The sequence below is a fragment of the Coffea eugenioides genome, chromosome 4 (genome assembly GCF_003713205.1).
Source record: "Coffea eugenioides isolate CCC68of chromosome 4, Ceug_1.0, whole genome shotgun sequence".
In the NCBI taxonomy this organism is placed as follows: Eukaryota; Viridiplantae; Streptophyta; class Magnoliopsida; order Gentianales; family Rubiaceae; genus Coffea; species Coffea eugenioides.
This window is the reverse complement of record NC_040038.1, coordinates 10,810,612-10,954,790: the sequence shown is the minus strand read 5'-3', so window position 1 is coordinate 10,954,790 and position 144,179 is coordinate 10,810,612. Positions and strand designations below refer to the sequence as shown.

Genomic DNA, 144,179 nt, shown 5'->3' with positions numbered 1-144,179 from the left:
TATACAAAATTGGGCTGGGCATTTTATATTTCCATCGCGCGAAGCGCGTCTATGCCTCCTAGTACCATGAAAGAATTTTGCCAGGGTCAAACCATGAATTCTTGAATGAAGGAAGCAGTAAACAATAAGTTGTGGGAACCTTCTTGTTAACAGTTGTATTCATGTTTCAACGAATCACAAAGTAAGTATGTTTACAACATGTTATTATGTAAAGGATTAGCAACTGTAGTATTTGCTAATTATAAAATCCCCTGACAGTGCATCCTTTGAGCTTAGTCGAATTCAATGAAAAAAGCAAGCCATGATAGTAGGATGTGATGTAGAAAAGACAACGGAATCCATTGACAGATTAAGAAGGATTAGAGACGAAATGACTCCAGCAACTAATTCTTCAAGTTCTCATTTCTTTACCATTCCCTCCGTCTCATTGAAAGTGTCATTTTTTTATTTTAGAGTGTCGCAAAATATTTGTTCTATTAAGAAAGTCAAAATACCCTTTAGTCTCTCTTTCTAATATAACTTCTGTCTCTGATCATATAAATGTTACCATTCAAATTCAAATTTTAAATTTGTGGGGATAAAATTGAAAAGACAAGTACAAAAATCATAATCAAATCACTATTCTTAAAAGGTTGCATTCTTGAATTAGGATCAAATAATTGGAACGTAGCAAGTACTTTTTGCCAAAATTCATCATAAAACCAGAAGAAAATGTAGAGTGATGCTGTTCACAAATGGAGTTGAGGAACAACCTGTGATCCTACAAAAAGCCTAGTCGGGTTCATAACCAGATAAAATAATAGGCAATGGGGAATTCAGTAAACCATGCATGACGGTTTAATAATGATTTCAACGAAAGGCCGATATGAAATTTGAGCCGGTAATGACGAAAAAACAATACATAGAGATGGGCAAAGAGACGTCTTTGTGAGCCACTACGGGCAATACGCAGAAGACTCCGAATTTGATTAACAATAAAGTATTATAAGTAAGAAGTGTTTTATAATTTACATTACAGTGGAAACAATCATATCCAATTTTAGGTTATTAGAAACAATAGTATCAAGTTACTCCTGAAAAATGAAAAGGAAATGCTACTGTCAGTTTATATTATTTTATTGTTAATCAAATTCGGAGTCTTATTTTTATTGCCTTGGTTTTTTTATTTTCTTCCTCCGATTTAGCTTTCTGTGGTGGAATTTTAGATGTGAATGAGGAAATGGATAATCAAGAGCCATTAAAGAGCAGAAAGAATTACAACAAGGAATGATTTCAAAAATCACCCTCAAGATTTTTGATAATTCGACCTAGGTCCCCTCTACCTTGAACTATTACACTTATCTCGGCTTAAGACTCAAAAAGAATGGTACTCATCCTTTGGAAATACTGGGCACAATTATTTGGAAAAGTCAAATGCCTATCCGAACTTAAGATCTAAGGCCTTATGACTGTCTGCCAATCACCACGTAACCCTATCAGCTAGGGATGTAATCGAGTCCAATTGAGTTCGAGTATCACCATACTCGAATTCAACTCGACATGCAAGAAGGGTGCTTGAGCTTGAATGAATAGTATTATTGGAGCTCGAACCCAAGCTCAATGCTTGCTCATAGAACTTGAGCTCGGCTCGCATGGGCTTGAGTCAATGCGAGCCTTATCGAGTTCGAGTTAGAAAATTTCATTTTCTTGACAATTTTTTAGCGAAAAAACATTAGTCTTTTAAAAAATTTTATACGACCTGAAACATTTCGTAAATTTAACAACTCTTTTAGGTAAAAGAGTAATTCTATAATAATAATATATTAAAGAATTAAAATTAAAAAACTCGATAAGGCTCGACGAGCTTTTGAGCATTGCTTTTGGATACTCGAACTCGACTAGCTCACTTTATTGAGGCACTCGAACTCGACTCAAACTCGGTCAACCCAAATTCGAATCAAGCTCGCGAGCAGCTCAGTTCGATTACAACCCTACTATCACCCTCATTTCGATTTCTTTCCTACAGCTTCAATCCAATCTTTTTGCCTATCCAAGTTTTCTTATCCTTTCTATAATCCCAATTTCTATGTCTCACAAATTCCAGTTTTGATCGTGCTTTTATATCGACCCATCTTTCATTCTTTCATTTCTTTTCTATTTTTTTCAATAAGGGAGGAGTGGGATTTAAGAATCCAAGAGAAGAAAATGAAATTTGAATTCAAAACATCTAAATCCTAAAGGAAATTTAAATTCGAAACATCTATATCCTAAGGTCATTCTTCCCACTTAGTCTCTCTTTTTTCTCCCTCAAACTTTAATAAACAATTACAACCACAAATATACAATTGTAAACTGGACCAAAGGAATATGGAGAACGCGATTGGCTTTAAGCAAGGCTATTGAAAATGGGAGCAAAAACTATATATTCATTGAATAATTTGATTTAAAATATAATAAATCCTTATGGGCCATTTGAAATATTAATATTGGTTTTTCTTCCTTACTTTAGTCAAATAAAACCCAAAACCACTATTCAAGGGAGGTACGTAAAATTTTTTAAATGTGAAGAGAGCTAAAGGTTATTATCGTAAAAGGTATGTGAAATTATCCCTTCCAACCCTATTTGGCACTCGAGTTTTTTGTTATGTTTTTAATAGATAATTTTGTTTCACAACTTTTGTCTATAGTAACCATATAAAAACATTCTAAAGTTATTAACATACACATTGATAAGTGACTAATTTACGTAATATTTAAATGATATTTTATATTATTTTTAGTTACTTTGGTTATATTATTGGAAGAAAATGAATCATTTTGGCTATAATTGGTGAAAAATGCTTTTAAGTAATTAAATGACGTTTTTATTACTTTTTACTTGGATTTTGTGCATTTTGACAGTTTTGACACATTTTCGTATTTTGGCTATAACTTGAGTCACAATGATTGGATTGAGATAATTCTTAAATCAATTTGAAGATAAGAGATTGATCTACAACTTTGGTGAAAACATTTAAATCCAGTTTGAAGGTTTTCCAGGTCAAAAAGCCGAATTACAGTAGCTAATTTCTATTGGTCGAAAGCTGAAACAGGGCAGTGAGCAGTCAAGGGTAATTCGATCATTTCTCAGTCTACACAGATCCAAATGAGGTGATTCTTGATGCATTGGAAATCTAACTCAAAGGGCTACAAGTTTTATGTTTTGGTCAAGAGCTAAATCAGCTTTTATCATCAAGAAAAGTTCAGTTGAAATTGACGCAAAATCGGAGCAGAAATAAAAATTGAACAAATGTGCACCAAAATGTTACTGTAGCAATCCGGCCGGAACTTGGCCGGATTTCTGGCTGGATTTATGGCCGGATTGTGGTCAGAGAAGTCTGCTCTTTACGCGGAAAACTCAATTTCACCTCTACTAAGTCACATGTGATGCTAGACATGTGAGAAACATTCCCAGCTGTAAAAGGGAGGTGTAAACCTCACTTCTTGACCAACTTTCACCTTTATATAGCCAAAGCTTGTAAGATTGAAAAAAGGAGAATAGAGAGACATACGGGAGAAATTTGGAGTGCAAAGATGTAGCTCTTGCACTTTCTGAGTAGTAGGATAGTTTAGTTTAGAATAGTGTAGCTCTTCCATTCTTGTATATTAGCTAAATTAGGATGAAAATGGAGATGAAGAAGGAGGAGTTGAAGCTCATGTGACAAGGGTTATCTCTTTTCCAACTCTTTATCTTTTGTATTGGATTCTAAGTTTAGTTGATATGCAAGTTCTGGATTTTGTGTTCAATATGTGTCTCTAAAGTTTATGCTTTGGGTTTGGTAGAACTTTCTATAATTGTTAGTGTTTATTATTTGGTTATTTGATTGCTATGATTTGAGCAAGTTATTTAGCACTTTGGCTCTTTAAATCATGATTAATCTGATATCATTGATTGTGATTATCTAAGGTGTTGTTTCTGCAATGAAAATTGAGATTTAACACTAGTTCAAGAAGTGCTAAATATAAGGAGTACATTCACGAAAGTAGAGGTGCACCTATGTGATTTTTAGTGATTCATTTCATGTAATTTCACTGAAGAAATGAACTTGTAACTAATTTCATAACCATGAGAATAGGTATGGATTAGTTATAAGTATAACTGATTCACTACGAAAGTAGGATTCAAATGTATAAGGAAATTACACCATAACTAGCCTAGATGTAATACTCAATGATCCAAATATAGTACTTGCATGAGTAGTTAGAGATACCACAACCTAAAGAGCTTTTATTTGTTATTTTGTATAATTTCAGTAGGTTAAATTTGTTATAATTCATTGATAGTCTAAATAATAGAGAAACTTTAGTAATACCGGTAATTGTTCACTCTTTCCTGTGGGATCGACCCGATATATACCCTAAACTACTAGTTGACCTGTATACTTGTAGTGAACGGGTGTAATTCGATTTTTTTTAACTTGTACGTATATTAAAATTCCGTCAAGTTTTTGGCGCCGTTGCCGAGGAAGATTTGATAATATTGGTGTGAAGAACAACTTTATTAGTTTAGACATTTTATTAGTTATAGTGTGAATGTTATTTTCTATAATTTTAGTGTTTTATGTATGTATGTGTTTCATCACCTATTTTTCTTACTAATTTTGCTCTTAAGTTGTTTAAAAACAATTTTATGTAATGAGGAGGGTAGGTCAATTTAGAGGACAATGTTTGAGAAATGAAAGATTGGCAATGGATGGTTACCAAGTGCAAAGCTCCTTCAACAGAGGTAACAAGAAATTACTGAATGTATGTCTTTTGAAGATGGTTTAAGGTGCTTAAAGGCTAAATTTGATGTTATGATGCTACAAATTCAAATGGACACAATTATGCATGAAATTGAGCAAGGGAGGAATGTTAATGCTTTTAATTCTTATCATGTGATTTGTGACTTGTGTGGAGGTTATCATGCTACTAATACATGTATGCAAGCACAAAATATGAATTATTATGATGAATCAGAGCATTACAATCCTTGTTTTGATCAATACAGTGCTAATTGGAAAAATTCTTCTACGTATGGTTGGGATAATCAATGTACTTATAGTGATTATCCATATTTTTATGATTGCCAATCTGAAAGTGTCCAATATGAATCAAAACCATCTTGAGAGTTGGCAATAGAGAAGTTAGCTAATGCACCTCTGCCTTGGGATTTAGAAAGTGAACTATTAACTAATGTTTCTAATGCATCTTGGGAGCTAGTTGTAGAAAATTTTTCTAATCAATTTAATTCAGCAATAGAAAAGCTAGCAAATGCAACTTCCGACCGTTTTGATAGGATTGAGGAAAGAATAGATGAATTAGCTTCTCACTTTAGTAGAATACATGAGCAATTGAATGCATTGTGTGAAGTTATTTCCTCTAATAATTTACAAAAAGATCCTAACATGAATGGTGGGAATGCTGTATGTGAAAATGGGTTGCATTTTGATCAAAATGATGATTCTAACTTGTGTTTCAATGAGAAAATGTCCATTTCACATAATAATATCTTTGGAGCTAACTTTGAATCTCAAGAGGTGAGCTTTAATGACTCATTTTTCACCTCTCTTGAGGAGTGTATAAAAAGTACAGGTTTTAAAGGTATTCCTACCCAAGATACTCTCATGACATTTTCCTTTGGTGAATTCGCAAATGGTGCATATTCAAGGTACTATCTATGAAACATTTGGGATAGGTAAGTCACTTCCATTTCTCACATCATTAGAACATGTGACTTTTGCTATAAAGTCACCTTTTAATGATCCACCACGACCTAGAATGGTGGATTATTCTTTAACTAAGCCTCCTTGAAAAAGGAAGTGATATAGTCAAGCTAATGACTATAAAGAAGCGCTAGTTGGGAGGCAACCCAACGATTTCTTATTTTTAGTAAGTTTAAATTATTTAATTAGTGTTTTTGTGTGTTTTATAGGTGGCAATGGCAATGATTTATGCAAATTGTTTCAAATGCAAAAGAGCTTATAAGGAAGCAAAAATGGAGTTTTCTTGTTCATTTGATCCAATGCATGCATTTAAAGTGATTTATACTAAGGTTATATTAATGTATGGTTTCATGTTTCGAAAGGCAATTGGTTGAAAAAGAGCATGTTTCACCTTTAAAGCGTAAGTTTTCTTGAAGAAAATGAAACAAGTGGAAAATAGGGTGAGTTAAAAACTTGGTTGAATGGAAAACGGAAGGAAAAACTGCAGAAATAAAAAATTTCTGCAACAAATTCGGCCTCAAATCCGGCCATAAACTGGCTGGATACTTGGCCGGATTAACAAGGGAAGGAAATGAAAATTTTCGGAGCTACTACCTTGAATCCGGCCGGAAATCCGGCCAGATTTTGGGCGGATATGCAGAAATGCAAAAAAATAATAATAATAATAATAATCCAGCCAGAAATCCGGCCGAGATCCAGCCGGATTCTGGGCCAGATTGATCTGCGAATTTGAAAAAAAAATTTGGGTTCACTGGCTAGAATCCGGCCGGATATCCGGCTAGTTTTGCGTAACAAAGGGGAATCCGCGCACAGATTCCCCAATTTCCTCCTTCCTTTCTTCTTCAATTCACACATACTCTCACACCTTAAACACACATTATTCCTAAAATTCATCTTTTCACCATCCAATCTCCAAACTAAATACACCAAAACACTCCCCTCTCCCTTGTGAGTTGATTTTATAGTTTAAAATCTTTCAAAAACAAGTTTTAATTCGGATTTGAGCTTGAGAAGAACAATGCTTTCAAATTTTTGAACTCTTTATTTAGGGCCAAATTGGAGTGAAATTTTGGGGGTTTCTTCACCATTTGCATCCATAATCATCAACAAACAAGTTTGAGGTAACAAATCTTCACCAAATGTTGTCATTAGAATTTTGCCAATTTTCACTTTTTTTTTTATTTTTGGGCAATTTTGAATTTTTTTTCATTTTGTGAAGTTTGATACTTTTTATTATGCTTATTGATGATTATTGGTGATGTTTAACTCATGGGTTTGTGATTATTTGATGAATTTAGAAATTTTTAACTAATTTTGAGGATTAATTTGACTTGATGATTATTAGCTAAATTTTTGGGTTAATTGGATTGAAGAAAATTGTTTGAGATTAATGGATTGTTCTAAGATATTTATATGCTAAATTTAAGCTTAATTGGCTTATCCTTTCAATTTTGGCATGTTTATTCTAGAAATTTTGGTAAAAAGGAGAATTAATAACCTTTTTCAGTTTAAAATTCATGGTTAAGGTGTTATTAACACTTAATTAGGTCATTTGGGAGTAAGTTGTGCATGTGTTTAATTGCTTCCTCTAATGGGCTTTATATGCTTAAATGTTTCAATTAGGAAAAAAATAAAAGGAGCATTTGTGGTTGATATTCAATTGTAATTCTTACATATGGTGTTAATTGTTAATTATTATATAAGTAAGTTGATAAGATTGTCGAATTAAAGATAAAGGGGTAAAAGTGAATGAGTTTTCCTTATCTTTACTTAGCAATGTACCTATTAAATGAAGTTAATGTTTAATTATTGAATTTAGATACAATGGCTCGCACTAAGAAAGTCGGGGTGAAATCTCCTCCTCCTAATAGGAGAGGAGAAACTTCGACGTCTAGACTCCTGCGCATGAAAAGAAAAGCAAATAGATGTCTAGTGCATGAGGACGAGCCGTCATCCGGAGAGGAGACTCAACAACAAGAGGAACAAGAGACACAAGGGGAATAAGAGGAGGAAGTCCCTTATGATAAGTCGCGCTTTACCTTCGCCGAAAATGAAGCTTGGTACAATGCTAGGAGGGGAGCTAAGGTATTGGTGGAGAAATATGTCACTTCAGATGTTGAGGAGGTCTACCATTTCAAGGCATCATTTGCCAAATTGAGATGGGAAAACTTCTTTAACATCTCAAACTTCTATTATGAGGAGCTTGTCCGAGAATTTTATGCAAATGTGGAGGACAAGAAGGTTTTTCACTACGACACGGAAGTGATTACCAGTACAGTGCGAGGGAGAAAAGTTCAAATCCATAGAGCTGATTTGGAGCGCTATCTTCATGTTTCGGATGTGGGGTATAATGTAGATTTGAAGAAAGCTTTCATACCCAACAATTTGGACTCTTGAAACATTCTAGAGGCACTTGTACGCTTGGGGGTTGAGTACAAGGCTACTCGGAAGACTGGCGATATTCGGTATTGACTTCATCATTTCCGGAGTCGCAACGTCTTCTAATTTGCTTGTTCGCCTCCAACATAATTTCGAGGGCAAGTGGAACCAATGAGGCGCGCACAAGTGACATCTATTTCTTGGATAAAATGGAGCATAGTCTAGGCAACATCCAAGGCATTCCATTGGGAAGTATTATCACCAACCACATGTGGACAGTGGTTCGCAGTAACGACATTAAACATGTTTTCCCGTATCCTCATTTCTTGACCTTGGAGTTTCAAAGGGCTGGAGTGGATTTTTCTAACGCTATCCCTACAGGTTTTAAGAAGAAGGATGTCTTTACATTGGATTTTTGTAGATTTATTTTGAAGAGTAAAAACGTAGGTGGTCCTTCGACTCAAGGAGGTGCTCAGGGAGACATTAGGCACGAGGAGGAAGTTGAAATTGATCGAATTGAAGAAGCTCAAGGGGTTGAGACAACCACCCCACCGGTCTCAACTAAGCCGTCTTTCTCACGTCGTCCATCCTCACCTCAAGACACTCGGTCGTTCTGAAGAAGATAATGGATAAGTTGCTTTGCGTCGAGGCTGAGGTGAAAAAAAGTCGACAAGAAAACAAAATAAACTCCGAGCGTCTTCGTCGCATCGAAGCCAAGTTGGGTATTGAATATCCTCTGACTCCACCCTCTTCACCTGACCAAGCGACTACTTGAGGGAGTGCTTGTTACAACTTGACATTGCCGCTAGTTTTTCTTTTATTTTCCATAGTGTTTGTGCTGTTTAATTTTTAGTGATTTACCTTATTTCTTTTGTGTGAACTAATTCAAGTGATCTTCATCTCTGTTGTGGTGTTAGTGATTGGGACTACTTAAGGTTGAAAATTCATCACTTGGACATGGATTTGGATTGCGCAAGTTCAGTTGAGCAATATTTTCTTTTACTTTTTTTTTATTTTTCTTTTCTCACATTGAGGATAATGTGAAGTTTAAGTGTGGAGGGGGGGGAGGAATATTGGACTTGCATTTACTTGCCATGTGATGATATTTTGTGGATATAAATGCTTAGAAATGTTGGAATTATGTGTGAATTATTTGCCATGTGGATAATTTGCTTGAAATTGGATTTGTTAGTAGGGAGTTTTCATCCATTTATAAGGAGAAACTCTGTAAAAATTTTTCTAAAATCTTTTCCAATATTTCACTATGGCCCAAAAGTTCTTCAAATTTTTGCATTTTCATTCAAAAAGGGCTAATATGTTCCAACTTTAAATGTTTAAATTCTTCCAATTGTTGAAACTTTATGTGTATTTTGGAAGGTTTAGTCCTCATTTAACCTGGAAATCATTATTATGCAATTAGAATTTTTTTGCATTTTAGAAAGTATATTTGGTAAAGTGAAAAAAATTATGCTTATAATTTTACATGTTTAATGAGATTTCTTCTCTTTACTTAATTTTACAAGTAAGTGATTGATATAGTCAATAAAAACTATACTCCTCCTTTGATTTAATTTTCTATGAGGAAAAATCTATTTATTTTTTGATAAAAAATAGAGAAATAAAAAGAAAAAAGAAAAAAAAAAGAAGAAAAGAAGAAAAGAAAGTAAATAAAAATTGTTCTACTCCAATGATTCTCGTACCAAGTAACCGGAGGTTGACATCTACAAATGTCGACATTCGCGTAAAAAGGTATTTGAATTAAGAGTATGCATAGCAACTTGAATAAGTGAAATGTTGAGTAACCGGAGATCTTCACCTAAAAGTGTCGATTTTCGCGTAAAAAGACACTTTCACTATTTAAGTAAAAAAATCAAGTGTAAATAAATCCTTCTTAGTAAAAAATTTTGAGAAAAAGATGATTATAGGAGGAGGAAGGCTATAATTTGACTATGTGATTTGCATATTTGTGAAATTAGGTTAGGGTGAGAAATTAAGTTTAACTTGTTAAATTAGGGTATAATTATCTTTCCTTTACTTGATATTATGAGTATTTAGTGTAATTTGAACAATTGTATAATGATTATTTTTCAAGTCTTGAGGAATTAAATTTGACAAAAGTGCATATATTGTTTCATCTCTTGAATCATTGTAGTTGATTATGTATGGATTGCTTGAGGACAGGCAATGATTTAAGTGTGGGGGAGTTTGATAAGTGACTAATTTACGTAATAATTGAATGATATTTTATGTTATTTTTAGTCACTCTGGTTATATTATTGGAAGAAAATGAATCTTTTTGGCTATAATTGGTGAAAAATGCTTTTAAGTAATTAAATGACGTTTTTATCACTTTTTACTTGGATTTTGTGCATTTTGACAGTTTTGACACATTTTCGTATTTTGGCTATAACTTGAGTTACAATGATCGGATTAAGATGATTCTTAAACCAATTTGAAAATAAGAGATAGATCTACAACTTTGGTGAAGACATTTAAATCCAGTTTGAAGGTTTTCCTGGTCAAAAAGCCGAATTACAGTAGCTAATTTCTATTGGTCGAAAGCTGAAACAGGGCAGTGAGCAGTAAAGGGTAATTTGGTCATTTCTCAGTCTACACAGATCCAAATGAGGTGATTCTTGATGCATTGGAAATCTAACTCAAAGGGCTACAAGTTTTATGTTTTGGTCAAGAGCTAAATCAGCTTTTATCATCAAGAAAAATTCAGTTGAAATTGACGCAAAATCAGAGCAGAAATAAAAATTGAACGAATGTGCACCAAAATGTTATTGTAGCAATCTGGCCGGAACTTGGCCGGATTTCTGGGTGGATTTATGGCCGGATTGTGGTCAGAGAAGTCTGTTCTTTACGCGAAAAACTCAATTTCACCTCCACTAAGTTACATGTGATGCTAGACATGTGAGAAACATTCCCAACTGTAAAAGGGAGGTGTAAACCTCACTTCTTGACCAACTTTCACCTTTATATAGCCAAAGGTTGCAAGATTGAAGAAAGGAGAATAGAGAGACATACGGGAGAAACTTGGAGTGCAGAGATGTAGCTCTTGCACTTTCTGAGTAGTAGGATAGTTTAGTTTAGAATAGTGTAGCTCTTCCATTCTTGTATATTAGCTAGATTATGATGAAAATGGAGATGAAGAAGGAGGAGTTGAAACTCATGTGACAATTGTTATCTCTTTTTCAACTCTTTATCTTTTGTATTGGATTCTAAGTTTAGTTAATATGCAAGTTCTGGATTTTGTGTTCAATATGTGTCTCTAAAGTTTATGCCTTGGATTTGATAGAACTTTCTATAATTGTTAGTGTTTATTATTTGGTTATTTGATTGCTATGATTTGAGCAAGTTATTTAGCACTTTGGCTCTTTAAATCAAGATTAATCTGGTACCATTGATTGTGATTATCTAAGGTGTTGTTTATGTAATGAAAATTGAGATTTAACACTAGTTCAAGAAGTGCTAAACATAGGGAGTAAACTCACGAAAGTAGAGGTGCACCTATGTGGTTTTTAGTGATTTATTTCATGTAATTTCATTGAAGAAATGAACTTGTAGCTAATTTCATAACCATAAGAATAGGTATGGATTAGTTATAAGTATAATTGATTCACTACGAAAGTAGGATTCAAATGCATAAGAAAATTACACCATAACTAGTCTAGATGTAATACTCAATGATCCAAATATAGCACTTGCATGAGTAGTTAGGAATATCACAACCTAAGGAGTTTTTATTTGTTATTTTGTATAATTTCAGTAGGTTAAATTTGTTATAATTCATTGATAGTCTAAATAATATAGAAACTTTAGTAATACCGGTAATTGTTCACTCTTCCTTGTGGGATCGACCCGATATATACCCTAAACTACTAGTTGACCAGTATACTTGCAGTGAACGGGTGTAATTCGATTTTTTTTAATTTGTACATATATTAAAATCCCATCACACATCCTAAAATATCCAAAGACAAACAAAAATTTTCTCTTTCTTTCCCTTATTTTCTTCCTCCACCCCAACCTTTTCCTACTAAGCGCCATCGTCTCCCTTTTTTGCCCCTCTTTCTCCTTTCCTTCTACTCCTCTCCCTCGTTCTCCGGTTCTCGCTTCAACTTCATTCCATCTTCTCTCTCGCCTCTTCCTCTCTCTCCCCTACGAGAGGAAAAGGGGGTGGGAGGAAGCAAGAGGAGGAGAAGGGTGGAGAAATGAAAGAGAATCAGAAGGGAGAAAAAGAGAGAGAGAAAAAAAAATAGAAGAGTGATGTGATAGCCGACTGACGGGTATTTTACATACGTGCAAGCTAAAAAATACCGAATTACACCCGTTCACTGCAAGTATACAGATCAACTAGTAGTTTAGGGTATATATCGGGTCGATCCCACAGGGAAGAGTGAACAATTACCGGTATTACTAAAGCTTCTCTATTATTTAGACTATCAATGAATTATAACAAATTTAACCTACTGAAATTATACAAAATAACAAATAAAAGCTCCTTGGGTTGTGGTATTCCTAACTACTCATGCAAGTGCTATATTTGGATCATTGAGTACTACATCTAGGCTAGTTATGGTGTAATTTCCTTATGCATTTGAATCCTACTTTCGTAGTGAATCAATTATACTTATAACTAATCCATACCTATTCTCATGGTTATGAAATTAGCTACAAGTTCATTTCTGCAATGAAATTACATGAAATGAATCACTAAAAACCACATAGGTGCACCTCTACTTTCGTGAGTGTACTCCCTATGTTTAGCACTTCTTGAACTAGTGTTAAATCTCAATTTTCATTGCAGAAACAACACCTTAGATAATCACAATCAATGGTACCAAATTAATCATGATTTAAAGAGCCAAAGTGCTAAATAATTTGCTCAAATCGTAGCAATCAAATAACCAAACAATTAACACTAACAATCATAGAAAGTTCAACCAAACCCAAGGTATAAACTTTAGAAACACATAATGAACACAAAATCCAGAACTTGTATATTAACTAAACTTGGAATCAAATACAAAAGATAAAGAGTTTGAAAGGAATACAACCCTTGTCACATGAGCTTTCTTCCTTGCCTTCTTCATCCTCCATCTTCATCCTAATGTAGATAATAAACAAGAATGGAAAAGCTACACTACTCTATACTAAGCTAAACTAACACTAGGGAGATGAAAGAGCTACATTTCTGCAGCTTCAAGCTTTCTCCCGTAGCTCACTCTCTATTTTTCTGCTATGAACTTCAATCTCTCTTCTTTTTGCAATGAATTTGGCTATTTAATGATGAAAGGTGGTCAAGAAATGAGGATTACATCTCCCTTTTACAGCTGGAAATGTTTCTCACATGTCTAGCATCGCATGTGAGTTGGTGGGAGTGAAATTGAGTTTTACGCGTACAGAGCAGCCTTTTCTGACCGCAATCCGGCCATAAATCCGGCTCTAAATCCGGCCAAGTTCCGGTCGGATTGCTACAGTAAATCTGGGCTGCTACAGTGATCCGAGCTACTACAGTACCTCGGCTCCATACGGATCCGAGCTCGGTTCCACTTACCCAGAAACAACCGAGGGTTCGGATAAATAGTGGATCCGAGTGTGGATCACTTGCTCTATTTTTTTGCCCAATTTCAACCGATCTTTTCTTGATGTTAGAGGCTGAACCATCTCATGTCTAAAACACAAAAGTTGTAGCCTTTTGAGTTATCTTTCTAATGCATCAAGAATCACCTCATTTGGATCTGTGTAGGCTGAGATATGACTGAAATACCCTTGCCTGCTCCATGCCTTGTTCCAGTTTTGACCAATAGCAATTGACTCTGTACTTCGGCCTTTTGACCTGGAAAACCTTCAAACTGGATTCAGATGTCTTCACTAAAGTTGTAGATCTATCTCTTATCTTCAAATGGGTTCAAGAATCATCCCAATCCGATCATTGTAGCTCAAGTTATAGCCGAAATACGAAAATGTGTCAAAACTGTCAAAATACACAAAATCCAAGTAAAAAGTGATAAAAACCTCATTTAATCACTTAAAAACATTTATTCACCAATTATAGCCAAAATGATTCATTTTCTTCCAATAATATAACTAAAGTGACTAAAAATAATATAAAATATCATACAATTATTACGTAAATTAGTCACTTATCACCGACTACTGGAAAGAGGAATGAGGAAGAACGGGAAGGGACAAAGAAGGAGAGAGAGGAAAAAAAACAAAAGAAAGGAAAAAAAAAAGAAAGACAAAGAAAAGGAAACAAGAAGAAGAAGAAAAGAATATTTTTCTCTAAACCTTACATGAAAGTTTTTCTATAATTTTTATAGTAAGTTATAATAAAATTTTATATAAATACCTAAAAAATTCACCATGTAAACATGGATAATGAAAAGATTCATTTATGTGTGGTCTTCCAGTTTTTAAAATGGGAGCTTACGTGGCATAAAAAAAGTTAAAAGGTGATAATTGATGAAAGTGCATCACAACGGAAATATTTTTTGTAAAAAAATGTTACTTTGGAAATAAACTCCATCAGGATGAGCAGTAAAGTTTTAATCTTTACTGATCCAAATATTGGCCTTTTTGCAACCAAAAAAAAATACTGGCCTTTTGCACGGCAGCGAATGGGATCATGCCATTTCAAGACTTTGAGAGGGAATTATCCATCGCTCAACTCTTTTAGAAGTCTATGGCTTCTAATTTTTCCGAACCTTTTCCTCTTTTTTTTTAATATTTTTTAATTGTTGATGCTAACCCTCTATACATCGAGAATGGGGGAAAAAAAGAAGTAAAAGAAAATCGAGAATAAATTATTCCGTAAACGGTAAACCATATCCTTTGGATAGCACGAAAAATTGCTATACTTCAAATTGCTCATGGCTAATTTGGATTTAACTCTAAAATGATAACCTTACAATTGATATGACTACTTCTTCCGTATTCAATCGTGGTAGATTATGTCAAGATTGCATTGTATTGTGTGCATTTTCTTACTTTTCATATATTATGAAACAATCAACTAAAATTAGTTGATACTTAATGGGTCCTCGGGTGACTTATGCACACTTGTTAAAATATATTTCAGGTGTCATATTTTTTGAAAATGTAAGATTAATTAGAAAAAATTAATAAATACAATAGAGAGTAGAAAAGATTAAATAAGGAAAGTATATAAATGCAAGGAAGAATAATAATTGTTAGTATATATATATATGGTATGTTAAATAAATGTTATGTGTATTAACGGGTGCCCTTAAGAAAAATCCATACTTCATCAAACATGTATTTAGTTTGATAAATAAATGAAACATCACAAAAATCTTCACCAAACTTTTCTTAAAACTGTTCTCAAAACACCCCACTTTTTTATCACAAGCATTTACTAAGTAAATGATGCGATGAGCTACCCTCGACTTCTGATGACTCAACTCTAGCTCCTTTTCCCTCCACAGCCCATCAAAGCACAAAAGCCCCTTGGCAATTTTTCGAGTGTGGTTTTATGACTTTCATACACAGAGTTTCATTCCTCGTGAACTTTCTTGCTTATAAATTAGGAACAATAAAATGTGCTTCTTTTGTAACAGCCACAGTATGCACAAATTTGGTCCCACTATCAAATTCTGAACATTGTTTTGTGAAAGTAAAAATAATATAACCACATGAGAAAAGGACTTAAATCACTATAATTTTGTTTTTATCGTTTTTCAAGTGCATGGAATTCGTAGGACTAAACTAAATTTGAAAACTATCTATCTTGATATACGTTGGTGTCCTAAGCCAACTACAAATGAATTAAGACAATGAGTAACAAAATAACAACCAAATGAAGTTAGTAACACTTGACAAAATATGGCGAGTTGAAGGCTTAAGCTGCCTTTAGCCAATAGGAAATAATAGCACCAAAATGAGTGAAAATGCATTTTTAATCTCGACCAAGAAGATAAAAAATCTGCCAACTTAAAACTTTTTATCGACTCTTATGAAGTGTACAAGCTCATTTGCGAGTCAATTTCGGTTTCTGCTTAAAGAGTTAGGCCATGCAAAATAGCTGTCATTCACTTTATCAAACACTTTCTGATCTCTTCTTGAGCTCGACTAACTCCTTACGTAGGAGTACAAAAGCAACCTGTTTTAGGAAAGCCACCTAATGGGATTTAAAATCTTTTTTTGGGCTACAGGTCAGGGGTAGTTTTAAAAATTCAAAGAGTATGCCAAAACATTCCTTTGATCTAGATGGACCTCTCTTCTTTCTAATACCGTATACAACTTGTTGGGTTCCCCCTCCCTCATAGAGCAAGATAGTATCAGTGTTGTCTCCTTCTTCTCTATAAAGTAGGATAGTATAAATATTGTCAACTTAGAAAAAAATAGATGTACAACTTTAGAAAATTTGACCTGTTGTACAGAAGAAATAGTTATTTCAGAAAGACCAATAGATAAGAGACAATATTTAAATACAATAGAAAGAATAACATTTCAAAAATGGTATGCCTTAGTCACAATAACAGTAGAAGATTTCAAAGAAACTTATGTAGTTTTATTTGATAGTGGGGCAGATTCAAGTTGTATTAAAGAAGGAATTATTCCTATTAAGTATTGCGAAAAAACAAATGAAACTTTAATGGCAGCAAATGGAGAAAATTTAGATGTAAAATATAAATTTACAAAAGGCTCAATATGTAATAATAACTATTGTATTAGACATAATTTTATAATTGTAAAAAATATAAGTAATGATATAATCTTAGGAACACCTTTTTTAATTCAAATATATCCATTCTCAGTAGGACATGAAGGAATTTCTACTAATATCATGGAAAAAACTATTACTTTTAAATTTTTGACTCCAATAAAACAAAGAGAATTACAAATGTTACAATCATCCTCTATATATAAAATAATAAATTCAATTACTAAGGTAAAACAACATATAAATTATATAAAGGAAGAAAAATCTTATTTAAAAATTGAAGAAGAATTAAAAGAAATAAAAATGCAAAAAAGAATTTTAGAATTAGAAAAGTTAATTAAAAAGGAAGTTTGTGCAGACATTCCGAATGCCTTTTGGGATAGAAAACAACATATGATAAAATTACCATATGAAAAAGAATTTAATGAGAAAAATATTCCAACTAAAGCAAGACCTATACAAATGAATAGCGAATTATTAGAATTTTGTAAAAAAGAAATACAAGCATTAATGGATAAAGGATTAATAACACCCTCAAAATCATCTTGGAGTTGTGCAGCTTTCTATGTAATGAATCAAGCTGAAAAAGAAAGAGGAGTTCCAAGATTAGTTATTAATTATAAACCATTAAATAAAGTATTACAATGGATAAGATATCCAATTCCAAATAAAAAAGATTTATTAAATAGATTATATAAGACAAAGATATTTTCAAAATTCGATTTAAAATCAGGATATTGGCAGATAATAATATCACCTGAAGATAAATATAAGACAGCATTTACAACCCTTCGGTCATTATGAATGGAAGGTAATGTCATTTAGATTAAAAAATGCGCCTTCAGAATTTCAAAATATAATGAATGATATATTTAATCATTATAGTTCATTCAGTATAGTCTATATTGATGATGTATTAATATTTTCAGAATCATTAGAACAACATTTTAGACATTTAAATATATTCTTAAAAATAGTTAAGAAAAATGGATTAGTTGTTTCAGCATCCAAAATGAAACTATTTCAAACTAAAATAAGATTTTTAGGACATAATATAGATAAAGGAACAATAAAACCAATAAATAGAGCTTTAGAATTTGCATTTCCAGATGAAATAAAAGAGAAAAATCAGTTACAAAGATTTTTAGGATGTTTAAATTATATTGCGGATTTCTTTCCTAAATTAAGACAAGAATGTTCTATACTGTTTGATAGATTAAAAAAGAATCCTAAACCATGGACAGAAGAACATACTCAAAAGATTAGATATCTGAAAGAAAAAATTGACTCACTGCCATGTTTATGTTTACCTCATCCTAAAGCCTTCATGATAGTAGAAACAGATGCATCAGAATTAGGATATGGAGGAATATTAAAACAAATGATAGATGATTCAAAAGAAGAATTAGTTAGATTTCATTCAGGAACATGGTCAGGACCACAAAAGAATTATTCAACTATTAAAAATGAAATTTTATCTATAGTATTATGTATATCAAAATTTCAAGATGATTTATACAATAAAAATTTTTTACTTAGAATAGATTGTAAATCAGCAAAAGAAGCTTTACAAAAAGATGTTCAAAATATAGTTTCAAAACAAATATTTGCTAGATGGCAAGCAATTTTATCGGTATTTGATTTTGAAATAGAGTTTATTAAAGGAGAAAATAATTCTCTTCCTGACTTCTTGACAAGAGAGTTTTTACAGGAAAATGGAGCGTGAAACCCACAAAGAATACATTCGAAGATTACGAGCTGAAAGAGACAATCCTTTCCTTCAAAGAAAAGATTCAGATATTTCCCATAGACATTTCACTTATTATATTAAACATTCTAAAAAAGAAATTCAACCTATTCCCTATCATCAAATTCAAAACCATGATATAGTACATATTAGACATAGCTATTGGTCTGCTATTACTCCAAAAGAACAGGCTTTCCTTCTCAAAAGACAAATCAATTCTTATATCATTTTCAAAGAAGTCCTCAAAAAGGCCGGTCACCCTCAAGAGGAGATTCAATATTATAACAACCAAATTCAATAGCTTCGGGAGAAAATCAATAAAATTATTTGTTAATTTTGCAGGATCATGGATTCAAAAGCAGAAAGCTCTAGACCAAAGACTCCTCAAGATTATGAGATAAGTCTTACTCCTGTAACTCAAAATAGATTCCAATTATTGCAAGATTTTCCAGCATTGACTTATAGTCAAGCTGCTCGTACTCCAACTTCTTCTTAAATAAGACCCCTTCAACAAATTCCAAAAAACCTCAGAAAAATCCAGTGAAAATTCTTATTTCACAAAGCCATCTACTCAACATATCACTCTAACCAGATTTCAAGAAGTGCCTCTTTACAATACACTTAATTCCTTTACCCAAAGACTTTTTCCTCAAAAATATTTTTGGCAACCAGATGATCCATCAAAAAATTTGGATTATTATGAATTGATTCTTACAGATACTCAATCTGTTGAGATTTTCCCTATTCCAGATAAAAAGAATCCAGAAATAGTTAGCCATTCAAAATGCATTATAAAGAAAATTTGTTCTCCTAATGAATGGACTTCTCTTTATTCAAAGAAATCTTTCTCGGTCAGATTCATTCCAGATGGATTTACTTATCAAGATTACAAAATGGCATGGTATCGTGCTTTTTTGTATAGACCATTCAATCATTCCTGGTTCTTCACATTCAAAGAAAGTTGCAGCATAGAATTTCCAATTTGGTTCAACCATTGGTGGAAATGGTTTGGTCCTCAAAAAGAAATTTTACCTCCAAATGTCCTCATGGGATATCAACCTTATCTCAAAAAAGTAGGGGGGGAAGAATATACAAGACCAATACTATTCCATATGGAATTCAAAGTACCATGAATTTTTTGCTGAAGTTTCAAAGTTCACCAAGAATTGGAAAAATCACTTCCAATGTCACTAGTTCGAGAATTCAAAATCAAATGGTGGACATGATTCAATCAAGAATTTTATGATCAAAAGAATGTATTAAGATTCCTAGAGACGGGAGAAAAACTCAAATGGACAAATCCAAATCAGCAATCTGCCAAAGGAGTTAATTTCCCAACTACTCCACAGAAGAAAGAAAAGGAGAAACGTTGCTCAACATCAGAAACAACGGCAAATGATTTCTTAATGAAAAAGATGATGCAAAATCCAGAAATGCTTAAAGAGTACCTAAATTATTTGCAAAGTGAAGACAAAAAAGATGAGTCAGCTGGATCGTCATCAGAATCAACTTTTGATCCATTTGGTGGTCCCTGTGCTCAAGACCCGACGGACTTTTAATAAAGTTGTCGGCCAATTTCAAAGATGCCAATTTCAAGATAAGATAAGAATCTCAAAAGGACCAATCGGCAAGAGATAAGGTGTCGGTAACAAAAGAAAATGAAATTCAAATGAAAGTGTCGGCATGAAAATGCAAATGAAATTCAAAGATAGAAGTCTCTATAAATAGAATTCAAGATCAAAGGGAAGGGCATTGAGTTTTTAGCTATCATAAAATTCTCTCTCTGTAAACCTTTCTCAGTTTTCAAATTTCTTTGTGTATCATTTTCATCGAAGAAGTTCAATAAAGATTCAAAGTCTGATTTGGTTTCAAGGAGCTTCCGTATTAATTTTCACTCTGATTTCCTGTAAGTTTTATATGCTTTATTCAATTTTATGCCTGGGTTGGTTCTGGTATCAGAGCCATACCGAAGTTATTGATTGTTTTGAAAAATATTCTGTCTTAAATTTCTAATGTATACATTCATGTTAAGTATCTCATTTATGAATTTATCTTAGCATTGGTAAGACTTAGAAGCTTTGTAAGTCGGTTGGTAAGTCCAGGATAGGATGTTCCACGCTTAGGTTCGGTTGTTCCTGATAAGATAAAAATTTAAATAAGATATTAAACATGGTCGTATTCCTTAGACAATTCAAGATAGGATCTAGTTCAAAACAACCAAGTATATTTCAAAGTCATGAATATCATATGCCTGTAAATAATTCAGATTGGACTATTCCTGAAGAAAAAATAGAACATATTTACAGAATAGAACCCTTAGATTTTAAAACAGCTCTATCAGTTAAAACACATGAAGAAATAATTTCTATTGAAGAGGAATATCAATCCATTCCATTGTTGAATCATAATACAATTCAAAAGTATCTTAGTAAAGGATATAGATATATTCATATAGGTTTAATTCAAGTTGCGGTAAAGCCCTTATTCCATTTAGGAGTAGATGCACCTATATATCCAGTTCTAAGAGACACTAGACTCAAAAGATATAAAACATCACTTTTGTCTATGATTCAAACAAATGTATGCAATGGACCCATTTATTTTAATTGTGCTCCAAATTTTTCAGTAGATTTAACAGATCCACATGTTTTGAATTCTGTCATATTAGATATTCATTTACAAGGAGATGAATTTGAAAAACATACAAAGAATTTTGTTGTAATTTATAGAATGTATTATAGACCATTATCCTCACAATTAAATCCTAAATTCATTATGACTCCAACTTTAAAAGAAGAAACAACACTATTACAAGTTGATGTAGACAGACCTACTACCTATACTCCAAAAAGATTAAAATGGAATGAAATTACTATACCTAGTGAATTTATAATTCAAAATCCACAAGCACCAAGAAGTATAGAACAAACAAATCCGGAAGATATTATAGAAGAACCTGATGGAAAAGTTTTACTAAGATTTTCTTCATTTAGAGAAAGACATTCCACTTCAAGCCATTCTTGGATACCAGCTAGAAGATCTAGTTATGAATCAATTGATACAAATTTTCCTGTAGAAAGTACTTCAACATTCAAATTTAAAACTCCTGTTCCAGAGGTAATTAATCAAAATCAATCAAATTATTCTCCAACACACACCTAGATGAAAGGAGAAATAAATGTAATAATTAAGGAATATAAAATAAATCATAAATATTTACAAGAAGACTTTGATGATAAAGAAAATACAGAAAAAAGAATTTGGTTTTCTCAATTATCGTCTAAATGTAAAGAAAAATTAATATTAGAATGAAAAAATGAATTAGAAATTAGAAAGTTTGATTTTCCTTTCTTTACTTGTTTATCATTCTATATTTCAAAAATAGGAATAAATGATGTATATAATACTCCACAAATAAATGTTCAAACTAATTTATATAAAAAATGGAAATTAAAAGACGATCAAGTAATAACGTCAATTCATCCTCCATTACAAGAAGTTAAAATTAATATAGGACAAGGAGAAATAATTGCATCCCCTTTCAAAAAAGGTAGAGAAGCAGAATCAAGCACTAATAGTACTATAAATTTAGATGATATTAAGAAATTATATCAACAAAATAATTATACGAATCAAATTCTTCATACTATATCACAACATATGGAAGTAATAAGTACAAAGATAGATAGTATTCAGAAACCAGTAACAAAATTTCCTAATGATATTTCAGCACCTCATTTTCAACCTAGAAGTTTAACTAGAGAAAGAGAACAAGAATTAATTCAAAGTGTCAATATTCAAAGAATAAATAATACCGATAATATATTAAATAGAATATCTCAAACATGAATGTTGGGTGTATTAACGGGTGCCCTTAAGAAAAATCCATACTTCATCAAACATGTATTTAGTTTGATAAATAAATGAAACATCACAAAAATCTTCACCAAACTTTTCTTAAAACTGTTCTCAAAACACCCCACTTTTTTATCGCAAGCATTTACTAAGTAAATGATGCGATGAGCTACCCTCGACTTCTGATGACTCAACTCTAGCTCCTTTTCCCTCCACAGCCCATCAAAGCACAAAAGCCCCTTGGCAATTTTTTGAGTGTGGTTTTATGACTTTCATACACAGAGTTTCATTCCTCGTGAACTTTCTTGCTTATAAATTAGGAACAATAAAATGTGCTTCTTTTGTAACAGCCACAGTATGCACAAATTTGGTCCCACTATCAAATTCTGAACATTGTTTTGTGAAAGTAAAAATAATATAACCACATGAGAAAAGGACTTAAATCACTATAATTTTGTTTTTATCGTTTTTCAAGTGCATGGAATTCGTAGGACTAAACTAAATTTGAAAACTATCTATCTTGATATACGTTGGTGTCCTAAGCCAACTACAAATGAATTAAGACAATGAGTAACAAAATAACAACCAAATGAAGTTAGTAACACTTGACAAAATATGACGAGTTGAAGGCTTAAGCTGCCTTTAGCCAATAGGAAATAATAGCACCAAAATGAGTGAAAATGCATTTTCAATCTCGACCAAGAAGATAAAAAATCTGCCAACTTAAAACTTTTTATCGACTCTTATGAAGTGTACAAGCTCATTTGCGAGTCAATTTCGGTTTCTGCTTAAAGAGTTAGGCCATGCAAAATAGCTGTCATTCACTTTATCAAACACTTTCTGATCTCTTCTTGAGCTCGACTAACTCCTTACGTAGGAGTACAAAAGCAACCTGTTTTAGGAAAGCCACCTAATGGGATTTAAAATCTTTTTTTGGGCTACAGGTCAGGGGTAGTTTTAAAAATTCAAAGAGTATGCCAAAACATTGCTTTGATCTAGATGGACCTCTCTTCTTTCTAATACCGTATACAACTTGTTGGGTTCCCCCTCCCTCATAGAGCAAGATAGTATCAGTGTAGTCTCCTTCTTCTCTATAAAGTAGGATAGTATAAATATTGTCAACTTAGAAAAAAATAGATGTACAACTTTAGAAAATTTGACCTGTTGTATTGGACATTTGAAATACGCGTTTTTAACAAAGTGCTAGGTCCACATATCTTTGACTCTTGTTCGCGCAAGAGGTATACTTTTAATCAAGTCTACTTTATACTAATTTTGAACTCATGGTTAAGGAAATTGTTCAGGTACTTTCCATTGAGGATTGTGAATTGTTGGCAACTCTTTGCTATGGAATCTGGAGCAATAGGAATGGCGCAATTTTCAATGGCAAACAACAAGATCCTCTATCTATATTCAGCTATGCATTCATCATCTTGCAGATTTTCGTACAGCAAATGCATGGAATTGCCTTTCAGTATGCGCCAAGGCTCCATGGAATTTCCTTTCATGCACTGCCCCGTCTTCACCTCATTTCAAGATCAATTTCGATGCTTTTGTTTCCACAGGCTGAAAGGTTTTTGGTCTTGGGGTTGTCATTCGTAACCACGAAGGTGTGTTCATTGTTGGTCTATCAAAATGTCAAGAAGGTTCTGCGAATGCTGAACTTGCTCAGACCTTTGCTGCTAGAGAAGCGGTTTTTCTTGCCAAGACACAAAAAATTCCAAGTTTTATTCTGGAGGGCGACGCGTCTTCAATTATAAAGCTCATCAATGATAAGGAGGACCTTCCATCCAGTTTAGACCCTATAATTGAGGATATTCAATTGGCTTTATTAGATTACCGTGTTCTCAATGTATGTTAGGTTCCAAGAAAGTATAACAAGGTTGCGCATTATTTAACTCATCCTGCAAAAACTGCCAACTTTTCAAAAATTTTGTGGAATTTCTGTCTAAGTTTTATCAAGTAAATCGTGTTGTACGATATCCAGCAATCTCATTAATGAAGTTTTTGGTTTTATCACAAAAAAAAATCCAAGAAAATAAGGTACAAAAAGAAGTCTAAAATGGAAAGGAAAAACAGCCACAGGCTACATATTAGAAACACATAATTGTCTTTCGACATCCTTTGTGCATGCAATCAAATCAATGTAGATGTCTATAGGAACCTATGGTATTGCACATTATTTGTTCCATCAATAATAATTTGATGTTTCATCGCAATGGATTGCCTGTCAAGTTATCAAGGGAACATATTTTTGTAGCGACATTCCCGTCATCCAAACAACAACACAATATATATACCCAACCAATTTTCTATACACGCCAAGAAGGGAGGCGTTTTCAAAGTGGGTCATCGCAGCAGAGACGAGGAAAGAGCAAGCATATGGACAACAAACACATCGGAAGGTTGGAGAAGAAGACCCAAAGGTTGACCTGAAGTTCTGACAAAAGCTACCAGCGTGAAAAGACCCTACAGGCGATGTTTGTTAAGCAGATGTCAATTTATAGCTAATATAAATCAAGAAAGCTACCCTTGAATGATGTTTGGTGAAGAAGACCCAAAGGTTGATTTATAGTTCTTAACTTCTTATAGAAGCTAACAGGCTGAAAAGGACCACGATAAATGACACACACCGTATAGGCGATGTATGTTTTTGAATGATGTCTAACTTTACAGCTAGTATAATTCAAGAAAGCTACTCTTAATGTCATAGTTTTATTTCATTTTATGTTAAATGTCGAAATCACCTTTTCTCCATAATGGTTATACACACACACATATACTATATCAAAAGCACCAATATGATTGGGTGATTTAGTGATTTATTTTTCGCTTTTCAATAATACCCTTGCATAAGGTTAATTGTAGCTATTCTATGATTGCAAATTATAATTTTACTATAATTTTATTGAGGGTATTTGTTTACTTTAGAGTAAGGCCCCGTTTGACAGATGAGTTTTTTGGATGTTTGTCTAAAACTTTACTATAATTTACTGTAGAAGTTTTTTAAAAAATTTTTGAAGTGTGTTTTTTTTTTTTGAATATTTTGAAATGTATAGTTTAAAAACTTTGAAAAGTTTTTTGAGGTTATTGTAGCAAAAAATTTTAAAAAACTTATGGCAGACAAACTTGGCAAAAAACTCAAATGCCAAACAGGGACTAAATTTGAAATTATAGTTAGATTCGAAAAGAAATTGCCCTTATGTCAATTTGTTAAGAAAAGGAGATTACTTTGGAAATAGTACTAGATTTGGAATTGTAATCAAAAGTTAGGCCAGTGTTACTTGGAATTGAAATGTTATTCAGATTGAGATTAATTGGATATTGGTTTTAATAGGTTAATTATGTCTTGCACCAAAACGCCACTTTTAAACCTCAATGTTATACTTATACCACAAACCCTAGCCAAGTGGACATTGTCCCCATTCCATATTTCTATTTTTTTCTTTTTCTCCCAAAGAAATTTGGAAAGCTTGCGGTTTGCTTCTTGCAAATGTTAGAAAGATTCCCTATAGTTAAGGTCTATTAGGATGATCCATTGTGATGTTTCCAAAAATTGTTACACTTCAAGCAAGCAGTAAATGCGGTACCTTAAAGAAAAAGTAAATGTGATTTTTTATGTGATATTGATGACAAGAACAAAAAATTCCTAATTTCTTGTTTAGTGTTATAAAACTAATAAAATAAGGTACTATAATATCAAGTGAAATATTGGAGAAAGAAGTAGAGAAAGAAGTGGAGCAATGGAGAGTGATATTCTTATTATTCCAACTAATACAAAAGTTCATTCCAAAGGGTGTCAATGTACCTCTATATATAGGTACTACAAGATTAAAGGAACATCAATCCTATTAAACACCCACTATTACAAGAATATGAAGAAACCTATGAAACGGTTCTTCCACTACATGAATAGATTTATGGATTGTAACTTCTATACATAATGTATCCATAAATCAAGAATTAATCCTCTTGAGAATACAAAGGGACATCCATACTTTTAATTGTTTCATAACACTCCCCCTTGGATGTCCATTACACAAAGAATATGCCTCGTTAAAACCTTACTAGGGAAAAACCCATCGGGACAAAAATCCTAGTGAAGGAAAAAGAGTACACTATTCTTGTGCATTAATTTCTCCCCCTGATGCAAACATCATTTGAGATCTTTTAATCGTCGCATTCCAATATTCTTCAATTACACTGAGATATGGTACTTCAGGACCAAGTGTCTTTTCATCTTCCTCTCGTGATCTAAAAGGATCTTTATTAGGATCTAATGATCTGACGATCATTGGAGTACTTAATATATGTGCCTTATCCATATAAAACCGCTTTAATACCTTCCGGGTATATGCAGTTTGGTGGACAAAAATTTCACTTTTTAAATGCTCAATTTGTAAATCAAGGTAGAAATTTGTTTTTCCAAAATTCTTGATCTCAAAATCTTTCTTCAAATATTCAATATTATTTTGAATCTCTTCAGGAGTTCCAATCAAATTTAGATCATCAATATATATAACAATGATCACAAAATTTGATCTATTTTTCTTGGTAAAAACATATGGACATATTGGATCATTGGTATAACCTTCTTTAGTTAGACATTCATTGAGGGGGTTATACCACATACGTCCAGATTGTTTTAGGTCATACAAAGACCTTTGTAATTTAATAGAAAAATATCTTTAAAAGTTGATTTGCATGCTTCAGGCATGTTGAATCCTTCGGGGATTCTCATATAAATATTATTTTCAAGATTTTCATATAAATATGCAGTAACAACGTCCATTAGACGCATATCTAATTTTTCATGTACTGCAAAACTCACAAGATATCTAAATGTGATAGCATCCACTATAGGTGAATATATTTCATCATAATCAAATCCAAGCCTTTGTGAAAATCCTTGGACTACAAGTCTTGCTTTATACCTCACAATTTCCTTTTTCTCATTTCTCTTTATCACAAATACCCATTTATATCCTACTGACTTTACACCTTCAGGTGTTTAGACTACAAGTCCAAAAACTTTTCTTTTAGCCAATGAGTCCAATTCAGATTGAATCGCATCTTTCCATTTTACCCAATCATTTCTATACCGACATTCATCAACCGATCTAAATTCATGATTCTCATCAACTTCTATAATATCAAGTGCTACATTTCATTAGGCTCCAATTAAATTTTTTTTTTATGATTTCATTCTCTTCAGGAGTTGGCTCTTCAGGAGCAACCTCTTCAAGAGGTTGAATTTTGTCATGACATTTAATCTCCAGAGATATTTCAAATTAATTTATACTTTGTTTAGGTAGGCCGGCCTTAAATTTATTTGTAGCACTCGTGCATGTCCTTCAGGGACATCAATTTTAGCTAGAGTATTTCCTACAGGAATAGTTGATTTAATGACTCTTCTGGAGTCGATAAATATAACTTTCTACAAATGAAGAATTTCTTGAACTTTTAGTTCACATTATTTTGTATGAGGATCGAGGAAATTCAATTTTTTTTAAATGATTTCCTTTCGGTTGATCTTTTCCTCCCCCTATTGTCGGGAATCGTAACTCATCAGAATAAATAAATCATTTAATAGATCACCCATCAAATATTTTACGATATTTAATCGTAAAAAGTGATTCATTTTTAATCGTAAAAAGTGATTCATACCCGACATAAATTCTAAATTTCTTTTTGGAACCATATATAATATAAAGGAGATACGTATAAATATTTGTCGGCTCTCAAATATTTTCACTTTCGTCAAATCATGTATTCATTGGGATCAGTAAATTTCTTATTTACTGCAGGTGATGATTATAAATCAAATGAGAATGAAGACAACTATATCGATAACCATTTCTCTCTCGAATGGTTATTATGATATAATTAACCTTTATCTCATTTGATTTCTAAACATGATCTCTATTATTGTCTCATTTAGTGTCTCAATTTGATATCCATTTCAACGGATATTCAAATTCAATAAATTTTTCGAGACATCGTAAAAAGTAGTGCTTTATTTATAATAAACTTTTCTCCTACAGGGAGAAATATAGTAGTGGCTCTTTCAGAGTTTTCAATCACTTAAGCACTACCACTAATTGTGTTTGTCTCTTTTGTTGGAAAATAGTGTATATAGTAGCACTTATTAATGAGACACATATCATTATCACCATAATTCTTATGGGACAAATATCATGACCATAATCCTTTGATTCCAAATGTTTAACATCCATTTTTTCTTCAGGAAGAAAAGTTAATTAAATCAATCATTATACACCTTCAGGGTGTTTAAAGAAATTGGGCATGTGAAGATGATATTATAATTTTGATTCGTCAAATGTACTTCGGGACATTTATCTTTAGGACCTTTATTTTCTTGTCCTTATCATTATTATCCCACTTCAAGTGGTAACTTTTTCTCTTGTCATGGTAAAATATATATTTACCAAAATCATAGTCATGGCAACGACCATAACTAATAAATTGAAATTTAGTCGGATTCACTTCTGGGAATGGACTAGAATTAGCATGCAATAAGTACAAAATACTTCTCAAAATTTATCTCAATATTACTACTAAGATACAAAAGTTCATTCCAAAGGGTGTCAATGTACCTCTATATATAGGTACTACAAGATTAAAGGAACAGCAATCCTATTAAACACCCACTATTACAAGAATATGAAGAAACCTATGAAACGGTTCTTCCACTACATGAATAGATTTATGGATTGTAACTTCTATACATAATGTATCCATAAATCAAGAATTAATCCTCTTGAAAATACAAAGGGACATCCATACTTTTAATTGTTTCATAACATTTAGGAATAAGATCATGAGTACTTGGCAGGAAATAGTTTGGGAATCGGAAAAGTTGAAAGAGTCTCTTTAGTTTAAGATCCATTAGACCCCAACTGATGTTTTATAGTGATCTTTCTTGCAATTATTTCACTTCAAGCAAATAGTAAATACGGTTTACAGGTACTGCATTATACTGACATAAAATTTTTCAGAACAAATTTGGCTAATTTTTTGAGGAATAAAATTTTGAATCGGAAGAAAATTGTTTTATATGTGCGTGGAGATTGGACATTGTCTCGTGATTGCCTAAAAAGTTAAAAAGATATTAACAGAATAATTATAATAGGGAGACTTTCTATCTTGAACTAACTTAGACTTTCAAAGATAATTATTATTTTTGTTGACTTCCTGATCCAAGGACATATTAGGATTGGAGTTTTCTAAACAAAAATTTTTTTTAGTTCTCGATTTTTTATTATTTACACTCCCATCATTTGTTTTTATCACATACTCTAACAAATGAACTATATGATTAAAATAGTAGTGAAAGTGTAATTAACAAAAATGAGAGTACAAATAACATTTGTTTATTTATTTTACGTGACTTTTAATGACTAATTCTTTTTTAGTAGTGTTCGTTTGTAAGGAAAAATGTAGGAAAGTGAAGGAAACATAATTATTTATTCCTTTTGGTTAACAGGAAAGTTGAAAAGTTTTCTTTTAAACAAGAAGATTGCTATCAAACAATAATCTTTTAAACAATTAAATTGTCTTCCAATTACTCTCAAGAGGAACAATTATTTGAACAAGTATCATGAATTATAAACGCTTGTAGAGAGTGTCACATTTAATTTACTATATGTAAATTGTTTTCTAGTAGCCACATTATTATTACTACACGTATACAGGGAGCTATATACTTCTGTTTATCTGTACATAAGACTGCTAAAAGACACAAAAGTGGCCCTGTTGTGTTTGCAGCGAAGGAGGTAGCCAATATTCCAGCCGACACAAAAAAAAAAAAGACAAGGATAAGTTTTCTTTTACAGTAGGAAAACGAAGCAATCCTCGAGTGTGTTATGCTTGGAAACCCCCCCTCCCCCCCCACCAACCCAAAACAACAATGTACGATCTAATTGTACATGTTGTACTGTACGTACAGGCGGCTAACGCGTGTACCAACCGTGTTAATAAGTTCCTATATAAGCAAGAAATTACAGCAAAAGTTTATAGCAATTTTGGGTTCTACTATACAATCTGTTAGTGTTCTCAAATTTTGAAAAGAAAGCTTGAAAATTGCGAATTGGCGATACTCAGCCCAGTGGCCAGATTTGTAGTGATTCAGAAAGAAGAGAAAATGGAGAGTGAAGGAAGCTCAGATGTCTATGACCCGGCTACTCTAGACACGGAAGAAGGGTTTGATTCTGTAGAGACTAGAGAAGAAAATGACGCACGGCCAGGTTCCTTCCGCATCGCTATGGAGCTATCTCATAACATCCATGGTAATCGCAGCTCTCATGATGTTCGTATAGATCTGGAGGCCGGTGGTGAACCTGTAAATCCAGATCAAGCTCCAAATGATGAAATTTCGGATGAAGTTCCAGCTGATGGAGCTCTAGATGACGAAAGTTCAGAAGAAATTCCAGATGGTGAAGCTCAAGATGATATGGCTCCTGATGAACAAATCCAGCAGCATGTTCCCTTCTCGGTAACAATCACCGTCGACGTCCCACAAGATGGTCAAATGCCGGTGGTGCCACCACATGTTCGTAAAGTAGATCTAATGTCCTATACCCCCAAATTGGTCTCCATTGGCCCTATTCATCATAATAGGAAGAGTTTGCGGCTGACGAAAGCAGAGAAAATGCGGTTTCTTGGGCCTTTTTTGGATGACAGGAACAAAGAATCCTTACGAAGTGTAATGGAAAACTGGGAGGCGAGAGTTAGAAGATGCTATTCAATGACTTTCCAAGGGATAAGCAGCGTTGATTTTGTGGACATGCTGCTGACTGATGGTTGCTTCATTGTAGCACTATTTCGCCGCAATTACAAATGGAGCAAGGTAACCTTAATTATCATCAACTAGTAGTCATTCATTTGTTTGGTTTGGATAAATTATTATAAATTTCTGCCATCCTTGCCCACTCATTAGTTAACATAAGAAACATAAGAAAAGAAAGCTTGCTATTCTGGGGTGGATTTTAGTAACAGTGTACTATTAATTTTATGCAGGAGGGAGTTGATGCTACTGACAACCCTATATTTTCAACAAGATGGATGCTGCCAGAAATTGGTCGTGACTTGTTGATGATTGAAAATCAGCTTCCTTTGTTCGTGCTTAAGGAGATATTTAATGTAACAAAGCTAATGCCTAATGAAACTTCTTTTGAACAAGTTGCTCTCGAATTTTTCAAGTCCTTTCACATTGGAAAGGAAGCTATGGTCATCAAGAAACACCATACAGAAGGCCACCATGAACATTTACTTGATTTGTTTCATTCCTTGTATTTACCACCCAAATCTTCTGATTCAGGTGCAGCTCAAGAAAGACGGGAAAACAAGGAACCACTCATGTACCGCCCAAGTGTGCAAGGTAAAAACTGGGTACCGAGTGCCACAGTATTAAAATCCTCTGGTGTTAGATTCTATGCAATGGAAAGTAACTCCCTTGAAATCCAGTTCAGAGTCGGAACATTGGGCGGAAGATTGAGTATTCCCAGCATTTCCATTGATGAGAGCTCCATTATCATCCTTAAAAACTTGTTGGCATATGAGCAAAGCTCTAGAGGTATAGAACCATTATTTACCTCTCTAGTGTTGTTCTTTTCCAGCATGGCATCTGTGCCTGATGACATCAAACTTCTAAGAGAGGCATCCATCATTCGCCACCAGCCTGGTGATGATCAAATGCTCATTGAAGTCCTGAAACTTCTCAGCAAGCAGCTAGAGTGCGACGTGAGAGATTGCTCCATGAAACAGCAGGTGGAAGATATCATAGCATTTTGTGGTTGCAACATAGACAATTTTTGGTACGCCGGAGGACGCATTCTTGCAAAAAATGCTGTCCGTTTCATTTTGTTGTGCTTGTCTTTAGTTTTAGCTTTTACAGTGGGCCGCTATCATCATAGATAATGACCATGGGCTTGATTGAATGGTCGAGACAAATTGTGTCTGTCTTCTTCTTCTTCTTCTTCTTCTTTTTTTAAGTGCTGACTTTGGTGAAGGATGGAGGACATTATAAGTTATGACAAAATATTAGTGTCGGCAAATTATAAATTTTTTTGTTTGGATGGATGTGCTATTTGATGATCAAGTTGTTATTATTAATCAAGCTTGACTTTAATTATACTCCAAAGCAAATGGTATCAAAATTGGAATATCTACTTTTCTTACAAAATTGGAATATCTACTTTTCTTACATATTCATATGTAATTTTTTGATGTAACATCTTGCAGTGTTTTGTTATGTATATTATATAAGAGGTAGCCTGTCTTTCCTATATGTATATTATATAAGAGGTAGCCTGTCTTTCCTCTATATATATACACGTATATATATACATCTACTTTTCTTACACATTCATGTGTAATTTTGATGTAACATCTTGCAATGTTTTGTTATATATATTATATAAGAGGTAGCCTGCCTTTCCCATATATATATATAAGTTGATTGGTATATTGTCTTTAGCTTTGCAGATAGAAAAAAGATGTTGTAGTTGCAGGAAATACATACGTATACACACATATATATAGTTAGCAAGCAGAAAAGTAAAGGATTACCCTTTCCTTTAATTGTTTTTTCCCTAAAGGGAAACCCAACTTTGGAGGTTGTCAAAAATCCCTACCATATTTACTTAATTATTGGCGACATAGTTATTATACCCGATTCGGCCCGGCGGTTCAACAGGTTAACTCAGTGAACCGACAATTAAGCCAAACCGGCTTGTCAATTAGATCGTTTATGTATTGAAATCATTGACTTTTCAACGGATCGACGGTTCAATCGATCAACCCAGTGAACTGGCCGATTTTATGAGGAACCGGTCTATATGTTGTCAAGGAAAAATTTTGTGAAAATGCTAGAATAGAATTTCAAACAGAGGACCCCATGCACAAAAGTAGAATACAATCACCGCTGGACCAACCACCCACTTGTTGGTTATTTTGTCATTCTTATATTATATATTATACTTTAATTCTTATTTTATTTCTCCAAAACAAAATTTATTTGGAATCTTTTAATAACATTTTATTATTCCCCAAACTCTATAAATTATGAAATTGACTTAAAAAAATAACATATTACACAATTTATTTTAAAGGCAAATATCATTTTTAATAAACTTTTGCACTTAAAATTCATAAATAAACTAGATAATTGCACTTAAATAAAATTTATACTTGAAATTTGGTAAATTACTAATTAAATTTAGGTTGTTAATTCTTATAAGAATTAATGATTCTATAATAAATTAGACTAACCGAATATTTATTATGGCATAAAAAATTATGAGACATAATATTTAAATATATTTAGTGATCCACCGATTAGACCACTCATCCACTAGTTGAACCAGTAATCTGTTGACCTAACTCTTTCACCGAGTTCCTCCTGAATCGGGTTTAATAACTATGATTATCGAGAATGAACACACCCCACTTTTTTATCACAAGCATTTACTAAATAAATGATGCGATGAGCTACCCTCGACTTCTGATGACTCAACTCTAGCTCATTTTCCCTCCACAGCCCATCAAAGCACATAAGCCCCTTGGCAATTTTTCGAGTGTTGTTTTATGACTTTCATACACAGACTTTCATTGCTCGTGAACTTTCTTGCTTATAAATTAGGAACAATAAAATGTGCTTCTTTTGTAACAGCCACAGTATGCACAAATTTGGTCCCACTATCAAATTCTGAACATTGTTTCGTGAAAGTAAAAATAATATAACCACATGAGAAAAGGACTTAAATCACTATAATTTTGTTTTTATCATTTTTCAAGTGCATGGAATTCGTAGGACTAAACTAAATTTGAAAACTATCTATCTTGATATACGTTGGTGTCCTAAGCCAACTACAAATGAATTAAGACAGTGAGTAACAAAATAACAACCAAATGAAGTTAGTAACACTTGACAAAATATGGCGAGTTGAAGGCTTAAGCTGCCTTTAGCCAATAGGAAATAATAGCACCAAAATGAGTGAAAATGCATTTTCAATCTCGACCAAGAAGATAAAAAATCTGCCAACTTAAAACTTTTTATCGACTCTTATGAAGTGTACAAGCTCATTTGCGAGTCAATTTCGGTTTCTGCTTAAAGAGTTAGGCCATGCAAAATAGCTGTCATTCACTTTATCAAACACTTTCTGATCTCTTCTTGAGCTCGACTAACTCCTTACGTAGGAGTACAAAAGCAACCTGTTTTAGGAAAGCCACCTAATGGGATTTAAAATCTTTTTTTGGGCTACAGGTCAGGGGTAGTTTTAAAAATTCAAAGAGTATGCCAAAACATTGCTTTGATCTAGATGGACCTCTCTTCTTTCTAATACCGTATACAACTTGTTGGGTTCCCCCTCCCTCATAGAGCAAGATAGTATCAGTGTAGTCTCCTTCTTCTCTATAAAGTAGGATAGTATAAATATTGTCAACTTAGAAAAAAATAGATGTACAACTTTAGAAAATTTGACCTGTTGTATTGGACAACTGAAAATCTATTTGGATCATTCCGTTAGGCCTATAAGATGGCTCGGAAATCAGTTCCAGAAAAATAAATTATAGGGTATAAAATGTAGTGCCTTTATATGCATAAGTTGCTAATTAACTATGATGCTGTACATTGGAAAAGAAGAGGATATAGGTCTCCACCAGCCAGTTACATATGGGGCAGAAGGTATCCACATAAATACCTCGCTTTTGAAGATTATCATAGGAAAGGTAATCGATTATGGATGATTCTCCATAAAAGGTGCTTCGTTTTGCTTGGAATATTAAGGCCCCAAAGCCTTTTCCAAATCTTGTCGATACCTAAGCTGTCACTTTGTTTCTCCTGCTGCCCTACCAGTATGATATTTGAATACATTATCACATGATACGCGTTTTTAACAAAGTGCTAGGTCCACATGTCTTTGACTCTTGTTCGCGCAAGAGGTATACTTTTAATCAAGTCTACTTTATACTAATTTTGAACTCATGGTTAAGGAAATTGTTCAGGTACTTTCCACTGAGGATTGTGAATTGTTGGCAACTCTTTGCTATGGAATCTGGAGCAATAGGAATGGCGCAATTTTCAATGGCAAACAACAAGATCCTCTATCTATATTCAGCTATGCATTCATCATCTTGCAGATTTTCGTACAGCAAATGCATGGAATTGCCTTTCAGTATGCGCCAAGGCTCCATGGAATTTCCTTTCATGCACTGCCCCGTCAGCACCTCATTTCAAGATCAATTTCGATGCTTTTGTTTCCACAGGCTGAAAGGTTTTTGGTCTTGGGGTTGTCATTCGTAACCACGAAGGTGTGTTCATTGTTGGTCCATCAAAATGTCAAGAAGGTTCTGCGAATGCTGAACTTGCTCAGACCTTTGCAGCTAGAGAAGCGGCCTATCTTGCTAAGACACTAAAAATTCCAAGTTTGTTCTGAAGGGTGACGACGCGTCTTTAATGTCAAACTTATCAAAGATAAGGAAGACCTTCTATCTAGTTTCGACCCTATAATTGAGGATATTCAATTGGCTTTATCAGATCAGCATATTCCCCACGCATGTTAGGTTTCAACAAAAGCTAATAATATTGCACATTATTTAACTCATCACGTTAAAACAGGGGATTAGTCGGGCCCCGTAAGGATTGACCCGGACACCCCTATGTCGACAAAAAAAAAAAGTAAAAACTGTCAACTTTTCAGAAATTTTGTGGAATTTCTGTCCAAGTTTTATCAAGTAAATTGTGCTATACGGTATCCAGCAATCTCATTCATAAAATTTTTGGTTTTATCACAAAAAAAAAATCAAGAAAATAAGTACAAAAAGCAGTCTAAAATGGTAGGTAATATTGTAAAAACAGCCACATGCAGGCTACATATTAGGAACACACAATTGTCTTTCGACATCCTTTGTGCATGCAATCAAATCAACGTAGATGTCTATAGGACCCTATAGTATTGCACATTATTTGTTCCAACAACAACTTTATGCGATCATTCGCCTTTGCTATGCTATACTACGTCATATCAAGTTGTCATTTTAGTGCGGTAATGAATTGCAGGCGTTTATCTATTCTTTGCTCCTTGTTACCTGATAAGATGAGATCACAATGAAATACGTGTCAAGTTATCAAGGGAACATACTGTTAGGTCTGGTCCCAGGAAATTGATAAACGAGAAGAATAGGGTTCTTGTCAACTCAATAATGACAATAACAAAATAAATAAATCAAACAGAGAAACACGAAATTTACGTGGTTCGGTCCAATTGACCTACGTCCACGGGCGAAGGGGTAGTAGATTTACTATAACAGAAAGAGAGTACAAACCTTAGGAAATAATTCCTAGATCCAAAAGGCACATAAACTGAAAACACAAAAGAGCCTAAATAGCATTAAATGCTTAATGGCCCAAAGGCCCATGACTTGCTCTTTTGGTTTGATGCCAAACCAAAACCTCTCTTAGACTGGGGCATGGGCCCCCTAAAAACTCTCTTGGACTGGTGCATATGGCACTTGGGCTGGTACTCTTAGCATACTTAAACTCACTTAAGTCTACTATATTTATAACTACCACAAGGAGAGATTTCTTTGTTAAACTCCCGATGTGAGATACAAAGATATACCCAACAAATCTCCACCTTGGCGTGTATCCAACATCGGCAAATAATAGACGAATAGCAAACAAGCTCCACCTTCTCCATAAAAGTCCCAACGGATCTCAATGAACCACAAAAGTCCCAACGAACCACAACGAGCTACCAACGAATCAGAATGCAAAAGGCTCAACAGGTCCCAACGGGCCAAATCTCACAGAAGGTTCAATAGATCCCAACGGGTTAAAAGCCACGAACATAGTAATCATGTTCCACCTTCTTCGCAAAACCTTCAATGAGTTCAAATGGGCCAAATAACTCTTCTCAAAAACCCAACTGAACTCCAACAAAAATTTTTTTTCTTCACTCTCTGTGGCACCCAAAAATTGTTATTGTCATCAAGAACCCAAAATCTGACCATGACCCAAAACCTGAAGCTGAATCTAGAACCTGAAACTCTGATACCAATTTGTTAGGTCTGGTCCCAGGAAATTGATAAACGAGAAGAATAGGGTTCTTGTCAACTCAATAATGACAATAACAAAATAAATAAATCAAACAGAGAAACACGAAATTTACGTGGTTCGGTCCAATTGACCTACGTCCACGGGCGAAGGGGTAGCAGATTTACTATAACAGAAAGAGAGTACAAAATAGAGAGTACAAAACCTTAGGAAATAATTCCCATATCCAAAAGGCACCTAAACTGAGAATACAAAAGAGCCTAAATAGCATTAAATGCTTAATGGCCCAAAGGCTCATGACTTGCTCTTTTGGTTTGATGCCAAACCAAAACCTCTCTTAGACTGGGGCATGGGCCCCCTAAAAACTCTCTTGGACTGGTGCATATGGCACTTGGGCTGGTACTCTTAGCACACTTAAACTCACTTAAGTCTACTATATTTATAACTACCACAAGGAGAGATTTCTTTGTTAAACTCCCGATGTGGGATACAAAGACATACCCAACACATACTTTTGCAGCGACATTCAATTCCCGTTATCCAAACACAACACTATATATATATATATATATATATAACCACCTAATTTTCTATGCATACGGACAACAAACACATCGGAAGGTTGGAGAAGAAGACCCTTAGGTTGACCTGAAGTTCTTAGAAAAGCTACCAGCGTGAAAAGACCCCACAGGCGATGTATGTTTGTTTTGCAGATGTCTAAATTTATAGCTAGTATAAATCAAGAAAGATTTCTTTGTTAAACTCCCGATGTGGGATACAAAGACATACCCAACACATACTTTTGCAGCGACATTCAATTCCCGTTATCCAAACACAACACTATATATATATATATATATATATATATAACCACTTAATTTTCTATGCATACGGACAACAAACACATCGGAAGGTTGGAGAAGAAGACCCTTAGGTTGACCTGAAGTTCTTAGAAAAGCTACCAGCGTGAAAAGACCCCACAGGCGATGTATGTTTGTTTTGCAGATGTCTAAATTTATAGCTAGTATAAATCAAGAAAGCTACTCTTTATGTCACCTTTTCTCCATAAATGTTTATACACACACATACATATAGTATTTCAAAAGCACCAATATGATTTGGTGATTTATTTTTCGCTTTTCAAGAATACCCTTGCAAACCATTAATTGTAGCTATTCTATGATTGCAAATTATAATTTTAGAGGGTATTTGTTTACTTTAGAGTAAATTTGGAATTATAGTTAGATTAATTCCAAATGAAATTGCCCTTATGTCAATTTGTTAAGAAAAGGAGATTACTTTGGAAATAGTACTAGATTTGGAATTGTAATCAAAAGTTAGGCCAGTGTTACTTGGAATTGAAATGTTATTCAGATTGGGATTTAATTGGATATTGGTTTTAATAGGTTAATTATGTCTTGCACCAAAACGCGGCTTTTAAACCTCGATGTTATACTTATACCGCAAACCCTAGCCAAGTAGAAATTAATTGTCCCCATTCCATATTTCTATTTTTTTCTTTTTCTCCCAAAGAAATTTGGAAAGCTCTGCGGTTTGCTTCTTGCAAATGTTAGAAAGATTCCCTATAGTTAAGGTCTATTAGGATGATCCATTGTGATGTTTCCAAAAATTGTTACACTTCAAGCAAGCAGTAAATGCGGTACCTTAAAGAAAAAGTAAATGTGGGTTTTTATGTGATATTGATGACAAGAACAAAAAATTCCTAATTTCTTGTTTAGGAATAAGATCGATCATGACTTGGCAGGAAATAGTTTGGGAATCGGAAAAGTTGAAAGAGTCTCTTTAGTTTAAGATCCATTAGACCCCAACTGATGTTTTATAGTGATCTTTCTTGCAATTATTTCACTTTAAGCAAATAGTAAATACGGTTTACAGGTACTGCATTATACTGACATAAAATTTTTCAGAACAAATTTGGCTATTTTTTTGAGGAATAAAATTTTGAATCGGAAGAAAATTGTTTTATATGTCCGTGGAGATTGGACATTGTCTCGTGATGGCCTAAAAAGTTAAATAGATATTAAAAGAATAATTATAATAGGGAGACTTTCTATCTTGAATTAACTTAATTAGACTTTCAAACATAATTATTTTTGTTAACTGCCTGATCCAAGGACGTATTAGGATTGGAGTTTTCTAAACAAATTTTTTTTTTGAGTTCTCAATTTTTTATTATTTGCACTCCCATCATTTGTTTTTATCGCATACTCTAACAAACGAACTATATGATTAAAATAATAGTGACAGTGTGATTAACAAAAATGAGAGTGCAAATAATATTTTCTTATTTATTTTACCTGACTTTTAATGACTAATTTCTTTTAGTAGTGTTCGTTTGTAAGAAACACCCCCCTACCAACCCAAAACAACAATATACGATCTAATTATAGATAAGCAAATGTACATGTTGTACTGTACGTACAGGCGGCTAACGCGGGTACCAACTGTGTTAATAAGTTCCCATATAAGCAAGAATTACAGCAAAAGTTTATAGCAATTTTGGGTTCTACCATAAAATCTGTAGTGTTCTCAAATTTTGAAAAGAAAGCTTGAAAATTGCGAATTGGCGATACTCAGCCCAGTGGCCAGATTTGTAGTGATTCAGAAAGAGGAGAAAATGGAGAGTGATAGAAGCTCAAATGTCTATGAACCGGCTACTCTAGATACGGAAGAAGGGTTTGATTCTGTAGAGATTAGAGAAGAAAATGAAGCACGGCCAGGTAATCGCTGTTCCCATGATGATCGTGTACATCTGGAGGCCGGTGGTGAACTTGTAAATCCAGATCAAGCTCCAAATGCTGAAATTTCGAATGAAGTTCCAGATGGTGAAGCTCAAGATGATGAGGTTCCAGCTGATGAACAAATCCAGCAACAAGTAGAAATCACCATCGACGTCCCAGAAGATGGTCAAATGCCGGCGGTGCCACCACATGTTCGTAGAGTAGATGAAATGTCCTATACCCCCAAATTGGTCTCCATTGGCCCTATTCATCATAATAGGGAGAGTTTGTGGCTGACGAAAGAAAAGAAAAGGCAGTTTCGTGAGCCTTTTCCTTTTCTGGATGAGAGGGACGAAGAATTACGAAGGAAAATGGGAAACTGGGAGGCGAGAGTTAGAAGATGCTATTCAGAGACTTTCCAAGGGATAAGCAGTGGTGAATTTGTGGACATGCTGCTGACTGATGGTTGCTTCATTGTAGCACTATTTTGCCGCAATTACAAATGGAGCAAGGTAACCTTAATTACCATCGACTAGTAGTCATTCATTTGTTTGGTTTGGATAAATTATTATAAATTTCTGCCATTCTTGCCCACTCATTAGTTAACATAAGAAAAGAAAGCTTGCTATTCTGGGGTGGATTTTAGTAACAATGTACTATTAATTTTATGCAGGAGGGAGTTGATGCTACTGACAACCCTATATTTTCAACAAGATGGATGCTGCCAGAAATTGGTCGTGACTTGTTAATGATTGAAAATCAGCTTCCTTTGTTCGTGCTTAAGGAGATATTTAACGCAACGAAGCTGAAGCCTGAAGGAACTTCTTTTGAAGAAGTTGCTCTCGAATTTTTCAAGTCCTTTCACATTGGAAAGGGAGCTATGGTCATCAAGAAACACCATACAGAAGGCCACCATAAACATTTACTTGATTTGTTTCATTCCTTGTATTTACCACCCAAATCTTCTGATTCAGGTGCAGCTCAAAAAAGACGAAGAAACAAGAAACCACTCATGGGCCGCCCAAGTGTGCGAGGTAAAAACTGGGTACCGAATGCCACAGTATTAAAATCCTCTGGTGTTAGATTCTATGCAAAGGAAGGTAACTCCCTTGGAATCCAGTTCAGAAGGGGAACATTGAGTATTCCCAGCATTTCCATTATTGAGAGCTCCATTATCATCCTTAAAAACTTGTTGGCATATGAACAAAGCTCTAGAGGTATAGAACCATTATTTACCTCTCTGGTGTTGTTCTTTTCCAGCATGGCATCTGTGCCTGCTGACATCAAACTCCTAAGAGAAGCATCCATCATTCTCCACGAGCCTGGAGATGATCAAATGGCCATTGAAGTCCTGAAACTTCTCAGCAAGCAGCTCGAGTGTGACGTGAGAGATTGCTCCATGAAACAGCAGGTGGAAGATATTAGAGCATTTTGTGGTTCCAATAAAGCCAAATTTTGGAAGCCCATAGGACGCATTTGTCCTGCCCGTTTCATTTTGTTGTGCTTGTCTATAGTTTTAGCTGTTACAGTAGGCCGCTATCATTAGAGATAATGGCCATGGGCTTGATTGAATGGTCGATACAAATTGGGTCTGTCTTTTTTTTTTTTTTTTTGAGTGCTGACTTTGGTGAAGGATGGAGGACATTTTAAGTTGTGACAAAATATTAGTGTCAGCAAATTATAATTTTTTTGTTTGGATGAATGTACTATTTGATGATCAAGTTGTTATTATTAATCAAGCTTGACTTTAATTATACTCCAAAGCAAATGGTATCAAAATTGGAATATCTACTTTTCTTACAAATTCAATATGTAATTTTTGATGTAACATCTTGCAATGTTTTGTTATATATATTATATAAGAGGTATGCATGTCTTCTATATATATATATATAGGTTGATTGATAATTGTCTTTAGCTTTGCAGAAAGAAAAAAGATGTTGTAGTTGCAGGAAATACATACGTATACACACATATATATATAGCTAGCAAGCAGAAATGTAAAGGATTACCCTTTCCTTTTATTGTTTTTTCCCCAGAGGGAAACCCAATTTTGGAGGTTGTCAAAGATCCCTACCATTGTTAGTTAATCATTATCGAGAATAAGCATATGATTGGGGAAACCGTAACTCCACAAGGCCTTTGCCTTTGTATTCAATGTAGAAAAGGACACAATGAAAGCTTATTTTGTGTGTAAAGAAGCCAACCAGTCAAGTTCCAACTTGTCAAACTCTTTAAGCTGAATTTGAACTCGACTTGAAGATATTAGCGTACTCGAATGCGAGTTTAAGATCAAACAAATCGAACTTAATCAAATTTAACTATTTTTTTGAACTAAGTATACGTAGACATTTTGCAATATTAATTAATAGACATGTACGAGCCCAATCTTGGCTCATTCATGCATACGAGTCCAGAGCAGAGATCGGGCCATCCCTAATTTTTAAGCATTATTATTTTTCATGACTTTTATTAGTGAAATTGAAGGAAGATAAGTTAATATAGTTACTATAAATAAAATATGGTGTATTGCTATTTCAAAAAAAAAAAAACATAGCTATCAAAATGCACAACTATATTTCTTATAAAAAATTATAGGAAAATTATATCTATGAAAATTATGTCCTTATAAAGTTTTTATTTTTTTTGTCACAGTCCTTTATGAATATTCGAAAAATGAGTATGAAACCATATCTATTTTCCTATTGCAGTTTTACACTCTTTGGCTCAAAAAAACTTCTTGGTAGAAAGAAGTAAAACAAAAAAAAATTTACAGGAATTCAAAAAGACCAAAAAAATTCTATCTATCCCCAGCACTCATAGAGCCATCTTCTGAGACTGCTGACAAACTTGAATTCGTCTCTCATTGGTTTCTTAGATTTTCCTTATTTTGTGAAACTTATTAAATGAGGAGGTTATATTGAAATATGCTTGAAACAGAACAACGATATTAAAGAATAGGTGGACATGAATATCTTGATCCATTGGTGCTACTCAAATCAACGTTTGATCATTGGTAATGCATGAAACTGTGATGAACGTCAGACCATAATATTGGCAGACATATGTTAGGGGAAGATGACAATATGGTAATTCTACTCCGGAAAATGGTATAGTAAGAGGAAGCTGTTTTTTTTTTTAAGGGAAAAAAGGAAATTGAGTTGAATACATAAATGCAGGAGTTGGCCTGAGAAGGTGGTAATTAGTGGATAATATAAATTGATAACTATGCAGACTATGCGCTAATTGTGGGTGCTATCTTGCAATAGATTGGGCAAATTTTTTTCCTTATAATTAAGGGTAAATTTTGATTTTCAAAAGAATGACACTATATGTTTACATCACACATTTGTCCCCCCACATTATATATTGTAAAGATGTAAAGCTATAGATAATTGAAAGTGTTTATTATCATAAATTTGGGAAATGTTATTTGCTCTCTATTTTTTGTTATTTGTACAAGCATTATTTATTTTATCATATAGTCTAACAAATAAAAACTATATGATTAAAATGACAGCGAGAATGTGGTTAACAAAAATGGAAGTATAAATAACATTTCTCATTTTAAATTGCAGAATCTTGGGTACTTGCTTATCTTGCTACGTGGGTACTTACTTCGTAGGAAAAAAAAATCACATTAGAACATGTATCCACTGTTGGAGTAGATGTAGCCTGAACAATCTTCACACATTGTCTTTTATGGAGTTTTCACTGCATTGTTTTCCTTTTTATGATCGTGGCTATTTACTCCTCTTGTAAAGCATCCATTGAAACCAAATAGGCACTTTATGGTTCATCTAATGTTTTTTTCTCCTTGAAACCAAATTTGAACGAGTTTTTTTTTTTTTTTTTTTTATCTAGTTTGAAAGTTATCGAATACAAAAAACTGTTCAACTTTGGATTGACTAGTTAATGAACTAAATTTGAACGAACTCTTACTAAGTAATCAAGTATCAAATAGTTTGGTTCATCTTTCAACCCTAACTACTAAGATTACTTAACATTTTAGAATTGAAAAGAAAGGAAAGGAAAAAGGGGAGGCAAATAGCCAGAGTATATGAAAGATTTCTCATTAACTCGCTCCTTTTCTTTTACGTATTATTATTAGGTGTGCGGCTAAGGCACATATTAGAAAAATTCATTGTTAATAAATAAATTCAAAGTACAAATCACACCTAATTATCACAGATTAAGTTCAATTAACTTGAATTTATACTACATAAGTTTTTTCACATATATTTCAGTCAATCCTCAATAAAAAATTTTGAAATAGATCATTAAATTATTCCTACATACAATTCCATGACTGTTCTAAATTCCATGACTCCTGCAAAAACCTTATTTCAGATACAAATAACCAATGGCTTCATGATGCTTTGTGGATAAGGAATTAAGAATATTAATTTTTTCAGGCTCAAATTGGATGTAAAAGTACTAAAATTCTTGGGGCCTTGCTACAAAAGTTTAAAAGTAGGTGGGGTACATTCCAAATAGGGGAAATCACACTGGATCCAATCCATTTCCCATACCGTCCGTGTTGAATAAAAAAGGCCCTTTCAAATTCATTTCACCATCTCCTCCACTACTTCTCCTATAAGCATCCTTGGATCCGTAAATCCAACCCTTAATATAAATAAAATTAATTTCATTTTCCAAAACCTCTTCGATTAATTTCATTTTCCCAATCAATTTTCTTTCTTCTTCCCCCAAGGGTTTCTCCTCCTCCTCCTTCTTCATCTTCTTCTTTTGCTAACTTTCGGGGAGAGAGATTGAGAGAAAATGGCGAGGGTTTACAATAATTGGGAGAGGCTGGTTAGGGCTACGCTGAGGAGAGAACGGCTGCGGTACACCGGCCAGGGACACGAGCGAACTTCCAGCGGCATTGCCGGCGCTGTCCCCGATTCTCTTCAACGAACCACCAATGTCAATGCTATTCTTCAAGCTGCCGATGAACTTCAATCGGAAGACCCCAATGTTTCCAGAATTCGTAAGCTTTTTGCTCATATTTATCTTGAATTTGTTTATGTCCAGCTCGTCTATTAATGATTTTGAAGTCCTAATGTTGAGTTATTATACTGATCAAAAACTTATTTCGCGTCTATTCCTGTGTTAGATGCATTAAAATGTATTTAGTAGAAGAATTGAGAGTTGTAAGTGGTTGAGTATATAATATGGAAGGATTGCTAATATTTATAGCTGCGGTGTTGAATGTTGTAGCATGACCATAGCTTAACCAGGTTATAGAACGAGAACTGCTCAATGAAAAGTTTGAAAATCAGATAATTGCAAAAGTAGTTGAGAAGAGCACGGAGTGGTGAATTGATCTTGTATTGTGGAATAGTGTTTTGGCAGATTTAAACATGTGGAGGCTGATAACAGGAGTAAATGAGAGATGAAGGGCTTTTTATAGTATGAATTGCATTGATGTTGTGGAATGAGCTTTTGCAAGAAGTATCGTAGTACAAGGGAAAATTTAACCTTGACAAGTCATAATGGCAACTTGGAGCTTCAAGATTCTGTTTTTCTTTTACAATTAGGATGTAGTTTCTTAAGTTTGACTGTTTAGGATGTAGTTCTACATGCATTGAGAAAAATTTGTGCTTTATTGCCTTAGAAGAAGTTGGTCTTCCATGTGTCCTTAGGGGTCACATACTTCGAAACTCTCGTCATCAGAACAGAAGATTGTTAGGTATCATGTATCAGAAAGAATGCCTTTGGATCTTCCATATGTAGAGATTACAAGTAATTTTTATGTCTGTCTGCTGGTAATTTATCCTGCTTTCTGGTACAAAAAGATTTTGACTCTGGTTTTGGTGAGTATGGAATCACTTATGGAATGGATGGGTGTTTCATTTCTCAATAGAATATAAAATGACAGCTTAATGGCCGCTGTCATTGTTATTGACAGTATGTTCATTATTATCGTTGATGTCTACTCTTATTCTGAAACCCTTGGAATTTAATTCATAAAAGTGATTGAGCAATTTATTGTATGGTTTTCTGAGATGCTGCTCTTGTTTAGTCTGTGAGCAGGCATATTCTATGGCCCAGAATTTGGATCCCAACAGCGATGGTAGAGGTGTTCTTCAGTTTAAGACTGGTTTAATGTCCGTCATCAAGGTACGCTCTTGGGTTTGAACACTTTAGATTGGTTCTATGTTTTCTAAAGGAAATAATTTATAGATTTTTGCTGCCATGTGACCTTTATACATGCAGGTATGCACAGATAAAAGGAATAGTGCTAGTGGTGAACAATTACCTTGCTCTCTGCAGGGATATGTAGACTTATGAGAAATTGAGAATAATTGTTGGAATATTGTTCTTTTGGCTTACTTTGGTGTATCGCAATGCAGTGCTTTAATTTTTTCAACCTTGCTTTTTAGGATTTGAGTTCTTAAAGATGAGAATGTGAAGAAACTGTTGATATTTGTGCAGCAAAAACTTGCCAAGAAGGATGGTACACCGCTTGATCGTAGTCGTGATATTGAACATTTGTGGGAATTTTACCAGCGCTACAAAAGACGAAATAGAGTAGACGATATCCAAAAAGAGGAGCAAAAATGGCGTGAATCTGGAACCTTTAGTGCTAATGTTGGAGTGTACGTCCTTCATATGCTTGTCTTGGTTTTCTCAATTTTACTTGTATCTTATCATATGATGGCTTGACAAATTAGACCTTTGCCCAATATGGTACTCTGAAATCATGATTATCACTATATGTCTGATTTTGCATTTTAAAATATGGATGATATTTTTGCCTTACATGACATGAGAAACTGAGAGGATGTGAAATTTGGAGTTAGTTTGCACATTTCAAATTGGGCATGAATACGTATCTGTGGTTGAATATTCAATGAAAGTTAAGTAGTTGAGAAACCTTGCTACAAAGACTAGGATTTGGTATTTGATAGTAGAGAAGAATTGTATATTTTGTCCATTTGTTTATGTTTTAGTATAGCAGAGTGTTGTCACTAATCTGAGGTGGAATATCATATCTGCTTTTTTTTGCTATTATTTGAAGCATCTCAAGTATAACTTGTGTGGTTCTTATGCATGAATGTTGTGGTATTCTTCTTTCAGAACTCATTTATAGATTGCTTCTGTTTACTTACAAAAGCTGTAATATGCTTAGTAATTGAATTTATTTATCTATATCAAATTGTTTTAGCTTATCAGAAATGAGAAAGGTCATTGCCACCTTGAAGGCTCTAGTTGAAGTGATGGAGGCATTAAGTAAAGATGCTCCTGAAGGGGTGGGAAAGCGTATTCAGGACGAGGTACTTATGCTTTACTTTATTTCTTTTGTCTGTGAAATCAGGAAGCTTTTCCTTGTGCAATATCATAAAATATAGCTATATCTGTTTTTATTGTTGGTTTTTGTATTCAAAGTGTATGTTTTTAGGTATTCACTGCATCCATACTTCAGCTTACTAAAATTTTCCTGATCATCTTTTTTGGCAAACATATTAGCTCTGATTACGTTGCTAAATGAAGCAACAGTAATATATACATGTGTGGTTGGGTTTTTGGTCTTTATAGAGTCCTCAAAGAAAGCTAGTTTAGTAGTATCTGGTAATATGTATGTTTAATATGTAGCTGAGATTTGAATGGCTTTTCTTCTTCTGGCGTTGTTATGCTGTTACACTTTTTGGTGTTTTTACTTCAGTTAAGAAGGATCAAAAAGTCAGATGCAACTTTATCTGCGGAGCTCACACCATACAATATCATCCCTTTGGAAGCGCCCGTATTAACCAATGCTATTGGATTTTTCCCTGAGGTAAGCTGGGAATTGAAAGGCAGAAAGAACTGGAGGAGTTTTTTTTTTTTTTTTTTTTGTGCTGCCATTTATTGTATGATTTAGTGTCAGAGCAAACTCTGCTTGATGATATCATGTTGCTAATGACTGGCTATATCTTGAGTACACCGTATTATGGTAGTCATCCTATCGATTATGTTGTGGAGGCATTTGAAGGCATTTTTACATGTTACTGTATTTTAATGAATAATTTGGTTACTCTTTATTTTCTGTCTAGGTGCGAGGTGCTATATCAGCTATTAAATACACTGAACAGTTCCCTCAGCTTCCAGATGATTTTGAGATTTCTGGACAACGGGATCCGGACATGTTTGATCTTTTGGAATATGTATTTGGTTTTCAGGTTTGGTGTTTCTCTTACATCTCATAAGATAAAAATGTTTGATTGCATCTGTCTATTGTTCCTTATTGAGGTTCAAATGTTGAGTCATCAGCAATGTGGATGCTTCATACTTCCTGTTATTGTGTGATTATGAAAGAATTTCCACCTCATATCACGTTTTCTTTTTAATGTTTGTGATTTTTGAAAGGTTAAAAGTATTTTGTCATTTGCTACTAACAATATGTAATTTGTCACTCACAATGTGTGTGTGTCTTGCTGACTTTCCAGTGAAAGATTTTGTATTGTAGGAATCCATTGAAACTATAAACTTCTGCATCTTTTTGGAAAATTAGATGTGGTCAAATTGAACTATTTTTTTGCAGAGGAAATGAGATATAAGGGTCAAGCTTAATTACTGGCTCATGAGGAAGAGCTGCAGTAGCTTCATCTAATGTCTTTTTTGCCTTATTTACTGTTTTTGGTGAAAAAAGCCTCTCCAAGGGGATGGAACAAGTAGAAGCGGAAAAAGACACATCAACTTTCTAACAGAGTTGGTTTTTTCAACTGCTGATTTCTATAAGATGATGGATAGAAATTTCACCAAGAAGTATAAAAGAGAAGCATTTATGACTTAAAATTTGATGACTTAAAATTCTCAAAGAAATCAAATTCAAGGTTATGGAAAAAGTTCCAGATTCCTTTCATATCCCCATTTTGTGTAGTTGTTGGAAGTCCTTGCAGCTCAAAGGTTGGTGAGAAGACAGAAGTTTTCATGGTTGCATCACAAGCTTGACTAATTGTCTATAGATTTTTTACCCTGTCCAAATTACCCAGAATAATCTTCAATAGGTTCATTGCAATGAAATTGTTTCTTGGTTCCATGGCTCTGAAACCTTTTTTCGTAAATTTTGACAAATTTTCTATACATTGCCACGCTTCATGAGTAGTACTGGATGAATTTTCTAAAACCTTTGGCCTATTTAGAACAGGTTGAAAGGTGCCTATCAGTTTGTTTTGCTTGCTTTTACATTCTACATAAATCTAGATAAGTAATTTTTTCAGAAGCATCACAGTTGTGAAAATTTTGATGGATGCTGGAACCATTGGCTTCCAAATCAGTTTGTCTAGATCAATAGGATGAGCATATTAGAATCTACCAAGTGCAGGATTATTGCGAGGAAAAAGGCCAGCATCATTTTCTAACTGCAAGAATCAAGAATATAGATTTTGGTGGTCTCATTAGATTCTTTGGATTTTTTCGTTGTGAGATTTCTAGAAAAGTCTAACATAGAAGAGAAATTTAGATGACCAAGACAGGAGAAAAATGATAAGTGTCTGTATGTAGTTATGATAGATCAATTTTTTTGGCAGTGATTTGCTTAAAGAATCCTTGCCAATCCATTGGTCTTTGCGGAACAAACCTTAGAACTGTGCTCAACCATGGCTAGCTTGGCTCATCGATTAGTTGATTAAGCATTTCAGGTTTAGGCTTTCTCAGATACTAAATGAGCAGGCCATTACTTTGTTCAGTCAGTTAACAGTAAAAAGTTATTTTTAAGCTCCCATCGGTAAGTTATGTAAAGCTAAAATTTGAATTGGAGCTATATTCTTGATTAATGCACCAGGCTTAATTATTGCTCAAGGCCATTATGGCTCATTTAATAGTTTTCTGTTTTGGACATTTTCATATGTTGCCAAAATTGTTCTCGACCATGTAATAAATGACAATAATCGGTGCACTGTACTAAACATAAAAGTTTGATGTAATAAATACAACTGCAAAATTTAGTTGAAAAGCTTAACTGATATTAAGTGGGATGTGAAGTTAACTTTTTAAAGTTGTAATGATTAGCATTATCCATCTCTCCATTTACTTAATGGTTTCATTTTAAGTGCTAAAATGAGTATTAAACGGTATTCAACTTGGGCTTTACGTAAGAGCTACCACAGCAGAACAAACATGCTTATGAATCTAAGGAACTGGTTGCTGAATTGCTAGAGTTTGTATATTACCGACAGTTGAGAAGTATCCCACTGTGAACTTGATGAGAAAAGGTAGTATTGATACAACTGAAATGTAAGATTGTCATACTTTGACAATCATAAGATGAACTTTCTTATTTCCAAAGAAGAGCCTTTTCTTCTTAATAAAACATGCGATAGATTCTAAGTAGGTTAATCTATGGTTTACTTCCTTTTTCTGTCATCTTATAGAGGTTGTGAGAGATTTTAATTTAAGAATTAGCATTTTTGTGTTCTAGGCAAAGCCTGCTGCACATAATCTCATTTTGGAGCAAAAAGATGCGATTTTGATCTACAATTTGTTAATTTAATCTCTCTGCCATTTCTGTCTTTTGATGTTTAGGAAACAAGGATCATTTGTATGTGACTTGTTCCTTTTGCAATGTCTACTGTGCTACATATTCATCTGTGAATAAGGATTAAAGTTTTTTATTTGCAGAAAGACAATGTAAGGAATCAGCGTGAGAATGTTGTCCTTGCTCTAGCCAATGCACAGTCACGACTTAGCTTACCTTTTGAAGCTGATCCTGTGAGTTAGGCTGTTGACCTTGAAGATTTATCTATTTGTTTGGTTTCTTTCATTTACAATGCACTTAATTTTTAGGTCTACTTTCTCATGCTATTTTGATATTATCATCATCCTGATTTAATTAGAAGTTCAGTTGGTATATTTGCATGCAAATATGGAAATCTCCTTGTTCTTGCTTTTTACATTTTTAAGTTAGAAAAGTTCAGCGGGAACTGAGGTACATTTAGATGTTGTTATACAGTAGTTCCTGGCCTAGTATTTTGGAGCTTCGAGAGTTTCTGAAGGGGTATCTCTATTGCTCAAGGAATGGACATGCTATTTTATACCCTGTTCTTAGAATGCTGCTTGCTGTTAGTCAAATACATGGTATATGCCGTTCAGGATGTTAGGCATCATTAACATGGTGACGTGTACTTCCTTTGTTCATAACTCTCACTTGGATGTAAAGATGTGGGGATGAGAAAGAAATGAAGTTCTCAAAATGTACAATGAAACTCGAACATGGAAGTATTTCATGACCATGAAATGTTGATAATTTAGGATTGGGCGTTAAATATCCTATGTATGAGAGACCCTAAGTATGGCACATCATTTGTGTTGCATCATAGTCTTGCTTGAGACTGTTAAGACTGTCATCACTTTTGTTTCTCTGGAATAATGCTGCAACATCAGAGGAATGGTCTCTCTGACAGTTGAAAGCCTTTGGTAATTGTGTTGGGTGTTGTTTGCAAGGGATCTTTTGGGTGTATAAATCTTAGGGTAAAATACGTAAAACCCCCATGTGGTTAAGGAAATTGACACGAAACTTCCTCATTGTTTAAAAACTCCCACATAACCTCCTTGTGCTTTGGACTAATTTGGAAAATGGATGGAAATCATCCAAATTAACGGCGTTTGAGATGCACTCGTGTATTAAGGGAGTTTCAAGTGATCTTGTCAAGGACAATTTAGTATTTTGCAGTGTTTTGTCATTTTCTTTTTTTTTTTTTGTTTATTTTCCTTCTCCATTTCTTCCCTGCTCGCAACCAAACTGGTCAATAACACCAAAATGGTCAACGACACTGGTGAACACCAATCATCATCAGTACCGCCACTGATCACCAGTAGCTCCACCATCACCACCAATCACCAGCAACTCTACCACCAATCATCACTGATTTCAACACTCAATGATCCCAAAATAACACCAAAAATTTTCCAATTAGATAGAGCACAAAATAACAATAAAAATTCTCAATCTAATAGTCTCAAAAAATTAACAAAAAGTTCTCGATCAATTGATCCCAACCTAACACCAATTGATCGTGAATGCAAAGAAGCAGAATAGCGGCCCTCCGGGGAGAGGGGATTGGGAAAAACAACACCAACAACAACAAGTACCATTCCTTCAGAGATCGATTCTGATTCAGCAGCAGAGACAGTAGCGAGAATCAAGAATGGAAGAATCAAACGGGCACGGCAAAGCTTGGTACTTCGATGCCCGAGTCCCATGCCTGATTGGATGGTACGGGAATGGCTCACGAAGAGAAATCACCAAGCTATCCTTCTTCAACAATCAGCGAGAAAGAAGATGTAGCTCGGGGCGAGGGAAGGGGATTTCACTCCTGAGTTAGCTAGTGGGGGAGACTGTCTTTAGATAGAGAATGCTGCTGTGCCGGAATCCAAGATGGCGAACAAGGCGAGGCCGATAGACCTCAGCCGATCCACCGTATAAAAGGCTGAGTGCCTAGAGCATCCAAAGAGAATGGTATGAAGGCCTTTGATGCCAATATGCTGCTGATTCCACTTCAAATAAGGCAATGGACGGGTTGAGTTCCCTGGCTCCGTCTTAGCTCCGAAGCTAGGAAGCTCGAAGATGGTATGTGGGATGAAGCCGGAATGACCGCAAAGCCCAGAACGTTCTGACATTTCCTTGAAGAAGATGATACATCTTATAAAATTTCAAATGAGCCCCTTAGTTCTACCTTTGTTTCAAATGAAGGAAGAAAGTTTTTAAAACTTTAATTGAGCCCTGAGTTAAACTTCGATTCAGTTTGTAAATAGGGTTAATATAGGAAATTTACATCTTTCTGTCAATTTGGATGATTTCCGTCTATTTTCCAAATTAGTCCAAAGCACAAGGAGGTTATGTGGGAGTTTTTAAACAATGAGGAAGTTTCGTGTCAATTTCCTTAACCACAGGGGGGTTTTATGTATTTTACCCTAAATCTTATCTTGTTTGGTTGGGGGCATACTTTGCATGGTGTTTATCTTTCTATTTTGCATGAACAAATTTCGTAAGCTTCACACAATATCATGTTTCAATTTTTTTATTGAATTCTCTCTGCCATAAGATTTTTGGATATACTGTTCTTTGAGATGGAATGTTGTATGTTTCAGCCAAGCATTTGTGAAATATTAGTTTGAAAGAAATCTTTTAGTAATCGTACATCTTTCATTTGAAGGACAATTGTTGGAGTAAATGTAAAGTTGCTTTATTTTGAATTGAGACCTGAGGTTGATCTATGATATAAGCAGTCTCTTTGCATGCAAGGTAGGCATATGTGGTTCTAGTATCTAAACCCCTTGAACTTAAATCTTCTTTTTCTTCATCTATGCAATATTTTCTTGAACATAGTCTTGGGCTCGAGAAAAAAAAAGAAAAATGGATCTGCATGGAGCCAGAAGAAAGCTATTTTTATGATTTTTTCCTCTTTTTCCCTATTTGGAGGCGCCCATCAAAACATTGATTTATATGTATATTTATTCGTTCTTCAGCTCAACCACTGTCTTTCAATTGATGCACATATGCATGGTAAAAATGTTTTGACTCTTAGTGGTCAAGATGTCTTATAATCAAATTCAAAGTTCAAACACTGAAAATTTGGTAATTTGATAGTTTTTTTAAAGGGAATTGGTGGAAATTTTTCAAGGTGTTGTTGTTAGGACTCTGTTTTAGATTTTCACGCTTAAAAAACTTAAAAAGGAAGATTTTATTAGGAGCATCTCATACTTTTTGTGTTCATTCGGTGTATTCATGTTTTGATATTCACCAACTGTATTGAGGAAAGTGTTTGCTTCAAGGGATGAAATTTTGAAAACCCAGTAAAGCAGATTGAACAGAATTAAGAGATCTTGTGAAAGAAAAAAGTTGAACATTAATTATCTAGGAGCCATGCCTTTGCTATAATCTGGACATGAGATTTGCACAAATTTTAAGTTTAGATATTGTGAAATGGTTGACATTTTGTTTCAATGCTCATAGTAGTTATTCATGTGGAATACTAGGCTATTGTTTGGTACCAAAGTTCAATTTTGAGTTTATAGAATCGGGACAGTGCCAATGTTTACAAAGATAAAGTATTTATTTTCCTGATATATCTAGCCTTTGAAAATGCTACATGGAAAAAATGTCAATGGATATTTAAGAGCAAATGCCTGAAAGAAGTGCTGAAACAGAATCTTTTGATGTTGAATCATGTCTTCATTTTGGGTCAGCAAATGGCAAAACACCTTCCAAACCTATTCAACTCGGAAATCTGATTGCGTCCAAAAATGGATTGGTAAACAGGCACCTAGATTGGTTGCTTAGTCTCCTTGAATTCTTGTTTGTCTGTTCATTTGTTACCTCAAATCCCTTTTGCCCTTTTCATATATGCTTAGTTATCCATCTATTAACATCATGTGCAAATTGATATAAACTACATGCGATTCCATTGCTTCATTAGTGCAAATTTATTTTATGCTTTTTGAGTAAATAGAAGGTAATCCATTGTATGTCCTTTGCAGAAAATTGATGAAAAGGCTGTAAAAGAGGTCTTCTTGAAGGTGTTGGATAATTACATAAAATGGTGCAGATATTTGCGGATTCGTCTTGTGTACAATAGGTGTACTTTGCACTCTGAAGAATTTGTAGCCTTTTTACTAAGTAGATTTATCTTATTTCATGTATTCAGCTTATGTAAAGAAAATTTTGCACTTGTGGTGTTGATAAGATAATTCTCATCTTATAGTGCCAGTAATCAGTTCTAAGCCTATTCTCTTTCAGTTTGGAAGCCATCAATAGGGACAGGAAGCTTTTTCTTGTTTCTCTGTACTTCTGCATATGGGGTGAAGCAGCAAATGTCCGATTTCTTCCTGAATGTATCTGTTATATATTCCACCATGTAAGTACTTAATGCTTTTTTGTCTATGCTGTTTGTTTGCGTGACATGCTTTGTTAGGAGTTTTACTGTTTCTATGGTTCTAAAGATTTTCTGTTGGTCCTAAAGAATATTACTGTGTGTTAGGCAGCATGATTTGGACCTGGTTGTCTGTGGATGCCACGAGGCATTTCAGACCCAAATCCACTTTTATCTCTCACTGTCGTCTAGTATGTATGATGGTGATATTTGTTATCCAAGTCTAAATTCAGTTCTGAGTTCTGAACCATCAAATTTACAAACTTGAAATTTGTGAGGTAAATCCATGAAGTGTTCACCTTATCTTTTTGGCAATGGAATTGACTTGATGAAATTTGCTATTACATGTTCTATATGTATAGACGATTGTGGGATATTGATCAAATAAGTCAAATAAGTGCACTAAAATCGAAACTGAGGAAGATCTCTAGTTGAAAGCTCTCAGTCTTCCGGTCACGAAACAACATCGATGAAGGCATGTGGGTGCACTATTCCATGGTGGGGATTGTAGCTTTCTATAAATTTCCCATTTGTCATTTAGTGACTGAACTTTGCTTATTCATTTTTTTGAGGATTGACGAATCAAATGATATTTCTGTTCCAACTTTTGCCTCTTCTTCTCCCGCTGAATCAAATCTTTCCTTGCTGTAATGGTTCAGTTCCTATTAGTGTCCGTAATACAAGTTGAATCCCAGATTTATGTGTTGGATTCCGTTCACCTTGTGGTTGGGAACTAATGGTCGGCTCTGTGTACAAAGATTTTGGATTTGTTCACAATGATCAAATTATATTTCCTCTTTTCCAGCCACTCTTGATACAATTTTTAAATATCGGCCAGCAAAGCTTCTTGTCACAAATGGTAAAAGTTTGGAAAGAATGAAGAAGAGCATCTTGAGGATAGTAAGAAAGAATCCACTTTTGGTCAATTGAGATACTGCTTCTGACTCAGTTCCACTCCTCATTTCTATTTGTCTTTAGAGCCTTCCAATTGCATGTTTTCCCATACGAGATAAAAAAGTAATAAAGTTAGCATCCTGAAACTCGGTACTGGTCAAAATTGTGCATTAAAAATCATGGGGAGCTTATTGTGCATGGCTTTTTTGATTTATTGAGAGAATCTATGCAGATGGCTAGGGAATTGGATGCTATCTTGGATCGCGGAGAAGCTGACCCTGCTCCAAGTTGTACAAACGAAGACGGTGTGGTGTCCTACCTCAAGCAAGTCATCTGTCCTATATATGAGACAATGCAGGATGTGAGTAAACTTTGTGCTTTATGGCTATATCTCTATAGTTTATTTAATATGTCTTACACCTTAGATGAACTTAATGTGTACCAAAACATGTCTGATATGATCATGTATATGTGGTTTCTGGGCCCTTTTCTTTTTATTTATTTTTTGGTTTGATAGATCATGTTTCTTTGTTGAATTACAGATTTTTTTAAAGCTTGAATTTGTGTGTGTTGTGCGGAAATTTATTTTTACCTGCTTGCTATTGAAACTTAAATATGTTGTGGAACATATCTGCCTTGAATAATGTGGATTAATGCTGCAAGCTTCAATTTTTGTTGATATTACTCTGAGTATTGTCCTCTTCATTCTTGTGTAATCTCGCTCTCTCGAAAGAATTCCTCTGTTGAATCATGAAGGGATCATGGATATTGGTTTTTGGATTTTTCTTATGTATGCTATTAGCATAAAAATTTCTTTATTCATACTGGTCTCAATTTACCTCTCATGTACAATGAGATCATGGAAAATCTCCCATCTGATTTTGTTCTAAGTATCTAGTGCGTAGAATTTTTTTACAGTGACAATGCTTAGGGTTTATCCTTTTAAAATTTCTTCATTCTTTGTTTTAGAATAAGGTTTAATGCTTAATTGGAAGAAATAAAATAGGGGTCATTGGGTTTGTTGTTGGTCTCTACTTCATGTTTTCTCTCAGTATTCTTCTAGTTTTGATCTACTGACTCTATGCATGAATGAGGCTTACTAGAATATAAGGTTGCTTGCACACCGTAATCATGTAATTAACCTTTCATCTGATTGAGCTTTGACATTTAACAATTTTTCCTGTAAAACCAAATATGTACTTCCTAATACCTACTGCAGCAGCTAATAGGTGGAGCTCAATAGGTCATTTGGGATTGCAGTGGCTTATGCTAAAGCAATTTTTGCTTGAGCTTTTTAAAAAAAGTGGTGCTTCACAAAAGTTCATAGTCCTGTTGTTTGGGAGCATATTGGCCTAAGTACTTTTTCTGTTTGATATTGCTTGAGTTTGAATTTTTAAAATACGTTTGTGTCTTAGTTTTAAGTTTATGATAAAACAGGTGAAGTTGACTTGTAATTCTTAAAAAAAGAAAAGCTATTCCAAAAGCAGCAGTTTTGAGGTTGTACTAAAAGTGCTTCTAATAACTGGTAACCCTATCCTGAAGTTACAAAATGATGCTTATCAAATCAAACACTTTAAAAGAGCCTTAATCATTTAGAAGTACTTTTAGCAAAAGCTCAGTATCATGGGCACCAAACTTTATGCTGCATGGACTTTGGCTACAACCAAAACTGTTTTTGTTTTATTGTTGTTGATTCTAGGAAAATGGTTCTGCTTTGTACTTTGTTATGTTGGATTGCCAGCCATTGGCCCACTCACTTTTACTTGAATCAGGAATATCAACTTGATCTTAGCAACTTTAAGTTGAATTAATGCGGTCTTTCACCTACTATCTTTCTATTTGCAAGATGCTTTAAAAGGAGTTTTCCTAATCAAGCTCTAGTTTGATGCCAGTCTGATGCTGCCTAAAAACATTGCTCTTGCAGATATATATTTACTACTATAAGTCTATAATTCTTGTGGCTTTTTGAATGACTTTATAGTTGTGTAAGCAATTGGTACCAACTCTTTTTATGTGGTTGTCAAAATTTTGATGCTAATAACATAAAAAAGTAAAGCAGATCTCTCTTTTCCCTCATCAATATGTGATGTTTGTGTCATGTTTAGGCTGCCTATATGCGCATAAATATTGTATTCTTAAATTTACCATTAGTCATGGAAACACGCCTTTGGCATTTATGAGATTTAACTTTCATAAGGTTCATATCTAGTTGCTCCTTGTTATTTGTAGGCAATCACTGTTGTAACAGTGTATATGAATATCATTCATCGATCATCTTTTATGGGGTGAAAGTGAAATATAAGTTTTCTGAATTTGAGTTCAAACGATTTTCATCTATTAAAGTACCCTTTTAAGTCTGCCAAACACTCATTTGTTTTTCTTTGCTGCATTTGTGTTTGTTCTCTCTTTTCTTCATCTTAGGAAGCACAAGGAGGAAATACTGGGAAAGCCCATTCAGAGTGGCGGAACTATGACGACTTCAATGAATATTTCTGGTTTGATTTTTCTTGATATTATCGTGGACTTTTGAATGCGATTTCATTGCCTCTGCTTCATCTATGGTTTCTTGCTGATAGGTCTCCGGCTTGCTTTGAGTTGAGCTGGCCCATCAAGAAGGATTCTTCATTCCTGTTGAAGCCTAAAGGGAGGAAAAGGGTTGGTATCAGCTATGATTAGTATTACCATACTCCAATGTTTTCTTCGTTGTGTCATCTGAAGTATTTAAATCATAAACTATTTTCACATAACCTTAATTTTTTCAGATGTGTTGGAAACAAAAGAGGGAACTAATCTTTTCTCCTTTTTTTTTAATTATTTTTTCCTACTGTTGTGTCATGGGTAATTCTGGGTATGAGGAAATGGGGAAGAATTGAGATTATGACTACTGCACCTGTGATGCGTCATTTCCTCAGAGTTGATGTTGTTTCTCTTAGCTTGCTGAGTTGCTATTGGCAGCTTATGAACCAAATCACTTTGTTTAATCCTTTGGCTTAGCTGCTTTACATAAGTAGTTTGAGCGTACATGCATTACATGTGTGACAGGTCACTTTTTGTGATGAAAATTTGGGTATTATTTACCCTGTAAGATTAGTAAGAAGGAGAAAATACAGAAGTATTTTTTTGGGTTGAAATTTATTAACATTTGAATAATGGGTGTATTTTATTTACTTAATTGGTAACAGTTTCATGTAAACAGTACCTTTTTCCATAAAAGAAAAACCATTGCCAACTTATAATGAAGTTTTGTTCAAACGCAAACTGAAGTTATTGTATTGCAACAAAAGAGCAAACATTTTGCTATTAAAATTACAGTTTACTAAAGTTATTTCATGCGACAAAGATTCATGTTTTTCATGTGTATAAAAATCCTGTTTTGATTCTAAATTATATCCTAGATAATGTTATCTTTGTATTTTGTCCATTTGGCCTATCCTTTTCCACTCTTTTAATTGCGTTACTTCTGGTTAAATTTCATTGATATTCTCCCTAACCTTAAATATATGGTCGATGCATCAAATGGTTGATTTCCCTATGATTTGGAATATTTGTATAATAGAAGGGAAATCTTTAAAACTCTGAACTTTAGATAATCTAAAACATCTTAAACACATATAGCTCATCTTAATTTGAATATGAACTTTACCTAGGTTTTCAGGTATAATTGTAGGAAAGGCAACAAAGAAACTATGAAAAATTAAATGCATTTTTCCTAAATTGAATTAACTTACTATCATATGGGAAAAATAGTTGAATGACTTCATATTATAGTTTAGCATCAAGTATGCTAAACTAAATCTCAATAGGCATTGAAACATTATGTTCATTTTGATGTAAGAATGAAAAGATTTAAACATTACTGAGAATCATTGTGTAAAATTTTGCCTAAAAGCAAATTATATTTGTGTCTATGCCCCTGAGGAAGCTAGTATAGATTGTTAAGATAGCGTTGCTTAAAAATTTCACTTTGTTAAAGTTTCTTAGAAGTTGAGTAAAGTTAGATAGGCTTCAAAGGCCTCATCTCAGAAAACCTAATTGTTGGAAGGCATGTTATATCCCCATAAATGTAAACTGGAACTAAGTTGACTTTTGTGCTTGTTTCAAAGAGGGGAGTTAGGAGGCAAAACTTTTTTCTGATCACACAACAGAAAAAGATAAATAATTAGTTTCACATTCATTGCTCTCCTTTTGTTTTAAATGCTGTAAGTTGCTCTGCTTAGAAAAAGTTTGAATTTTGATTTTCTTAGTGCAACCTTGAGGTGGCTTGTGCTCCAATATTCGTGCTCATTGCTCCAAGTAAATGCTTGTGAACCAAGGTTATACTACTATCCAAATGAACTTAGCTAGACTAATGTCATGCAGTTGACATCTAAGACAACATAGTGAGCAAGCCAAAATATCCTCAGCATCTTATTATTTTACTTCATTGAATATAGGACTTTCGGACACAAAGTTGTACACTTTATAGTTTATACTTATGTGGTTTTTGGTGAATTTGACAATATATACATGTTCGCTTGCTGGTGATTTCTGCATCAAGGGTTGATTATCTTGAAAATGTATGCATTGAATTTCAAGCCTTTATATATTTGTTCGCTGAATTAGATTGAGTTCAAATTAGGCCATCACAAGTCCGTGTCCAACCTAAATGGATGAAAGGCACCTTATTAAGTCTAGAAATCTTGGGCCAAAATTATCTCCCTTATATCACTGCTAAACGGTTATCTGAAAGTGACAATTTTTATAAGTGAGCACAAATTGTATGATTACTGACCACAAATGGAAAGGTAAACTTTATTTTGCAATAATATCTACGTCGTCCTTTGCAACTATAGGCCACCAAGAAGATGATCTTTGTGGACTTATTTCAACTAAGTTGCTCACACTTGCAACTCAACTGCAGTTGATCAGAACTCCATTTAAATAGTTGTACTGGAATAAGCATTCAATTGTGGAGAGGATTGGCTTGATTTATAGCTGGTTACTAGGTTGTAATATCGGAGGAAGTTAAAAACGATGCAAATTCAAATAAAACGTGAATCTTTTATCAATTAATTAATATTGAATTGGCTTTAACTTTTGATTATCAAGCCATTGTTTTCTATTATTACAAATATGAGAGTGCAGACCCAGTACTCTGATGCAGAATTTCATAGGCTGTCATAACTCAAATTAAGTACAGAAGAATGTCAAAAAGAAAATTCAATTACCAGTTTAGTAATTGTGTTAGTAAGAAAGATGTGGATACAGGTTTCAAAATTAGAATAAGACTCTAATTCTTCTTCCTGTGTTCATCTATAGATATCGGAGTTACGGCTTAACAGTATTTACCAAGGTTTCAAAGCCTCACATGTGTTTGTCTTGCCAAGAAATTTTCTTGTTCTTGTTGCCTGATATCAATTCTTAAAATGATCAAACCTAAAAGCCATATTATATCTGATTTTTGCATTCTTGTTTGATGTGTACTATGGAAAACTTCTTCCTCAAGAATATCCTTTCAATTTAAAATTTTATGCCTTAATAAAATGAAGGAAATTTAATTAAATAGAACTATATTCCTAAAAATGAACCTCAATGTTGGTATTACAGAAGTAACCTGAAAATTACAGAAGGGGCTTTCAATTGTGGAGACATAATGCAGCCATTGATATTTATAGGAGGGCATTGAGGAAACAAAAATCTAAATCACCTGACTCAAACTCCCACTTTTAATTAAATAAATGCTGTTGTACAGTACAGAAGTGATTTGCCATCAAAAACAGAGTTCAGAGCTGTAGCTTAGTAGTTAACCAGCGTTATGGAGCCTGAAGTTCTATATCATCTTGTCACTGGAATTAGCATTGGAGTTGTTGGACTGTGTCGGTTCCCTGGGAAGTTCATTTAGTCATCCAATACTGAGTCACTTTAACACTGATGATTTTATGCTTGGCTGCATTGATTTGCATTCAGCTCTGGTGTGTATTATGAAGCTAACAGTAAGTCAAATTCTTGGCTGTGCTGTACTTGGTTGCTTACTATTGTTCTTAACTGAACTTCTATAATGCTTGTAATTATAATCAAGCATTTCTGTGACTTGATCTTGTGTATATTCTTTTATGGGGTAAATGTTTTAGCTTCTGCTTGATCTTTATGTCATAACTTTACCTTTTGTCTTAATTTATCTACTTGTGCAGACAGGTAAAAGCACATTTGTCGAGCATCGGACTTTTCTTCACTTGTATCAAAGTTTTCATCGTATGTGGATATTTTTGGCTGTAATGTTTCAGGTCATTTCCACATCCAGTGTTTTTTTTTATGAGATGTTGAATCGTTGATTGTTCCCTGCATAATCTGGAATACTCTGATTTCAGATCTTGACCATTATTGCCTTTAATGGTGGAAAAATTAATCTCAATACTTTCAAGACAGTACTTAGTGTGGGTCCAACATTTGCAATCATGAATTTTGTGGAAAGTAAGTTATGCTCTGCTACAGTTTCTAATTTAAATTCTTTGATGAGTTGTGAGATCTTAAACTTACTGTTGCATGCTTGGATCTGTTCATAGGTTCTTTGGATGTCCTACTTATGTTTGGTGCTTATACAACGGCGAGAGCCATGGCTATCTCAAGGCTTGTTATTAGGTTTTTTTGGTGGGGTCTGAGCTCTGTCTTTGTGACATATGTTTATATGTGAGTCTAAACCCTGGTTTTTAGTTTTTCCAACTATATTTGCTGATGCAAAATTGTTGCTGATAACCTATACCAAATTTCAGAAAAGTTTTGCAGGAAAGAAATAAAAATACAGATCCCCTCTACTTTCGGATATATGTCCTGGTTCTGGGCGTTTATGCTGGACTACGACTTATTTTGGCCCTCTTCTTGAAAATACCAGCGTGTCACACATTTTCTGAAATGGCTGATCAGTCGTTCTTTCAGTTTTTCAAGTGGATCTATCAGGTAACAATATGGATCTGAGCAATGGTGCACTTCAAATTTTTCTTGAACCATTCCAATTGTTATTGTGCTTGAATAAATTGACAGGAGCGATATTTTGTTGGCCGAGGTCTTGTTGAAAAAACAACTGACTATTTAAGGTTTGTTTTTTTCCTCTTTGGACCTTGATTTTGGTGCCTAGGTTTTTTATTTTTTAACCTATGACATACACAAGACTGTAGTTCTGGCCTTACTGCATGCAATTGTTTTCTCTAAGTTTTGGTCACGAGTCTTCTATTGGTACAATTACTATCTTTCTGTTGCAATGAAATGTGTCTACTACTATGTGAAATCTCGCCTTGTCAAAAGGATGCTTTAGTTATTTCCATGGATCACATCTGTTAGCTGCTTGAAGTCTCTGAATAAAATACATTGGAGTTCCAGAATTTTCTTTAGGTTCAGATTTCTTGGTTACAAATTCTTCCACCACCTAACAAACAACAATGGAAAAAGGAATTGAAAGAGGACTATGTCTTGTGAATGGTTTCCCTTGCTGCTTTTGATAAAACTAAAGCAGACTATGTCCTAAAAAGCTGAATGGTTGCATTACTTTAAGTTATATGCTTAATTAATATACCCGGGGTTTGGTAAAGAATGGGAGACAGTACAGGACTTAAAATTGCTTTCTCATGGTTTTCCACTTTGTGCTATCAAACTAGCATTTATTCAGCTTCTCCATGTTATTCTCATTGGCTGAACTTTTTATGTGAAAACTGCCATTCTTTTACATGAATGGATGGTTAGATGTGCAAATGCAGCATGATGTAACTCATTCTCCACCACTGCCTGTCTTGTTATAGTGCTGCAATGCTGAATTACTTGTGTCTTGTGCTGCTGCAGATATGTGCTTTTCTGGCTGGTAATCTTTGTTTGCAAGTTCACGTTTGCATACTTTCTTCAGGCAAGTCACTTTCGCTGAACTTGACACTCATAAAGCTTGATATTTGGATTAATAAAGTATAGACCATACACTGACTCACAATATGCAAAATTGATATTGTATTATCGCTTACATGTGCTGGGCTAGATCAGAAGAGTGCACCTTATTCTTCTGTTGTTAATTGGTGCAGATTAAACCACTAGTTGAACCGACCAATATCATTGTAAATCTTCCATCCTTGCAATACTCATGGCATGATCTAGTATCAAAGAGTAAGCCTTTTTATGTATTTATCATTTATTTGTCTCATTTGAACTGGATATATTTTTTTCCCATTTAATGTAGTTCTTTTTTAACGGTGGATTTGGATAATTTTATTTATTCATGTCATTATCATCTTATCGAGTTATATACCTTGAGCAGAGTTGCTATACAGGTGTAAAAAGAGATTTGCCAATTAATGCTTAGTCTTGTATATGGTGGTGGGAGGGGTTGGGCCCTTTTCTTAACCCTAAGGCAGTGTTTCTTGTCACCAAATTTCAAGGAATCTGGTTCTGCTTTCACCTTCTGTATTTCAGCAAGAAGAGGAACCGAATTCGTTCTTCTTTTAAATCTTTGCTATAGCTTCCACCGATTTGCTTCTCTGTCGATTAAGCAGACAATTATATGCTTCTAAATTTAGATGGCATCAGTTATCTGTTAATATTACAAGAAGTTATTGTACAATCTACAGAACCAGTCTACTCTTTTTTTTTTTTTTTTGGTGCTTCGAGGGATGTAGCTCCTCATAGTTACTACAACTTATCAGCTCAGATGAAAGTGCAGAATTATTATACTAATTGTTCCCATTTAGTGATTGTTGTGGGGAAATGATACAGAATTGATTCCTGAATAGTTTTGTCTATGTTTTAATTGTTGTTCATGTTCTGTGGCAGGCAATAATAATGCATTGACAGTAGCTAGCCTTTGGACTCCTGTTGTGGCTGTGAGTATTATCTAATTCATTCTGTTTATTCCGATATTCAATAATCATGTGGAACTGGTTTTGTAGCTCTGAGCATCTGAATTTTGAAGCTAGATATGGCTTGACATAGGTGTCTTGGTATTGATAGGATTGCCTGCTGAATGTCTTCTGTTCCTTTTGTCCTTTGTTGAAGTACATGGTTTCCAGCTGTAGAAACATGAAAGAGTCCTGATGGAACAATTCCTTCTGTGTGCTACTTTTTCTTGCTTTTAATTTAACAAAAGAATGTTTGAGCTGTCTTTTAGCCTAGGATTTGATAACAAGAAGAATGATGCAGCGTAAAGTGTGGGTATATAGGAGATGAAAAGGATGGTACACTAAGTGTACCTTCTCCGGCACTTATTAGGTAAATCTGCTAATAAGATTTAAAACATTCAAGAGAAAAAAGCAATAATTGCCTGTCATTGTAACCCCAATTTGATGAAGTGCTCTCTGGTTGCTGAAAATTTGGAGAAGAATAAAGTGATCCCCTCTCCATATTTTTCACTTTGGAATAAAGTACTACTGAAGGTACTGGTTCTGATAAAGGTTTTGCAAAATACGGAACCAAAGTTTTGACTCTTTGTCTGGGCACGTTCTCTTGTTCAGTCAGTTTCTAGTTGCTCTAAAACCTGTAAGAGCATTAATTGATAATATCTGGAGTAGTGGACAAATCAATGAAGTACTAGTCACATAAATACAACTATCAGAGAGCATCAAAAACATATTACCCTGTACAAGATACCAAGTGCCTGTGAGTGGAGACGCAAGAATGCCTGAATCTACCTACCCTCATCTGTCTGTATTTCCAAAGAAATGATATAATGAATCACATTTTGTGAATCTTAGGAATGTGAAGAAGCTAACTTTTCAAGTATTATGTCCTATTGCAATGTAAATTGTTTACCAGTCTCGCATGATATTAACTGCTTGCTTGGCTTCGTTGAGATAATCCACCAGACAAGCTCTGGTGCATTGTTAGGTGAAAATTTTGAGAAAAATTTCAGACTGATGTATAAAGCTGCTTTTAAACTTTCTTATAAGCTGAAAAACCTCACAAGGTGTTGTGCTTTGTTCTTTTGCCAATTTACCCGCTACTTTGATTATCGGTTGTACTAAGTTGTTTCTGTGTTTTTGCTTTGATTTTCTGTATCTGCAGATTTATCTCATGGATATTCACATTTGGTATACTCTGTTGTCTGCAATTGTTGGTGCTGTGATGGGTGCACGGGCTCGTCTAGGAGAGGTACCAATATGTGGCTAGAATTAGCTGGTTTATTTTGTGTAGGAATTATTTTTCTTGGTCATGTCTTTGAAATCTGTGACTGTATGTTACTGTCACTTTGGTTAGCATTATACTTATGCAATCTCAATTATTATTTAAAAAAATTTATTTTGGTAGATCCGTTCAATTCAAATGCTACATAGACGTTTTGAGAGCTTTCCAGAAGCCTTTTTCAAGAATCTGGTCTCTTCCCAGATTAAGAGGTAGCATAAATGTCTTGATCTAACAGAATCTGGTTACCTTGGCAATGCTCGAATTTCTATTACCTCAGTCATTTTGCTGATTATATTTACTGCCTTTTGCAGGATGCCCTTTGACCAACAACATTCGCAGGTAGATTATTACATTAACTTTTTGTTCAAATTTTTGATATCTCTGAGTTAATTTTTGTTGGAGACGAAATAATACTTGAGATGTCAAACTGAATACGAGGCATGAGAAAGATGTTGCAGGTAGATTACTGCATTAAGTTTTTGAATCTGTTTTGTTGCAAAAGCATTTTCCATTAAGTTTTTGAATCTGTTTTGGCACTTGGGTTGTTTGCAATACAATTTCTAGTTGCTGCATATTTTGGGCTTTTCCAGCTAAAGATTATCATGACTTTAACAATCATTGTAAAAGATCAGCTCTACATGTGCTACTGGAAGAAAGAAATGAGTCAGCATGGTGACTCTTGCCAGGCCAGTTCTTCTAGTCTTGGAAAGCTAAATAAAACTTGTGGCAAGATAGTCTGAGGATGTCTGGGGGTCATACCACAATTAGAAAATTCATTTTAGCTTTAGATGGCAGTTATGTTTGACAATTAATTAAAATTTCCTTCTCTCTGTGTTTAGTTTTTGTTAATTCATGCCACTTCTCTAGGTACATATTTGATACTTTGGTCATTAAGTAAAGTGATTTTCGTCTCAATTCAATTTATATTGTTATGACATGACAAGTAGATCATAATAAAGTGAATGACACCTCCAAAAGTGTTTTAGAGTCCTTGGAGCCGCTCCACTAAAGTATTGTGATTTGGATGCTTTAACGTAATTCTATTGCTGGAATTTAACTGCATGTTAAACAAGTCTTGTTCTTCAACTGTTCTGAGTTTGTACTTGTTTATACAACTGTTGTAGTTGCAGCTTTCCTTCTTAGTTTACTTATTTCCTGATTTTGATAATTGCACCAAGGCTCCTTTTAGTTGTCTCTCTGTTTTTCTGTGTTGGGAACATTGGGGGACACCCTCCTGCCCATATGCATGATTAGTTGGAGATGGTCACTAGTTTTTGTTGCTAGTTCTTGTAAATTTTAAAAATGCAATGGGTGCTTTTCCAACAAAATTTACAGTAAGCTCCCAAAAAGCAACCTATAAAGCACACCAATGCCACAGTCACCTCTTCTTCTTCCACCCCCACCACTCTCTCACTTTCCCCACCCAACCTCCCCCAACCAGCCCCAGCACCCTCCACGACCGCTACCGCTCCCCTCCTTCCTCCCCTCTTTCCTCCTTAGCTATGCTAACCTGTCATCAAGGGCATCTGCAATTCCTACCCACTGCTAGTATCTTGTTGCCAAGTGATGAATGGGTTTATTCAAATCGTTTTACAACAAGGGCACTTGTCCTGGATGTTTCCTGAATTAGTAAACTTATTTTCCAAAATTATTTTTGCCGCATCTATTATTGCTCTGAACAGGGATATTTCCTTTCAGGATTCTCATGATAATAACAAAGAGTATGCAGCTATATTTTCTCCATTTTGGAATGAGATCATCAAAAGCTTACGTGAAGAAGATTATATTAGTAATAGGTAAATTGGTGACACTTTTGTACTTGGTGTTGAAAACTTGTGTAACGATTGTATCTCTGAATCCAAATTAATTCTCATTATTGGCATTTGCTAACCCCTGCCCACCACCACTGCATCCTGGTTTCCATTTTATTCCAGAGAGATGGACTTGCTATCAATGCCGAGCAACATAGGAATTATTGGATTGGTTCAATGGCCTCTGTTTCTTCTTAGCAGTAAGGTGTTATCAATTATCTTTATGCTACTCTCTTAATTACTGAAGTACTTGGAGGTGGATGTTCTTTTTGTAAGTATTATTAAGCTGTGTATTTTTCAGATCTTATTGGCAATTGATTTAGCTCTGGATTGCAAAGATACACAAGCAGATCTCTGGAGTAGAATATGCAGGGATGAATACATGGCATATGCTGTTCGGGAGTGCTACTACAGTATTGAAAAAGTTTTACATTCTCTGGTTGATGGGGAAGGGAGACTCTGGTATGACTTTCTTCTAATATTTTTTGTGCATAAAGCTCATATTTAGTTTTATTTTGTTAGATATTTACCATTCCACGTTTACAGATCATTCTTGTTCCTTCTTTTCATTCATTACAGGGTTGAAAGGATATTTCGTGAGATCAACAACAGTATTCAGGAGGGTTCACTTGTGATCACTCTTAATCTTAAGAAGCTTCCTGTTGTTCTATCGCGATTTACAGCACTCACTGGACTGCTGGTAACTTTTCCTTATAAATTAAGGAAACCAATTGATTCAAGAATGATTAACTGATGTAACCAATAAGAAGTGTTATGCTTTTACTTCTGCTGCCATCATTCAACTTGGCAATATCTCTGGTAAAACATGATGCAAACAGCATGGTGTTTTTTCATCCTAGTGATCCTCATTTTGTACCGCATAGGTGGTTTTTCTTCTAAATGCTTGGTACTAGCATATTGCTTTTTCCCCATACTCATGCTAAAAGAAAGCTGTTAAGAGTTATTTCTGAAACACGAGTTGGTAACATGTTGGAATAATAAGAGTTTAGGATACGACTTTGATTGATGTGTTCCTTATATTGCTGTAAATTGCACCTTTGTGGAGTATCATTTTCTCTATGCAAATGTTTTTGGAAAAAATGTTTGAGAAGGTTTCCTGTGTGTTTGTTAATAGTGACATAGAAACAGCACACTTTCAATGATTATACTTTCTATTTCGCTTGCAACTTTTGTCTTCTGTTTATTTGTGTCAAAATTATATTGGCAATCATACTCTGCGCATGCTTCAATTGTGAGACTGCATATAGTACGTCACTTTGTACAATTGACAATCAACTCTACTACTTTCCATACACTGACTGATAATAGTGCAGCGGAACTAAGAAAATGGATGTTTTTGATGTAATGCTCTTAATTGTTTTTACATGTTTATAGTAATAGTTCTTTGTTTGAAACAGCTGGCGATGCTTAATTGTCATCTTTTTCATGTTGATCCGTAGTATATCTTTCCTCATTTATGTTATTCTGATAGCTTTTAAACTGTCATGTTAGATACGAAATAGAACTCCTGATCTGGAAAAAGGTGCTGCCAAAGCTATATTTGATCTGTATGAGGTTGTTACACATGAGCTACTATCATCAGATCTAAGGTTAGTGCTTAAAAACTTTTGCTTATGTAACACACTTTCCATTGCAAGCTTCAAAGAGTAAAACCTTTTTTCTTTTATTTGGCTTAGGGAGCAGCTTGATACATGGAATATATTGGCGAGAGCAAGAAATGAAGGAAGGCTCTTTTCTAGGATAGGGTGGCCCGAGGATCCTGTTGTAAGCATTTAAAACTTGGAATATATGGATTTTTAGGATGTCTCCATGATTAAACCAATGATTCAATCCTTCAATTTTCGCAGAAGGAGCAGGTCAAGAGGTTGCACCTACTTCTCACAGTCAAGGATTCTGCGGCTAATATACCTAAGAATCTTGAAGCAAGAAGAAGATTGGAGTTTTTCACAAATTCTTTGTTTATGGACATGCCAGCCGCGAAGCCAGTCTGTGAAATGATCCCATTTTGGTACATACCTTTATTTCTTACAAGTTGATCTTTTGTTGTTCTGAATTTATTTTACAATTTCTGATGATTCATATTTGCTTCAAAACAGTGTCTTCACGCCTTATTACAGTGAGACTGTGCTTTATAGTTCTTCTGAGTTGCGGGTTGAGAATGAAGATGGCATATCTACTCTTTTTTATCTCCAGAAAATATTTCCTGGTAGTTCTCAAATCTATTTCTTCTCACTTTAAAAGTTCCCATCCTTAGTTTACTGATTTATTTGGCTGAACTATTAGATGAGATTGATATATTTTCTTTACTTTCAACAACTTTTTCTTTCAAGATCTGTTGGTGCTGGTGGAAGTGCGACAGAAAGGAATGAAACATTGATCCCTGATTAAATTTCTTGTTTTTAGTGCAAACCAGGAAAATAACCCTTGAATAGGAGCATGAAGCCAGGGTTCTTAAGGGAGAACTCAAAGAACTAATGCGAACACAATGTTTAGGAGAATTAATTGTATTAATGCTACTAGGAAATGAATATATTCTGACCTCTAATGTCTTCAACTAATGCAAGATTTGTGCTGCTAGAGTATGCAATCAACAGTTTCCAGAACAGTAACCGGCTACTCCTCTTGGTCTTGGAGGAAAACTTTGTCCTCCAATTTTTGTATTTATGATAATCATGCGAATTTCCACCCAAGGCCTCCTATCCTCTGTTTCTTAGCATCTTCAGCTGCTTGGTTTACTGTATGTAATCTCCTAAGGGATTCCACGTACAAAATATTCTTAAAAACTGAATTCCAGAAAAAAATCTAAATCTACAGTGTACATGTACCGAAAAAGAGGTTTGCTTTAATGTTCTTGAATTTTTGCCATTCTATGCTCATTAAAGCTTTCTACATCGTGTTATCTATAAGTTTTGATGAAAAAAATAACAGGAGACTGTATTCTTCAAGCTTCTGAAATTCTTAACATCAGATCACAATTAGGCTGTAAAGCAAAAGCAATGCTTGTATTCTGTAAATGTAACAATGGACAAAGCATCACCTTCAGATCAGAGTTTTGAGCAACACCATAATTTACTATTAGAGGAAAACCCACAGTATTATTTAGGAAAGATATCATGAAATTGTGCAGAAATTCGAAATATAGTATTTTTAGTTGCTTGGCAAATTCTTTTCCTCCAAGACTACCTTAGGCTACAATCTTGAAGCTCCTCATTATGCTTTTTTTCTTGGTTTTCAAGTTCAAAAGGTCACGGGACTAATCATCCAAATTGACATTTATTTTTGTTAAGGATTGTCTTTGGCTCTGATTCCAGTGGATGCAAGTAGAAACATGAGAAAAGGATTATAACAGTCGTACTTCATTTTAGTTCTCCTTTTTATGGAAATCTGGGAAAAAAACATATAAATGGGATGTTTTGAGAGTGTATTCAGTTTTAAGAAAGAACTTTTATTGTCATCGCATTGCTTAACTGTTTCCATGGTTTTATTATAGTTGTTTAATGCACATCTTTCCTTGAAGTCCTAAACTGAATTGAGACTCACACTACTATAGTACAGTGAACAGTCAGTCAGGTGTATTCTCCAAGCTGCATCATACATATGAGTAAAATTTAATGTTTTATGCTATGTTTTAGAAGCCTTGTGTGCATATCTCTTATTTGATTTCTCCTTGGTCGGTCCCAATTGGTGATTTTATCCAATTAAAATGACAGCAACTTAGAGAAGAAGATCCATCATAATTTTTTGACGGGTGAGAAGTTGATAATATTCTTATCCATATCAATTTGTCTGATACCTGTAACTGTCTTGTTTCATTGACAAGTAGCCTAGTGAAACCATGCGTCCAAGTGGCAAGGATTTATGTGTTGCATTTGTTTCAGCAGCTGGTTGAAAGCACAAATTTCCTATTTAGGAAGAAAAATATAGAATTTTAGCATGTGTAAGTGGTTTACTCTCAAGTAAGTCCTAAATAATTCTGTTGAATGTTGTATAAAACTCTGATATTTGATGACGCAGAGAAATAAAACATAGTACCGAGGAAGCATGAAATTTTGAATTTTCCTTGATAATCTTTGTTGAAGAATTAGAAGCTGTCTGTGAGTATGACTAACACATGTAGTATTGAAGGTCATTAATGTAGTTTTCTGTATTGAAAGCTCAAAATGCTGTGTGAAATATTCAGTTTCTCCGTACATTGTAACTGGTCTAATTGTTTGATTAATAAAGAGGCTACCCTTAGGAGTCCTGAATGAGTACTCCACTTCTCTATCCTACATGTCTTAAAAAATATGGTAATACCAAGAGCATAGGGTTCACTTTCTCTTTGGTACACACAATGGATAAATAGATCGATGCCTAAGTGAGGACTCCTTGGCATGGACTCCCCTGATTAACTAGTCATTCTTTCATTTGAATAGAACTAAATCTTCCTTGGTATATTAAAATGCATAACCAGCTAGTCTCCTATAATAATAGATGAATGGGAGAATTTCTTGGAACGAATTGGTCGTGGCGGGAATGCTGATGCTGAAATTCAAGAAAGCTCCAGTGACACCTTGGAACTCAGGTTTTGGGCATCTTACCGAGGCCAAACATTAGCCCGAACAGGTTTGGTTCACCTCATATTTAAGTCTGCCAGTGCATGCTGTAGTTTTTCCAATATATGATTGTGATTCGTTTGGTCAAAAGTAGGCCTCGAGATATTTTCTCTGTATATTCAAAATGTTGTTTTTCTTAATGTGATGTGCAGTTCGTGGTATGATGTACTACAGAAGGGCATTAATGCTACAAAGTTATTTGGAAAAGAGATCTCTTGGAGGTGCATTTGTTGGTCAATAATTTGCTTCTTTTTATCTGTTTGATGTAGAAATGTTTGTTGAATCACTTGTTACCTATTGGATATTCAGATGATGCTTATCCCCAGTCAAGTTTCCCAAGGACTCAAGGCTTTGAACTGTCACCTGAAGCACGAGCTCAAGCAGATATAAAGTTCACTTATGTGGTCTCATGCCAAATTTATGGTCAACAAAAGCAACGAAAAGCTCCAGAGGCTACTGATATTGCTCTTTTGTTGCAAAGGCATGACTTAAAATTGATCTTTTAATTTCTTAAAATTTTGTTTGCTCTGATTGATTTTAGCATGCTGAGGAGATTATTTTTGAGGACTAGTCATTGAATGATTACTGCATATTATTGACCATTTTGTGATAGGGTCTTGACTGATTTGATACCATTATTGACTGAAGTTGCATCTTTGATAGTCATCTTATTTTTTGTCTCATACATGAACATATTTAATAGAGTAATTTATAGGTCTTAATGTGACAAAGTATGGTGAAGGAATGAGGATGAAGAATAGAGATGCTTTCATGATTACATACTTTATCATTTCCAAAATTTTATGTCTCCTTTTGACATATTCTTAATTTAACTTTTTGTTTGTGAAGTGGCAGTTTTGTTTTTGTGAAGTGGCAATTTATGTAATTTCATTGAAGCTGTAAAAATTAAGATCCAAAAGCAGTAGATGGACAAAGTCAGAAGACGATTGCATTTGCTATGTCTGCATGTTTCTCTTTGTTGTAAATGATTGCATATCTCTAAATTTGTCACTCCTGAAAATTTTAACTTTAAATGCAAAAGATAAAAATATTGAAGTGATAATGGGATGAGTGGAGTAGGTACCAAGAGCTAGAAAAAAGGTGGATATTTTATTAATGATTTATTTGTTTATATTACAAACGTAAGATAGATAGTCACTTAAGTGATCCATTTGTATATCTTCCTATGAGGGTAGGAAGTCCTCACTGTGGAATGATCTTTAATTGATGTTTATAGAACACTCCATTAGCTTGCTTTGCTCCTCTGTCTCTGGTTGTAGTTTTATAATTGAATGAACGTATCTGCTTCTTGTTGCTGAGAAGCTTCTGCAATTTCTTGCTTAGGAATGAGGCTCTTCGTGTTGCTTTCATACATACAGAAGAGATTGGTGCAGCCGGTGGAAAGGTGACCAAGGAATTCTATTCTAAGCTTGTAAAAGCTGATGCTCATGGGAAGGATCAGGTAGAGGATTTTGTGCTTAATGCATCCTGCACTTGCTTGTTTCCCTTTCAAGGGCAAGTTACTTAGTAGATGACAGGAAATTGAGAGGAAGCACTTGTTTGTATCAACCCCTTGTCGTAAGTCCAGGAAGTTGATTAGACTAACTTTAATGTCATTTACAAAAAATTTTGCTGCTTGGGTTTATAAAAGATAGGTTAGATGGATGAAAATATTCAGATGTATATCATCACCCGCTCATGATGGATTTTAGTTTTATGCTCTACATTCTGTATAGAAGCTGGTGACAATTTCTTTCAGAAAAAGGTTTTTTTGGGGGAGGGGGATGCGAAATGAAGAGTGAATCATGCTCTAGCAATTCCATATGGATTAGCAATAAATATGATATCAAACTCAATTTTAGCAGACATCTTCAATATATCGTTTTCTTTTGAAAATTAATGATCCAGTGGCTATAGATACTTGTATGCCTCTGTTCTACAATAGTTGATAAGAACTCTTAGTTTGAGTAATTATTTAATCATCATCAGAAATCCCCTTTATTAGATTGATTATTAGTATTCATAGAATATAGATGCATTGAAATTTTTTTTTTATGTCGATCTGGGGATATTTTATTGCTGGAATTCGAAGTAGTACAACAAGCCTATGTCTTGTTATTTGAAGCACAATGTTCAGTCTTTGGAGATTTGCATTATGCTTTAGCATGATATATTGAGATGCTTTTAAATGTGGTTCACATTAAATTTGTCATCTGTATTACAAGGATGTATTAAAATGGCTTAAAAGCAATTTTTGATAGTCCTTTTTAGTCTTTTGCTTTCTGTGTTGAAATTCTTGTTAATGTATGAAGAAATCTTGTTGCTGGATAAGTTGGGGAAACATGAGAATTAATCATTGGTATTATTTGTTACCATATAAAATGACTATTATGGATTTGTACATAATACTTCTGAATGTATTTTTTATATGTACCAAATTTAAACTATCTTGGAGTGAACAAAGAACCCTAAGTTGGCTTATCCATATTTTTGTTTTCTTTTTCATTTTTGAAATCAGTAAAATTAGTGAGAACTAAAGGAAACTTCCGTTGCTGTAATTTGTATCTGCTTGCCTCTGTAGACATTTGTGTGCCAGCTGTCCTTTTGCTGTGTTCAGTTTTCTTTTTTCATTTTTCCCTGTTTCTGAAATTAAAATTTTGTTGAGCTTGCTAACAATTACCTTTGCGCTTTATTAGTCTGTTGTCCTGTTTTCACCAGTTTTTGCGATTGATCTTTTGTGTGTAGGAAATATACTCCATTAAACTCCCTGGAGATCCAAAACTTGGGGAAGGAAAGCCAGAGAACCAGAACCATGCCATAATTTTCACCCGAGGGGATGCTATTCAAACAATTGACATGAATCAGGTCATTTAGTGTTCATTCTCTTTACTATAAAACTTATGTAGCGGTTACTGGTTCCAATTTATTAATCTATGGCCTATCTTTAAACTATATTGGACAGTCACAGCATATCTCTTTACTATGTTAGCCCGATTGTCCATAATCATTCAACTTGCAGCCTTTCTGTCACATTTCATTTCATTTCTTTGATCAGTCAACTATCGTTCTAAACCAGCTTAGATGGGTGGTGTTTTGATATGGACCATATTGACTTATCTCAGCAGCTTCTCAAGTGTTTAATAGTACACCGTCACTGGATGAATAGGTCGTTAATTTGTAGAAGTGCCAAGGTTATTGATAAGCCATATTCCTTATTAGAAAGACTGGCTTTGGAATTTTCTCAAGTCAATCTAGATAGTAGTGCAAAAGGAACACCATCACTGGATGAATAAATTGTGAATTTGTAAGAGTTCCAAGGTTATTGTTAGCTCATTCCTTATTGACAAAAATGGCCCCTTGGAATTTTCTTAACTCAACTTGGATAGTAGTATGAAAGAAACATCTTACATAATATAATTTTCTTTTCTTGGTGCTTGATCTATGACCGGTCGTATCAGTGTTGATCCCCAATCCAATGATTGTCATGTATTTGGAAATTGGAAGCAAAGCTGAACTCCCAGCTTGTTATTGGACAGTGAAAGCAAGTGTTTTATTCAACACCTTCTCATACTTTGCTGCCGTTGCCTACTGAAAAATAGAACTAAAAGCAGTGAACAGTTATTGATGGTAGTTTTGGGATCTGCACATTCATGCAAGTTCTTATGTGATGACGGCCACCATTGCGGGTGCTCATTGCCTGGAAAGCTGCCGAAAAGATGCCGCGCAGGTGCTCAAACATTAGGGCATAAAGTTCAAACGTGAGATAAGAAAGTAAAAAATGGAATTTTTCAATAATTAACCCCTGAAGTTTTGAGATTTTCAATTTTACCCCAATAAGTTTTGTAAATTATAAATCCCTCTATCCTAAGATAATTTTTAGCCAAACAAAATAACTTGAATTACTGTGGATTTTCAAATCTACTAATTTCAAATCCATTCATGTAAATTCCTTAAAATCTGTTGAACCAAATGGGACCTGAAATGTGATGTGTTGAAGAAAGTTGTTTTAATGTTTTTGAAGTTGAAGTTGGTTGTCTAGTTTCTACAGAAGGTGCTGAATTTGTTTTCCATTGATACATATTCAAATCCTGATGATTTAATGATTTTAAGCATGACAGGCACTTTCTGCTGCCCCCCCCCCCCGGCCCCCTCTTCTTGTGTCTGGGTTGATTACATGTTTCCATTATGATCTAGTTTTGCTTTTAATGCCTCTAATAAACTTATTTCTATTTTATGCTTTTTTCTGTTTATTCAATATCTTTGTTGTGCAGGATAACTACCTTGAGGAAGCAATCAAAATGAGAAATCTTCTTGAGGAATTTCGAGGAAATCATGGCCTCCGGCCTCCAACTATACTTGGTGTACGGGAGCATGTCTTTACAGGAAGGTTTGTCATCCTGATTTCTGATACAAGATACTTCACTTTATTTTGTATTTAAATACCTTATGCTGTATGTTGGTTTCACGTGTGCAGTGTTTCTTCTTTGGCTTTGTTCATGTCCAATCAAGAGACTAGTTTTGTGACCTTGGGCCAACGCGTTTTGGCAAAACCTCTGAAGTAAGTAGTTCAGAATGAATTGATTTTTTTAACAAGAAGCAAGTATATTTGCATGGAGAGCCGTTTTGTTGTGCTTGATCAAAAGCACAATTTTGCCTCTGCACCTTTCTGAATATCTCACAGAGGTCCTGTCAAACAACAGCATTGGCATCAATTTGATGCTGCTCTTAGCCTTCAGTTGTAGATTCCTAGCAGAGACTGCTGGCTACCTGCCTAATTTTGTTGAAATCCTTGAAGTACCCATTGTTTTTAAACTTTCACAGCAATTCTGCATCTGAGTTCCGTGTTTTTTTTTTTTTTTTGTTGACGACGTTCTGCTTTACTTGAAGATTCCTTTTCCTTGGGTTTTTGCTGATCACCACTCATACCTTATAAGATCCTGAGTTCCCTTTTTTTTTTTTTTTGGCATTGCTCTGCTTTACTTGAAGATTCCTTTTCCTTGGGTTTGTAGGATCCATTTAATGCTTTAGCTATTACTTGACCAGTTATCAGAAAAAAAAATATTGGGTTTATAAGTTCAAATGTTAGGGTTGACTTGAAGATAAAACATCAGTGTTGATGATGGTTACTTCAAGCATATGCTTGCTTGTTTGTTTCCCTTGTCTTTTATTTCCTGTATTGAGATCATAAGTTCTGAAGTGGTATTTTGGATTGGAGGATTGCATTGTCAGATTGAAAATATGACAAAATTCGGAATATGACAAAATTCCTCTGAAGTGTGGGAAGAATAATAGCAAGGGAAGAATAAGATAACCTCACAAGGCTTTGATTTTTTGAAAGTTAGTGTTGTGTATTACTTATTTATATCTTAAGTATGGGTGTCTGAATCATCTTTGTCTCTCTTACTAGGACAATCCCTTGTATATATGCTTTTTATAGTAGATTCCAACACCAGAAAACGTTACCATTTTTTGTCAGTGATTAAGATTTTCCTCCTTTTCCTCCATCTGTATTCATTCGTGGTGTATGTGAATATGTCTAAATGGTCAAAGATGATAAATAACCTGGATACAAAAATACTAAATGCTTTATTGGATTCTTCTTGAACTATATTTTCCCTTTCCCTGTTGAATCAGCTAGCCGTATACCTTTTAAAAAAAAAAGCCTAGATTTTCTATCAAGTTTTCTACTGCAAGAAGATGGTTCATTTTCTTTTGGAAAGAGCTCTTCGCCCTTCTATCTTTTTGGTGACATTGTTTATAAAACGGTGATAAAATAAACTTGGAGTTAGTTTATTTTCTCTGTTGTGCTTGCCAGTTTTGAGATGTATGGTGTCTTCTTTATGCATATTATATTGTTGGAAACTTTTATTATTTATCAGTTACATTTGCTTATTAATGCATCATAAGTCCACAGTACAATATTAAATTGCATTTTTTCTGGTTCATTTCTTTTTTTTTTTTAATTTCTGAAGTTAGAATGTGAATATAATTATCAAAACACTCTGAACAAAACCTTGCAGAGTGCGTATGCACTATGGTCATCCAGACGTCTTTGATCGAATTTTTCATATTACTCGAGGTGGCATTAGTAAGGCATCGCGCATAATTAACATCAGTGAAGATATATATGCAGGTAAGTGAAGATGGTGGTGAATATCTTGTGGTGCCAATTGCTTCTTTAGTGCTCTACTGTGAATAAGTCTTTTATAAATTAAAAAATTATTTTTTTTGACAAGCAGACAATTGTTTTGAGTTCGAAATCTTGACCTAGCAAGTGACTTGTGCCTGCAGAGAAGAGTAGCACCGATTTATTCAAACAAAACTTTGAGCTTTTTTTAATGTAAAAAGTCAAAAGGTGTGTGCATTCGAAAATTATGAACTTGCTTAGCTGCTGTTGGGTCTATTTAATCTACTGGAACTGTGTTTCGAAAAGGTGGTTTGGAGAAGGCTATTAAAAGTTTTTGTTGATGGCTCAAATATCATATTAACCTGCTAAACCTTATCTGCTGCTTGTGGGGATTCATACTGCTGGCAAAAAATGTAATTTGATAATCTATTGTTAAGCTCAACAATATGTGCCCACGCTGTAATGTTGCATAATCTGGAAGATTATTGTATTTCTAGTCCCATTTATTTTATTTGTTTAATCATTTATTACCGATTGCTAATGAGTTACATTTTTTTACCATAAAAGGGATATGATTAAGAATCTTACACAGTAAACTTGTCAACTGCTTGCTAGTTCTTGTGCAAATTTTTTTATTGATCTTCAGCAGTGCATTTTTTTCTGCATCAGAATTTAGCCTTTTAGCATTTTCTTGCTGTGCTTTTACCTGTGTATTGCATGCCTCTCTAAACAGATTTTTTCCACATATATAGGGTTTAATTCCACACTTAGGCAGGGAAATATTACTCACCATGAGTATATTCAGGTGCGACAGTTGATCTTTTATTTACTCATTGAAGGTACGCATTTTAATTGCCAGTGTTGCTCTTTCCTTGTGATCTTATTACTTGGTAATTGTGTAGGTTGGAAAGGGAAGAGATGTTGGTTTAAACCAAATTGCCTTATTTGAAGGCAAGGTGGCTGGTGGAAATGGAGAGCAAGTTCTGAGCAGGGATGTGTATAGGCTGGGACAATTACTCGATTTCTTTAGAATGCTGTCTTTCTACTTCACGACAGTTGGTTATTATGTTTGCACTATGGTATTTTTTTCCATATGCAACTTTTGCAACACCTTGTGTCTAAATTTAGTGCATAGTGCAGAAAATATGCATTGCCTCATAACTCTTTTCTTCTATTGCAGATGACTGTTCTTACAATTTATATATTTCTCTATGGAAGAGCATATCTGGTAAGTTTTACTACTACTTCATGCTATTATTAATCTGATAGTTCAACAGATGGAGACTGACTCTGTCTTTCTAGAGTTAAATTTTTAGAATTTAGAGCAAGTGCATCTGTTTTTAGTAACTTGTGAGATTGTAATCTTATATGAGGGAACTACGATGACATCTGTGGAAATAGCTGTACTATGTTAAGTACCATGATACATTTCTTTTGTGTGTGTCTGAGTCTGTCTGTCTGTATGTCTCTTTGTCCATAAGATTAATGCTTGTGTTTTTAGTAATAAAGATCTAGAAGGGGTTGCTAGCTCCATTTACTTGGTCGTCTTGGTAGCTGAGTGGGTTCTTTACCAACATGCATCCAAAGATTACAAGCCCATATTAGGTGTGATTCAGCCTTACTAAGAGATGGAAATTATTGGATGTCAGAACTGAAGTTACACTTTCTTTGTCTGCTCAGCAATTTAGCTCGTGTTTCGCAATAAAGCAAGTAGAAGAATTCACATGCATCAAGATACTTGGGGATTAGTTTCTTTAATGCATTGGTTGTTTTCAAGTTTACATGTCTATTGGTTCAGTTGGGATCATCTGTTGGTCAGTTTAGCTACTGGTGTTTAATATATGCAACAATTTGATCAGCATCTTTTCTCTGAAATTATTCAGGCTTTCTCTGGAGTAGATCGAGGAATTTCAAGAGAAGCTAAACTGCTTGGTAACACTGCTTTAGATGCTGCTCTAAATGCTCAATTCTTGGTCCAAATTGGGGTTTTCACTGCTGTTCCTATGATAGTGGGCTTCATACTAGAGCGGGGCTTGTTGAAGGTTTTCCCATCATCTATTTTCTCCTCCCTTAACAGATTTCTGCCTCATATTTTTCTAATTGCTTTCTTCTTATATCCAGCATATTCTCATTTTTCAAGTGTTCTGATCCCTAATTTACTTTACCTCACATAGCATGTCTAATGTATCATCCTTGTTTTACAACTTGAAGCTACACTAACATATGTTCTATGTTATACTTTTCAGGCTATATTCGATTTCATTACCATGCAGCTTCAGCTTTGTTCTGTCTTCTTCACGTTTTCTTTAGGAACTAGAACTCATTATTTTGGGCGTACTATCCTTCATGGAGGTGCAAAGGTATATAGGACATATCTGATAATTTTGTTTTATGGCATTGATATAGTTGATTGTTTTTCTTTCAATGTTCTACTATCCTTCATGGAGGTGCAGAGAGGTATATAGGATATAGTTGATAATTACGTTTATGGTATGGATATGGTTGATCATGTATCTTTCAATAAACTCAACAGTATCGAGCTACTGGAAGAGGCTTTGTTGTCCGACATATCAAGTTTGCTGAGAATTATCGGCTTTATTCAAGAAGCCATTTTGTTAAGGCGTGAGTTACATTTATTTAATCAGACTGCCCTTTCAAATGTATATTTCTTCGGTCTATTAAACTGAGTTACTTATTTTGTTGTTTATAAACATGTCTGCAGGCTGGAAATAGCATTGCTTCTTATTGTTTACATTGCCTATGGGTATATAGACGGAGGTGGTGTTTCATTTGTTCTTATTACTCTAAGCAGTTGGTTCCTCGTAATCTCTTGGCTCTTTGCTCCTTATATCTTCAACCCATCAGGATTTGAATGGCAAAAGTAAGATTTCCTTTATAGTATTGTTTAGCTTGAATGGATTTTTTAATAGGTGTTTTCTTTTATTCTTTTTCTGCAATGGAATGTTAGGTAATCTGATAATTAATCTGATGCACGAGCTTTAGACGACCTTAATCGGTGTCCCCTGAAATGGACCTAAAATGGGTTTCAGAATGAATAACTAAGACATTGCATAAGGTTTTACGACTAAGCTTCAGAGAGGTTTCAAGGCCAAAACAATGGACGATTTTGGCAGTAATATGGAATCAAACTGGTAACTGGATCGCTTAGAATAGGAGAAGGCTAGATAGGGAACTAGCCTCACTGGCTGACTGACCTGCAGCCTGACTTTGGCATCCAATACGGGATGGATATCCAGAAGAGTATACTTCATTGCAAAGAATTATATTTCAAATAATTGAAAGAGAGATCTTACAAATCTAAACTCCTAAAACTGAACCTTGCTCCAGCTAAGACATTAATTCCTACAAGGACCCATCTATTGGATGAGCAGATTAATTACTTTCTGTAAAAGTCATGGAATTCCAGGAGTATTACTAAGTACCTTGACAATATTAAAATAAAGTGAGCTTAATCCAACAGACCTGAATCAATCTGAATTAAGATCATAACAAGAATAGAAGGCATTGTAATGCATCTTCAAAGGTGTTAACCACTGCTGAAATGAATAAATAATAATTTTCTTAGTGACGTTTCTCTTAATCCTTTTAATCTGTGAGCAATTAAGGTGCTCATCTTTTTCTTGGTAATTTTTACAGACTTTGCATGTTCTGTGCAGGACTGTAGAGGATTTTGATGATTGGACAAGCTGGCTTATGTATAAAGGCGGAGTTGGTGTTAAGGGTGACAATAGCTGGGAGTCTTGGTGGGATGAAGAACAGGTTTCGTATGAGATTTTTCCCCCAGCCCCCTCCCCCACGCGAATGTTTTTCTATGTTTAGTAGCAACTCAAATTGTACCATTTTCAATCCACATAAAGTTGCACATGAGCTATGTTTTGCTTAACAAGCCTGTCTTTATATTTTCTGTTGGAGTTCTGCTTCGACCCTATACCCCTCCCTCCATCCCTCCCCTCCTCGCCCAGGGTGCCCTGTTCCATAAAACAGGTTTATTTGTTACTTTGCAATCACATTGATTTGACTTAATATGCTCATTACTATTTTTTCACATGCAAGGCCTTTCTTTGAGCTTATGCTCTAGGCTCCCTTCTTTTTTACTATTTGGAGTGGAGAAGTGTCTAGGACTAGGAGGAGAACATCATTATGTTTACCCTTCGTTTTCTCTCTTCTCATTCAAAGTTTTTCTGTGTCTTTTTTTGCCACAGATGCATATCCAGACTTGGAGAGGTCGTATACTTGAGACCATTTTGAGCTCGAGGTTTCTCATGTTTCAGTATGGCATTGTATACAAACTTAATCTAACTGGGAAGCACACTTCACTTGCGGTAATACTTTTCTAAGCTTTCTTGGCAAATGTTTCTATTATACTAAGTTAGATTTTTTAGTTTGATAGCTTAATTAATGATAATATATTACTTATTCTGTGAACTTTGTTAAATTTTGGGAATTGGTGATAAATTGAATAACCATTTCTAATCATTGGCCCTGACTGCTTCCACTTAGTTGGTTCTTATGCCAGCTCATCCAGAGTGGAAACCCAGTTTCTGAAATCAGAATGTAACCTTTCATTATGATGTGAGACATTTTAGTTTTTATGCCGCACAATTATCTCAACCTAAAAGCGAAGAACTGGTTTCTAGCAGTCCCATATTCTGATACTGAGAAGGGAAAATTTGATTTGTTCCCTTACTGCTAATAGTAGATTGAGGACTTGGCTATTGTGAACAGCAAACCTGCAAGATTGGATACTTATTTTTTTCTGATGCTTAGTTGGAAATGATGTTATCACGTATCTCTTTAAGAAGGACCTAAACAAGCAAAAGTTTTCCCCTATGGTGCCTTTCTTTGTCTGATATCCAATGTTTAGCACTTTCCACATCTTCGTAAATATGATGTCTTAGGTGATATGCTTGTGAGGTTTGCATAATTAATTCCAGTTGCATCAATAGTTGATTTTTTTTTTCCTTCTCTTTTCTTTTTTCTCCTTTTCATTGATCTTAACATCTCCTCTCATTCTTCAGATCTATGGCTTCTCTTGGGTCGTACTTGTTGGAATAGTCTTGATCTTCAAGGTTTGTGCCTTGATGAAAATTTTCTTTTATGCCTCAAAGTTTTCTCTATTGTGGTATACAGCATACTACTAGTTCTTTTTCTGCTGTCTTAGGTACCAATAATTCATTGTCTTTTCCTTTTGCAGATATTTACTTTTACCCCTAAAAAATCCACAAACTTCCAGCTGATGCTCCGATTCACTCAGGGAGTTTCAGCGTTGGCGCTTATTGCAGCCCTAGTCCTTGTCGTGGTGTTCACTAATCTCTCTGTTCCAGACTTGTTTGCTAGCATCCTTGCATTTATTCCTACTGGATGGCTCATCATATGTGTAAGTAAATTGAGTTGAAACATGCTAATTTTTTCCTCCTATGAGTGCAATTATTAATACTTCTTTAGGTAAATCGAACAATTATGACTTTATTATGTGGTGGTATACCGCTATAAATCAGTTCATTAGTTTAGGTGCTTTAGATTTGTTTCCACTTTCCAGGGGATGTCAGGAATGCCAGATTCGTCACGTTCTTTTGTATATGATTATATCTCGAGTTCATAAATCGTATTTGTTGTGTTGACACAGCTTGCTATCACGTGGAAGAGAGTAGTGAGGAGTTTAGGACTCTGGGAATCAGTCAAGGAGTTTGCTCGAATGTATGATGCCGGGATGGGTATGATTATTTTCGCCCCAATTGCGATGTTATCTTGGTTCCCATTCATCTCCACTTTCCAATCTCGTTTCCTCTTTAACCAAGCATTCAGTCGTGGATTGGAGATCTCTCTTATTTTAGCTGGGAACAAAGCCAATGTTGAGGTGTGATTGTTAAAAAAGTTGCAGTGTCTTATGCTGAGCCTTATAGTAAAATGATGGCTAAAGTTTCTGTAATATGATCCCACTACCTGTTGTTGATACGCGCTAACCTTTAGGTCATGGAAAATGTAGCGCAACTGAATTGGTTTTTGTAAATATTAGTGATTAATGTTTGCAGGTAATTTCTTTTGGGTTCTTTTTAATGCTGTATTAGTACAGCTTAGTCTGACATGACATTTTGTGCTGAACATGCTCTCCATCTTATATATGATTTTATGGGCCTTGTCTTGCAATCTTCACAAGGGTTTTTTTTGAACAGGTGCCTAGCGAGCTCTCATTAATGCACTTAATTCATACTCAACCTACAATTGTTGTTCTACCTTGTATTTATATACTTTTCTTAATTAATTTTACTTTGTAAAAAATTTAGCACCTTAATTACATCTTAACGGGTGTCTATTAAGCATTACTTAGATGGCTCCATCTACAAAAGAGGTTTTTGGCTTATTAAATAAGGTAAGTGTTGAAGGAGGAAAAATAAGTGTGTGTGCGTGCATTTATATGGTTATGGATAGCTCGGCCCTTCCTGAGCAACAAGACCATAAGCTCAGTCCATAACTTGATTTTGGAAGATATGGCACTAAAAGTTGTAGAGCTAGGTTGTCTTTCATATCAGCCACTGAGCTTTAGTTCAGTGGCCACCAAAAAGAGACTAATTCTTTCTTTGGTTCAGTGGCCATCAAAAAGAGATTAATTCTTTCTTTGAACTGTAGGTTCGGGGTTCGAATTCTATCTATAGTGAAAAAAAAAATTAAAGGAGGTGTCAGATCATCCTTTGATTAAAAAAAAAAGGTCGTCTTTCATATCGAGCCATTGAAGCAGCGCGTGCTATAATTGGACACTTCCATACTGCTATGAGCAGACTATTCGAAAGAAATGGTAAGACATGCGTAAGAGTTCTCGCAGATCTCCCTATTATTGAGAAACCTACGGGAGTACTAAGTAAGAATGGGAAGAGGAAGAGGAAAAGGAAATCTTACGGGTTGGGTTGCTCGTGTGTTCACAGGACAAATCCTATTTGAAATGGATGGTGTCACTTTGTCAAATGCTCGACAAGCAACTACATTAGCGGCAGACGTAGTTCACTATCTAAAATTGAGTTTTTTGCCAAAATAACACTTTTTCTAAAAAAATATTCCCAATTTGATTCACTTTCAAATTTTAATCCCATAAAGATATTATTGTTGCCACCTAATTATCCTGATTGTCATATAGGATAGCAAGAAAGGTAAGTTTTTATCTACTCTATAGTTTCTAACATGAACTAAAAATTTAAATTTTTTTATTATAGAGGCACAAGAAAATAGCATTCCTTTGATAATTTCCTTATAATTATTTAAAATAAATTCTACCATTATTGACCTTACAATTATTGATCTCTACATTTTTTTTGAAATGAATCAAACCTATTATTGCATATATTTTTTAAAAGAAACAATTTTTTAAAAATACAAAAATTACAATGATAATTTCAACGAAAATTGTAAGCAATAACAAGAAAAAGTCACAACAACTTCAAAGCTATGATATTTGTTTATATTGTCCTTCCTACTCCTTGAAAAGAACTTTTACAACAAGTAATCAAGTTGAAATTTTCTTCTCTAGTTCCAATTGAATATTTTCAACATTGTTCATGATGTTTCACCTTTATATTTTTTTTTTCCTTCAACTCTTACTTAATGATTTGCACAATTTCCTAACTAGTCAGGAACCATAATTTCAGAATATTAAAGAAAATCAAGATGGAATTAGTTAATGGGGTTCTAAAAACAAGTTTCAAATAAGTTGGCAATCATTCAAATAGGTGACAAACCAAAAAAATAACAAAAAGTTATACTTTATGAGAATCAAGAAGACAAATAAGTATACGTCTCTTCTTTATCTCTAAGTAGAGTAGAATGACTTGAAAAAACACTCAATCATAGTATAACTACAATAAATTTCCAAGAAAAAAAATTCCAAGACAGATAGGTGATCCAATTGCATGTAGAGTTGAAATATTTGAACCAGTACTCTGCACTTCAAGCTTCACCAATCAAAAGTAACCACTTTCTCGCCATTTTTCTTTACCATTCATGACCATTTTTTTGATGGCCATAGGAATGTTCCATAAACTTCACAATAGAAAAGACGAGAATAATCTTTGTTTACCTTGAAATTATCAATTCTAGAAGGATATTTTTATCCACCGGAACAATATTAAGTATGATACTGAAGTTTTAAATATTATTAATATAAATATTGACTTCTCAGAATTGCGTTTGACAACAGAAAGATAATGCAAAGAAAAGAAGTATGGGAAGGTTTAGAGAGAGAGAATCAGGGAAGATATTAGATTGGAAAAAGAAATGGAGCATGCCTCTATCTCTATCCTAGCACATATGTAACCTATGTGGCAAAAAAAGAATCATAATGATAATAAATTTTAAAATTAGATTATTTTGGGTATATGTTTTTGAAGGAGAGTTATTTTGGCAATAAACTCATCTAAAATTGGCGTAGTAATTTGGTCTTAATGGTTAAATCTTGCAAACCTTTCAACCCAAAGGACCAAATATGTATGAGTAAATCTTATGTACAATGATAATATATACACTATTACGGTTGGACGCATGATACATGAGTTGCCATGCATCCAATAACGATGCTATATACACTGTCAATGTATAAATCATTAATCCAACATTTAAATAACATAACTTTGCATGTAATTGCAAAACCTCATTAATCTTTGGCTTAAAGGAACTTAGGACCAACATGCAATTAAATAATTGTAGAGAGGGTGCGAAAGTGACGTTATCATTTTTTTTTCTGTCAAGAAGTCAATTGACTCTTACTGACTCAACAAAGTGACGTTATCATTCACTTGCACAAAATTTGTCTATTTTTATCACTTATCCATGTTTTCATTTTCGGTGTGTGTCTAGTCATTGCCACTTGTCAATAGACTGGGTAGTGAAATGTACAAGTCTTGATTTTTTTTTGCACACAATCTGAGAAAAATTAGTTAATTTTATTGGAAGTGTAAATCTAATCTACTATTTTTCTAAAATACCCTTACATTAATATTAGTAGCATAACTAATCATTATACTTTTACATTAATTGCAACAACAACATTGATAAAAAGCTGCACCATTCAAACCATGAATTAAAGTAATTAGTGAATAAATTAGATTATATTCACCGAGAAAAAAGTGCATTAAATAAGGGCATTTTAGAGAAGTGAAAAATAATAATAACTCCTAAATAAGCATAATTCACTAAACAAAACACTACAACATGTCTTCTAAAACTCACCGTTTGTATGTGAATATCTTATTCTGACTAAGAATTGTTCGCATTGTGTTCAAACATACAAATCAAATCATTGATTCGACACTTATCAATCCCTTCTTTTGTATGATACTTCGACACATAAAAACTCAATCAAATGATGTATCACCAGCTTTTGTTAAGTGCAGCAACAATAACTTTTGTAGAAAACGAATTGAAACTTAAATACGTGTGAGACATGATTAATATTTGTCTCTGCAGATCATTAAAAGAGATATGTGATTCTAATTAATTAAGAAAGAGGGTAACCGACACACAGAATATTGGAAGCTTGTCACTGCAGCTCCCAATCCCATGCAAAGAAATAGTTCTCTGCTCACTACATTTCACCTTCTTACAGTTGGTCTAGTCAACCAAATTCCAAAATCACCGCAGAAGCAGTTGGAGGGGGTGGATGTACATTTATGATCTCAAGCTTTCCAACAACCTCCATAAATTTCTAACCATAACGTAGAAAGGAAAAATCATGTCTGTTGCTGCTGTCAATTGCCTCCATAAATACTACTCATGGATTTCATCAATTCCCACCGCTACTTCAGCAGTTAATCCTTAATTCATTGGCATCCTTTTCTGTAATCTAGATCAACCAATTAGCTGAACTAAGAATAAGATTATGCTGGATAGTGATGGATGGAGAATGAATTCAGCAAAATAAGGATACTATTAGTGTTGAATTAGAAAACCTTTTTGGCCTATACATGCTTTTCCGGAAGATGGATTTAAAGTAGCTAGATAATGAATCAATATTCCACGGCATATATGATTATCAAAGAGCTAAAGAAACATGCACTTCCACTTTCTTAGTTTGGTCTTTAGTTTTATTCATATGAAGTGAAACTTCTGTATTGATTTGGTGGAGGGTGAAGACATGTACATGGTAAATACTTGTCTCTCCTAAGAGGCACAAGTATTCTATAAAGATAGCAGTGAGGTTCTAACTTCTGAAATCTAACTGAAAAAAGTGATGGCTTCTTCCCTTATCCTCCTTACTATCACCTTTACATTCATCATCCTGTCATCCCCTGTCACCAATTGTGCCACATCTGCCAAAACTGCAACTCATCCAATTCCGCCTTTCAAGTCCATTTATGCATTTGGGGATTCCTACACTGACACTGGCAACACCAACTCAACCACTGGTCCAAATGCATACCTCTATGCGTCACGCTCTCCTTATGGCCAAACTTTCTTCCACCATCCCACAAACAGATACTCTGATGGAAGGTTGGTGATTGACTTTTTAGCTCAACAACTTTCTTTGCCTTTCTTGCCACCTTATCTAAGTAAAACAGCAGACAAATCTTATGGTGTTAATTTTGCTGTTGCTGGCTCTACTGCAATAATCTATAGTTTCTTTGTGAAGAACAATCTCACACTTAACCGTACCCCTCAGTCACTTCAAACTCAGCTTGTTTGGTTTAGCGAATTTTTGGAAACCAAAGGGTGTAAAAATTCAATAACAACACCTAAAGAGTGCAAAGCTGTTTTTGATAATGCCTTGATTTGGCTTGGTGAAATTGGTGCAAATGATTATGCATATACTCTTGGATCTTCTGTCTCAGGCACAACAATTCAGAAGCTAGCCATTGGTAGTGTGACTCGTTTCTTAGAGGTAATAATGCACACATTATTTCATTATTTGATGGATGGTATATGTAGTTTATTGATTTGTAAAGGAACGTTTCAATTGTTATCTTTTTGTTATACCCTTTGTTTTGCATCAATTGATCCTTATCCTGAAACTCGTGCAAGCATCTTTTTCTTAGCTATGGCGAGTAGGATGGACAATGAAATGGAGAAATAATGGATGTCATTAGCTTTATGTGTACCATTTTTGGTGTTGAATTCACAGGCCATTCTGAACAAGGGAGTGAAGTATCTTGTTGTTCAAGGGCTGCCACCAACAGGGTGCCTAACACTAACCATGTATCTGGCTGCTGAGAATGATAGGGACACTTTAGGCTGTGTGGCAAGTTCAAACAAACAAAGCTATGCTCACAACACCATTCTTCAAGCCAAGTTAAATGATTTCAGGAAAAAGTTCCCAAATGCTGTGATAGTGTATGCAGATTACTGGAATGCATATGCTTCAGTGGTAAAGAATCCCGAGAAATACGGCATCAAAGAACTTTTCAAAGCCTGCTGTGGATCTAAATCTGGTTTGTACAATTTTGATCTGTTTAACACTTGTGGTTCACCCGTGGCTACTTCCTGCTCCAACCCTTCTCAGTACATCAACTGGGATGGTGTTCACCTCACTGAAGGCATGTATAAAGCTGTTGCTGAATTATTACTTGAAGGAAAATTTTCGAATCCTCCATTTGAGTACTTGCTGAGCAGCAAAAGAAGATCCGGATGAATGTGGAATGCTAGTATTGGCATCAGCTTTTGTGAGTTGTACTGAATTTCACACGGATGTCTCATATGATCAGCAGCTTTGAGTTACATGCATTGAAAAACCGCTCCCAAAAGTCAGTTTGTTGTAGTAAGAGTTATAATTCATGTATTTCATCCCTTTTTTCTTTTATGGCACCAGGGCGATAAACCAACCGAGGCCTTAATGAACTCAATTCAAGTTCGATTTTTTAACCAACTCGAGCTAGACTTTGAACAAATATTAAGATTCAATTAAGGTGTCGAATCGAATTCGAACTTATACCTCGTTTAGGCTCAATGAGACCCGTATAATTTCTAATATTTTTATTAATATTTTGGTGCAAAGTTATATTTCTATTGTATATTGTACACGTAATATTGATAACGTAATATTAAAAGTAAAAAGTTAAAGAAAATTTTGAACTCTAGAATCAAACTTGAACTTAAATTTTGAACTCATATAAGATTCGAATTCGAGTTCAAAAATATGAATCGAGTCTAATGATTTAAAAAATCGATTCAATTTATTTCCATCCCTAGGTACCACACCTAGGGATGTAATCGAGCCGAGTCAAGTTCGAGTACGCGGTACCAAATCGAGGCAAACTCTGAATACTAGATATGACCTCAAAATAACAGGGGTCAAGGTCGGCCAGTGAGACGATGGGGGATAAGCTTCATCGTCGAGAGGGAAACAGCCCGGATCACCAGCTAAGGCCCCTAAATGACCGCTCAGTGATAAATGAGGTAGGGGTGCAGAGATAGCCAGGAGGTTTGCTTAGAAGCAGCCACCCTTGAAAGAGTGCGTAATAGCTCACTGATCGAGCGCTCTTGCGCCGAAGATGAACGGGGCTAAGCGATCTGCCGAAGCTGTGGGATGTAAAAATACATCGGTAGGGGAGCGTTCCGCCTTAGAGAGAAGCCTCCGCGCGAGCAGTGCTATACTCGAGCTCAACTCGACTCATATATCCCTAGGTTCGAGTTCGGCTCGAGCTCGATCAAGTCAAAAAAATTGATACTCGAAACTTGACTCGATGTACTCGCTCTAAGCTCGAAACTCGACTCGATAAGGCTCGACCCTTAGTCAAGCCTTATCAAGCCGAGTCTAATCAAGTTTTTTGACTCGACTCGACCAAAAAACTGAGGCATTTTTTAGACATTTTTTCTTTTTAGGTATTTTTATAATTATGTTATTACTTTTTTACCCTTATAAAATTTTATTAGAAAGAAGAGTATATTGTAAATTCCGTATAACCTATACCCATAATAGTCATTTTATAATTATAATACATATATATTATTTAAATTATAAATATATTATTTAAATTATAAATATATTATTTAAATAGCTCGGTTCAACAAGCTACTCGACAAGCCTCGAGCCAAAAATTTGAGACTCGAAACTCGACTCGAACGCCAATCGAGCTACTCGAAACTCGGCTCGAACTCGATTTGACCGAGTTCGAGCCAAGCCGTTGACCGAGTAGAGTAGCTCGGCTCGCGTACATCCCTAACCACACCTCATAAAAAGTAGTTCGACTCGCGTACATTCCTAACCACACCTCATAAAAAAGACAAATAACATATTGCTATACACACATATTGACCTCCTTTTGCCAAGTGTGTGTCGGTGCAAAAACCTTGCAATGGCCAAAAGCAGTGAACCTTTTAGGTTCCCCAATTCTTAAGTTAGAATTTCCTGATATGGAAGCATCAAACCTTGCTGTCTGACAGTTCCAGTCATGCCCTCATCTAGTTAACCGGCACGGGACAGCCACCCCTGAAACCATGTAATATATTTTTAACAGAAACCAGCTGTTCATTCTTACAATAGAAGTTTAATGTCCTATTACTATTCATATTCATGTGGATCTCATACGTAATAATTACGTCTTTATTGTGAAATTTTACAAATAATTTATATAAAATTAGACTCCAATCATGCCCTCCTCTAGTTAACGGATACAGGACAACCATTCCTGGACCATGTAATATATTTTTTAACATTTTGTAATTCTAGATAAATGAACTATGAATTTCACACGGGATTCAACTGATTCAAAGAAATCAGCTGCTCATTCTTACAAATAAAAGTTTAATATTTTATTACTATTCATGTGAATCCATACATAATAATTGCATCTTTATTGTAAAATTTTATAACTAATTCACATAGAATTATACTCTGTTCAAAAAATGTTACACCATTAAAAATAATTGTTACTGATAACCGCACATGCCCCTATCCCTAATCAATGAAGTACAAGCACCAACTTACTACAAAAGACGTGAATTTTCCATTTTTTTTCCCTTCATTCGGGAAGGAACAATCGGGCAAGAAACTTCTTGCAAAAAAAAAATTTTTTCTTCACTTTTCTTTCTAAAATTTAATCTTTCCTATATTGATGAATCTTAGACTAGACCACATTCTTTCAATTTAAATTCGACTACCAAATTTTGCTTGTGTATACATTCTCTATACACTAAAAAAAAAAATTACCTTTTCTTCCTCACCTTTAATTTCACAGGTGACATATCTGCCTCCATTTATAGCAACTGTACCCGAAATATTGAATGCAATTTACGTTACCTACCCTAGTTTATTCTGTACCTTCCAAACTACTAATTCAGGTCCCTTGACGATGCTTCGATGTTAGTTTATTACAAACCCATGATGGCCTAAAAAGGGCCGGCAAATTTCTCTTATACATATTGAAATTATTCATTTACAAATACTCTGAATTACTTCCCAGCCTCACCTGCCTTGATTGATTCAATCCCTATTACTCAAAACATCATTGATGAAGATCAGACCAAAGTTGGTCTGGTGAGCCCTGCAAGTACCCCAAGTGTTTAACTGGATTCATCTCCATTCTCTACAACGTGCTGAAATATTATTAGTCGTGAGCTACGTCTAAGCTTAGCAACACTCAATACAAGAAGAATATTCAGCTCCACAGGCCCTGCCTCGAACATTTAAGCAGCCAAATGATGGTTGCAAATAAGAGTGAAATTCCATAAGCAACGCCATGATGAATGAGGTGGAAGATCACATTAATAGGTCAGATCATTGGAAAAGATGTGTTGATTCTTAACACAATGCAAAGAAACAAGAAATGTTAAATACTAACAAACTTAAATTAGAGGGAATATCAAAAACGGTCAAATGGAAAATGACTTTGCAGTGATTCTTCAAGCTCTCGGAAACCTCGAGAGACTGCTTCAGTTTGACTCTGTGGCAGTGGCAGTCTCCTGACCTCAGTCAAGTACCTGTAAATAGAGTGTGTCACTATCAGATTTGATATACTGGAATTCAATGAGCTAAGTAATCAGGTAGATAAGACAAGAGACCCTTCCGCCCATCGAACTTGCAAATATCAACCCAATAATAGTGCAGAACTAAACCAGATCAAATATTTGCACATTATATTGACTAATGTTTACAACACAATAAGTGTAGGGTGAAAACAACTGAGAATAGAGTTTTTCATATGAAGTAATTAACCCAATAGACTTTATAGTTAAACAAAGGTGGTGTGAGAGTTTACCATGTCAAGCAAATTGAATTTAGAGTCAAAACACGCGACAACTCTAAAAACAAGTGATATACGAGAGAGAGAGAGAGAGAGAGAGTAAAGTCAACATGCTGAATAACTGCTGTTAACATGTTAGAAGTCTACCAGATTGAAAATTGGAATACCATAGCCACTATAGTACATTGGGGTAGCTGTATGGTAGATTCTTTTAGCATGGAAACTTGTTCGGGATCCCGGTATAAAGACCTCAGAAGCCCACTGTCGTGGAAATCAGAATTTTACAGCTACCTTGGTATATTACATGCCAAAACAGAATACCAACTGTAAATCCAATAGATTCTAGCACAGATACAGGACCAGCATTAAGCGTTTGCCACGATCCGAAGACACCTTAATAAACTTTTCTCACAATTTTAGGACTTCCTATTGTTAGCAAAAGTTAATAGCTTCAAATTAAATGTTATCTCCAAAAGAACGTCATACTCTCCATCACAATGGTACAATGTACATGTTAAAAGGATTTCCACATCGACACCTTGGAAAAATTCTAATAGCGATTTTCAATTAAAAAAAATACAAAATTGTAATGTATCAGAGTTTGCACCTCAGAATTCTGTTATATTGAGATGGGATTTAAGCCTAATTAATTAAAATAAAGACGAGGAGCTTACCTGTTAGCGGCACTACTAATCTTATCACGAACCCCTTGGTTAATGGTTGTGGTTTGCCCAAAGGAAAATGTTCCACCAAGGATTAAAGAAGCTCCAGTAGCACTTGTACTCATCCTATGTGCAAAAACGGACATTGCCCACTCTCTAAGCACCACGAGCACCGAGCGAAGAAGGCGTAACCTCAAATTTGGAGATGGTAAAATTGCTCCATTTGATAACAATTGTTCATAAGTATTCAATACAGGTTCTACTGCACCTTTGCAAGCAGCTAATAGAGCTCTTGCAATATCTTCATCTCCAACAGATTCAACCCCTGAAACCACTCGCTCCTACAAAAATTTCAAAATTATGATCGCAACACACTTGTGACAAATTAAAATGTCAAAGTTGGCAGGAAAATGTACTTGTTCCACAAAGATAAAAATAATAGGAAACTTCATAAATCAGTTCGTAAGAAGAAGTTGAAAAAAGAAAGTCAAAGAAAAGCTGGAGAAAAAGCTAAATTGGGGGAACCCCATACCAAAGCAGCCTTCTCAAGCTGTAGACACAATGTGTCTAATGGTAAGACTGCTCCATCCCCAGGATAAAGACGGGAGCCAACCCTCTTTAATACTGCACAAGCTTCGGCAATGCCACCCTTCGAAAGAGCTTGATCAATGAGTCTGGCCCAGGTCTCCCTCACGATGCTACTATCAGCATCACCAGAATAGCTAGCAAAGTACAGCATTTCCAGACATGCCTTTAAGAAACAAAGCAAAAGAAGAAACTAACTTTAAAAATGGATGACCCAGAGCATGCAAACCATGAGGTTTACCCAAGATAATGAACATTATCAAAAAGGTATGGAGTAAAGGGCATGATCCACCAACATAGTAAAAAAAAAAAAAGCATTGGACATGAAGCACTGGTACCCTTGTGGAAGAATTGGCCAAAAGGTCTATGTTATGCAGAAGAACAATTCCAGAAGAAACAAAGAATAAATAGATCCCTTTCCATTTCTAGCTAAAACTGTAGTCTCTGGTCATCAGGGAAACCACTTCAACTAGGACTAAATCAAAGATGCAAACAAGACTAGGGACACGACTAGGATTTTATGGAACTGTAGCTTCTGTACAACTTTCCACACCAAAAAAATGAGCTGAATATTTGTTGCCCTTAAAGCCATTCCTTTGTGTTCAACCGAGAATAAAAATGAGAATGGTTCTTATTTTTACTCAGTAACGTCAAAAGAATATAATGGATACCCAAAAAAAAAAAAATGCACAGCAAAGTTAATGAAGAGACAAACAAAAACATCCATATAGTTTTCACATTGATGCAAAAGGATTCTGCTACCTGAGCACAATTTCAAAACCAGTGTTGTTATGGTAACAATGATCTTGATGGAGTGTTTCTTAATTTGTTCAAAAGTACCATTATGAGCATCCATTTTCCATCTCGCAACATCTCACTTCCTACTTAACCCCTTCTCTAATTCTAGTTACATATTTATCTTCAGCTAACCATGTGTGAGTCTGCATGCATGTACAAGCAACGGAGTGAACATTTATTTAGACAAATAGAATGATGAGGTCACAAAGCAAACACTGCAGAGTCTCTTTTTGTTCTCTCTTTCATCATGTGGAATCATAGTTTTTTTTTGGGGGGGGGGGTGTTTGCAAAGTTGAGGGCAAATATGGTTAGTCCAATATACCTCCCAGAGCTCAAATGGAACAGCATAATCATTATATAGCTGAGTGATGCTCTTCAAATCCAAGGACAACTCTTTTGCCTTTTCTGATATAGTACGGATCAAATCAGCATTGGGGGAGGTGCTCTGTTCTTGTTGTGAGTCATTTGAAACGGAGTTGACTGTGCTTGGAGAAGCCTCTAATCTAGAGGCCATAGCCTCTAGTTCCTCTTTGATTTTGATTTGGAACTGAATAACAGTAAGCTTTCCTTCAAGCAAATCCAGAAGTCCATTGTCAAGAGAGCCTCGTGCTGAAACACTCGTATTATCAACTTCAGTGGCACTCTTTGCCTGAAGCACGGCATTACTCAGGTACTGACGCCTGGTATTGAGACATTCAAGAAGAAATGAATCACCACAGCATGAAAATTAAATTTAACACATGAGATTTACGATGTACAAACTTGGGTTCTAAACAAGTGAGGTCAGTCCAGCAGCAAAGAAAAACAATTGGTATTGAATAGAAAACATAAGCCATGAGCAACATTAAACTAAACGCAATTGCTTCCCTGCACTCATCTGGTTGTATGTAAAGTACAACTTTGGGCCAAAAGCAGTGTCCTCTGTGCAGGAGGATGCATGAATTTGGATGGTCTACATCTAAAGTATTTCCTGGTTTACCTTTGATCTTTAAACTGAATCCTAGGGATAAACCAAAAGGAAACATTTTCTCTAACACAAACTGAATATATTCTTTCACTAGAGCCCTTTTACATATATCATATCCAGGGAAACATTGTTTCCCAAAGAAATTCATCAGTGTAAAACATTGATCTGTCACAAAGTCAATAGTCAAAGAACAAATCCAGTTCAGGATAGATATAAGGAAGAAAGGAAAAAGAAAGGGAGAAGAAAGACCATGGTATTAAAACAGACAGTCAAATAAATTAATCAACAAAATAAACTCATAAATTGAGGTATCCATAAGAAAGAGAATGAGGTATTCATACACATCATCAAATGATAATGTTAATTAATAAGAGCCGAAACAGTTGTGCATTGTAACTGAAGGCAATCAAATCAATTTATCTTGCTTAATACTTCAGGACTGGAATATATCCAAATGATTAGTTAACTAATCTATATCACTTCTTTTCTCTCTTTGGCCTTTTATTTACTATGACTAAAACTTCTGTATAGAAGTTCATTGTTTCAATCATGAATGTCAATCAGTTAGCAATTACTTAGTCTAGATTTTGAAGACTGCATAACACCTAATCAGGAGTGGATGAAGGTTCAAAAACAAAACCAGCCCCTTATCTTTTAGTTTGAGAGCCATGCCATCATTGAAGGACAAAAGAAAGCACCAAATATTTCTTAATAAGAGAACAGAGGACAGAGGACCTTTGTTCCAGAGTAGGAGCATATCCACCCTCAGTCGAGCGTCTTTCGGCCAGTCTTACCAACACATGAGCAGCAAGAATATGCTGTCTTTTCAAAACATAATATCGTGCCAGAAGCTCAAGATATTTCGCTTGATGAAGTGCAATAGGCAACCTTGACTGTCCAAGTGGAGAAGTAGAAGATGTCACCGCCAAAACAGCATGAACCTAGGTGAAAATAATTACACGAAATGTTAATTAGATCAGCGTCAACACAGAATTGAATATTCTGAGCAAGTTCTGGACCTTTACAATAGAAGATTATATCCTCATACTTAAATTGATATGGAAGTATATATCATTTCAAACATGATCTAAACAAACTCAAAAATTTAGAAACAGTATAACAAAGAAACCTCTTGTGAAGGTTCACGACCAGCACTTTGCAAAAAAGGCACCAAATCAGGGCCTCCGTATTCCAACAACTCATCTTCCAAGCCTAGATCAATCAATGTCCGATATAGATACTCGTGAAAAACTCTATCAGATGACTGGACACCAAGTTGGACGATCTGGGATATATACTTTTTACGAGAGCCTTGATCAAGTGCAGATTGAGCAACAGGTTTTATTGGAGACCCAAATTCCTTTGGTGAATTATCACCTTTTAAGGCACGCAAAGCACTGGCAATAATTTCATAACACTGCTCACGTTGGGCAAGCGCAAAATCCCTGACATCTTTTTGCTCATTCAAAGCATCACCAGCAGGATCCAAAGCCTGTGCCTTTTGCAAAGGTAAACGAACAACAGCTTCATAATACCTGCATTTGGTTATTATGCCAACTTTGAAAACGAACAAGATATTTTCTTTTGAAATTAGTAGGAAACCATTAATTGGCCAAACAAACATGGATGTTGTATTTGAATATTACATACCTCAAATCTTCAAAACGCTTGCACACAGTACGTAGGTCTGCAGACTCTGGAACTTTGCTCAGGTAATTGAAGGCCTCTCTAGCCAGGTTTTCCCTCTCCTCTGCATCAAAAGTAGCCGCAGCTCTCTCAAGACATTCAACAGCAAGAAAGAATTTATAATCAGACTCTTTGAAATAGCTTGGACAACCATCCCGCAGTCTGCCACTAATATCATCAACTGTACCCCTGCCATCAGGACCAGTGTAATACTGGACACATAAATAAAAGTTAACATAAGAGAGAGATTCTTTCCAGGCCGAGAAAGCACCACTCCAATCAAAGCATATAAATATGTATTTGAATATAATCTCTATGATCAATGTCAGGCTTCAAGGATGAATTATCTCAAAGTATTACCTCCATCAGAGACGCTATAAGCCTTGTAGCGAGTTTGTCACCCTCTTCCTCGCAAACTAGTTGATGAAATGTTAACTGAACTACAGCTTGCCTAGTATTTGCATCAAAATTACTAATCAGGCGTGTTACATGATGCTGTGAAAGAAGTTGGAGAAGAAAGAGGGCTTCACTGCATCTGAGCAGCAACTGTCTGATACATTCCATCGATCTCACCTGAAGCAAAGTCCAGTTAATTTTTAAGGCATTTACGGTGTAAAAACAAGAGAATGAAGCGCTACTCCTGAACTCCGACATACCTCCATGGCAGCTAGTTCTGCAGAAGTATAAGGAAGTCGCTGCCTTTTAGCTGATGATCCACCTTCACTGGTTTCAACATTACGAGAATAAGAACCAAATAAATTTCGAACCATACTTCTATCACCCACACCCATATCTGAACCAGTCCCTATCAGAATTGAACCAGTCACATCCCCCAGACCAGCAACAGAACCATAAAGCCCTCTTCTCTGATTCCTTCGTGAACTTAAAAACTTCTCGATAGAGCGGATTTTATCTTCGAGAACTTGCATTGCCCCAACAGGGAGTCTGCATATTACAACCATGTCTGAAGAACTTGTGCCACTTTTTGCAATAAATACTGGGAGCTCCCACAATGGTAAAAGTAACCTTGATGAACACAGGCACAACCCTTCATAAGCACCTGAAAATACAGGCTCAGCTTCTTGAACAACCTGTCCCATGCTAAAACCACCAGCTGGAGTTCGTGTGTTTGACAATGCACCACTGCCTTCTAACTGGGGTATTCCAACTAGTCTTGGGTCCTCAAAAGCTTCAGCTGCTTTTTCAGCAACGATATTGCTTATGAGGGTTTCAGCACAGACTATTCTGGCAGCCAGCATTAAACACATTCCAGATGCCTCCCCAGCTCCATAACGGTTGAAGAAGTCCTCCAACAGTGATCTTGGTGAGCTTGACTCCAACAACCTTCTCAGGATGTCAACCGGTCTGTTAAATACTATTTCCATCATGCCCATGGTACTGAAAACAACAATTCTCCTTCTTGGCAGTATATGTTGGGTTGAAAGGTCACCTCTCGCCCAGAGCTTTCGAGATGCCTTTTCAGAGGATTCCCACGTACCATCAAATCCACAGAATTCTAGTTGTAAATATAAAGACTGCACAATGGCAGCTGTATCTGGATGAGGTAGTACGTCTGCCACAAAAAGCATTCTACCTTCGATAGGAAGGGATGAGACCAACTCCCTTAGTGCACGAGTGCTTCGAACACCAGCTACCAAACCAGTGGATGAAGCTTGTGTGCTTGAATCCCTGTTGACAATTAGAAGAGAAGAACTAGTTGATGGCGATGAATCAGAAAGAACAAGAGCTCCAGCTGAATAATGACCTGATTCTATCTTAAGCGATAGATCTTCATTCTGAGATCTACCAGAGAGGGCCATGGCTCCAAACGCAAGACCACTACCCACACCCAAAGGAGGAGAAGGCCTGGTTGCAACTACTTTCAAACAACTTGGTCTCTGAAGATTGCTTCCAAGACCACCCAAACCTCCAAGGGAACCGCTATTTCCACCTGATGGCCCAGTCGTAAGGTACATCCTTCTTCCATCTGATAAAACAGCGACCAGATGAAGCGACTTTGATTCTAAGATAGACAAAGGTGATATCGAAACCATAGATGTCTTATTTGATCGAGAAGGAAGCCTTGACCCTGTTGGCTGCCTGCCACCATAGGATGGATCTTTCTGGCTGATCAAATTTCTCTCCTCTGCAACCTTCTTAAGTGGCCCATCCCCTCCTGGGCCCAGTGAGAAAACTTGGATTTTCATCTGTTCAGTCCTTCCATAGAGTATATGTCTCTCATTATCGGCAACCATTTCAACAATAGGATCAACAGCTGCAAATTTAAACACATTTGGCACAACCCATCTGCAGAACATCGAAGTAGCCATAAATCATACAACCATATGAATACTAGACGATAACACATGAAGATCAAAACATAGCAGATACAAAAATCAGCTGGGTGCTAAAGAAAGGGTTGATGATCATCAAAAGTTTTAATCTTAATAAGCTAACTTCAGTTTTGAGTAGAAAATAATTGTTTTAAGGCATATTAAAGCCCAGAAACCAATGCAACAAAGCATAACAACTATAATAAACAACTAAAAAGCAAATAAAGAATACGAAAACACTACCTTGAAATGACACTTCCCAAACCTGCAGTTACACAAACTTTACGACAACGTTTCTGCCAACCGGAACCAGTGGTATATTGCATCTCATAAACATGGCCATCACGACCAGAAAGAAAAATTCGACCCCAATCAGTGCAAGTAATACATGTCATTGTCACTCCATCAGATGGAATTCTATACTCATGCAACGGCTGAAGCACAACCTCAGCATATGGATCACTGCCATCACCCCTCCCAGAACAACAAACACCTAAAAGGATCAACTGATTGCAGGAGAAGGCAAGGTTGAATGAGAGAACCACATGACATAACAAAGTAAGAAAGATAAAGGCTTAATTATGACACAGAGCAAAATCGTTGATAGTATAAGAATTTGCTTTACAGCTACTTAACACATACAACAGAAAATAGAAGGAAAAATAGCTACCTCAGCAGGAGTGGCCAATATGAGGAGATATTGGATGGCCTCAACAAAAATGCCAGGCTTGGCTTTAGCTAAGCCAACAGCACAAATGGCTTGTTCATCCACACTATATTCAGGACATTGTCCATCCCTGTGTAGAACAGAAGAAATATAAAAATCAACAAAGTTAACAGACAGCAAGAATAACCAGCAAAAGGAAAAGATGATAATGTAAAACCAATAGTTTAATAGCTGCCCAATATCACCTCATTGCTACACCTGTTTGGAGATCTTGTGCAATCAAATTGAGCTCAAATAAATCATGACCATCAAGTTTTATGCAAACAAAAAGCTCAGAAAGAAGAAAATACTATGTCAAAGAAATATAAGCAAGGAAATTCCTTATTTTCCAGTCTCCACATAAAAAGAATGGACTAATACAAAAAGAATTACTATATAAGGTGAAAATCAGATGATTGACTTCATTCTGAGACACTTCAATTTTGTAAAGTTAGCAGGAATACCAAACAGATAAAACTGATGGGACTCTAAATTGTAAGAATCAAATGATTAATGCCAATTGAAATTATCTACTAAGGGAGGTTTGCTTAGAAAAACAAGTACCCACCTTTTACCCTTACAAGTCAGAAGATTACATCACAAATCTAAAGGGCTTTTTTTTAACTTTTTCTTTAGGGTGCTTAACAATTTTTCTGGATCTTCAAAAACTTTTGAACTGCCAGAAATCAAGGCAAGCTCCAGTATTTGACGGCATTAGGCAAATCATACCACAAAGAATCCCCTAGGTAACAGCTATAAGCACATGATGCAATAAATGATAAGTTTGTGAGTAATAGAAATTATCAAACAAAATGGCTAAAGCTTTGAAGTTTATACATTTCAGAGATGGCAACTATTGAAAAAACAGAAAACAGGCAATTAACAGGAAATAAGAAAAGCAGCAAGAGTAGCAAAAACAATCATAATTTATTCACTGAGCCACCAACACACGGAGAATAAGAAATCAAGCAATACTACCTAAACAAAAATCAAATAATTCAACAAGCCAGTTCTGTCTTGCTTTTGCTTTTGTAAAGCTGATTATAGAAAAGTAGTTATTTAAAGATATGTGGAAAAAACTGAACTCAAGTCTTTGTTTTTAAAGTTTGAAAAAAACCAAAAGCTATTTATAAAAGCACCTCCAGGACAACTGTTGAGAATCATCTTTTTCCTAAGTAAATAAGAAAGCAGAAGTCAATAGCAAACAAGAACACCTCATTCAGCTTTTAGCCTAAGAAAAGCTACGATCAGTTGCCTTGGGCAATTGGGAACAGCACAATATCTGAATCCGGTGTACAAACAACCTGCATAAATGTAGACTCATCCCACCACAAGAGAACTTCTAGAAAAAGAAAAACAAAGATAGAAACAAGAATAAGCATGCAACAGAGGTCACTGTGGCTAGTCAGCAGGAAAAAAAACACGTAGAATATGAAGATGATCATGACTGACAAAAGGGAAAAGAGCAGAGTGCAAACTTTCTTGCTGGTATTTGTTGATGTTGGGTCAAGAGGAGCCATGCATTACCTTCTAACCTTACTCAGACAAATTGAACTTGAGGCGCTTGCATGAATGGACCAAAAAGTTTAGAGTAAAGAATGATTGGATGAGAAGGATTTACAATCAAGGAAATAGACAACAAAGAAAGGCAAAGATTTCAAAAATGTGAGCACAAAAGAATGCTTTTAAAACTGGACTTTTGGACAATAGTAAAAATAGCAGAATACAGCCGAAGCATTGCATTGTAACCTGTGTATCACCAGGATGCACAGCATAAGCTATTTAGAGGGCTTCTATCATTTTGTTGGGGAAGGAATCTTGGATGAAACATAAAGAAACTGGGGGATCACCACTCAATTCCTAGCTACCCAGAGCACGGAAACAGCAACTTGGAACCATGCTCTTAAGCAAATGATGTCCTATTTCCTAACACTACAACAATACCCGACTGTAGCACCTTCCATTTAAAGTATCAGTTGAACAAAGGTAAAACCTACCCAACACCTTTGCACGTGGGAATCTCATCTTTATGCAAATTGATACATGCATATCTAGGAAGAAATACCAAAAAAATGCATCATAAGCTTAAAAGAAAATGTCATTTTCGTGTTCATGCAACAATGGTGTGTAAGTTGAATCCAAGCATCTACCTTACAAAAGTAAATATGAATCAGCAACTTTGAAAAACCGAAGTTCGTCAAAGAGAAAACAAAAGCCTTGCAACCTCAACCAATTGCAAAATGTAAGATTTCTAGAAATTTATTTGGAAAGCTTATGCTAACAAGTAATACTTGATGCTAAACCCAACAAACTGAATAATATCTTTGAAGTAATTAACTGGATAAACCAAATTTGTTCAGAGCACATAAAAGCCCTAGTAACCATATCAAAAAATCAGAGACCCAATCAGTAAAACTGCGTAAAATTAAAACACCTGCCCAGGTGTCAAGCAAATGCAAAACACTAACCACTTGTCAAACCGCCAGATAAATAACGTGTTATCCACCGATGCCCATGCTCTGCGTATGTCTGGAAATATTCCACATAAAGCTGTTCCCTCTCCACCAGATGCATTGTATCTTTCAATGAGGACAGGAGGCAACTCCCAAGTATCCACAACTTCAACTAAAGGGGGCCACTGCAACAGGATGCACACCAATTTGATGCTTCTCCAAATGATGAATGACAAAATAGACAAAGGTACAGAATAAACAACATAAAAAAATGAAATAGTGCAAGCTTAAGCAATACAAATCACAATAAGAACATCCTATCCCAATTTCTGCTGCAATCAGATCCACCTAAAGCTTCAAAATACTGACATGCATAAAAGATGAATGCAAGATAATTAATTGCAGATTTGGGACAGAGTTAGTTGAAGTAGTACACGAGTGTAATATACAATAATACCCTCAATTATTCTCTTAAAATTCCTCCTAAAGTATTACAAATGAATTTCACTCTTTGAAACCTGAACCTTGAGTACACAAATCAGCTGATTGATTTAAAGAACTTAAATGAGATGTCCTCATCACTTTTTCTAGCAATTTCTCTTGAACAAAATGACAATCAACTTCAAAATGCTTTGTGCTATGACGTAAGACCAGATTCAAAGCTATATAAATGGCTGCTTGACTATTATACACCAAATTCATAGGCTGTTTATGCTCAAAGTCAGGCTCATTGCATCATACTTTCCAGCATATCAATCCAGACTTGGTAAATAGCAGTCTCACAGGTGTTTAGGTCCAGTACTTGACGATGCAAGAAGAGTTTGCATCTTGCCTTCGCTTGACTTCCAAGCTACACAAGCATCCCTTGTACTGCTTCTCTAGCCAAAAAAGAAAAGGTGGAATGCTATGCCTTGGCTTTCCAGATCTTATGCTCTAAAACCATGACAATACATTTCGGAAGAAACTTTTCAACACCGGAATAGCAGGTGACCTACTTGTATTCTTAAGAGTAGTACACGAGCATTCTCGAATAGTTCCCTTACTCACTTAAAGAAACCAACAGCACTTCATGTCATCAATAATTTAAGTATGATGGGATTTTTTCTTCAGAAGTACTTTTAAAGAATCGATTATTTTCCCACATTGAGGCTCTAAAGAGGAGTAGTAAAAAAAGGCCCAAAACAGACGAGCAGAGAAATGAAGGTCATTCTCCTACATCAATTGAATTTGACGTGTGTGGAAACTCAATTAAGCTACTTTTGCACCAATTTCAGCAAGCTCTCCAAGCAGTTGTCTCTCAACAACTTCTTTCACATTAAACTAACCTTTACAACTCCAATTTTGAACTAAATATCAAATCAAACACAAAATTTTTTTGCCAGTAAAGCTCTTCAATATCTAGTAAACTTTTTCCAGAAACCATAATAAGTTCAAGTCCCATCCACCTTTAAATTCCACAAAAATTAAATTCACCCACCACCAACAAGAATTCAAATAATAACTCATCAAAGAAACATATAAAGAACAAAAATTACCAATTACTTGCAAAATATACATGTTCACTAGATTCACTGTCAAAAACCAAAAGTAAAACGTTTTTGCTTTGCTTTCCTAGCATTTAACTAGTAAATTACCTGGACACCATATACATTCTAGAATACCCGAAATCCAAATTCACAATCTTCTTTACCTTGAATTTTCTGAGCACTCAAATACTTGGCTCCTCGTATACCATGCACTAAGAAGAACATGAAAAAGCCCACAACTTCAACTACTATACAACGCAGTCTATCCAACATTCTATGCCAAATAACCATCTTTTTTACTTTCCTTTGCTATATTCCTTTGAGGGAAAAATGCCTAACAATTTACACCACTCCCCAACCCCCCCGCCTCCCCCCCCAAAAAAAAAAAAAATACAAGAAACCATTTTTGTGGGCTAACCTGAAATAAAGCAACCAATTCAAAAAAGAATAAGAATTATAGAACTGATAAAGATGGTAGTAAAAATACCTCTCTGGGTTGAGCAGTATAGGGATGACTAGCATATCTAGAAGCTTCCAGAGCTTCTTCCAGGTCAAGCTGAGAGCCAACATCTCTGCTTATACAGTTGCTGATGGCAAGCCCAGCATTAAACACGTCACGCATCACAATCTCATTCCTCCACGCCATTTTTTTAATCCTCTTCAACCTTCAACACAAAGGAGAAAAGGAGGCAAAAAAAAAAAAAAAAGAAGAAGAGAAGAAGATAGAAATCCCAGTATCCCAAATTCTTATCCAGTCAATAAAATTACTGGAAATTTTTTGGGTTCTCAACCTAATTCATAGAAGAATAAAGGAATGGAAAAGAAAAGAAAAGAAAGGATCTGATAGAAGAGAAGAGGAGGGAAATTTCAAGAGGGTTTAGGGAGAGGGTTTTGACTTCCCCTGATTTATTTTCTTTCCCTCTTCTTCTCTATCTTTTTTTATTTTAATTATTCCTAATTTATAGTACTAGTATTAATAAGGGGGAAATTTAAAAAATTAGAATCAGAATTGACTGTTAGTCAACGTTTGTCATCGTTTTTGAACGCCTAGCAGCTGTACTAAGTGAACTGCCGTCAACGTTATCCGGAACGGCGTCGCGTAACCTACTTCCTGGCATGGATTTGGGCCTGAAGCATAATAATTTGTGGATTCGAGACTCCTACAATTACCAGCGGTAATTTTTTGCACGGTGCAATGTAGTGATTAACGGAACAAAAGTAAACACCAAAATAATTAGAAAAATATATTATTTACACTTCCATTTTGTTAATCACATCTTCACTATCATTTTCTCAATAATTAATACTGACACTAAATTAGTAACATGCAAAAAAATAATAATAATTTTTTTTTTGCTTGTTGAAATTTGTTCCCCAAGTTCAATTCCCACCATCTAATTTCAAATTTTTCCACCTCCCATCTTTAATTGTTCTTTACAATCCAAGCTGTGATTGGTCTCTGATTCCTTAATTTATCAACTGAAACCTATAAAAGCTATATCACTTGATGGACAGCAAAAGACTAGTTATGATGGGAAGATCAACGCCTAAACATTTTTTAGGGCACTTTGAGAAGGTTTATGCATAAGTTTTGGCTACGCTTGTTTTGCATGTCCACAAAAATGATAAATAAGATATGTGGGATCGGTAACTAACAGCCATCTGGGCTTGGTGGAGTAGGAAGTCAAGAGTTCAAACCTTACCTCCCATCACTCGCCACTATATGTGGCTGTCATTTTAAGTGGTTTAAATCCATACAGGTGCATAGTACACTTGTTTGATCCGATGGTGTTTCAGTTCTCGTCGATTCTCCCATGACCCAGTTGGACCCTCCTCCTTAGTATAGGCTAGATTAGGCATAGGATAGACAAGTGCCGATTAACAATATATATGTGTGTGTGTGTGTGGGATCAGCAATTGGGCAATGGTCGCTTGTGTTTCTTGTAGTCCGTTAATACAAAATCTGACTCTTGGCTACCTTAGATTATTGAGGAGAATTTTACAATGGTACTTCATACGTGTGTTTATCATGGATAATCATGGTTTTGATAGTTATTCTCAATGCTCAAGGAATTGATGATTTTTGTGTTTTCAGATGATTATGTCATTTGCAACAGCTGCAAAAGACCTGATACAACTCTTTCAAAGGGGTAATTGACTTTTACTATTTTCATCTGTCACGTAGTGAAGACATGTTACACTTGACGCTTGTTGGAATTTGCGAAGCAAATAAAGAAGAAAAATTGTGGGAAGCGATTTTTTGTGAAGAGTGGTATATTAGCAGGTCTTGATTAAATTCTGGTCCGTCCCATCTTGCTCTTCTTGCTAAACATGTTTCACTTAATTCAGCAAAGTTGCCTGATTCCAAAAGTTTTGGATGTTCATGAGCTTCAAGACCTCAACTGTGATTCTCATGCAACACAAACACAGGGAAGAAAGGGTTTCATATTCATGCAATTTATCTTGTATTATGTATCTTCGATTATACACAGCTTTCCTTCGGATATAAATATAATGCATCTCTCCAAAAAGCTTTTGAAATATCTAATAAGCTTCTGAAGTAAAAGGAACTTTTTTCTAATCTTTTATGAAGTGTCTAAAACTATGAGAAGCCAAAAAAAAAAAAGGGGGAACTGCATCTGATTCCATAGCTGCTATGGCACATGCACTACTCCATGCACACACCACACCTCTGCGATAATAAGGTATGCTGCTAGTAGAATCTCCAAGCTGATTAGTGCTGAAATATTTTCTGTTTCTTTCTATATCACAGGGGAAAGGAAATAGGGGATTGAGCTGGTGAGAATGAAACCAGTTTTTAGAACAAAAGGCAAGGTCTCTCACCATTGGTTACACATTCCTTGACCATTATTGGCACATATAACACTTCACAGCCATAACACAAGCTTGAGAACCCAATCTTTAGTCTTCAGAACCCAAGAGATGATAATTCCAAAACCAAATGAGTAGACAAGGCGAAGAAATTGTGATTTTTCATATATCTCCAGGCTAAATTAGAGAATTAGGAAATACATTATTCTGCACAGATAGATTTTGCTCTCAGAATTGGAGAGGTAAATGGAAAAAATGGGGAATAAGAGTAACAAAAACTTATACACAGGTTAGTTGGCTACTGAGATATTCATCTACCTTATGTCGGTATCAAATTAAGTACTCATAGTAAACCAAGAAAAGAGCATCAGGAGCATCCTTAGGAAGACTGTTTATATAGAGGTAAAAACGCAATGTCTCCTCTTTCAGAAGAGCGTCCTTATCAGCTACTTCCTTTTCACAGGTGAGAACCCATAAGTCCCCTGAGTTTACTCTCTTCAGGCTACCTCGGCAAAATGGGCATGATGCTGATCTCAGGTTCCTGTAAAGGACGTAATGATAGGATGTAAAAACAAGTATGCTTCCATGTGAAAGAAAAAAGCAAGCCTTCTGAAACAAAACAAATCAAGGAAGGTGTCATACTCACCAGTCACGGTAGCAATTGATGCACATTGCATGGCAGCAGTTAGGCAAAACCATTCTGGTGCAGGGTTCCAAGCAGATCCCACATTCATCTTCCCTCTCCAAATCACCATCAACTTGCTTGTTACTTCCTCCAATTTTGTTTCTTACGATCACTTGTAAGCTCTGACCTTTGTCTTTATCACTAAGTAGCTCATGCGAGTTGTCACCAAGGCACTGTAGTGATGGTAATATAACAGCTGCAATTTTTTTTCTCAATGAGAAATATAAATCCAGAAGTCTTGCAGAAGCAGGACAACAAAAGGTGAAAAAACTTTCTATGATATGCATCAGATTATTTCTCTGGTTAGCTAGTAAAACATTGTTGCTACACCTAACTCTAGATTTTCATTATTAACTCTCAACCAAAAAGAAGAAGACTTAAAATTGTTCAACTTCATATGCTAGACTGCAAAAAAATAAAAAATCACCTATCATTTCCCAGAAAAAAAAAAGGCTAGACTGCGAAAACTAAGTAGCTCTACACTTTAACAACAACTAATAATTCACATACCATAAAATTCTCTAACAGTTGCTCTCCTTCCATGCGAGGCAAACAACTGCTTCCCATCAGAGGTAACCTGAAAACCATGTAAATAACCAACATATTAGACACTATAAACTTATTCCAGTGAACGGAAACAGCACAATGCTGAGCTTGTACAGTACAACATCTAGCTTGCAAGCATATTTAGCAAAAGGGAAAAGCGCCAATGGAGAATGCGTGAGCAAGGATATGAATAACAGACCTCATATACAACGATGTGGAAGAGATTCAAATAGCTTGGAAGCAAGCACGTGCATGAGAAATCTATCCATTGCAGCAGAAACAGAAATAAAGGTGCCAAGTTATTGTAGACTAATCTCATGTGCAAACAAGCATTATTGCTTGTTCTTGAAATAGAAGCCGCCCTGAAATTGAAATGCAACTCCACTTAATTTCCTTTATCCAAGCAAAACTACCCAAAATTGCTTATATCTCGCCTATCAGTCATGATTCAAAACTGCGTTAAGTAACTTTGAATTCCAAAAAAGAAAATGAGAATTCACAATTTTGACAATTACCACAGTCAGTAAACCAGTGTAAAAGACAGCACACAGGGATACAGATGTGAACAAGGGGTATCTGGTTTGTCAACTTTATGGAAGATTCCCAATTAATCTAATACAATACAGTCACTTTAAAAAAATTCAGGAATAAAAATCCACCCCATTCCCCTGAACCCCTTGCCCCCAACAACCCCCCCCCCCCCAAAAAAAACAAAAAAAAAAAAAAATCAGAGTTAAATGAAGGATCACATATCAATAAGTTCTTTCAATGCCTAATAAAAGCTTGAAAGGAGTGGAGGAAAATCCTAGTAATAAAACAGTGAGATACATGTATCCTCGAACTTTTTACTCAAGTCATATATGCATGAACAAAACTAACAAAGAATTAACCAAAACCAAAGAAAAACATTAGAACAGACAAACTGAAATGCTACTATCTTAATGAAGCTGATACGAAAATAAAAGAAAACGAAGAAAGGCACTTGGAATCGGATTAAGTTAATTTCTTAAAGAAAAAAACTTGCACAAAAATGTATACAGAAAATTGACCAGCCAAAAAAATGGAAAATAGAAAATAAAACCATTGACAGGGGTTAGTTCAGGAATCCAATACAGGAAAACAAGGGGACTTTGATCAGACTAATTTCACCTTCTGCAAGTCAATCAAAACAGCCCAAGTTCAGTAAATACACTAAAGCACCATAAACAATTAAAACCCGCTTGATATTTCCAACATCACACACCATAATGATGACAGAAACAAAACTCACAAGGCATTGGCATGGCGAATATCTGCTTCGAGGGCCAAAATGGATTCTTGATAAGAACTGGAACTAGCAAGCTGATAGTAATCCATCATCAATTACTCAATCAAAACCACTAATTCTTGCTTTCTTCCCAACCGGGATTTTTTTGCCTTCTTCAACAAAACAAGAACAACAAAATTGTTGATCACTTTTTAACAAAAAGCCAACAACTTTAACAATAAAGTAGGCGCGTTTACGAGCAATATATAACTATAACAAGAATAAATTGCCACAGAAAGTGTGGAGACTTTTGGGCGGTTGCTATGAGAAGACTGGGTCGTTTGTTTGAAGCTATCCTGAATTTTGATGGATACTCAGTTTGAGTGTACTCTTCCGCCGTTTGACTTATATATATGTTGAGTAGTGCCACTGTGTCACGGCCGTTTGGAACCCGCTTGGGATTGCAGCAGCATATTGAAAAATATTTTATCTAATAAAATTTTTATTAAGTGTACTTATTAAATACTTAAGTGCTGTTAACTATATTATTTAGATACATAATTTGATAAATACTCATTATATTAGATAATCTGTAATTTAAAATATTTATCTTTTTATTTAGTTTATAAGATAAAATGATTAAATTTGATACTTTATTTTTTAAAATACAAAAGCTATACAAAAAATATCAAATTTGATATTTTGCTAAAAGTACTTTTATCATTGAAAAACTCCACTCTTAAATTTTATCGGATAATATTCACCAAATATTTCAAATATATTTTTAACATTCAAAAGTACATTTTTTTTACCAAAAGCATGGCAACTCAAACTCAAACTCAAACTCCTTTAGTATATGAGTTTTTTTGTTAAAACCAAAAGTTCCGCAACCCAAACACATTAACATGAGCAAGAAGGAGTGAGAAAGAGAGAGATCTTCCTTAGTTTGAGTTTTGAGGAAACAAAGGAAGATTGAATGGATCTTTTCCCCAAATTTTGCATTTGGCCCCCATGAAGATGGCCATTTTGGCATGCACTATGGTAGACAAAATGTTTTGTTTGCATTTGACCCATAGGATTTTAATTGGTTGAAATTTTCTCTTCTTTTCTTATTTGAGGTAATGGTAGACGAGTAAATCTTTTTCAAAGTTTAAAGGTTGGTAAAGAATTTGAGAATTATTGCTTACCAACTTATGTTAGTTGTGCAATGTTTAATTATTTGGTACTTGCATAAACGTACGAATGTCTTATGTAGAAAACAAGCACCACTTTGTGTGGGACTATGTACCAAAAATCTAACTATTTCACTAACAAATAGTCTAACACAAGTTTTCGCTAACCACTATTAGTGTATTGACAAAGTTACATGACGGTAATTAGTGGCTGCTAGAGCTGTAAACGAACCGAATCGAACCGAGTATCTCATGTTTGAGCTCTGTTCGTTAAGCAGTTCGAACAACGTTCGTGTTCGTTCGTTAATTTTCGAACTCCAAACCTGTGTTCGTGTTCGGTTCGTTAAGTAAAATTCGTGTTCGAGTTCGAGTTCGAGTTCGGCTCGTTTAACATAAACGAGCCGTTCGCGAACATGTTCGAAATGCTCGAATCCAAATTATTTTATGCCTTAAATATGCCATGCAAATTATTAATCATTCTAAAAAATAATTAAAGCACTAAGTGACTAAATTCTATTATTCATTAACTATATAACTAACATTAACATAAAAACAACAAATAAAACAAAGAAATTTGCCCTCCAAATATAAAAGTCCAGCCATAAAATTAATCCTAAATTTGTTAAATGATAATTATGTCTATGTTCGCGAACGTTCGTTAAAACTCGCGAACATGTTCGTGTTCGCGAACGTTCGTTTAGCATGTTCGCGAACGTTCGTTAAAACTCGCGAACATGCTCGTGTTCGCTCGATTATTAATCGAACAAAAAAATTCGTTCGAACTCGGTTCGTTTAAAATTTCGAACGAGCCTTTCACGAACACGAACGAGCCGAAACGAACCGAGCTACCGAACAGCTCGGTTCGTTTAACAGTTCTAGTGGCTACAAAAGCAAGAATGGAGCAGAAGTAATGTTATAATCCTAATAATATAATTTAGGAGCATATTTGTCAGTTTAGTCAACCTAAAAAGAGATGGAGTATTTCAGGCTTCTTTTGAAGTGGCAAATATCATGTATTTGCCCCTAGCATAAATTAAGGCCTAGAATAATTTTCCAATTATAATTTCGTCTTCCATTTATGCTGGCATGCATGAACCAAAAACTTGTTGAAGAGAAACCAGTTGATAGAGATAAGAATAAACTGATTAAATGCATTATTAATATAGGCATATTCTATTCATCGTAAAAGTACTTCAACATTCTTCCAAATATGCTCATTTTTGTTTCTTAGACAATCATTACTTGATTCAATCTGACATTTTAACAGCCACTAGGTGCATTGTAAACGTATCACTTGCCATCGTGAGGCTATGCATGTGATTTAATGCTCTCAAATTTTTCTTTTTTTGGTATATCATAGCACGTACTTTTAAGGGTTTTACTTTCTTTTTTTTGCTCTCAGATATGGTTTTACTTACTATTATTTTGAAATTTCAATAAATGATCGTGCTTAGATGGATGAGATTTCAAATCAGAAAAGAAACGATAAAAATAAGATCATGCATATCAAAATTTCAAGAAAAAAATAATCTATAGTCCCTTTTGGGTACTATGCCCATGATCGCAATCTAATTATCTCTTGTCACATCATTCAATGATTTAGGGTGCATTTGATAAAACTGAAGCCTGAAAACTGAAATTTGAAATCTGAAGTCTGAATCCATTAAGTTATTGAATTGTTAAGTATTAAATCTAATATATTTGAGTGCATATCATAATCAGTGATAAGTGAATAACTTATCACTTAATTTTGAGAGCAAGTTTTATTTAGAAAATTCAGTGTCACTTAATTAATTGAGATATTCAATTTTGGGTTATCAAACGGTCTGAATCCATTAAGTTTAAGTGTTAAATTGGGTTATCAAGCAGGGCCTTAAACACCAAATATCATCTAAAGGGTGATAATGATCTACACACAAAAACAAATATACCAAAATATAGTATATGTAACTAAGGTTGCAGATTGCGATATCTATGCCCTTTTGGTTTAAAGTTTGGTAAGAAATTGGAAAAGCATGAAAAGGAGATGAAAAAAGAGGCATTGTTTATGCCATAGAATTAGAGTGAAAATGACCACCGTAGTTGGTACTCATGAGAATTTTTTTTCCCAGTCACATTAATCTACTAGAGCTCACGTAAAACTATTTAGGTATCGATTCTATGATCAGATTAAGTTTGGATTGCATTTTCCATCATTTTTCATGGAAAAATTACTGTAGCGATTTGATATATGTGAGGGAAAAAGGTGATAGAGAAATATAATCACGAAAAACGACAATATTTTTCGACGGAAACAAGCAGTCCAAACAAGCAGTCACATCTTTTTTCGTTCTTTTTTCAATACGAAGTCTACAAACAAGAGTAATCTTGGCAATAGAGTGTATATTGTGAATCAGCAGCATGTTTTTGTGCGCCATAACTCTTTCTCAGCTTTTACAATATTTGGAGTTTTGAATATTATCAAAAGTTTTACTTAATAAGTTTTAATGTATATATTTCATGGTAAAATATAATTTTGTTACACAATGGCATTCATATGATTTCAACGGTGTGGGATAATATCCTAGTCATGTATATGAATTCAGCCAAAACTATATACACCAAATAACTGCCCCCTGCTCCTTTGCGTACTCCTTTCTCTAGACTCGCTCTAGTTGGCCAGCAAGGTGGTTCAACTTTCATTTACAGTGAAAAAAATTTAAGAATGGTATTAAAACATCTCTTTAATCTAGTAAGGTCTGTATATCTGTTAATCTCTAACACAAGCCTCTTTAGACTCACTATAGTAACCCGTCTGGCAGCCCTTGCTGAAATCATTACTCTGTCATTCTTCCGTGCTCTAACAATTGCGCTCCTTAGTATAAAAAAATCGTTACATTGTTAGTGTATAATTGTCTGTGTATAAAAAATTAACTCTAAAGTTATTGATATAAAATTTTGAAGACTGAGATGAATACAACTTAAAAATGTCGACAAGCTTCTGGAAACATGAGAGACAAACTGGTTCGTGTAATTACGATTAAATTTCAGGTTCCTCTCACTGGGAGTCATTTTGACTGGCAATGCATATAAATTGTACAATAGCTTGCGTGCCAACAGGCAACAGACAACAAGACCTCCAACGAAAGCGTACAATTCAAAGTCAAACCATTTGGACACGGTCAAATGTCCTTACTTCAGCTGTTCAACATTTTGCAGAACTTTAATTGGACCGTTCTGACGAAGCACTATAACCATCATCTAGCAACTACTACTATCTAGATGAGTAGCTTCACTCGAATTCAACGCTAGTTTTAATTGATTCGCATGAATCATTTGTACATTTTGACACGGTCAAATGTGTTTCCTTCAACAATTCCAGAACTTTAATTGGGACCTTTCCGACAAAGCACTATAACCATGGAGACGGGGCAGAACGGTTATCAGAAGGATCGTTCTTGAATCGTATATTATCAGGATTTGATCCAAAATAATTATACGATTTAAATTATTTCTTGTATCATATTTTTAATAATATATGTGAGATTCATAAAATTTGTTCTAAAATTACACGTTATGCAAACAAAATTATATCTTATACAAATAAAGTTATGCGGTGTGCAAAATGTATAAAACCGTCAGCAACCGTTCCTGCCCGTGGTCCTATAACCATTATATAGCAAAATACCATCTGGATGACTAGCTTCACTCGAATTCAATGCTAGCTTGAATTGATTGATGCGAGAGTTGTATTGGCGAACAACCTGTACAAATTTTTATAAATAACTTATGATTCTAGAAATATGTTCTGATTCGTGGTAGTACGTGAAACCAAATTTATATAACTTTTTCCTTACAAAAAAAAATCGCTATTTTTAATGATGGTTGGCCAAATCATTAAAAAAATCCTTGAAAAAATATAGCTAAAACTAAGTCAATATTATTTTGACAATACAATGGGATGTGGCATGTGTCACCATCAGTTATACAATTATACTGCAAAAACCCCTAAAAGGAAAATAGTAATGATTTCTTTATTCCTCAATATTTGTTTCTATGTGATCCTGTGTTGCCATTTCGTCCTTTAGGTTGTTCTTATTTATCTCTTTTTATGGGCACATATTTGTATTTGGAGATGGTATGGCTGAATTTTATATTCAAAGAGAGCGCTACTTCTAAGATGCAGAAGCAAATAAATGTTGTTGCCCAAGCCTAGTATTCTTCCATCATATAAAGCACAAATTTACTTACAAAATAACACATAATTGAAAATTGTATGAGAAATTCCATCGATATAAAACAAATAGAAGAAAACCTCCACCCAATTTCAGATAAAAAAATATAAAAATAGATGGAAAATAGATGAAATAGCTTGAAAATATTTAAGAAAATCCATTGAGTTGATAAACTTTTTTAAAGAACTGAATTTGTCTTTTAAATGTTTTAAATTGTACATTCTTTTAGCACCAGATACATATCAAGTTATAAAATAAGGAAAAGAATCTTAACATTTTATTGCTGTCTGTATAAGAAAAAGTTAGCAATCATAATATATTTTACCAAATTAAAACAATTGAATTACAAGTATTTCCTAGTAATTCACAATTTGTAAGTGCCTCCTTGGAAATCAAACCTATAAAGTGACCACCTGGGTAGGGGTTCAGACGGCTACGGCGGATGAGTTGAATTCAACAAAGCAATTAAAAAATTATTTGCAAATAGAAATGCCAGAAAAAAGGGATTTTTTTTGTCTAACTGATGTTAGTGGGCACCTTTAGCATCCTTAAATTACATTTCATTTATCATGCGAATATACACAATTATAATAATTACACCACCACCTAATTTTCAACATTTTTTTAAAATTATCCACATTTTTTCAACAAACTCACACATAAGACTAGAGGTGCTATCGAGCCGAGTCGAACTCGAGTAGCACCATACTCGAGCTCGAGCTCGAGCTCGATCGAGTAAAAAAATTTGGACTCGAGCTCGAGTCGATGAAATAAAACTAAACTCGATCTCGACTTGTTTGAGTTCGAGTAAGCTCGAGTAAATATCAAGCCCGAGCTACTCGAGCTCGAGCTCGAGTTTTAAAATAAATCTATAATTTTTTTAAAAAATATATAATATAAATAAAATATAAAAGCTCGATTAAGCTCGGCGAGCACTCAAGTACTTATTTCTTGAACTCGAACTCGACTCGTTAAATTTAACGAGTAGCTCGAGCTCGAACTCGAGCTCGATTTTACCGAGCTCGAGCTCGAGTCAAGCTTTTGATCAAGCTGCTTGACTTGCTAGCACCCCTACCTAAGACTCTTCTTAACAATTAGGCTTAGGTACTCGTTAGCCAAACCTAATATATATATATATATATATATATGGTTCTCCACATGGATATGGATTCCATTATAATATCAAAAAAGAAATTTACATGCAGAGAAAGAAACCCTCATCTTTCTTTAATTCATTCTCAATTAAAGCCTTAAATTATCAATCTTTATATTGTACTAATTGAAAATTGAAAAGGTTTGAAGATATAGTATAAATTCACTTGGACCTATTTGGAATTGCAGTTCTTTTGTTAAAAAAGTGTTTTTAGAAGACAAAAACACTTTTAACATGATTGGTGAACATTATTGCTTGAATTTAGAAGTAGAGTTTTTGGTCAATAAAACACTTTTGGCATAGTTTTAAAATTGGTTCTTTTAGAGCTATTTTTGTGTTCCAAAAATGAAAATTAATTTAAACAAATTTATTATAAATTGTGAACTAAATAAAGAGATAAATATGTTTTAGAAATTTAGAATTGCATATTATTAAATGGAAAAAGCACCCAAACCATATAATTAAGCACTTAATAAGTAATTTGATTAAAAACTCTACTAATTAAGTATTTTTTAATAAACTACCGCAGCCCCAAATAGGTCCGTAAGGGTAGCATAATCGCGTTTTGAGTCTCGTTTTATTTTATGAAGAAAAATATATGGATTTCTATGTGAACATTCTTGGCGAATTTCTCAGTATAATATTAATATGAGAAAATATCACAAAAGTAGTGTTGGGTGGGGTTGGGTTCTAGTTTAAGGGGTTGTCGCAAATGGTAAAAGTGGCTCCATTAAAAAATTATTTTAAATTTCAATTTTTTTGCCGAGAAAGTAAAAGGAGGGATTTTTTTCTTGTGAAAAGGCTTCGCCACACATCAAATGAACGGGGAAGCCTTTATATATATATATATCTAATATATAAAAGCGAAAGTTGGAGCATGAATAGTGCTTTTTGGTTGATCGGTTATAGCGTAATTTTGGGCAACTTTGAGGGCAAATTTGTTGGCTCTTGTATTTGTTTGCTTTTTTGGCTTTTCCTTTTTTTGTTTTGCACAAATTTAAACATCTAATATATAAAAGCGAAAGTTGGAGCATGAATAGTGCTTTTTGGTTGATCGGTTATAGCGTAATTTTGGGCAACTTTGAGGGCAAATTTGTTGGCTCTTGTATTTGTTTGCTTTTGTTGGCTTTTTCCTTTTTGTTTTTTTGCACAAATTTAAACATTTAATCAATATAATCACAACAATTATTTTTCGGAGGGAGTTGGCTTATGAATAGTGAATTTTTGTCAAGCGCTTATAAGATAATTTTGGGCAACTTTGAGGGCAAATTTGTTGGCTTTTGTATTTTGTTGGTTTTTTCCTTTTTTTGCACAAATTAAAACATTTAATCAATATAATCACAATAATTATTTTTCTTTCATATTTTTGTAAATGCTGCTTACTAATATTAGATCATTGATCTACATTAAGAGCCATGTATTATTACATTGTTTTTGAAATTTACAGTACTTTAATTTTTTTAATGTAAGAAACAATCTAAATAATATTGAGTGTTCTGTAAATACACAATTATTGAGGAAATAAATTGTTGGCTTTTTCCTCTTTTTTTTTTGCACCAATTTAAACATTTAATCAATATAATCACAACAATTATTTTTCGGAGGGAGTTGGCTTATGAATATTGAATTTTTTGTCAAGCGCTTATAAGATAATTTTGGGCAACTTTGAGGGCAAATTTGTTGGCTTTTGTATTTGTTGGTTTTTTCCTTTTTTTGCACAAATTAAAACATTTAATCAATATAATCACAATAATTATTTTTCTTTCATATTTTTGTAAATGCTGCTTACTAATATTAGATCATTAATCTACATTAAGAGCCATGTATTATTACATTGTTTTTGAAATTTACAGTACTTTAATTTTTTTAATGTAAGAAACAATCTAAATAATATTGAGTGTTCTGTAAATACACAATTATTGAGGAAATAATTAATAAATTATTATTGGCTTTAGTGACTTTAAAAAATGGATTTTATTACTACGACATGAAATAAAATTATTTGGAAAAAAATGAATGCATATATTGCAAAAAAAAATGAAATAAAATAATGCTCTGTAAAATTGTTGAATGCAGTAATTGTTTAGCATGTTCAGCAGTAGCTTTTGACTGAATGATTCCCAAAAGTTGAATAGCAGTAAAAAAAAAAAGAAAAGAAAAGATGTCCAACATTGTTATCACAATTAACCAAAATCGGTTAAGGTGTCATGGACTAAAAATGATTTCTAATCCTACTACTTTTTAAAACATACAATTATAAAAATGTATTAGTCTATATATCCATATTACTCTATATAATTATTACAAAATTTTAATGCCCTTGTTTTTATTCTTATTTTTTTTCTATAAAAAAGAATAATTAGTATGTTATTTACTAATAGCTCGGGCATCCAATAACAATTGTAGGATAACCGCTTGACAAAAAAATATTGTTCATGGGGCAACTCTCACTTTTATATTGTTAGATAAATATCCATATTTAATGTATATATATAATTATTATAAAATGTTTCCTAATGGCTCTAAATTTAATGTGTACATATTCATTTTTCCTAATGGCTCTAAATTACTCTAAATTGAAAAGCAATGTTGTATGCTATTTTTTCATTATTCTTTTAGTCAAACATGCAACATTAATTACATTGTTTCTTACATTAAAAAAATTAAAGTTTGTAAATTTCAAAAACAATGTATAATACATGGCTCTTAATGTGGATTAATGATCTAATATTAGTGAGCGACATTATACAAAAATATGAAAGAAAAATAATTATTGTGATTATATTGATTAAATGTTTTAATTTGTGCAAAAAAAAAAGGAAATAGGCCCATATTTATGGAACTTAGTGAGTTCAACTACTTAACCCACACCACATAATCTATACTAATCATATCATACAAAATATCAACACTATATTATCTGAACTAATTCAAGCCAAACTTATACGACCTATATAATTCTCTACACTACAACAAATATACAATAACTAAAAATTGTGCAACTTAACACGGGAAATATTCGTCCTCCTGCGCAATGCGCAGGCCGTCCCAACTAGTATATATATAAAGGGATTGCCACTGATTTGAGGTACTGTGATCCTTTAATTTTTTTTAATTCCTAAAAAGGAATTGTGCAAACCCAACCCTAAAACCTTAATCCCTAAACCCCTACTACATAAACCTTAGAACCCTAATCCCTAAACCCTAATACATAAACCCTAACCCTAAAAGCCTAAAAGTTAATTTACCTACAAAAATTCTGCTAATTTCATAAATGGTGATTAATCATCCTATAAAAATTCGATAAGGTTCTGGTTGAAAATACAAAATTAATTGAAAATAAAATATGCCTAAGTCGTCCATTGTTTTATTTTTTGGTTTAAATGTTAATGCAAATAACGATAAATAATGTATATTCAACTCATTTCTAAAATAATTTTATATTATTGCTTGAACGTGTGTTCAGTAATGGATGTCCGAAATATTAGTTCTTGGTTATGGTTAGTGCTGAGTTTTTTTTTTCTTGTTTTTGCTACTTGCAGAATGTCTGTTTTCCTTTCTTCTTGGTTGATTTTCTTTTTTGTGCACATTAATATGCAATCTGCTAACTTGCCTCATATACGGTCAATTGGGGAAACATTTTGGCTCTGTTTGGTTTCTCCATTTTTTAAAAACTTGACAAGTTTTTGTATATAATACTATAATAATGCACAAGCAAAAACAATTCAAAAAATACATATCTATACAATATATCAAAAACAATTTCAAGTACACAAAAAAATTTAAAAATAAAATCTACATTATTTTCTTCTTCCATCTATCACTACCACCATCACCCTCATCCACCATCTTCCTCCTTCTCCCTCACCCTCTCTTTCATCCTCATTTCTCTCTCTCCCTCTTCCTTCTCCCTCTCTTTCCTCCTCCCCTCTTCCCTTTCCCTTTCCCGCCATACCCCACCTCCTCCCTCTAGCCTCAACTAGATTGGAGAGGGGAAGGAAGGGGAGGGGCGGGGTGTAACGAGAAAGGGGAAAGAAAGGGAAGGGAGGAAGAGGGACGGGGAGAAGACTGGAGGAGGGAGAGAGGGATGGTGGCGGTAGTGGATAATAGTGGTGGGTGGAATATTAATTTTTAAAAATTATTCCAAAAATTTTTAAACTTTAAAAATATCCTAAAATATATCACAAAAACACATCCAAAAACATCACTAAAAACATCTACAGTAAAAATTTTCATATACATTGTTACAGTAAAATATTTCAAAAATATCCCAAAAAACAGTTAATCCAAACGATTAATTTGTTTCTGAGTTGAAAACAGGTAAAAACACTCAATGTTAAAGTAAAGATTTGGAACACACATTGAACCTCAATATATTTCATGAACCTTTTAGCATTTATAGGTACCGGGATTTCACTCGGAACAGATTATAGGATAGTATGGTTTCAAGAGCTATTCCTGCACGTCAGATGTGTAGTTTGAAAAAATAAATAAATAAATAAATTGTAGCAAATTAGATATGCGATTTGAAAAAAAAAATTTCAAATTGCCGCAAATTGAATCTACAGTGATTTTCCAGTCGTATTTGATCAACTGTCCACAAATTTCGCTGCAAATTTAATGTGCAGCGTTTAAAAAAAATTTCTTTCGCTGCAAATTTTGTGTGCGCCAATAGACTTAAAACTATTTTTTTTTGTACCTTCAAATCACGACCGTTGATCAAATGTTAATCAACGATCTATCTGCGATTAAAATAAAATATTCAACCAAAAATCTTATCTTAAAAACTTCATAAGCCGCTAAAAAAATTTCAAAAATAAATCAAATTTATTTTGCGTCGATATTGGCAGCTATGGCGACCCTTATTTTGGACACAAACCCTACGTAGCACTACATTTGTGATGATTTCGAATATCAACATTATTCTGGGAAATTTGCTAACCGTTCTTATGCAATATAATTCATAAATTTGTAATCTCATGCACCTAAACAGTAATTATTCAAAAGTTGGATACACTACTATTTTCTTTCCCAAATATACAAATAGGGAAAAAAAAAAAGGAAAACTCTGCTCTCTTCCCCTGCCCTTGCGTCTCCTTTCTCTTTGAACCCTCCGTTGAAGCCTGAAGCTGAAGGGTTCTAAATGTGAGTCGAGTTTCTTCCCATTGTTTCTTTTTTTTTTTGGGTATTTTTTCCTGCAGATATAACTAGGAATTCCTCGTCTGTACAGGGTAAAAATTTCGATTCGTTATCAGAATGCAGCTAAGGTTTTCACCTTGATCACCCAAGAAAACTAGCTTTTTACGCTTTTTTTTCAACCCCATTTTATCCCTTTTGGGCAGAATACACGTTTTCTTTCTCTATGTGATTTCTTTGTTGCGTGGGGTAAAAGTTCAAACTTTTCACCTGGGTCCAGAGAAAGTTAAATTTTAAACCCTGAAAGCGAAGTGTTTTGAATTATGTGTCTTTTGGGTTTCTAATTAATTTGATTTTTATATATGTAGCTGGTAAAATGCCTGCTATCTGAGTAATTTATCATCTCTAAGGTTAAAACATTTAGTCTCTGTCAATGGTGTGGAGTGTTAATTGTTAAACCCTGATGAAGGTGAAGGGTTTTAGGTGGGAGCCTTTTAATTTATTTGTTATTTTTTAAAACTTTTTTTGGGTTTTTAATCCCCGTTTTCATACTTCATTCTTTTTGGTGGCCTTATTATTGGTATTGTATGTTATCCCTGTGAATTCTCGGCTGAGTATGGTAATAATTCAATCTTTATTGCTGTGATTTCCTTTCGTTATACTTTTTGTTCGTTTTGCGTGAGAGGTGGCTTTTTTTTTTTTTTGGGGGGGGGGGGTTTAGAACTTAAATTTTGTATCTGGGATTGGTTTATTCACAAGTAGATTTTTGTTAAGTTACATACTTGCTGGATTATTGTGGCATATCAATTATGTGATCTTCAGTGTGTGTGTGTGTGTTTGTACGTGTTGTGAGTGCAGAGAACAGGAAAGAGAGATGGTTGTAATGGCTGGAGCATGTGAAGAGTGCATCAGGAATTGTCAGTTGACTCATCGTAACAAGATGGATTTATCACCCAGTGTGACCCGTTTTTTCAAAGTCTTGGTTGGGGATGATTTTTCACAGTTTCTGGTATGTAAATTAATAAGTTTAACACTTTTGTATGGTCATTCACTTTTAGCTTTGAATTATCGTGTTTGTTTTTCCAGTTTTGGTGGTCCAAAAATTGAGTTACAAATGATGTTGTATTAGCTCCAAATGGTAAATGTGTTTCTGTCTGCATATGTATTCCCTAATATGGATGAGGGTAGCGCAAATATGGGGCCTGGGAATGGAAATTCTTTCATGGAGATTGCAGTTTTATGATGAAGCTATGTCTCAAAATTTGGTTTACACTATTGTGCAAACACATTGAATTGTTTTACCATGATAGTAGCTAATAATTTGCAAGGTATATGGCATTGAAACAAAGCCAAAAGCATACCAAAGGATATTATTGGGAAGTGGAAAATTGAACCCTTTCTGTTCCATTTTCCTTTCTTAAGTTTGTTTCGTATAATTTTGACTCTTTCAATTACTTTCACAGTTTTATTCATCAGAAGCTTCAGTTTTATTCATCAGAAGCTTTCTGTACGGGTAGAATACCAATTTATAGTATCAATTTGCTTTTAGGTAATTGATTCGATCTGTCTATTATGAATTGTAAAAGCTTATGCCAGTTTAGGTCTCCAGAGCTGACAATGCAATGAAAGTATGGCAGTAACTTTCATTTTACCTTGACATCTTTGAACAAAAATGTGCTTACTACTTGTTATGGTCTCTAGGCTCTGTCTGGTTGCAGTTTTCATTAGTTTTCACCTTCTTGGTGAACACAAACGAGGAGAGAGACCCCCAAGTTTCTGTAAGGATGAAGGTCTAATTGAGGACTTCTCTTGGGAGCCTCCTATCATTCATAGCCTCAGGGTGTTTGTGCTTATTATGGAAAAACTTTTCTAATGCCCCTTATGGTCCTTAACTGTCTTCCTGTTCCTTGGAGCTTTAACTAAGTCTGATATTATATACACTTAATGGAGCACACTTGAGTATAATCCTTTTTAATGCTAGTTCATTGTGGATCTGTTAAATGGCATCAATGATCATGCATTCTCTAGGCATCTGACAATTTTATAATGTTTATTTAGTTTTTTTATTTAATAATTTATTAGGTCGGATACTGAACTAATCATGTCTTTGACCATCTAAGAGAAGATGTTGAGGATTATTTCCTGCTGACTGCAATTTTGAAGGCTCTAATTCTAACTAAAGTGACTAAGCAGTTTGTGTTTTGCTTATATACTCATTCATGTCGTTCCTAAGTATTCAGAACAGGAGTCTAAGATATGGTAATTTATTAACTTTTACTTTTAGTAAAAGGAAGTTTTTGCATTCCTGTATAAGTGCAATTATTTTCTGTATTTTGTTTTTTACCAGGTCTTACAATATCACATTTCCGTAGGCAGCAACACATGGCATTTTTGGCTAAAAGACTATAAAGCAGTTTCACAATGCTGCATTTGTATTGATCATTTACTAACAACAGTTTTAGGTCCTTTGTTGGTTTTGCAACTTCCTTTTGCTGCTTGCTTTTAGTTGCGCCTTTATTCTCTATTAGGTGGAGAAAAGTCGTTATCATAGCGATGAGACTGCCTAAAACATATGGATGAGATGAAGTGGATGAGTGACTCAAGTTTCAAATGTTTGAACAATAGCATGTAAACTCCGCTAAGAAGATTAAGCTTGAAACATGACAGCAAGAAATTTTCTTGTAGAGGAGATAAGGAAAATGAGAGTCGAGGTTTTGTGCCTCTAGAGTATGTTTCTTAGTTACAGTGAATTATTTGTTTGAGCCTTTTTTCATTTCCTTGGTAAATTCCGTTATTTGATTTTTATGTACCTGGGTTCAAATCAGGGTCTGGTGTAGAAAGTTTCTTATTATCAGTAACAGACTTACTTACGTTGTGGACCTAAAAGAACATATGTGCATCTTTCAAATTAGTACTTAGTTTATGCATATGTTTTACCATGTCAATGTACCTTTTATCTCTTTTACAGTGTTGAATATATATTATTTCACCAGTCTGGCATTTGCAAACTCAAAATATTCTTGAAGATTTCCATTGTTCCTAATATTCGCTACTCTTTGACAGTTATTGCCCCGTAAATTTGCTGATACAGTGATGTATTTGGCTAATCAAGAAACCAAACTTGAGGACTCAAATGGTGTGCAATGGATAGTAACATTGTCGCTTGTTAAGAATTCACTTGCTTTCAGTAGGGGTTGGCCGGAGTTTTCATTAGATCATAATTTGCAAGCTGGAGACTTTTTGTTATTCAATTATATCAAGGGAACTCACTTTGTTGTTTATATTTTTGACAAAAGCTGTTGTGAAAGAGCATCTGATAAAATTGGCTTGCCACGTAAAAGAGCTCGAACCAGAGGGAGTATATCCTCTGGGGGTAAACCTTGTGAGAAAATAGATACCAACCCAATCAACAGACAGAATTCGAGCACCTCAGGCGTGTCTGGATCAAACTCCAAAAACAGCCACATCCTACCAACCACCACAAATAGCACTCTAAATGCTGAAGGTGGCAATGGAAATTGGTCCTTCTTGGACAGTTCCTTTGATATGATGATAGACTGGGATGCTGGGCCTGGACCGGGTGAAAGGAGGATGTGTTTGTATGATTTGTCTGAGTTTGAATTGCAGGGAGATAAGGAAGTTGCTGACACTGATAAAGGTATAGATGCAGTACAAAGTACTTCTGGCCACACTCAGACAAGCATGAGATCCCAAGATGAGGCAGATAAAGATCCAACAGGAACCAAGGTTGGAACCAAGGATTTGAAGATAGCTACTTTTACGGAGGAGACTGATATGGGAATGATGGTGAATGAAAAGGACTTGGAAGCCAAGGATGATATGTTGCTTGAACGTGATACTGATAAAGGCATAGATGCAGTACAAGGTACGTCTGACCACACTCAGACAAGCCTGAGATGTCAAAATGGGGCTGATAAAGATCCAACAGGACCCGAGGATTTGAAGTTAGCTACTTTTACAGAGGAGAATGATATTGGCGTGATGGTGAATGATGACGACTTGAAACCTGAGGATGGTGTGTTGCTTAAATGTGACACTGATAAAGGTATTGATGCAGTACAAGGTTCTTCTGGCCACTCTCAGACAAGCTTGAGATGTCAAGATGGGGCAGATAAAGATCCAACAGGAGCTGAGGATTTGAAGATAGCTACTATTACAGAGGAGGCTGATATTGGCATGATGGTGAATGTCAACAACTTGGAAGCTGAGGATGATATGTTATCTGAGCGTGACTCTGATAGAGGAATAAATGCAGTACAAGGAACTTCTGACCACGGTATTGGCATGATGGTGAATTACGATGAGTTGAAACCTGAGGATGGTATGTTGCTTAAATGTGACACTGATAAAGGTATTGATGCAGTACAAGGTCCTTCTGACCACTCTCAGACAAGCTTGAGATGTCAAGATGGAGCAGATAAAGATCCGCCAGGAACTGAGGATTTGAAGATAGCTACTTTTACAGAGGAGACAGATATTGGCATGATGGTGAATGACAACAGCTTGGAAGCTAAGGATGGTATGTTATCTGAGCATGACTCCAATAGAGGTATAAATGCAGTACAAGGAACTTCTGACCACAGAGAGGTAAGCTTGAGATGTCAAGATGGGGCTGATAAAGATCCAACAAGATCTAAAGATTTGGAAACAGCTACTTTTACAGAGGAGACTGATATTGGCATGCTGGTGAATGACTATAATTTGGGAGGCAAGGATGATATATTACTTGAATGTGAAAAAGTTCCCTTGGCTGACCGCTCTAATAGCCTTCCAACGGTTCTTTGTCCAGAACTTGGTGAAAAAGGTGGTAACATGTCAAATGTGTATATCCAACTCCAGAATGCTGAGAGGAGCAACAAGAAATACGGTTAGCTACTATCTTTTTCTCTCTATTTCTACAAGTATTGTATATGATCTCCATTGAAGTTGTATTCGCTTCGTCTATCTTACCTTAAATATAATCTTGTAACGTGTTAGATGTTGATTGGAGTTCCCCATATGCTGATGAAGGAGCTTGCTTCAGAGACAGTCAAGAGGAATTTGCAGGTATATTCTTATGTCATGGCTCTCTTTCCCTTTCAGTGCTTGGTACTAATTTTTTGCTTATTCCTTCCATGTGGACCACTTTTCGCTCTTACTGCTTCCATGTTGCATAGCTCTGAGGTGCTAACTGATACCCTTTGGCAGTGAGATTCTATGTAAAATATACTTAAGCAGAAGATGAACAGCTGAATGAATGTCCAGAGACTCATGTTTTTTGGCACGTTATTGATTTGTACCTCAATTTTAGGTTCTAACAAACCTTAGGTGCATGTTGATGGTGCCGTATCATTCCCCTCCACACTAAATTGCCAATCCCTTAGTGCTCAAATCACCATTTTTTGGGAAATTGGAGACCTCTTACAGACAGCTTTACCAGATATGCCCTTGCTGCTTGCTGCCCTTTCTCTATCCCTTTCCTTTTTCTTAACAACTGACAGCAAACATGAACTCCCTCCCTCCCTCCCTCCCTCTCTCTCTCTCTCTCTCTCTCATGGCTGCAGTAACAAACCCCAACCTGTTTCTGTCTGTGTCCCATGCTTGTCCACTATCTCTTCCTCTTGTTATTTCTGACCCTTCACTGACTCGGTGCTTTCTCCCCCACCTACGCTTCTCATGGTTGGGATTTGGATTTTACCTGCCATTTCCGTGACCATTTCTGATTGTTATTGCTCAATTTGAGCTCTTCTTTATGCTTTTTGTACATGGTAAAGTTGTAAGAACAAATTTTTTTGTTTATGATTAAAGTTACTTTTTAACTAAATAAACTGCATATATGCGTTTTAATACAAGTATAAGCCCTATGTGCCGCTTAGATGTATGCGTGTGCATAATAGGATGTATATCTGAATCTAGAGCATGACCATTTACAGCCCTACTCCATAAATTGCTGTCATCTTCATATTGGTTTAAGTGTGCTTTGGATAGAATTGTATGTTATATTCTTGTTTTGTTTATTTTGTTTTGATACTTAACTGAATGGAACAATATTGGTTGCTCCGATTGCATTAGTAACACATTGTTTTGTGAACTTCTTGCCAAAGGCTGATGGGTCACAATGTATACAGAATTAATATAGACACCCATAAACTACAATATATACAAGTGACATCTGTGCACATGCTGCTTTGCGACCTGTCAAATAATGCCTCTTATGTGTTTGTAGAACAAGTTTCTTTGCTTCTTATATTGCCTGGTTTTACTCACAGGTGAAACAAAGAAAATGGTGAGAAAAGAGCATCCGGATACAAGAGAGGAAGGGGATTCTTCTGCTAAGAGGTTAAGAGGTATGATTTTTTCTTTCACATTTAATTGATTTTGACTAATACCTGGATTGTTCTTTGTGCATGTAAATGCTTCTCAGCGCCAATTAACCTTGGCATTGGCAGCTTTCTACTTGATATGTTAGTACCCAAATGCAGGTTTGAAGCCATTGAGCGTAAAGGAGATTGGTAGTTCCTCTCAAGGTCCTTGTGCGTGCAAACCTGTGAAACTTGAGCCAGTTGATTTACTTGATATTCCTTCATCAGTTGCTGAGAGTCTCACTTGCTTGGCAATGATGGATGGCCGACCTTACCTTGTACCTTCTTTCAACACCTTTTGTTCTTAATCTTCTAAGCTTTGATTCATTCCCTGCACAAATTTGTCGTCTTTGTTGCATGAGAAGTATTTTCTCTTATTTTTTCAATCTCTTTAGACAACTTTTATGCAAGTCAGATTGCATCACTTCCTGTCATGCTACCGCCTCCTTCCCTAAATAAATAAAGAGATAAGACAATAATGTCTTTTTTTTTTTATGGCTTTGGGTATGTATTTATGTCTTTGTTATGTGTATGAATTGACTTGTTTTTCTTGCTTGATGGTAGATTAGGAAATTGTGAGGTAGTACAATAAACTGTAAATGGAATGCAATAATAGTTTTCTAAATGAAGTTGAGATTCAAGAAGACTATTAGGTAATAGTAGAGATAGAGAAGAAACAAGGGGAAAAATATGATCATTTCTTTTTCTCGATGAAGAAGCCAAATGGTTCAAATAAGTACATCATATGAGTGCAGCTTGTCAAGTTTGAGCTGAGCTTAGATTGGTTACCTTATCCAGTAACAAGAGTAAAAGGAATTGGTATGTTTTAAGCTTTCATTACATTTGAAACTGGAGGATGTGCAAAAGGAAGAGAATTTGCATTATTCCTTGTCAAAAAGAAATGTGCAAAAAAATTTTAGTTCACACAGCAAAGTACAAACCGTAATATTCTTTTCAACAACTGAGAAGAAGCTTATGACGATGGAAAGGTTATCTAGAGAGATAATAGCCATAGCTTTCAGTGGATGGCACCAAGCAACTGCATCGAAAAAGGATCAAAATAGAGGAAACAAAAGGATTAATAAATTTCATGTGATTAGGTTACTTTGGGATACTTTGTTGCTGCTTTCCCATGACCCTGAAAGCATGACCCAAATTCATGCACAAGGGTCACGGTTTGACCTGGTTGGGTTCTGCGTTAGAAAGATGAAAAGTTTGGAATGTTTGTCAGCAACACAAATGGCTATGGCAAGGGACATGAACAGGGACGTATGTGCTTCATTATCTGCAGTGCATACTATGCAATTCGATATCTTTTGCTTCCAATCTGTCATTTATTAAGGACTTGGTATTAATTAGGACATCAAGAGAACAGATATGTGGTGTTGTTTTGCACACGAGCATGTTTTGTGAATTAATATGCTTTTGTTTTCCTTTTCCTTTTTCAAATTCTCTGCCACCTCATGCTTGTGTAGGAGTTACCATCAAAGTTGCCGGGAATTACATACAGAAAGGGGATGGACAGGAAGTCTGTCTTGCTTCAAGATCAGGAGAAAAGATTCTGGCCAGCTCTCTATTATTACAGATCAGGTTTTCATGTTTTGACAGGTTGTTGGGATAAGTTTAACAAAGAACATCGCATTCAAGCTGGAGATCATTATATTTTTCAAGCTGAACATGTATACCGGGGCATATACAAAGTCAGTGTTCTTCACCAGTAAGAGGCGACTAATCCTCATGTTTGGATTAAACAGTGCTCGGCTTCAGCATGCATGAGCTATTTTGTTGACAGTAGTATGAAGTTTCCAGCTGTGACTTAATTGAATCACATTATTAAGTAGCCTAGGCTTGGATAACAGAACCCTTATGTAAATAGCTAGTGGAATGTTTACTGATGTCTTTTGTTGCAAAGATCGTCCATAGTTTGGAGATGTATGCTTGTTTTGCCTGCTCGCTTCTTGTCCTCCATCAGTTTCTGGGTGCTAATGATTTCATGCGTTACTCGCACTTAACTATTTTGCTAGATATTTTCTGGCTTGAGGTTTTATGTTTGGAAAAATTGTTCCTAAAAGTTTGGTTCCTCTTCTATATGCAACTGTGCCACAAGACTGTTGTCTCTATCTCATAGATTGCAATTTTTATAGACTCTAGTCTCTATAAGATAGAGAGAACAGGACTGTTGTCTCCAGCTTATCATCTATTGCAAATGAACATTCCTGGTCTGAAGACTGATTAGGGAAAGCTTCTAGGATAATACAGATATTTGCTTACAAAGAGACGAGATACACAAGATCTTGTATCTATCCCAACTTGAAGCTGCCGAACGAGGAGGTGGTTGAGCACAAGCAACAGTTGAATTGCTGGTAAAGTGAGCGTACATGTTACCCTAAGATGCTAGGTGATCTGCTTCTCGATGAATGGAGATGTGGAGTCTCTGAATTCTGAAAATTAAGGCAAGAGTCCTCGGCAATCTAGCAGATCTGCAAAAATAATGAAAATTATTAAAGAGTTGGCTAGGATTGTGAATCTGAGGTGCCATACTGTTGAGCTAAGTGCTTGAACTTGTTTGACGGTCTAAAGCCCAGCCACATCATCAGTTGTATGGCCAAATAAGTTAGGGATAATATCAGAAACCTCCCCTGAGGTTTCTTTTAATATCACCTATCACTCCAACGGTTTTAAAAATATCACTTGTCTTCCTTACTTTTGTTATTTATGCACCAAAATTTTTAAAAATCCTAAGCTATCCTTTCACTTGCTAAATAAAAATATTCCTATATCACTTTGTTCACTTCAAGAAAACTATCACCTCAAAAACAGTCTCTTGTAGTACCACCACATCACATGCTATACTCCATAAAACTGTAAATTTGAAAAATAAAAATGATATTTGAAAAGAAATACATTTGCATCAATTTTATTATATATGCTCAGAATTGATTTCTTATGAATTTCTATTTTTTTACAACATCTTTTCAACCCTTGTTCAAACTATTAAATTGTACCAATCATTATAAAAGTCAATTTAAAATAAGCAAATAAATCATACCCTATTTTATCACAATCACAAAAAGTAAAAGATAAACAAAATTTAGTTTATTGTAATTTACAAATAAAATATTGCATAGTCATCCAAAAAATATGAGTAAGAGAGAACGATGGAGAAAAGGGATAAACAAGAAAGTGACTTTCGTTTCTTTTTTTTTTTCAATTTTTGAGCTCCATTTATTTGATATGTTATGAATTATGTGCCAAGTGAGGGTTAATATAGTCTTTTTACAATTATTAAGGGAGGTAAGTGATATTTCTAAAATCTCAAGGGTGCTAAGTGATATTAAAAGAAACCCCAAGGGAGGTTTCTGATAGTATCCCAAAGAGTTAAATTGCAAAGGAGCCTTGATCATGTGCAATAATGATACAGTGCAGTGTGTGAATGTGTGAACTAGTTCAGGTTATGCAACAAGACTAATCTACCAGATAAAGTGGGTAGTATCTAGGGGTGGCAATCGGGTTGGCGGGTCTAGTTGAGATCCAGGTATAACAAAAAATTCGCTGACCCGAACCTGACCCGCCAACCCAAAACGGGGTCAGGAGAGCTGACTCGAACCTGAAAATTTCGGGTTCGCGGGTTGACCCGAAATGACCTGAAAATTAATTTTAATTTTTTAATTTATCACTGTAATTTCTAATAAAACCAATTTCGCACAAGACTAATTACATAATCAAGTAATAAAAATTTAAATAAATAATTCCAAACCAAATCTAAAATAAATTAAAACACCGTAAAAGTGTTTTATCCCAAACCAAATATAAAATAAATTAAAATAGTATAAAAGTAAAAAATAATATAATACATTATTTGTCCAAATATAATAATTTCAACTGCACACAAGTTAAATAAATTCATTTAGAATTAAGTGATTAATGCCTTTGGAAAAAAAGAATAATTTAGTTTAGTTAGATAAAATAATTTTTATGTTTATTAAATTATATTAATTCGTAAACGGGTTATCGGGTCACCCACGAGTTGATCCGAATTCGACCCGTTTTCCTTTTGGGTTCATCGGGTTCGACCCGATTCTGACATGAACTCACGAAACCTCACCCCAAACCCATTAATTTCGTGTTAGATTCGTGTCGTATTTTCAGATCGTGTCGGAAATTGCCACTCCCATAGTATCTAGAAAGTAAAGGGTCAATGGATACATGACTTAGACCCGTTTGGGTTGCGGCGTTGTTGATAAAAAAACACATTTATATATTAAAGGTACTTTGAAGTTGTCGAGGAAATATCATCCCATAAAATTAAAAGAGAAATTTCTGGTATTAAAAGCACTTTTAGTAAAAGCTTAAATTTGGTGCTTTTAGAGCAACTTTTGTGATTTAAAAAATAAAATATTAAATTTAATCATTTTTATCCTATATTATGAACTAAATAAATATATTTTAAAATTTTAAATTACTCATTATCAAATACAATAAGTATTTATTTAATTATGTTTCCAAATAATATATTTAAAAACATTTAAGCACTCAATAAGTACTTTTATTAAAAGCCTTGTTAGGGAAATACCTTTCAATAAGTCACTGCAGTTCCAAACCAGTCCTTAGTTGTGTTCGTTGGAAGTCCATGATAGAAATTAATAAGGTTGAGGATCAACCATTGCAAAGCTACAAATATGAACATTATATGTTAGCTATTTCAGTGATCTGCTTGATGCCAATGGATTTATTTATTTTGACAGATAACTTTCTATAGCCTATCTGATACAAATTTAAGTCCACTTGTGTAAAGGATTATGCTAACCATGTACATTTGCTGTAGGAGATGACACTTCTTGCAAAGTTGATTGATTCTTTTTTTTTTTGTCTGTTGTCCTTGGAACGCAAAATAGATAAATAATGAAAAGTATGCAAAAGACAGATTTCTAGTTGAAATCCTAATGTCAATCCTTAACTTCTACCCGGACAGAAACATTGAGGACTGAAAAAACAGAAAATTGGAACCAACTTCGACAACTAGACAAAGAAAATGCACAAACGCCCTTGAAAGGCCAGTCTATTCTATGATGGATCTAGAGATTGTGACCGCTAAAGATTGTGACCGCTCAAGGTGGTTTGTGCACCAGTTCTGACAATGCATGTCAGATAACTTCAAGATTTTGCTCTGCAGCAGCTGCAGAAACTTGGTTTTGCTCCTTGACCACCATTGCTCTCATCTTGATCAACCACCTGATCCAGCCAACCACATGGTCATACAATCCAAGCGCAATATGCAAGCCAATCCCTGCAATAATCCCATTTGATATGGAATATGTAAGAGGCATGAGAAGCATGGTAACAAAGGCTGGCACTGCCTCCTTGATGTTGTTCCAATCTATATCTTTCACAACTTTCATCATCATTACACCAACCATTACTAGAGATGGACCAACAGCCCATGGCGGTACACTGGTAAATAGAGGGGTAAAAAACAGGGACAATGCAAAGTAAATTCCCACAACCAAAGCTGTTATCCCTGTTCTCCCACCTTCCCTTAGGCCAGCTGATGATTCTATGTATGTTGCAATTGGTGAAACTCCTAGGGCAGAACCAACAATTGTAGAGCCAGCATCAACCATGTAGGCCAAATATTCCCCCTCAAATTCCCCTTCTTCATCAACAAATCCTCCAACTTCTGCCATAGTGTACAATGTACCAGTTGTAGCTAGCACATCAACATATAACAACGTGACTAAAGCTACCCAAACTTCACCCCTATTGAAATTTGTGAAGCTGATGGCCCCAGCTGTGGACTTTATGGTGTGAAAATCTACCACTTTCTTGAAATATTGATAATTTGTGTCACCTAGTGGGGTGTTGGGGAAAAATGTGACAGATGTTCCCCTAATCCATGAAATCAATGTGACAAACAGTATGCCATAAATCATGCTTCCCTTAATCTCCTTCATTAGTCCATAACATGTGATTATGAAGCCAACCGAGCCGAGCCAGAAAGTTGGGCTTCTCATTTTTCCTCCGATACATTCTCCGGTCACCGGATCGGTGCTGGCGCAGGCCGCCGTGGTCACCAATGTGTTCGGATCAGGGCCCACTAGGCCCACACCCTGGTGGGCCTGTAGCCCCACAAAAGCAATAAAAAGACCAATACCAGCAGCACAAGCCAGCCGAACGGGCTGCGGTATGTACCGAGCCAACCTGGCACGAAGCCCAAAAACAGCTATGGCTAGAAACGCGCAGCCTTCAACCAAGACCACAGCCATGGCAGTCTTGTATGAAATGGATCCAGACCCATGAAAGCCCACCAGTGTATAAACCAAGTAAGCATTGGGGCCCATACCAGGGGCCAGAGCCAGGGGAAGATTAGCCAATAATCCCATAGCAAAAGATCCAATCATTGATGACAAGGCAGTAGCAACAACGAGATCACTTTTCGCCTTTGCAAGGCAACTTTCATAACCTGCATTAGGCTTCAACATGCAGTCAGGGGTTGCCACCGTTTGGTTCGCCGGAACGGTGCAGTCGGCCACTGTACACGTGGCGCCGGACTCCGAAAGGATGGTGGCGTTGACACTGATTATATATGCCATGGTAAGAAAAGTTGCAGTGCCAGCTCTAACCTCCTTAGTGAAACAGCTCTTTCTTGCATCCAACTTGAAATACTTGCCAACCCTGCTTTTTGAAACTGTCTCATCCAAGCCCTTCAAGATTTTCTTCCATGACTTGCATATTCCTTTGCCTACTGCCCCACAAAGCTCTCCTCCCATGGCTTTCTTGATTTTTTTTTTTTTTGTTTCTTGTTTTTTGGGATGCGAGTCTGGGGGTTTACTGTCTATGAGAGTGTGTGCTAAGAAAGCATAAGTTTAAGCATAAAAAAAAGAGGGCAAAGAAGGGAAAAAAATGTGATGGGGTGTTGGAGAGAAACAAAGCTTCATGAGGAATGAATGATGGAGAGAATATATAGAGGAGTTACAAAAAATTAAAGCAAGAAAAGAAGGAAAAAAGAAAGATAAAAAAAAAGAAACAGTTCTTTTGAGGAAAATAATGCTGAATGTTAGTAAAAGCTGGCTTGAATGATTAGAGCACTCCTTGGCTGGTTCTTCAAGGAAAGAGCACCTTTTTAATTTTGGTTTATCTTAGGCACAAGACATGTCATAATGTTTGAACGCGGGATTAAGCTTTTAAAACTGGTAAACATTTTGTCCACACTATGATCCCACCAGATTTTTTTAATTTGCATCATTCGTGTTTAGATATTGAGAGTTTTATTACTAAAATCCTATGAAACCACTAGGGTGTATGTTTGTCATCAAGAGAGTTTTATTACTAAAATCCTATGGATTATTAATGAGTTTTATCATTTATGTGGCTAGTGGTATACTAGGGTCCAATGATCCAAGTTTGTTTGGATAGGAGTTTATTTGGATGATTTATTTGAAATAATTACTGTAGTACTTTTTGTGACGTGATGTATGTGAGATAAAAAGGTGATTGAAATTTGTGAAGCAAATTATTTTATCTGAAATCATCTCAATCCAAACATTTTAAAAGTTGTAAAGCGACTAATCCGTCAATGCAAACAAAGGAAAGAAATTGAATCTCTTAAATCAAGAATTGTTACAAAAAAAAAGAAAGAATTGTTACAAAATCATGAGGTTTTATTAGTTGTAGCCGGAATTTTTTCTGTATTTATCTTATCTTGTTTATGCACAAATTTTTTATCATCATGGAAAGAATAGCATAGAATTACAGATTAGAAATGTGTTGAAGTCAAAGTTGTAGAGATGCAAAACCCTACAAAATTAATTGTAAGCCATGTTGGTGATTTAACATGTGAATGAGTTGGTATCACATCAATTTCTTTAGATTTGACTTGTTTATATCAGGAGAAACGAATCCTTGCATCCTGACCGGTCATAGGATCCCTTAAGCTCTCAGTTTCAAGGAGCTCCACCAACTGTGTCCCTTATTGGTTTTTGGCCAAACCCACCAAATCATGCAGTAATTTTGTCCTCTAATGAATACAAGAGACTGTTTGGTCTAGGGTTGTCACTCAGCTGGTTGAGTAACTTCTGTTTCAATCTTTTGCCTTTCCAATACAAACTTTTCCAAAGTTTGCCAGATATATGCTTTACTGATAGGATGTTCTGAGAGAGTTACTAATCTGTCTCTTTTTATTTATTCATTTGTAACCATTAGCAGCCATGTTTATCATTCATACACTTGAGCGTCCCAAAAAAAAAAAAAAAACTTGGTTTACTTATGAATAAGTTTTAAATGATTGTATCACACACATTATTAGCATCTCCACATTGTTGAATAGGTTTTGGATAGTTATATCATTTGCGTCACCATTTTTAACTTTAAGAATCATAAAATCATTTAGATTTTTGATCTGTCAATGAATCGAATCTAGTCTAATTATAGAATCATATGATATTTTGAGACGATTTATCTACATAAATTTAGCTTTCTTACTTATAATACTCTTCCACTAATAAACAAAGCTAACAATAACATCGTAGGTAGTTCCAAGTCCAAGAAGTTGCTATTGGAAGCATAGTCACGGTCCTAAAAATATGCATATGCATGCACAGTACATAACGATACGAAAATTCATGTGCACACCATGATAGTATTAAGATTCCACCTAGTCCCAAGGGATTGGAACTTTTTGTCCTTGAGAAGTGGCCAAGCAAAGATCCAAAGCCAAATCTTTCAATAATCCTAGGGTACAACATTTGCACATATAAAATTTGCATCATCCATAATGGCGCCTATGAAATGTTAAAGGAGTTTTTGTCCACTGTTGACTATATTGGCTTAATGATTGTGAGTGCCATCATTTACCCCTCCATGCACTTTTATCTGTCACGTTAATTTTAACATCAGTCTACATTTGATGTGATTGACATAAAAATGAAGTTCACAAGAACAAAAGTAATTAGGTAAAAGTGCATAAATTGAAGATTGGATCTTTCACCCTACCCATCAAGTGCAATCTTCTGGCCTTGTTTGCTTGATGGTATTGGTGGGATTTTACTATTCATTCATGCTATTTTATATATTCATTCAAATCATGTTCATGTGATGTATATTCATAATTGTTAGGGAAAAAAATTCACTGTACTATCAATGCATAAAAAAGTTAATCCAATTAATAATATTGTTCAAGAGCATGACGTGATCATTTTCTAGAGTAAAATAGCCCCAGGAGGTGGTAATGTATCTTAATCTACTTGGTTAACCTAACAACTTTTGAACATAAATCACATTCTGAAAATGATGTTATATACCAATACGTATCCGTTCTTACTAAAATAATATGGGACATGGCATCACACAAATTGTTAGAATTGGCAACTACAAATGAATTATTTGTCCCAGCTAGGTTACATAGGTTTCATCAAAACCATTTTTAAGACAATACTCCCTCCGTCCTATTTTGATGGTTTTCCTTTTTTGTCTGTTCCAAATTGTAGTCCACTTTCTAATTGAAGAATGTAGTTATCTTTTAATTTATCTAACATACCCTTATTCAATGTAGGTTGTTATTAGTATAAACTACCTTATTTAATATAGATTATTATTGAATAAAACCTACCCCATTTAACGTAAAATGAGGATTGATTCTTTCTTGACCATCAATTCAAATTCTCATAAACTATCAATTCAAGTTTCCATTAATAATTAATAAAAAGTTGTACTCTATTTAATGTAAAGATATTTTAGCGAAATAGCAATCTAAATTTATTTTTCCAACAAAATTAACTATTTTTTCTTAAACTGTGTGAAAAAAAACTAGGACTATCAAAATGAGATAGAGGGAATAATAAATTGCACATTACATCTAACTGTTTATCCGATGTAATTAAACACAAGATGAGTGTTCTAACTAGAACCCTCGAGATCATTCATAGCATTATTTCCAACATGAAGATAAGCATCCAATATCTACAGTTAATCAACCAAAAGGCGGCCTTGGTTGATTATTTTGAGTAGTAATGGTGTTGACAAACTGAAATGTTGAAAATTTTGCAATGTCCTCCCTTGGCCGACCAAAGAGTAGATATGCAATTATTTGGTGTGATTTTTCCCCACCTTTTTCCCCTATGATTGCAAACGAATTACAGAAAAATATGCTGGCCGTAGATGATGATGTGAGTTCGGTATCATTTCATGTTTCACCACTTCTGTGTTTTTTTTTTTTTGGTACAAAATGTTTCACCACTTCAAACATATGCTCAAGTTGTCCTTTAGACTTTTGGGTTCTTTGGTTGTCACTTGCCAACCAGAAACTAAACAGCATTCAATTTTGTCATCATTCATACCAAATTTTTTTTATTTAGTTGTTTTGCTTGGACTTGTGAGTGGCATTGGTGAACAAGTCCAAGGTTGCCCAATAGACGATTGCAATATTATTGATTCCAATATATATGAACAATGCTTCTTTGCTTAAAATAATTAATTGCACTCTTATTTGAAATAAAAAGCTCTCCTAAGGACCAAGAGAGAAGATTTACTTTAAAAGAGAGTTTTGCGCAGAGATTTTCTTTGTATTTACTTTACCTAAGGACCAAGAGAGAAGATTTAGAATAGCCTTTTCTTTTCAAACCTCGCAAGATAAAATTACTCTTGCAAGTTTCTTCAGCTTTTTTTTTTTTCAGCAGATTGTTGAGAAATGACTATTCTTTGAAGTAATTTTACATTAGTTTCAACGAAGAAAATTATTTATCTGCTTTACTTTTAACACACTCCATACTATGTTGTACTTAGTCAAATGACTAAGATTACCTTCACCTCAACCACCCATTTGTCCATGCAAATTAGAAGTTGACATATATATATATATATATATATATATATATATGTGAGATGATGGGTTGTATAGTAACTTGGCTCAATAAATGTATCGCAAGGAAGTTTTTTCAACTAAAACAGAAGTGTATCAATTGCTTGGTTAAGCAAGTCGGGACAAGCTACATTATTGCAAGTAGCTTAACTATACATTTTGTGTTAGTTGCTTTGATCAAATTAGTGGCTAATTCTCAATTCATGCACGTAATTAAATCGCCCACTTGAACAGGAGTTAATTATCAATAAAAATAGATGATAGTCTTATTATAGATACTGGCCTCGCCAGCACAAGTTGTTTCGATTGGTAAGACGAATCACTTCCTCCATAAAGATAGTGGATTCAAGTCCAACGTGAGAATTGTATTAAGGGGTGATTTTATAAGAATTCTTGTAATTAGAGTCGAATTCATATAAACTTTTTATAAATAAAAATAAATAAAAGATGGTGGCCTCCCTTATTTTCTAGTTGTGCTGTTTCATTCCAAGAAATCACCTCCGAAACTAAAGATTTAGAGACATTATTTTTGCAATAGAAGTTTGAAGTCTTCTATCCCCTTCCTCCTTTCTGTTTCTTAAATTCCACCCTTTCCCTATTAGAAAATTTTTTTAAAAATTTGAAGCCCTTCTAAGTTTTAGCTCAATATTCTAAGACGGTAGAAATTTATATATATTATGTGTACTATGAACAACCAAGTGCGCCATTTGCACTTTTAATCTCCTCGTTACTTGAAGGAATCTAACTGCTACCAATTAAAAAAAGCAACAGCGGAATGTTTAGAATTTGAGGCGAGCTCTTAATCAAATAATATGGCGCGCAACGCGTGCTTTGTCCTCTGTACTTAGCTTCAAGGCGGTTGACACATCTTTATAGGGACATGTACATCATATAAACAACTAGAAATGACATACAATAATATTAATTAAGTGTATTATTCTAATTCAAACTAGCAAGCTTGTTAAACATATTTGTTTATTGCATGCGTGATAATTCAAAACAATTTTTTTTTATTAAAAGCTGCACTTGTTATCCTTTTGAGATTTTAAATAAGCAAAAATGACTACTCAAGGGCCAATTTCCATCTATTCTTGCATGCATCCATTCTTGAGAATAAACTAATTTAACTAGGACTCATTTTTCTGACAAAACAAAAAGTTTGTCATTTTGATATTTGTATTATGGTGATTTTCCTTGTATTTCTTGTTATATCCTCTGGCCTACACGATGATTTGGTTTTCTTTATTCGATTTTGCCTTCCCTCATATTCCACTTTTCGCCTTTTCCTAACTAATGATCATTTCATTCAAGGTTTTCAACCTTATTTGGAAAGCCATTTTTCTCCAAAAAATTTTTACATTTTTCGTGAACATATTTTTGAATTACTTTTTTACCTCACATAAATTAAATCGCTACAGTTAATATTTTTACAAAAGCTCCAAAAAAAAAAAAGCTACCCAAACAAGAAAAATGAACTCGAAAGGAACGTAAGCAAGCATAGCAAGTTATGCATGTAGAACAATAACAAACACACAAATAGATACAAACAAACAAATTGCTAACTGGGTCCAGTTGGGAAAATGATAAGCATAGAAGATAAGACTTGTTTGCAACGAAACTCATGAAGCATGCAAGTACTCCAAAGTTATTGGCTTTATATCTTTTGTTTGCCGTGAGGAATGAGGAGTTGCTGATCTCTTTTTATCCATCGCTATTTTTGTCGAACCATCTGACATGTATTATTAGTGTTGATTGCGTGGGGGAGTCAAATAATTTGTGTTTTATCCTAAAGGGTTTTCTCCGATGTTGTTAGATATCCGTTAAAAACATCTTTTGTTTTTTTAAGGTAAGTGGTAGGGTTCGAGTTTGAAATCTCTTATTTGCATTCCCTCCTCCAAATCGCCTAATTTATATCAAACTTATCATTCATTGTCTTTCTTGCATTTAAATACTTTTTAAATTTTAATTTCAAATTTTCAAAAAAACTAGCACATAAAACTTCTCTTAACGGATGTATATTGAGCAACCGTTAGACAAATCTTGAGTTCAATTAAAATTAAATTTGTCTTTAGATTATTTGAACTTTAAATTTAGAAAAGAATAATTAAAAATTTTTGAAAAGCATTTTTCTTGTCCAAAGAAAAAAGTTTTACTCCAAAACTAATTTCTTACAACTCAAAAATTACCTAAAGCCTAAAAGGAAACCGTTCAAAATAATAAAGGACCTAAATTTAACTCAGCTTGATTTAAGCATCATAAAAAAAGTGAGAGGTCTCAGATTCGAACCCTCTCACTTACATTAAACAAATAAAATAGGAATGTTTCTTAACTAACTTTTTTTTAAAAAAAAAATTTAGTAAAGAAGGGTGATTTAAGAAGTAGAGAGATAAAAAGAGATTAGAATTTAGGATTTCTAGATAGGGGTGGTCATGGTTCAGGTTTGAATTGAATCCAAACCAACGATTTGTTGAACTGAAATCGAAACTGGATTTTGAAAACTAGGATCGAAACCGTAGTCTTGACTAAAGATTCAGGTTTAGGTTCATCAAAATTTTGACCCAAAATTGACAATTTACAAAACGTTCAAACCGTTTAAAAAAATATTTGTCATCTAAACTTATTTAGCTAGTCTAAAGTTCAATATCAATAGTTAGCATCTGATACGAGTAACTCCTATCCTAGCCTAACAACCCATTGTTCAATTCTATCAGTTGTCTATACCCCATGACTAATCTAAATCCAAAACCAATCTAACATAATCAGTAATGAGATATTTTTTTCATAAAATTTGGATCATTTTTTCTTTTTCCTTACACATGCATGATAATACAATAAAGTTTTTTTTAACATTCAGTGTCATATTTTCTTAGAATTAATTTTATAACAACAAGTGTTTAAATATAAGTTAAAGACTTGAACCGTAATTAAAAGAAATTGGAACCAATTGAAGAACAGTAACCGTAACCGTCTCTATAAGGGTCAGTTTAGATTCCACCTTTTAAAAGAATCAAAACCATCGATTTTTAAAGTAGAACCCGCGGTTTTGGAATCATGACCATGTCTACTTCCAGGTCTGAGTTTCTTAATCAACTTGAAGTAGTAGTTTATACAGTAATTAAAGGTTTAAACGTTAATACCGCCGTTCCTTTAGACATCTGATTGCTCAACCAGCTTTACTAATTGAGGTCAGTATCATATTTTTCCTCAGGCCAATAAACTGCTTTACTTTCTGCACTATAAATTAGTACTTCATGATTGAACCTAACAGCTGGATTCAAGTTCATGGGGAAGGATGAGGAGTTCCACCATTTCCAATTTATGTGAAAATGAGTGGTGGCGTGTTTCATGTATTTCAAAAAGTTGTTTACCTAAAGCAGACTTTTGATATTGACCTTTGCCAAGAATGCCTTTTGTGTTTGATTAATATAGTGCTTAATCAAGTTACTGTTTCAACTCGTTTTGGGTCACGTCCAAAACCCAAAAGAGAATTCTAAATCAACTTTCACTTTCTATTTAAAGTTCTCACTTGTCACAAAAGAACCCAAAAAAAAAAAAAAGTATGTTTAATGTGATGAAGATATTGCAACGTCAGTTAAATAGCAATGCAACATGATGAATCACCATCAAACATATCCTGCTAAATAAATAAGGTTAAATAATACACTTGAAAAATCTGCTGTAATTATTTTGTAGAATGCTATTGACTATTGAGATTGGTACATCACATATAATAACACTTTTTTTTTAAAAAAAAAAAAAATTTAGTAGAAGAAGCCGCAAGGATGAAATTTAAGAAGCGGAGAAGGAATACGGAATTAGAATCTAAAACCTCTATCTCGTAGGACCTTTAATTCGTGGGATTCAAGTGAACCTGTTTAACATGGAAAACCAGTTCAAAGTCCAAATTCAGAATTCCGTCTCATTCATATCAGAACTGGATTAGCAACACAAAAAACTTAGACAACATTTAAGATTCAAGTGGTGATATACAATTTCAGCTCAGAAACTCCAACAATAAAAGTCTTCATCGCTCAAGTTTTATTTTTTCTTGTTATATAGGGATTATGATTATGTTTTTTTTTTCTTTTTCGAGCAGGGTCATGTTTATGTTATAACAAATTATTCATCAGATTTCAGATTGTCTATCATTATTCTTGAAATCTTGCAAAGAACAGATCATAGTAGAAGTCCTCAGCTTTCGACCCCTTTGTATGGAGAGATCCTTTGCTGCCTTTAGTACTATCAAGCAAATGATGATACGCCAGCAAGCAATTGGCACTACTCTTCACTAAAAGATTGAATCATTCATTCCTTGGCACAATTCTTTATCAATTGATCTAAGGCCCTTTGGCCGAAAGTAGCCAATTTTGATCCCAGCTGCCATCTGTCCTCTTCACTTTCAGGATGAAAAGGACTAAAGATGAACAGAACTTTTTATT

At 34.7% G+C, this 144,179-nt stretch overlaps 8 protein-coding genes across 11 annotated transcripts; 5 read left to right on the top strand and 3 right to left on the bottom strand.

Annotated features, from left to right (window-relative positions):
• Nucleotides 1–30,563: 30,563 nt before the first annotated feature.
• On the top strand, nt 30,564–32,338 carry LOC113769004 (UPF0481 protein At3g47200-like). Its single transcript, XM_027313495.1, has 2 exons — nt 30,564–31,268; nt 31,439–32,338. The coding sequence occupies exons 1-2, from the start codon at nt 30,564–30,566 to the stop codon at nt 32,336–32,338; spliced, it is 1,605 nt and encodes a 534-aa protein (XP_027169296.1).
• Nucleotides 32,339–40,015: 7,677 nt separating this feature from the next.
• On the top strand, nt 40,016–41,939 carry LOC113768676 (putative UPF0481 protein At3g02645). Of its 2 annotated transcripts, XM_027313129.1 has the most exons (3): nt 40,016–40,728; nt 40,890–41,316; nt 41,477–41,604. In XM_027313129.1, the coding sequence occupies exons 1-3, from the start codon at nt 40,114–40,116 to the stop codon at nt 41,509–41,511; spliced, it is 1,077 nt and encodes a 358-aa protein (XP_027168930.1). In that variant the 5' UTR covers nt 40,016–40,113; the 3' UTR covers nt 41,512–41,604. The 2 variants fall into 2 exon arrangements, with proteins under 2 accessions (XP_027168930.1, XP_027168929.1); XM_027313128.1 differs by having other exon boundaries at nt 40,890–41,939.
• A 2,895-nt stretch (nt 41,940–44,834) lies between these two features.
• Nucleotides 44,835–84,838, top strand: LOC113768831 (callose synthase 10). The gene is made up of 51 exons (XM_027313338.1): nt 44,835–45,206; nt 46,242–46,339; nt 46,655–46,818; nt 47,388–47,496; nt 47,886–47,996; nt 48,253–48,378; nt 50,819–50,908; nt 54,677–54,774; nt 54,936–55,053; nt 56,195–56,323; nt 58,384–58,457; nt 58,539–58,617; nt 62,133–62,225; nt 62,310–62,412; nt 62,505–62,628; nt 62,712–62,895; nt 62,980–63,032; nt 63,772–63,832; nt 64,002–64,083; nt 64,747–64,796; nt 65,974–66,060; nt 66,217–66,302; nt 66,405–66,432; nt 67,792–67,889; nt 68,028–68,109; nt 68,206–68,366; nt 68,484–68,604; nt 69,417–69,514; nt 69,602–69,689; nt 69,773–69,933; nt 70,022–70,131; nt 72,399–72,530; nt 72,673–72,741; nt 72,830–73,001; nt 73,865–73,982; nt 75,266–75,385; nt 76,792–76,907; nt 76,995–77,078; nt 78,541–78,653; nt 79,400–79,452; nt 79,550–79,726; nt 79,828–79,875; nt 80,531–80,689; nt 80,894–81,007; nt 81,181–81,269; nt 81,370–81,528; nt 82,325–82,427; nt 82,871–82,990; nt 83,687–83,737; nt 83,863–84,045; nt 84,295–84,838. Exons 1-51 carry the CDS (start codon nt 44,999–45,001, stop codon nt 84,529–84,531), a joined length of 5,691 nt encoding a protein of 1,896 aa, XP_027169139.1. The 5' UTR covers nt 44,835–44,998; the 3' UTR covers nt 84,532–84,838.
• Nucleotides 84,839–88,691: 3,853 nt separating this feature from the next.
• Nucleotides 88,692–90,573, top strand: LOC113767656 (GDSL esterase/lipase At3g48460). Its single transcript, XM_027311822.1, has 2 exons — nt 88,692–89,529; nt 89,770–90,573. The coding sequence occupies exons 1-2, from the start codon at nt 88,882–88,884 to the stop codon at nt 90,274–90,276; spliced, it is 1,155 nt and encodes a 384-aa protein (XP_027167623.1). The 5' UTR covers nt 88,692–88,881; the 3' UTR covers nt 90,277–90,573.
• A 2,592-nt stretch (nt 90,574–93,165) lies between these two features.
• LOC113767850 (nuclear pore complex protein NUP155) lies at nt 93,166–106,417 on the bottom strand. Of its 2 annotated transcripts, none has more exons than XM_027312053.1 (13): nt 106,030–106,417; nt 104,032–104,229; nt 101,528–101,654; nt 101,101–101,363; nt 99,181–100,831; nt 98,885–99,097; nt 98,489–98,736; nt 97,968–98,373; nt 97,574–97,779; nt 96,194–96,551; nt 95,021–95,239; nt 94,501–94,829; nt 93,166–93,563 (listed from the first exon to the last, which is right to left on the bottom strand). In XM_027312053.1, exons 1-13 carry the CDS (start codon nt 106,110–106,112, stop codon nt 93,446–93,448), a joined length of 4,419 nt encoding a protein of 1,472 aa, XP_027167854.1. In that variant the 5' UTR covers nt 106,113–106,417; the 3' UTR covers nt 93,166–93,445. The 2 variants fall into 2 exon arrangements, with proteins under 2 accessions (XP_027167854.1, XP_027167853.1); XM_027312052.1 differs by having other exon boundaries at nt 104,032–104,201.
• Nucleotides 106,418–108,532: 2,115 nt separating this feature from the next.
• Nucleotides 108,533–111,211, bottom strand: LOC113768513 (E3 ubiquitin-protein ligase AIRP2-like). The gene is made up of 5 exons (XM_027312906.1): nt 110,876–111,211; nt 109,805–109,967; nt 109,570–109,636; nt 109,021–109,255; nt 108,533–108,915 (listed from the first exon to the last, which is right to left on the bottom strand). Exons 1-5 carry the CDS (start codon nt 110,962–110,964, stop codon nt 108,705–108,707), a joined length of 765 nt encoding a protein of 254 aa, XP_027168707.1. The 5' UTR covers nt 110,965–111,211; the 3' UTR covers nt 108,533–108,704.
• An 11,236-nt stretch (nt 111,212–122,447) lies between these two features.
• Nucleotides 122,448–130,819, top strand: LOC113767383. 2 transcript variants are annotated; one of them, XM_027311452.1, is made up of 8 exons: nt 122,505–122,535; nt 122,621–122,657; nt 123,385–123,535; nt 125,590–127,414; nt 127,525–127,593; nt 128,796–128,873; nt 129,009–129,166; nt 130,364–130,819. In XM_027311452.1, exons 2-8 carry the CDS (start codon nt 122,647–122,649, stop codon nt 130,607–130,609), a joined length of 2,538 nt encoding a protein of 845 aa, XP_027167253.1. In that variant the 5' UTR covers nt 122,505–122,535; nt 122,621–122,646; the 3' UTR covers nt 130,610–130,819. The 2 variants fall into 2 exon arrangements, with proteins under 2 accessions (XP_027167254.1, XP_027167253.1); XM_027311453.1 differs by lacking the exon at nt 122,621–122,657 and having other exon boundaries at nt 122,448–122,535.
• A 3,001-nt stretch (nt 130,820–133,820) lies between these two features.
• On the bottom strand, nt 133,821–135,792 carry LOC113768671 (adenine/guanine permease AZG2). Its single transcript, XM_027313123.1, has one exon. The coding sequence runs from the start codon at nt 135,653–135,655 to the stop codon at nt 134,033–134,035; it is 1,623 nt and encodes a 540-aa protein (XP_027168924.1). The 5' UTR covers nt 135,656–135,792; the 3' UTR covers nt 133,821–134,032.
• Between the last annotated feature and the right edge of the window lie 8,387 nt (nt 135,793–144,179).

Bases quoted from the DNA above. Each gene is read 5' to 3' on its own strand.
- LOC113769004 (XM_027313495.1), top strand. From the start codon at position 30,564: ATGGAGAGTGAAGGAAGCTCAGATGTCTATGACCCGGCTACTCTAGAC. The intron at 31,269-31,438 runs GTAACCTTAATT...AATTTTATGCAG, and splicing joins GCAATTACAAATGGAGCAAG to GAGGGAGTTGATGCTACTGA.
- LOC113768676 (XM_027313128.1), top strand. From the start codon at position 40,114: ATGGAGAGTGATAGAAGCTCAAATGTCTATGAACCGGCTACTCTAGAT. The intron at 40,729-40,889 runs GTAACCTTAATT...AATTTTATGCAG, and splicing joins GCAATTACAAATGGAGCAAG to GAGGGAGTTGATGCTACTGA.
- LOC113768831 (XM_027313338.1), top strand. From the start codon at position 44,999: ATGGCGAGGGTTTACAATAATTGGGAGAGGCTGGTTAGGGCTACGCTG. The intron at 68,605-69,416 runs GTAACTTTTCCT...CTGTCATGTTAG, and splicing joins CAGCACTCACTGGACTGCTG to ATACGAAATAGAACTCCTGA. The intron at 79,453-79,549 runs GTGCGACAGTTG...GTAATTGTGTAG, and splicing joins CTCACCATGAGTATATTCAG to GTTGGAAAGGGAAGAGATGT.
- LOC113767656 (XM_027311822.1), top strand. From the start codon at position 88,882: ATGGCTTCTTCCCTTATCCTCCTTACTATCACCTTTACATTCATCATC. The intron at 89,530-89,769 runs GTAATAATGCAC...TTGAATTCACAG, and splicing joins GTGTGACTCGTTTCTTAGAG to GCCATTCTGAACAAGGGAGT.
- LOC113767850 (XM_027312052.1), bottom strand. From the start codon at position 106,188: ATGGCGTGGAGGAATGAGATTGTGATGCGTGACGTGTTTAATGCTGGG. The intron at 104,202-106,029 runs GTATTTTTACTA...ATCCTGTTGCAG, and splicing joins ATACTGCTCAACCCAGAGAG to TGGCCCCCTTTAGTTGAAGT. The intron at 101,655-104,031 runs GTTAGTGTTTTG...TGTTCTACACAG, and splicing joins ATCTGGCGGTTTGACAAGTG to GGATGGACAATGTCCTGAAT.
- LOC113768513 (XM_027312906.1), bottom strand. From the start codon at position 110,964: ATGATGGATTACTATCAGCTTGCTAGTTCCAGTTCTTATCAAGAATCC. The intron at 109,256-109,569 runs GTATGTGAATTA...AAAAAATTGCAG, and splicing joins AACTGTTAGAGAATTTTATG to CTGTTATATTACCATCACTA. The intron at 108,916-109,020 runs GTGAGTATGACA...CGTCCTTTACAG, and splicing joins ATCAATTGCTACCGTGACTG to GAACCTGAGATCAGCATCAT.
- LOC113767383 (XM_027311452.1), top strand. The intron at 128,874-129,008 runs GTATGATTTTTT...ACCCAAATGCAG, and splicing joins TTCTGCTAAGAGGTTAAGAG to GTTTGAAGCCATTGAGCGTA. The intron at 129,167-130,363 runs GTACCTTCTTTC...ATGCTTGTGTAG, and splicing joins TGGATGGCCGACCTTACCTT to GAGTTACCATCAAAGTTGCC.
- LOC113768671 (XM_027313123.1), bottom strand. From the start codon at position 135,655: ATGGGAGGAGAGCTTTGTGGGGCAGTAGGCAAAGGAATATGCAAGTCA.